This window comes from Artemia sp. Qi Xiang Cuo, chromosome 5 (assembly GCF_049724085.1).
Source record: "Artemia sp. Qi Xiang Cuo chromosome 5, ASM4972408v1, whole genome shotgun sequence".
Lineage (NCBI taxonomy): Eukaryota > Metazoa > Arthropoda > Branchiopoda > Anostraca > Artemiidae > Artemia > Artemia sp. Qi Xiang Cuo.
The window spans coordinates 76,885,156-77,029,334 of record NC_142798.1 but is presented as its reverse complement, the minus strand read 5'-3'; the positions used below and the strand labels follow the sequence as shown (position 1 = coordinate 77,029,334).

General features: G+C 35.2%; 1 protein-coding gene across 1 annotated transcript; it reads right to left on the bottom strand.

The window, feature by feature from the left end:
* Positions 1-46,611: 46,611 nt before the first annotated feature.
* On the bottom strand, positions 46,612-119,664 carry LOC148952551 (gem-associated protein 5-like). Its single transcript, XM_089089009.1, has 9 exons — positions 119,458-119,664; positions 99,210-99,325; positions 95,691-96,762; positions 91,709-91,907; positions 73,148-73,338; positions 65,522-65,658; positions 61,011-61,598; positions 52,805-53,536; positions 46,612-46,927 (listed from the first exon to the last, which is right to left on the bottom strand). The coding sequence occupies exons 1-9, from the start codon at positions 119,624-119,626 to the stop codon at positions 46,766-46,768; spliced, it is 3,366 nt and encodes a 1,121-aa protein (XP_088945135.1). The 5' UTR covers positions 119,627-119,664; the 3' UTR covers positions 46,612-46,765.
* Positions 119,665-144,179: the final 24,515 nt, after the last annotated feature.

Below are 144,179 nucleotides of genomic sequence, written 5' to 3'. Positions count from 1 at the left end.
AATATTTTGTGGTAGCCATTGAATTATATTAAATATTTTATGATATATTTTTCCAACTAGATGTAATTCACTAGTTGTAACAGTTTTAAGTGCATCTGTACTATTAGTATCAGTAATATATTCATATCCATTGGAGTTGCTTCTCAATTACTTGTATGACTTGGGTGTCATCAACATGAACTGCATATAGCTTGTATAATTTAAGAGATTGTTGCTTGTGCTCACCAATATTCCATTTATGTAGACACTGATTTGACGAAATATATTATGTAATATACATTTTTCATAGGATATTCCATCATCACGAATTGGTATTCTACTGTCGGATTTCTCGACTATCATATGTAAATCTATAAATGTCGAAGACATGTCCATAAAGTAGTCTTCATTGGAATAGATTTGAAAGTGAATATTATCGGAGAGCGGTTATTGTGGGCGGGACCGTCCCCAATGTCCAAATCTTACGCTTAAGTAGACAATTTACTTGTGGAGTAGATTGGATGAAGGATTGATTGAAGGTTGAATCTCCAAAGGTGGTAGATATGACATTGTATAGTCTATGAAACAAATCTTGTTGTAATCAAACAATTCTCTTTCTGGCCCTTCTTCTTCTGTTTATTGTACGTGTCGTCTTTTCCCTTCTTTTCTTTGACAGGGGAGATGTCTTTCGTTTCTGACCTGAGTAGAGACTGATGAGTGATGCACTGTTTTTCGACCTTTTTAAATCTTTTCCATTTTGTTGAGATTTCAATCGCTCGTCAAGGGTTCATGCACTGGACCTAAGATTTTCCGAAGCACTTAAGAAATCAGACTTAAGATTAATAATAATATTTCCTTAAATAGGGACTTGGGGAAATATGCACTAAATGATCTATACACAAATTTAATTAAAAATGATCTTACAAAATATTTTAAAAACCACTAGACATTAACACAGAACTGGTCACAAAAAGACCTTTGAGTCTAGCTGCCAAAAAGGCTAGATTAGCAATAAGAACGGGTTTTTAAATTTTGTTTCTTTCATCTCATTGAATCGCCTTGTTTTACCTCACTTTTTTATCAGTACTGGTTGAACTTGGCTGAAGTAAGGATGCTAGGACTGCTTTGAAAAATTTTTACTTTTTGGTTTTATTGGTCGCATGTTGTTGTGAGTCTTTTTTTTTCATATATTTTTGTCTTTCTGAGGACGGTCCTTGGACATAGGGCTGAAATATTCATTCAAATTACCTCCACTGTCTTGCAAAAAGATTTCCCTATTGTTCTTCGTACTTTTGTTGTCCGAAGCACTTTTTTTTAATCCTTGCCAGAGCTCTAATCGTATAGTGTAGAGGATGGAAAATCTGTCGCAGCCGGTACAATATATTTTCTATCCAGAGGTAGTGCAGAGCAAAACAGCTTAGCAAACCAAATGCCAATACTATAGCCAGACATTGATGAACGATCTTTTTAATAGTCCATTCCATTGCCCAGTTGTCTTGAGCCAAGAGTGTTGACATAGCAGTCAATATCAGGACAAATGAATACCACTTTTCTATTAGACATCTTGTTTTTGAACACCAACAGCAATGGGTCGAAAATGGCATGTAATCACAGCCAAACCTTTTGATATTGCTAGGGGATCACCTAATTCAGTTCTTAGTGTTAACTGGCAGGGTTCCAAATAGGGAGTGTTTACGGGGATATACTGAAGATACTTTATATTGTAATGATGAATATGATCTTGATTGGTTTTTCGTTTAAGAACTCGTAGGAGGGGGACATTGCTATTACCAATTCTGGATGTTTCAACAAATGAAGCATAGAGAAATATACAAGTGCCCGTGGAGAAGGCAGGTGGGTACTCAGCAAAAATAATATTAGTGTTTCCGGCACTTTTACCATTGATTATATTGAGTTTAAAGCTAAGAACATATTTTAGATTATCATTGAGAATAGCCTTTTCACTGGGAATGGGTGAACTAATGTAGATCTTACCCTCTTTTTTCAATAGTTGAAATGAAAGGCTCCTTTTTTACGAGCGGAAACTCTTTTATTGATAGAACGACCTAAATCATTCATACAAATGAGTTCTTCGTATGGTAATTCAGCATATGGATAATCCATCCAATTGATCATTTGAATATTATGATGTTTGCTATTGGGTGGTGGTGGCCAATCATAGGGTCTAATTTTTATATCATATTTGCGTTATTTTTTCAGGATATCATAGATATTTTTGAGAATATAGTCGACAAGAGCCATTTCATACGTGCCGTCGAATTTCATAGTGGGAGAAAGTTTCGTCCTAAAATCACTTGTTTTATTCAAATCATTGTAGAGAGGGTCAGATACATTGGACATGAATGTCACATAGACATCATTGGGCATTGTTAACGTCTTCACCTGCAACCCAAAAAACAAAATCAGAGTTGTATCCTAACCAACGAACAAGCAACAGTCTCTTGCCTCTGCAATTACGGCTCTTTAATATCTTTCCAATTTGATAAATTTCACTACTGTTTCAAATTTTTTTTAGTTCATATTCATAAAAACCACCAAGGATCTCATCATCTTTGTTGTCTCGCAGCCGATATGTTGTGGGCTCGGTGTCTAGGATTTTGGACACTTTAAAAAGTTCAGCGCTCCATAAATAATTCCCGTTTTACAAAAATATTGGTGGTTCTATTAATTCGAATAGTATCACCAACATGAATTTTTTCTTCGCATTTTTTTTAACTGAATTATGCTTAAGAAAAGTTTCAAATGTATTTTCACTGCAATGAACTTCCTGAGGGCTAACACTGGACAGCGATCGATGAGGTCTTTGGTTATATATTTGAATGATTTTACCTAAATCATAAATAAAAGCAGCAGTATTTTTCAGCGTGCAATATCTCGAAATTAATAAACGAATCGTTCTTATCAATCGTTTAGCCAATGCAGCCTTTATCGGACTATGACTGTGATATAGCTTTGTATGATATTTCAATAGAGCCTTTTGCACATGAGGATTAACAAATTCGCTACCGCGGTCTTTTTGAATTTTTTTATAGCAATCTTGTTCAAGAATATTTTCTAAAGCCTGAACAACTTCAACACCTCTATTTGATCGCAATGGAATGGCATATGCATAGCGACTAAAGACACTGATTGCCACAAGAATATATTTGTAGGGTGTATTAAGACGTCTTTGAATCTCATCTAGAGTTAAAAAATTTGTTTGCATTATACGCAGAGGGAAAAAGGCTTTAGTTTGTCGATATTGTTTGCCACGAAGCCTGCAATTTCGATGTAGAGTGTAACTCGACTCATTTTCTAGATACTCTTTTGCATTTTTTAAAGTGCTGCCACCTATGTCAGAGGCAACTTTAGAAAGTGTTGTGGGGGACTTAGACTTCCCACTTCACCAATATTTTCATAGACATGTTTTAGAACTTCATCCATTTTGAACGCAAACACGGAGAGTAATTTCCAGTACCATTTTTTACACTGGAGGGTGGTACTTGTGACGGTGAGTTGTTATCAATAAGTCTTCGCTTTTGTCTAGCCGTCATCATCGGTGTTATGAAATCACTGCTGCTGTTTCTGCTGCTACTAGGAGTGCTAGTATTTTCCAATATTGATTTAAATCTCCTTCCTATTCTTTTTGAAATGGTGGGGTTGTTAGAGGGCTGGCACCTCTACTATATTCCCTTTATTTTTTTAGAATTCGCTTATTGCCAATAAGACTATTGGGGAAGTTTGATGTATTTAAAAAGCTATATAGATTATTGTCAAATGATAAGTCCTTTACGATTTGTAACCATTTCACAAATTAAATCAAGTAGATTTTAACTATTTCCCTGAATTATAATCCGTTTTCCAGTGCTATCGACTTGAACTTGATGATAATCATCACCTCTTTCCAAAATGAGATATGTTAATACTCTTTTACTCTGTTCCCAATATGTCAATGGCAATAGGTTTCCAATTGATGTCCCTGTTGAATTCAATTCCTTCTCCTTCGATTGTGCTGTTGTTGCAAAATCTTGAGGAGATGTTTCCTGTTTGGGGGGTGGGGATCTGTGACGACGACGGGTCTCTCGCGATAGGGCTTATGTTTGTCTACGCATCGCAATGAATTTGGAAGTTAAAACTAGCTTCTAATTATCGGCAATACTTTCATCATTAATCAGGTTGTTTCGATCTTTTTTAAAATCTTCGTTTGGTGAGAGAGCAAGTTCTATTTGAGTTAATATGTAGAGTTAAGCCATCTAGAGAAAACTGTTTACAAGACCTGTAAGTATTGGTAGTAAAAGTCTAAAAAAGCTACCGCCCGCTTGAAGGAGACGTTTCTTTTTAAAATTTTTTCCTTTGTTTTTGCAAGCCAAGGCACGTACAGTGGATTTGCTTTGTCTGTGATTTAACACCTTCTGGCAAGTGTATATTGTCCTCAGTTAAATTTAAACAAAGTTCAGATATTAGATTAATATATTCTTTGTCAACATCATGTTTGAGTATGGCCTTAGTGAGTGGGGGTTTTGTAGTGCTTAGAACGGAAAATAAGGGTCTATTTTCGTTTAGTTTCTTCAGTGTCATGATGGCAACTAATAACCTTTTCTACTGTTCACCAGAAGATATACAGCAATTTCTTTGTCAAAAATATATGTGACTACACGCAGATCCTCGGGTGTATTCTGATTAAGATCTAGCAAGATGTACCCGTAGGGATTACTTATCGCCTGACTGTACGCTGAAAGTAGAAATCTGGGGAGACCTGGATATATTTGTTTATTGAGAGCTATTAGAGAACTTGAATCCCGAACAACATGGTAGGTAATATAGATGGTGCAGCTCAAAGCAAGGGTCCTCATACACTTGCTCTGATGACACAGATTATGTAGAACTAGGGTTATGGAAATGTTTTCATGATGAGAGCGAACTGTAAACAGTTGTAGCATTTCCTGTGAGAACTGTTCAATCGATTCAGCTAAATCATCAATAATCAACCATGAGTTTGGCTCAATACTATTGAAAACGTCAATTTACCACATGAATCGTATTGACATTGATGTAGAAAGGGCAATTATTTTTATTGGGACTTAGGACTACTGCCATATGCTATAACAATAGTAAGTTACTTTCGTTTTCTCCAAAAAAATCTATTACAATTTTTAATTATTTTAGCTAAAAGTGTCGTTTTCCCCGACATTGACGGTTCACAGAGAAATGATCTCAATGGTTTTTTTAAATTGATACATACTGCTGCTGCTGTTAACAACAGTTGCAAGACAGCTAACGGCAAACCATACTTGTCTAATCAATAAATAATAATAATTTTTCTATGGATATACCTAGTGCGGTATTCAATAAGGACATCAAAATAGTATTTTTTTCCTTTTATTAACAAAAATTTTTGTACAACAACAATAGCAATAACAGAACAACAAGAACAATTTATTATTTTTCATTTATTGACTAAAAATCATCTTAAAATACAGCAAGAACAGCAATAGCAGCACAGTTGAACACATTTGTAGACTAAGAGAAAAAAAACAATTTACAACATTTAAAAGATGAGAATTTCCCCCCCCCCCCGAAGGGACCACCCCCCCCCCCTCTAAGACCGAAGACCGGCCACGGGTGGGGCCGGAAGGGGCGGTCCACTGCGGCGGGAAACCAAACTTTGTATACAATAGCAGCTGCAGTAAAAGTTAATGATTACGATGATGGCAATGGAATGAAGATTATATTGAGAAATCGTTGTGGTCCCCCACCCATCAAGTACTATTGTTTTTTTTAATTTAAGTTAATTTATCCAGACCGAGTTGGTTTCGATAGTCCATACATTCAACTCGATCTGAAATACGATAATGGCCATAGGGGAGTACCCATACACCATTCTCGAGCACATAGACCTTGTAGGATATGCAAGACATGGCATTTTTTCCCACTCTAATAGTGTAGTTCTTGTATTGTAGAGAGCAAATTGCAATTACTTTTGCTTTTGGCAATAGACAACTATCCAAACAGTTTCTGTAGACACTCATGTCGAAATTATTTTTTACAAAGTGTGTAGGCACCCCTTTGCACGCCTGTTTTACATCCTTGCCGTGTATTTCCACACAGTGTACTTTTGGACCGGGGAACACTCCATCTGATATTAAATCACTGCCCGTCTCCGACTTTAACATTAATAGTTAATTGGGGGCCTGGCGTTTCACCAATTCGGGATAGATGCTCGCATTCCAATTCATGTAATCCATCCGCGAGCCAATGTGCACACCGTTTTCCAAATCATCCAAATAAATTCTCGGTTTTAACTTTTAACAATAGAGAATCTGTGTCCCATAGCAAAATTGAACCTCCCCCTCCCTTGGCCATTGTACCTTACACACATTTTAAAAGAAGAACAATATGAGTTTCTTGGAAATTTCAAGCACTGAACTCCCCCCCCCCCCGCGATATTCTTATTCAGAACAACATTTCTCTTTTTCTGTATAGAAGACCCATATTTTGGTCTATGGTCGTGAATGTTGTAAAGCTAGGGTCAGCGAAAATTCGGGGACATTATCTGGGGAACGCTATACCGTTTTAGCTCGATCGGTTTTGTACGCTTTCACACCGTCTTTGAAAAGCTGTAATTAAAATTAGGCAATAAATTTGTTTTTTAACCATACTTTTTGACTTCGAACATTTACAGACAAATGAGTCAAAAAACGATTTCATTTAGGGCTTCTGATGGAAAAGCAGGGCTCTGTGGATCTCTGTGACCCTGAAACCATTGATCACCATCCATCGCAATAGGACGTGGTAACAACAATATTCTGTTTAGGGTCCAAATCTGCACTTAGTTTTTGCTCAGAGGGGGTCCAATGCATGCCCATATCATAGACGAAAGACCGATTTTATGGGATCAAAGACTCCTTGGTCACCGGTCTATTTACACACGGAAAAACAAAATCTTTTACAGTGTTTTCCAGTTCCAATGGTATGTAACCGTCAATTTAAAAAAAACCATCCATGGGGACCATTTTCCTCGACAGTGTGAATGTCTGGGGAATCTAGGGCACAAGGATTTTCAAGACATTTGTAATTGCGACATGGTAAACTATAGTGAGACATCGCCGAGGGGTAAAGTTGGTTCATGTCAAGAACTACAGCATTGGATCTTTCACCATCAGCAGAGTTCTACCCACTTGAATCCGTTATTAGGATGCGATCCCCGTGAAAAACATATCCCCCTTCATAGATATTCCAACACATAAGTTTTGATCTACAACGGTGATCAAGTTTATTTCATCCCTACTGATTTTTAAAACTAATTCCATGACAAGGTGCAGTGTTGAAAAATAGTAACTTAGGTCTAGTCTGAATTCTGAATAAATTTGGTCTATGTTCTTGAAGACAATGTCTGATAGAGTCAACACCTCGCTTCCCAAGTATATACTACAAAAATTCCAACCATTTTTACAGCCACCCTTAGCCCATACCCTTTTTGCAAATTCATAGTCCTCGACAGTGCATTCACTATCGGTAAGTGAATTATAGAATGCTTCAATGGGGGGGGGGGTGGAGTTTCTCCTAACTTAACCTTGCACCAGAGCTGCAATAGTCATACGCGTATATGTCATTACAAGTCAATAAGTCATATATTTCATTGTCTGGAAAGCGCTATTTGAGCAGAGAGAAACTATTGAAATTGTCACTTTTCTGCACTTGAATTAGTTGACTGAGAGCCTTGGGGATAAAAACTAAATGAATCTACAAAATGGATTTTATTCCAAAAAATATGCCCATCATCCACAGCCTGCCATTTGAATTCTAAAAGCCACAACTTCTCAGCAGATTTGGGTATGATATTGTAAGTAAATGAGTTATTTACCCATGGGCTATCTGCACCTTCTCCCTCACTGTGCATACGTGCCAAAGCCGGTAAAATAAATTTCAAATCGTAATTTGAATTGTGAATGAAAACTGGTATAAAATACTATTGTCTTACATTCATATTACACGACTGGTGTGCTACGCCACGAAATTTACTACCCCCTGAGGATATTTTTCGCCACAAGTGATCATGATATCTGAGTTTCCTCTTCCTTCCACCCCCTTAGTCTTTTTTTCCCTAGTCCCTTTCTCCTTAGTCCTCTCTTCAAATTCCCCTTACATACCCAGCATATTTTCCTATTTTTAATGGCCAGGCTATCCTCTGCTGATTGTATCATTGGGTAGTGTGTGTTTCTCAAACGGAAATCTGCCCCATTCGAAGTGACAATAAATTTAGTCAATGCTTTGATCATGCAATCATTCTCGTAAAATGTCTCAACTATATCTAAGAGACGCATAGCGTTAGTGCTGTCTCTTTGTGCGTGGGCATAGGAAACTGCAATAGCTTGATGTTTTTTGATACGATTTGGAAATTTTGGGCCATTCACATTTGTTAGCTTGGCCTCACAATCCAAATTTATTTTATCACTTTGCATAAGTGTATTCTGAAATTTTTTAAATCGTAAAATTGACAGGTCACCAGCAACTGTCTCCACCGATTGATAGCCATGTCTTTTGCAGTGTTTCATGTGATTTAATTCGGTCCAAAATCTAGACAAACACATTGGGCAGTAGTATCGTACCCCCTTGTTCTCCCCCCCCCCAGAACTCTACTAATATCCGTAATGGGATTGAAAAGACCGATTGAATTAGGGTCGCTAGCCGGTGTGTATAACAGCCAAACCCAGTGTTTTAAAGATTCAATCGATGGCGCTTTCACTGGAAATATTAACCCCTTTTTATTAGAACGCACACCCTCTTCAAATTCAATGTCATATTGCAGCATTGTAAAACCATTATTTAAATGTGCGTTGGCCCGTCCAAAAATATCTATTCCCCTGAGTGTTACAGGAAATGTTTCTCTTAAGAAAGAGAAATCTACTAGGGGAAAATCAAACCCTACTTTTCCATGCACAGCCCAGTAGTCCAGATTTTTCTTTTTAACTTCATCTTTCAGAGGTTGGAAAGCCGATATGAGAAATGCGCACATGAAACATTTTTGGATTGTTTCTAAACAGATTCGTTGAACACCCTTGCATCCTTCTAAATCAGGATTATATTTTAAGACTATAGACCTCTCCCCAACCCCATTCCCTCTTAAAATAAAATCTTTTTAAAATTTACATATATTTACACTTACATTTTAGCAAATAAGACTACTGAACCACTACCATTCTCATTATAATTATCGAGATGTGAGACAGTATTGTGGATCCATTGCATAAAGACACTCTCATAATTTTCCAAATGAGGGCACACCACTAAAATTTTGGTGTGCACATAGTGGTCATAGACCTCCCCATGACTTTCATTTAAATAAAATATTTTTAAAACAATTTAGGCCTTGATGCGGTCCCGACCCCCCACAGCTGAATTCGGTTTTCTAAAAGTGCACAAATTTTCTCTGCATATTCATGAATAATATATATGGGGTCGGTTATAATGTTTCCTGCCATAAGTGTATTAAAGGGATCGCAAAATTTTGCAGTGAACACGTCTATTTTTTTCAGAATTGAATTTGTTTGCTGAAATTCCGGTAGCGGAGAGAATTGTATATCATTACCTAAACCCTCCCCTTATATATCATTATCTAAACCCTTTCCCCTACTTTATTCCACAATAGGTTGGTCTGTAGAGTAAAATCCCCCAGTTCAGCTAATATAGCCTCTAGTGCGTTGGGTAGATGCCAATCAATTCAAGTGAATTCATTTTCATGTTCAATTAAATTAGATTGAACCAGGGCTATATTCATTAAATCTGAGGGGGAAGGATTCTCATTTAACTCAAGAGTAAAATTGTCTAAAATTTGCATGGTATTCGGGCTCAACCATGATAGATCAGCCTCTGAATTAACTGCATCGCCTTGTTCAACTTTACCATTGGCTACATCTAAAGAATTACTAACAACATTGAAACATTGTCCCAATAAATTATTGGTCTATTCCGAGTCATTAATAATGTTAACAGGTGTACCATCTAAATTATCACTACCTTCATAACACCCCTGTAAAAAATTACCATATTCTTCACCGTTATGTAATGGCGTTTCAACAATGTCGCGAAATTGTTCAGGTGGTTCAATTCGAATCATTTCATCAATGCGATCATATGATACGTGACTTTTTTCTTCCGGGGGGGGGGGGCAGGGTAATGATGGAACCGTTGTAACCTATAAAGAAAACAAGCACTTAATTTCAACGTGTATAAAACACCCTATTTTTTAAGAAGGTCGAAAATTGGATTAATAGCGACTATATTTTCTAATCATTTTAAACATACGCATTAAAATAAAAAAAACACAATTACTAGCAATACCCCCCCCCCTCTCCCACACATACACACATACACCTACACATAGTTGTTGTTCAATAATAATCAAGTAGAAAGAAAAAAAAATAATAAATATAGCATTCTCTCCTTACTAAATTAAAATACACTTAAATTTGTAATATTCAATATAGTATCTTAGTTTTCTTAGCAAATAATCTAGTGGAAAGAAAAATAATAAATATAGCAGCGCATAACGTGCTGCTGTCCATATTAAAATAATGAAAATCACACACCATAGTTTCATCTTAATGTACTCAAAATGAAAAGCAATTACCATATGAAAATATTTATCATAAGTAACATGTACCCTTAATAATTGAAAGGTAGTGTAATCCCATGCCAATCATGTGACACATATCCCTTTTGTGTTTGATGTTATTCAGTTGTCAATAGCGACATAAAAGGGAGAATTTGCCGTTGTTGACTGCGAGTCTATTTACAAGCAAAATCCATGCAAGCTCTAATTGACAGTTGACAACAAATATTACGCAAATTAGAGCAAGCATTATTCTGGAATAATTTTGAAGTCTTTTATAACACAACTTGACATCCACATGTGTAAATGTTAGAAATGATAAAAGGTGTACAATCCCTGTCCTTCAAGTTGACTTGGGAGAAAATTCAATAGTGAAAATATCAATAAAGTTTTAAACTTATATTTGCTTTTTGCATATGGGTCCTCGTCTTCTTTTCTTGCATGTTGAACCTCGAAGAGCCAAGGTAGATCATTACAGAGGGACGTAAGTGATTTTCATCTTCGATTCTGGCCCTTTTGAAAGCGGGAGCAATACATTCTTCAAAATTATCCTTAAAAAGAAATTAAATTATAGTTTCGTTAAAAAAAATCATTTTTACAACTTTTGAGGGAATTTTATCCTTGAAACTAGCTAAAAGTTGCTAATTCTTATACCCCCTCCCCTTCCATTATAAAACCCTTGAAATGCTAATAAATACAGGCATGGAAGCACATTCCTACTATAATTAGACTGAAAAAAGCTCGTTAAGACATAGTTTATATACCGATATTTTCAAAAGCTAGTCTAGTAGAAAATAAATGCGCTCAGATAAAAAATGCTAGCTGGTTTACATTTAACATAGACTACATGCAACCCCATCCCTCTAAAATGCAAATATATACCCTGAATTAGAATCTATAGGGGTGGGGGCTAAAAATCATCCTTAAAAAAAATAATTAAAGTTTTCTTAAAAAAAATCATTTTTACAACTTTTGAGGGAATTTTATCTTTGAAACTAGCTAAAAGTTGCTAATTTATTATACCCCCTCTATTATAAAACCCTCGAACTGTTAATAAATATAGGCATGAAAGCACATTCCCACTATAATTAGACAGAAAAATCTCGTTAAGACATAGTTTATATACCGATATTTTCAAAAGCTAGCCTAGTAGAAAATAAATGCTATCAGATAAAAAAAATGCTAGATGGCTTACATTTAACATAGACTTCATGCAAACCCATCCCTCTAAAGTGCAAATATACACCGTGAATTGGAATATATTGGGGTGGGGGGCTAAAATTTATTCTTAAAAAGAAATTAAATTATAGTTTCCTTCAAAAAATCATTTTTACAACTTTTGGGGGAGTTTTATCTTTGAAACTATCTAAAAGTTGGTAATTCTTATACCACCCCCTCCCCAATGTGAAAATGTATAGACCAAATTTATTTCTTAACTATTATATTTTCATCCTATTTTATTTCATATTAGCCAAACTTGACTTCTTTCGTGTGTCATACAATGCAGAGTATCATGTTTCCTTCAGAAATGTCTATAGAACAGAATGTCACAAAAAATCTGTAGAAACAGAGGGGATATTTAAAAATACAGGCATGAAAGCACAGTTGTACAATAATTATTCAGAAAAAGCTCGTTAACCCAGCTTATAGGCCTAAGTTTATATCAAATGACAGTTTCAAAAGCTAGCCTAATAGAAATAAATGCGATGCGATAAAAAAAATGCTAGCCGATTTACACTTAATATACACTTCATGCAACCCCATCCCCCTCTAATATATAAATATATATACCCTGATTTTGAATATATTGGGAGGGGGGGGTGTAAAATTCATTTCCGACAAAAAAATGATTATATTTGGAAAGAGTATAAAAAATGCATCGCGTGTTATATCCACTTAAGTGAATAATATGCTTTGGTAATAAAAATTTACCAAGTAAATATTTCAATTAATTATTTATAAACAGAACTCACGTTATAAATTTGCGTAGCAAAAACTTCTAAATCCATTGTATTTGATGCTTGCTCCATAATGCTGTGAATCGTACTGTTACTTTACCCTCGAAACGTGAACAATATAAGCAAAGTCTCAAGGCGGAATTGTGTCAACCAGAAATTACGTAAATTCAAAAGAAATCTGGTCTGATGTCACATCCTGTTAGTATTACAACTCATTGGAGGTCAATGATCTTGTTAGCCCTGTACCTTCTGATGCATTTCTACTGATTCATCCCTTAGTTGATAACAATTAATATTTCAACCCTTTCTGTTTTTAAGTAATTATTTCCATTTCTATGTGTATGTAAGAATCTTACGTCAAATTTCTAAAGAAATAATCTGTAATCCCTCACTTGAATTCTAACGCTCTCTGTAAAGTAGGTCAAATTTCTGTTTCTTTTCATTTGTCGTCATAAGCTATTTTTAGATCTATGTTCGGATTATAGAGGTGCTGTTCTGTTTCGAGTCTAGTTGTCTTCCATATTTGGTGCTCTCACTGGATGTAAACTCCTCACACCACTAACATATACTTTTGTCACCCCCTTTTTTTCTGCATATTAATTGTTTTTCCACAGCAAAAATTCTGCAGGACCGTATCAGTGGTCAGACACATCAAAAAAGCAATGTAATCAACTCAAGAAGAAGCTTTGAACCTAACTTAATGTGCTCACTTTTAATTTTATCAAGTCCCATTGCTTTCCTTTTTTTTCAATTTCATAACAACAGCTATAATTTGACCAGCACTCACATTGATTAAGCTAAGGTTATTAGGGGAAACCTGCAGTGAGGCTTGAGGTCTTTTTTCATATTCCGTATTAAAGGTTAGGTTCACAGATTCCTACACACTCCGGTAGTGATTTTCCAACTCCTCACTTGATATTTTCACATCACCATCACTACTCCGTTTCTGTGACTTTAACAGTCGCCACAGCTTTTCGGGTGAATCTGACAGAGCTTTTAATAACATTTCCACAGTTCGCACAGTTCGCAGCTCATTAACTCTTTGATAATATTGCTTTTTAGACTAACGAAATCGCCAGAACAGGGTCCTGGATCTAGGTCGACCTTGCGAATTCCATTCCCGATAGCACTGTTTGGCACGATTTTTTGCTGCTCTTACTTGTCAGTTTGACCTTTTCGCGTACCAAGACGAACTCTCGAAACAGGTACAGCGTAATTCTGTTCTACTTTCATGCTATAAATTATTTCCTCAGTAAAAGTATTAAGCCCAGTTAGGTCTTCACAAAAATCGTTTACAAGTAGCTGAAACGGGATCTTAATTTTTGAAAGCACAGAATCTAGAACCATTCTATATATAGCACAAAATCAACTTTACCCCAATCATCACGAGTGTATCATTGCGACTGTCTAGCCTGTTTGGGGGAAGCCTTACTTATTTAGAGACTAAGGCCAAGATAGTCACTATAAACGCATTCACTATCAACTTTACTAGTTCTATCACTGGCCGTAAAGCTGCAGAAAAAGTTGTCTATATCAGAAGTTGCACCAAAGGTATTATGGATGAAGTTAAAACTATTATCTTTCGGTACAAATCACATTCCTGTAGACAAACAGGTAAGTAATGTAGTGAACCGCGTATTGTCGTCTGGTGAGCGATTAAAGTCACCGCAGACTACCACTCTTTCATTGGACAGCCGAGTTTGTAGTTGGCCAAGGTGAGAGCAGGCGTCGTTGAACTTCATTTCTGAAGTAAGGTTTCAATATTTCGTGGGTAAGTAAACAGCCACGATGTTGGTTATCGGAGCTGCTTCAGCTTTAACTGCTTTAACTGCCAAGGCCGCCTGAAGGTCGACCAGCTGAGCTCTTTGGAATAGCAGGATGAAAAAATATTATTTGCCTGGACTACGTTTAAAAATACTCATATCCTCTTTAGTAAGCAAATGTTCCTGAAAGCATAACACGTCATGCTTATGAATTTTGTCATAGAGAAACTGTAACTTATGGGAAGCATGTCCGTATATATTTATTGAATAAATGGATATAACACCCATTGAGCTTTAGCTTTTGCCGCATCTCGGATGACTCTACACTTTAAGCTAAATGACGGGTGCTTCCCCCGCAGTACACGCACTTCACATTTCCAGAGGTTTATGTTGTATCTTTTGATGCGGTATCTCATTCACTGCATATGGCATATATATATGTAGTGTAATCACTGAGGAAATGGAATAGCGTCAATCAGATCTTTTTTTAAATAGGAATACTGCTTTGGTTGCCACCGTTGGTGATTTCTTAAATTCTTAGTGATTGTCTTTAAATCTGGTGATTTTCCACAAAAAGTGCCTGGCATTCCATGTATGATTAAATAAAAAGAAAACAATTTTTTTTAACTGAAATAACGTAGCAGCATTAAAACTCAAAACAAACAGAAATTATTCCGTATATGAAGGGTTGTTTCCTCCTCAATACCTTGCTCTTTACTATAAAGCTGTTAGCAGTTTTAAAAAAGCTTCCTATTCTAATTAAACATCCCTTTGTTTCAGGAGCCGTTCTTAAAAATCGGAACAAATAGTCAAACTTTAGCGTAGAGAGCAGGGTATTGAGGAGGGAGGAACCCTTCATATACGGATTAATCTCTGTTCGTTTTGAGTTTTAATGTTGATTTTTACTTGAAGTTAAAAAAAACTTGTTTTTTAATATTAATTTCTGCTTGTTTTTCAAATAATGCAGATAAATCTGATTCAGCCTCCATGAAATGTACCCACCCCGGCACGAGAAACTCCTCCGTGAAAATTTCATACAACGTAAAGTACACCCCCCCCATGTCAATCTCTCTCCAGACAGTTCCGTCCTCGCTGAAAATCCCCCCGGAAAATTCCTTGCGGACAATTCAGCCTGAAAAACCATCCTTAGCATACTTTCATTTGACAAAGACTTTAATCTGTAATTGGTTTCTTGATCACTCCGGAAGTGCCCCCTTTCATAGAAATTTCTTATGGAAATCAAAACACGCGGAAAATAGCTCCAGACAATTCGCCAGGAACATCTGTAAAACATGCAAACATGCAAAATTGAGCTGGCAAAGATAATGTAAGACAATTAACAAGAATTTTGTATATTGAAATTTTGTCACCCCCACCCAAGTGAAAAATATTCCTTGGACTTTTCACCACCACCTCCGGAAGTTTCCCTCCCCATGGAAAACTCTCCCAATCAAAATCCCCCCAATCACAAAATCCTCCCGAAAAATATTTGTATATTTCCTAATAACAAATACTACACGTAAACATTAGACAAATTTCATAACTTACAGACATCTCCACACAGACTGTGGGTGGTCATTTTACTCCTAAAAACACAGTTATTTGATCTTTCAACAATACTGAACAAAATTGATATCTAAAAATTTTGATCAGATAACTTTGGGAAATAAATGGGCGTGTTGTTACGCAAACTTGCCTATTAGTTTCGTTTGGCTGGATTATGGTTATTTTATCAGTTAGGGGTTCCCAAACGATCCCAGATTTTCTTATAGCATCTACTTCTAGAATAGAAGGGAATGGTAACTGTTTTGCATATTATCACCGTTACTGTTTTTTCTTTATATCCTCTGCGAAATTTTAATGGACATACCTCCAAAATTGTGACCTTGTGACCTTTTACTGATGTTAGGGTATTCTAGAATCTGCTGACTGGATTTTTTACAATAGGAGGAAACCCCTTAAAAACTCCCTCTCGAATTAAGGATTTTGACGCACCCCTATCCAGTTAACACATTAAATTTTGGAAACACTCAATTTTAAAACAACGCAAAATCGGTAGATTAATATTACTTGTTTCTGTATCACAACATTCTAAATTATAAAGGGATTTTTGTTATGGTTCAACTCTGTCGAATCTTACAGGCTGGTTTTTCCGTTTAAATGCCCACTGTTTGACCAAAAGGTTTCGGGGGTTTCCCAGTTTACTTCAGCGTTGCTATTTTGACCTTGAGCGTTGTTTTACATTTGACTTCTAGGCCTAAATTCAGGAATATTATTTGGTGTTTGCCAAGTCTTATTTGTTCCCTGCCTTCTTAAATTTCTGCCCCCTCCTTTGTCCTGAACTGTTGTCTTGTCTTGTACGTCGGACCTACTTTGTGTATTCTATGCCAGCACTCTGCAGCATAGTGATTAGGCTTGCCAAAATAATAGAAATTAAACCATCTCTTAAATTGTTCGTTGGTTTCCTGGTTTCCACGTGGTGTATAATTACTTCTATATATTCTTGATATATTATTGCTGTTTCTCCAACTATCTGTCTTTGATGGCGGTGGGTGCCCATATTTTCTATAGTTACTAGCTACTAACGACTCAAGGTTGTAGGATCTGTCGATTAATTCCCTAGACGGCAAACCTTGGCCTCCGTCGCGCCTTTTTTGTTCACGATTTGGCTCCTCAAAGCTCACCCACATTTCCGCCCTTCCATATTGTACGTTTTCTTGGTTTCCTGTGCTATTTAGTGACATCTGATCAAACTTTTTCATGGCCTCATCAATTTTTACCTCTGTTTCTACAAAGATTATGGCCTGCTCTAGATTTTCTGGTTTCTTTGATAATATTAGTCTTAATAGCTCTTTTAGTAACCCTTGCGTGAAAGTATGCAATCGTACTTTCTGTATCGTCTCGTCACTTCCGCCTTTCCCTAACTGTAAGCATACACACTGAAAAATTTTGTCTTTATATTTCCTAATACTATTTGAGGCACTGGATGTCACTACCTCTGTTCTTAGCCTCTCGGAAACACTCGTTTGTATAAACCTTGTTTTAAAAAGATTCAATTAGAGTTTAATGTACTTGGGCTCTTTTTCCTTAAGTGTCAGTGTCTAAGGGCGCTTCCCCTTAATCTTGCTGCAATAAATTGCTCTTTAATCATATCGTCAAACGACTCCGTTAATTTGTCGAAAATTTACAATTTTTCGATAAACTCATCGACATAAAAAATTCCCGCGTATTCTGGTATAATTTTGGCAATTTCAAGCACCGCTGATAGGGAAGCCATTTTTCATCTGGTGAAGCCATTTTTGTTCCAATATATAATTTCTATTCAGTCCTCTCGACCCAGTTTTTCCAACTGCCACCAGCTGTGGTAAAGAAAATCACAGTTTTCTGTGATAAGGTATAAAACTTTTTGTTAGGGTCAATTTTCCTTCATATATAAATAGCGGATACAATATTTACCTTTGTAAAATCATGTTACAAAAAGAGTGAATAGCCCCTAAAAGCTGTAATTAAACTGCTCTCCGGAAAAAGTCTTGTGTTTAGGTGTATAAGAGAAAGAAGAAACAATAGATTTTGATGTGGGAGTTCCACTTAGAGAATTATCAGATTATACGTCTGATTGGATTTATTTAAAATTGGTACCAAGAATAAATGTTGCGGTGAATAAATAAATTGTAAGGTTACATAATTATTGTTTTTTTGTAAACAAATAAGTTATGTATCAACATAACTTATGTCAGTATAAAATATAAATATATTGGTATTTTGAGTGTTTTGTTTTTGAAAAAAAAAGTTATGAAAAAAGTTCTGCTTTGTGAGGAACCTACATGAAAAAAATTATGGCTTCTTGTGTTTTTTATTACCATATCGTGTTTTAAAGTAACTTTTAGAAAATTTAACCATTTTTTTGTTTTTTTGGGTGAATTTTCTATCTTGTTCTATCTATAAGTTTTGTGATATAATGTTCTATCTATTATGTTCTATCTATAATGTACTATCTGTAAGTTTTGTGACTTCACAATGCTTGTGTAAGTTTATTACACAATGCTCGTGTATATAGCGCGTTTTTATTTTTAGAAGTAACTTTAAGTTTTAACTAGTGGTTTAATGTTATTCCTAAGCTTTGTGACTTCTAGTAAACGTATAATTATTTTTCTTACTGTATAATAATTCGTTAAGTAATAAATAAGTCTAAATTAAGTTTGAAAAGAATGATGCAGCAAATTGGTAGCAAACAAACATAATGTTTCTGTTTAAGCGGCATATTATGTTTAAAGTAAAAAGAGACAATAGTAATTAAAAGTAATTAACCTCTCACTTAATAAAAAAGAATGCAGTTATATATACAAAATTGAGTTTTTTGTTTGTTTACTATATATGTAGCACTTTATGCTTTTTTGTATTTTAATGTGAATATTTATTTTAGATACAGCCTTAGTTTTTTTTGGAAACAAAATTTTTCGTAACATCTTTTCGGATCCATTTTTCAATAAATTTTTTGACGCATTTTTAGGAAGTAGAAAATGTCAAAGCTAGTTCAATTGTACCCTGATACCAATAGCTCACCCCATCAGAAACCGAACCATAACTGGTCAACTAATATTTTGGGACCTGTATGCAGTATTAAAGAACTTTTCTATCAATTCATCATCGACCGAGATAAAATCAGAACTTAAATTAGGCCTATAAAATATCTAAGAAAGTGCTACGTAGCCTAAATGGCTTTATATCATTGAAAGAATATTCAACAAAGCTTTGTGTTGGAAAAATATGTCTAAATTAGGTTTGAAAAAGGATGATGCAACAAATTGGTGGCAAAAAACATAATGTTTCTGTTTAAGCGGCATATTATGTTTAAAGTAAAAAGAGACAATAGTAATTAAAAGTAATTAACCTCTCACTTAATAAAAAAGAATGCAGTTATATATACAAAATGGAGTTTTTTGTTTGTTTACTATATATGTAGCACTTTATGCTTTATTTGTATTCTAATGTGAATATTTATTTTAGATACAGGCTTTGTTTTTTTTGGAAATCAAAGTTTTCGTAACATCATTTCGGATACATTTTTGAATCAATTATTTGACGCATTTTTGGAAAGTAGAAAATTTCAAAGCCAGTTCAATTGTACCCTGATACCAACAGCTCACACCATCAGAAAACGAACCATAACTGGTCAACGAATATTTTGGGAACTGCATGCTGTATTAAAGAACTTTGCTACTGATTCATCATCGAGTGAGATAAAATCAAAAACTTAAATTAGGCCTATAAAATATCTAAGAAAGTGCTACGTAGCCTAAATGGCTTTATATCATTGGAAGAATATTTAAAAATGCTTTGTGTTGGAAAAATATCTGAAAGTTTAAAAAACAAAACTGTTACGTATAATTTACCCAAGCCATTTCTAGTCCCGGAAGATAAATGTTAAATAAACCACATTACCCAGATAAATTAAATGATTAATGGGAATTAAATTTAAACTCAAACTAATCAAATAGATTCAAATATAACTTTAAATTTAATTTAAGCAAAAACACTAATTTAATGCATAAGCCACTGTGGGTCAAACTAAAAGAGAAGATGCATATTAGAATGAAGGTGAAAAGAGAATTTTATAGTCTTAAAGACAAAAAAAAGAGAGAACAGAGAATGACAAGGATAAAGTCCTAAAATTGATATCCTTGGAAGAAAGGACATGACATAATACTTGGCCATAAACATGACCCTACAGAAAGCCACTGAAGCCATATGTACAGAATGACCCAAAAATGGCAGTATAAGTAGCGTGTACAAAATACCTAAAATTTGTTGTTTTAAAAGTAAAATATTTAGAGTTGGGACAACTCTTATCAAGGGGGAAGCATTGTGGTGACACTGTCTAATTAAGTCAAAATTGGGATTTAGTAAAAACAATAAGACACAAATACAAAGTTTCGAAATACCACTTTTTATTAAGACAAGGAACACATCCTGATATGTGCATTATGAATAAGAAATTGAGAAATCACCACTTCCTTGCTATGTGCGTCAATGGGCTCGATAAGATGTGGTTGATGCAAAGTAAAAAAGATACATTTGATGGGAACGGGCCAGATACAAATTTTATGTCGGACTGACCTCTGGTCCGTTTATCTTAGAAACACCTTAGATTACATGTCAAATATCGTAGGTGTTCAAGTGTCTTGTTATATTATATCTTACCATAGTATTTGTATAATTTTTGATTCCCTGGGACTACCAGTCACAGCGGCTTATATTATCAGACCCTGCATCGTTGTGTGTTGGATGAATAAAAGTGTTCTGTTATAGCCCACCTCTCCACAATCTTGTTTTAGTCCCTCGAATACTCCCAGCTGGTACGCCCCATTAGTCAGGTCATAGCGTAAGGCACGCTACCAAAGTTTATTTACCTTAGGACCTTTTTTTATCTCCCCTATAGAGGGAGTTAAGAAGGTATCAACTACTACCTCACTCTACAACCTTAAACTCACTTTACCACACTTACCTTTCAACGACAAAAATTCCACAATGAACTTTGAAACATCAACAGAATTTACCAGTGACAGGGTAAACCACGACACGACGCGACAAAAATATTCCAAGTCTTCAATCTCAACGAAAAAAATTGTAAAATGAACTTTGAAACATCAACAGAACTTAACAGTGACAGGGTAAACCACAACACAACGCTAAAAAAATATTCCAAGTCTTACATCTAAACAAAAAATTCCAAAATGAACTTTGAAACATCAACAGCATTTAAGAATGATAATTAATATAACAATTACAAGGTAAACACGACACAACACTACAAAAATATTCTAAGTCTTGTTTTTAGGTATGATTGAACATAAGACACATCCAAGAGATGAAAAAACTTATTTTTATATAGATGGCGAAACCTTTTCACTACCTCAACTGCTGCCATCTTTATACCTATAGTCATAGATGGCAGCATACTCGCTCAGACACACGGGTATAGTGAGGGAGACATGCAAAAACATTAGGTTTATTTAAGCTTACTTAGCGCCCCACTAAGTGAGCTTAAATAAACCTAATTTTTGCATGTCTCTCTCACTTTACCCGTGTGTCTCTCTTCTCTTAATTCGTAGCCAGTAGAATAGTCGTTAATCCATTTTGAGTCATTTACAATTTTTACTGTCATGTCAGCTACAGGTTCAATATGTGTTTCATCTTTGGTATTATTTGGCTCATTGACTCTATCTGTTGGTACAGGATCAATGGTAGTATTAATGTTCACGTACACTTTATTTTCCATCAATTAATCTTTATACTCCTGTTATATTGTATGCAGTTGCCCTTTTTATTTTACCGGCGATTTCAATGTTTATTATCACATTATTTTTATACAGGTAACAGTTCTGACACGTAGACAAGATATGGTTTTTTATGTTGCTAGAAGAGTATGCCTGTCTTCTTTTTACCTTCCGTTGAATACTTATACCCAAAAGAGGATCATATGATTTATCAACAGGTAACGTATTACCAGAACAATAAGCAAGAAGTTGCCGCTCTTCATCAACTATCATTGTTATGTTGGCATTCTCTTTGAGCGGTATCATCTCTGGATATTTTACTCTTGAAAATCCACAATCAGCGATGATGAATTGTTTCGGTAGTCCAAAGAAACCTAATCTCACACTGTAATGACAACGCACGCACACATTTCCAATAGTGTTACCACTACTAATTGTTTCATAGTTCAAAGATTTTTCTTTGTCAACGTTCAATGCAACGACAAACTTATAATGTGCACACAATTTCTTCGACTATTTCATCTTCACTTTTTAAAAAATATGATGCAAGTGTTTATCCTTCCAATATACGAAAAAGGACTAATCGAATAGATAAAAGAATAAAAGAATATCCAAAAACTATGTTCACCCATCCAAAAATTCTAAGTGCCATAGAAATTCACTTGTGACATACTTAAAATACAAAATGGTATACACATGATACTCGTGATTTTTCATTCTAGAAGAACAATATTCGTAATGACATTTTTATTATTATAAAATGTTTGAGGGTAAAAATTTGGGGGTGGGGGTGGGGTAAAAGTCAGGGTGAAATGGGGGGGGGGGTTAAAAGATGGGAAGGGGGTAAAAAGTTTGGGGGAGGGGTTTGGGGCCTTTGGAGGTTGACTCCTTAATAGCTAAGGGCTGTCGTATCATCGCCTTAAATGCATATGACTTTTTGTAGTAGCTTGATTAGTATACCCACTATTGGCATCGTCAAAAAACTTCTATGTTAATCAAGTATAAAAAATAAAAATGAAGGCTCAAAATACATTAGACTTAAAAAAGTGAAAAATGTGGGGGGGGGGTAAAACGTTTTAATGGGGAGGGGTATTAGGAACTTTGGAGGTTGAGTCATTGATGGCTACGGGCTGTCGTATCACCGCCTACAACATATACGATTTTTTCTAGTAGCTCCATTAGTGTACCCACTACGGGCATCGTCAAAAAACTTCTATGTCAAATAAATATAAAAAAATAAAAAATAAAAGTAAAAAACAATTTACTTACAAAAAGTATAAAAAATAGAGGGGGTTGGGGGGGAGTAAAAAATCGGGAGGGGTAGGGGCATTGTGGCCTTTGGAGGTTGAGTCATTGATGACTACGGGTTGTCGTATCATCGCCTAAAATGTAATGATATTGTTGCAATATTTGTAATGGCATTTTTATTATTATTTTTTTCCTTTTTTTGCTTAGTTTTTTATTTCTTTTATTTCAATGACATTAAAATTCTATTTTCGGCACTGTCGATGACCAGTCATAGAGTACCATTGATACAACCGCATAAATAAAAAAAGTTGAAAAATTTTCCAAGTAAAAAAAAAAATTCTAAGTAAAAGAAGAAAAGTGTTACTACAAACATTATTTTTCTAATAGTAAATATCACGACTAACATATCTATATCGTTCTCATTTTGTATTTCGAAAATACTAAATGTGATTTTTTTTATTTAAGTATATTCCATTTCATTTTAAGACATGTAAAAAAAGATAAGAAAACGTCCATTTTAAATAATAAAAAAAAAGTTCAAAATAGCAAATAAATGAGGGGGGGGGTAAAAAGCTGGGGAAGGGATAAAAATTGGGGGGAGGGATTGAGGGGTGATAAAACTTGGTGGGGGTAAAAAGTTTGTTGGTGGAGGGGGGAATGGGGGCTAAAAGTTGGGTGGGGTGGGTTAAAAAGTTGGGGTGAGGGGTATTAGGCCTTTGGAGGTTGAGTCATTGATGACTAAGGGCTGTTGTATCATCACCTAATATTTATGTGACTTTTTGTAGTTGCTCCAATAGTATACCCACTGGCCTTTTTTTTACTCGATCGGTTTTTAATGGCACTTTCTGCTCGTGCAAGTAAAATGAAAATAAACCATAAAACTGAACTTCATTCAACCTTTCAAACAAAACTCCCCAAGAACGTGGAGAAATTAAGCAAAATCCCTATTAAACAAAACCCTATTTGCTGAAGTTTTGCCAAATCGCGCCTTAGATTGTTTTCAATTTGTCATAGATTTTGATGTAATTCAGGATACTATAAAGAAAACGACAAATAAAATTGTAGTTTCATTTAGCATAATCAAGATAAACAAAATAAAGAGATATTTGTTTTAGACTTAAGCTAAACCTTTCTTTTTATCCAGATTTAAGACGCAACATATTAGATACGTATACAGCAAAACAAACATAATCAATATGGAAACATGAATAACTTGAAAATTTAGTCTTCCCGTTTTCACGCTTTCCTTACAAGGGTATAGATAACTATGTCTCTCGAGCACTCAAACTTGAGCATTGGTCCACTATTTGTCCAGTTTTCAAATTTGGCAAAGGAGGCTGATGTGGAAAACAATGCCAAAGAATGGAAAAGGATGCCATTTTGCACTGGTCTAAAGAAATATGCAGATTCTGAACCGAGTCATTTCTTGTTTAAATTACTAGAATGATGTGATAGTCCTTAAGTCAAAAGTTTTTCATTCTTGGGTGAAGTTTTGATAAAAATTCTTATCCTACCACGTTCTTCCACTTGTGTTGAGAGGGACTTTTCAGTTGTCAATTTAAACAAAACAAAATTGAGAAATAAACCCGGCTTTACTACTCTTAATACTCTTCTGGGTGCTAAACGACTCGTCATCAAGGACTGTTAACCCATAAGAAGCGTGGTGACACACCCCAAATTGCAAAATACTGGAAGAGGGTACAGAAAATTTGCAACTCCGGGTGCCACCCTGGCTTCCGACTCATATATTCCCGACTCCCCCGCCTAGCTTCCTTGGCATTTCCAAAGTATTCACCGATCCATATCGTTAGTAGGGATAAGGGTAAAGTTTCTAAGCGATCAAGGCAACACCCATATCTGGGCCAATCAGAGATGTTTCTAAGTGTATTGAATCCGAACAGGAATGACGTCAGACCACTTTCTAAGAAATTCTAGGCTTGATCTACACAAGTAAGTGTATTAAATACAGAGGGGAGTGACGTCAGACCTATAGTTTTTAAGAATTCATGTAAGAACCAAGATCTAAAAAATCGATAGTGCTTGGAACGTGTTACGATAAATCGCATATTAAGGTTTCCTATAGGGTGAGCAATAAATTGTTTCTTCTAGAATTTATCACATTTAATAGTATTCCCTGGGAATTTTAAATACATCAGTGCATGGTTGCCGATACACAAAGGAACCTTCAGAAATTACTTGACATTTCAGGTGAAGGTTTAAGGCGAAACGAAATTTATTTAGTAGCCATATTGAAAGTGGGAACAAAAAAAAGGTAAGGCATGTTGTAATATGATATTAAGAAGTCAGGTTAGGGATATTAAAAAGATCAAAGTAGTTAAAGAGGTTTTCAGAGCTAAAATCTTAGGTGTAATAACGTTTTAGAATTGCTTACTAAAGGTATATTTGCGTGAATGTCTACTCCCATAATGGTTGAGGTAATAAGGAGGCTATAGGGTGAGGCTTAGCGTAATGAGATGAAACTTGGCTATCTATCTATGGAGAGTATTAAATCGGTTTCTTTCCGTTATTATTTTGTGGTGGTTTCTACTTAACCGGTTCAAACAATCATATTTTAATTTCCCTGTCCTTGGTACATTTAATCATTCTGCGTAAAATAATTTGAAGGTAGACTTATTGGTTATTGAATGGGTATTTAGGTATCCATGGAAAAGTACCATCACCTTATTGGTTACTGTTAAAGCACCGAGGACAGTGAAAATTAATCTGTTGTTTGAATGGGTTAATGGGCTTTTGAATTTAATGTGCTAAGGGGCTTTTGAATGGGCTTTTAGGTATCCAAGGAAAACTAACATCGCTTGTCGGCTGCCTTTAAAACACTGTGGACAGTGAACATCAATTAAGTATTCTAATTGGGCTAATTGGTTGTTTAGAATAAATGTACTAATTGGTTGTTGAATGGGCTTTTAGATATTCATTGAAAAGTACCATCGCCGTTAAAATACTGTTAAAATACTGACGATAGTGAAAATAAAATTTGTTGTTTGAATGGGTTGTTTGAATTTAATGTGCTAATGGTTTGTTGAATGGCCTTTTTAGGTATCCATGAAAAAGTACAATCGCCTTATTGGGTATTGTTAAAGCATCGAGGACAGTGAGAATAAAATCTGTTGTTCCAATGGGTTTAATGGGCAGTTTGAATTGAATGTGCTAATGGGCTGTTGAATGGGCTTTTAGGTATCCATGGAAAAGTACCATCAACTTACTGGCTATTGTTAAAGTACCAACGATATTGAGAATAAAATATGTTTTTTGAATGGATTAATGAGCCGTTTGAATTTAATAAGCTAATGGGTAATTGAATGGGCTTTTAGGTATCCATGGAAAAGTAACATTGCCTTTTAGGTTACCGTTAAGATATCGAGGACAGTGAGAATAAATTATGCTGCTTAAAGGGATTATTGTGCTTATCGAATTGACTTTGCTAGAGGACTTTTGAATGAGCTTTTTAGGTGTTCATTTGAAAGTACCATCTCATTATTGGTTACTTCAGAAGGTCTAAAAACAGTCATAATGTAACCTGATATTTGAATTGATGAATGGGCTGTTTGAGATGCTAATGGGTTGTTGAATGGGCTTTTAGGTATCCAAGGGAAAGTACCATCGCCTTATTGGTTACTGTTAAAGTACCGAGGACAGTGAAAATAAAATCTGTTGTTTGAATGGGTTAGTTGGCTGTTTGAACTTAATATGCTAGTGGGTCGTTGAATAGAATTTAAGATATTCATGGAAAAGTGTCATTGTCTTTTAGGTTACTTTTAAAGTACCGAGGACAGTGAAAATAAAATCTGTTGTTTGAATGGGTTAATTGGCTGTTTGAACTATAATGTGCTAATCGGTTGTTGAATGGCCTTTTAGCTATCCATGGAACAGTAACATTGTCTTTTCTGTTACTGTTAAAGCACCGAGGACAGTGAAAATAAAATCTGTTGTTTGAATGGGTTAACGGGCTGTTTGAACTATAATGTGCTAATGGGTTGTTGAATGGGCTTTTAGCTATCCATAGAACAGTAACATCGCCTTATTTGTTACTGTTAAATTACCGAGGATAGTTAAAATAAAGTTTGCTGTTTGAATGGGTTAATGAATTTAATGTGTTAATGGGTTGTTGAATGGGCATTTAGGTATCCATCGAAAAGCACCATGAACGTTTTGGTTACTGTTATAACACCAAGGATAATTAGAATAAAATTTTTTGTGTGAACGGGTTAATGAGCAGTTTGAGTTGAATTTGCTGATGGGATTGTCGAATGGGATTTTAGGTATCCATGGAAAAGTAACATTGCCTGCTAGGTTTCTGTTAAAACACCGAGGACGGTGAAAGTAAAATCTGCTGTTTGGATAGATTAATGTGTTGTTTAAACTGAATGTGCTAATTGGTTGTTGAATGAGCTTTTAGATATCAATGGAAAAGTACCATCGCATTATTGCTTACTGTTAAAGCACCAAGGACAGTGAAAATAAAATATGTTGTTCAAATGGGGATGTTTACAATATTTCATGTGATTCTGTAGCTTTAAATCGCTACGAAATCTGGACAAACACATTGGACAATAGTAACATACCCCACGCCCTTATTGGCTACTGTTAAAGCAACGAACACAGTGAAAATGAAATCTGTTGTTCGAATGGGTTAATGGGCTGTTTTAAATGAATGGGCTAATGGGTTTTTGAATGGGCTTTTAGGTATCCATGGGAAAGTAACATTGCCTTTTAGGTTACTGTTAAAAGCACAGAGGACAATGAAAAAGAAATCTGTTGTTTGAATGGATTAATGGGCTGTTTAAATTGATTGTGCTAATGGGTTGTTGAATGGGCTTTTAGGTATCCATGGAAAAGTATAAATGCCTTTTAGGTAACTGTTAAAACACCGAGAACAGTGAAAATAATCTTTGTTGTTTTAATGGGTTAATGTGTTGTTTGAATTGAATGTGCTATTGGGTTGTTGAATAGGCTTTCAGGTATCCATTGAAAAGTACCATTGCCTTATTGGTTACTGTTAACGTAACGAGGACAGTGAAAATAAAATCTATTGTTTGAATCGGTTAATGGGCTGCTTGAATTGTATGTGCTAATGGGTTGTGGATTGGGCTTTTAGGTATCCATGGAAAGGTACCAATATATTTTTATTTTAGAGGGATGTCTTGTGAATAAAATTAAGTATTAGAGTGAATAAATCCTTTATCGACATCCTTTGTCAGATACATCGGATAAAATTGAAAAAAATCTTAGTATCAAAGTGAATAAATCATTTATCAACATCCTTGGTCAAATACGTCAGATAAAATTGCCAAAATTTAACTATCAGAGTGAATAAATTCATTAGCAATATCTTTTATTGGATACATCGGGTAACACCATCAAAATCTAAGTAACAGAGTGAATGAATTCCTTAACAAAATCATTTGTCGGCTACATAGGATAATATTGACAAAATTAATCACAGCAATTAATGGTGTTATGAGTTTGCTAGTAGTATATATGTCTCTGAAAATTCCTTTTCTTACATCTCTGACTTTTTAATAAACCTTCTTCACGTTTGACTTGCTAGCTTACCCTAAAAATAATTGTAATATAACAAAGTAAGGCATAAAATATTTTTCTTGAAATAACAAGATGTAGAATATTTACATAAAAACATGTTACATAAATTATTATTCATTATTAATATCATTGAACAAATTTGGAAATTTTAAATCTATTCCATAAAATAATTTATCATGTCCTCTCTTGATACTGTAGCTACTCTCTTCTCTTACTTCGTAACCAGTAGAATAATCATTATTCCATTTTGAGCCATACACAATTTTTACTGGGATGTCGCCTACAGGTTTAATATGCGTTTCATCTTCTGTATTATTAGGTTCATTGATTGTATGATCAATAGTAGTAATAATATTCACTTGCGCCTTATTTTCCATCAATTTATGTTTATATTCGTTAGTGATACTGTCTGCCAATGTTCTTTTTATTTTGCTAGCGATTTCACTGTCTATTCTCAAATTGTGTTTACACAGGTAACAGTTCTGGCACGTAGACATGATATGATTTATTACATTAGTGCAGCAGTTGGGTTTTCTTTTCCCCTTTGCTTTCATTTGAATTGTAATCCCAGAACGATGGCAATAGGATCTATCAACAGGTAACGTGTTACCCAAACCATTAGCCGGAAGATATCCTTCATCGTCAACTTTTAAATTTTATGCTGGCATTCTCTTTGAGCATTATCATTTCTGGAGCTTTCCTTCTCGCAAATGAACAAACAGCAATGTTGAATGGTTTCGGTAGTCCAAATAAATTTAGCTTTTCGATTTCATGACAACACACACATACATTTCCAATAAGATCTCCATTAATGCTTGTTTCATAGTTCAAATATTGATCTTTGTCAGCATTCAACGCAACGATGATTTTATCGTGTGTACACAGTTTCTTTGAATAATTCATTTTCACTTTTTTTCCAAATATGATGCAGGTGTTTATCCTGCCAATGTATGAAAATTACTGATTTAATAGATACATTAAACTAGGTAGTGTCGACAACCTGCCATAGAGTACCACTGGGACAGCCGCATAGTGCCTTAGAGCAACCATAAAGTATCATTGATACAGCCGCATAAATAAATATAAATAAATAAATAAAAACATATTTCTATTTGTGTATCGATCAATTTCTCAGACTCCATTCTATTATTTGTAGCCTACAAAAGATGTTGATAAAGAATTTAATCACTCTGATACTTAGATTTTGTCAATGCTATCCTATGTAGCTGACAAATGATGTTGTTAAAGAATTTATTCACTCTGTTACTTAGATTTTGATGATGTTATCCGATGTATCCAGTAAAAGATGTTGATAATGAATTTATTCACTCTAATACTTAAATTTTGTCAATTTTATCTGACGTATCTGACAAAAGATGTTGAAAAATGATTTATTCACTCTGATACTTAGATTTTGTCAACTTTATCCGACGTATCTGACAAAGGATGTCGATAAAGATTTATTCACTCTGATACTTAGATTTTATTCTCAAGACATCCAACCAAAATAAAAATATATTGGCACTTTTCCATGGATACCTAAAAGTCAATTCAACAACCCATTAGCACATTCAATTCAAACAACCCATTCAATTCAAACAATAGATCTTATTTTCACTGTCCTCGTTACGTTAACAGTAACCAATAAGGCAATGTTACTTTTCAATGGATACCTAAAAGCCCATTCAACAACCCATTAGCACATTCAATTCAAACAACACATTAACCCATTATAACATCAAATTTTATTTTCACTGTTCTCGGTCCTTTAACAGTTACCTAAAAGGCAATGTTAATTTTTCCTGGATACCTAAAAGCCCATTCAACAACCTATTAGCATATTCAATTCAAACAGCCCATTAACCCATTCAAACAACAGACTTCATTCTCAATGTCCTCGGTGCTATAACAGCAACCAATAAGGCCATGTAGTATGTTACTATTGTCCAATGTGTTTGTCCAGATTTCGTAGCGATTTAAAGCTACAGAATCACATGAAACATTGTAAACGTCCCTGTTTGAACAACAGATTTTATTTTCACTGTCCTTGGTGCTTTAGCAGTGAGCAAAAATGCGATGTTACTTTTTTATGGATATCTAACTGCCCATTCAACAGCACATTAGCACATTAAATTCAAACTGTCCACTCGAACAACATAATTCAATATGACTATTATCAGTGCCTTTGCAGGAACCTATAATGCAATGGTACTTTCCTAAGAACACATAAAAGCCCATACCACAGTCCATTAAAACAGTCAGTTCAAGCAGTTCAATAGTCCATTCAAACAGATTTTATTTTCACTTTATTTCAACGGTGCTTTAACAGTAACCTAAAAGGCAATGGTAGTTTTCCATGGACACCTAAAAAGCCCATCGAACAAATAATTAGCAAATTCAGTTCAAACAGCCCATTAACCCGTTCGCACAACAGATTTTATTCTCACTATCCTTGGTGTTTTAACAGTAACCAATACGGCGATGGTACTTTTCCATGGATACCTAAATGCTTATTCAACAACCCATTAGAATATTAAATTCATTAACCCATTCAAACAACAGATTTTATTTTCATTATCCTCAGTACTTTAACAGTAACCAATAAGGAGATGGTACTTTTCCATGGATACCTAAAAAGCTCATTCAACAACACATTAGCACATTCAATTCAAACAACACATTAACCCATTTGAACAACAGATTTTATTTTCACTGTCCTCGGTGCTTTAACAGTAACCAATCATGCGATGGTGCTTTTCCATGGATACCTAAAAGCCCATTCAACAACTCATTAGCACATTAAATTCAAACAACCCATTCAAACAACAGACAATCCTTGGTACTTTAACAGTAGCCAATAAGGCGATGGTACTTTTCCATGGATACCTAAAGAGCCCATTCAAAAATCCATTAGCACATTCAATTCAAACAACACATTAACCCATTTAAGCAACAGATTTATTTTCACTGTCCTCGGTGCCTTAAAAGTAACCTAAAAGGCAATGTTACTTTTCCATGGATACCTAAAAAGCTTATCGAACAAATAATTAGCAAATTGAATTCAAACAGGCCATTAACCCATTCAAACAATTGATTTTATTTTCACTATCCTAGGTACTTTAACAGTTACCAATAAGGCAATGGTACTTTTCCATGGATACCTAAAACGCCCATTCAACAACCAATTATCACATTCAATTCAAACAACACATTAACCAATTCAAACAATTAATTTTATTTTCACTGTCCTCGGTCCTTTAACGGTAACCTAAAAGGCAATGTTACTTCTCCATGGATACTTAAAAGCCCTTTGAACAACCAATTAGCACATTCAATTCAAAAAACCCATTAACCCATTCAAACAGCAGATTTTATTTTCACTGTCCTCTATGCTTTAACAGTAACCTAAAAGGCAGTGTTACTTTTCCATGGATATCTAAATGCCCATTCAACAACCCATTAGCATATTAAATTCAAACAGTCCATTCAAACAACAGATTTTATTTTCGCTATCCTTAGTACTTTAACAGTATCCAATAAGGCGATGGTTCTTTTCCATGGATACCTAAAAGCCCATTCAACAACCCATTAGCACATTCAATTAAAACAACACATTAACCAATTCAAACAGATTTTATTTTCATTTTATTTCAACGGTGCTTTAACAGTAACCTAAAAGGCAATGTTAATTTTCCATGGATACCTAAAAGCCCATTCAACAACCCATTAGCACATTCAATTTAAACAGCCCATTCACCCATTCGAACAACATATTTTATTTTCACTGTCCTCGATCCTTTAAAAGTAATCAATACTGCGATGGTACTTTTCCATGGATACCTAAAAGCTTACTCAACCCATTAGAACATTAAATTCATTAAACCTTTCAAACAACAGATTTTATTTTCATTATCCTCAGTACTTTAATAGTAACCAATAAGGAGATGGTACTTTTCCATGGATACCTAAAAATCCCATTCATCAACCCATTAGCTCAGTCAATTCAAACAACACATTAACCCATTTGAATAACAGATTTTTTTCACTGTCCTCGGTGCTTTAGCAGTAACCAATAATGCGATGGTACTTTTCTATGAATACCTAAAAGCCCATTCAATATCTCATTAGCACATTAAATTCAAACAACCCATTCAAACAACAGACAATCCTTGGTACTCTAACAGTAACCAATAAGGCGATGGTACTTTTCCATGGATTCCTAAAAGCCCATTCAACAATCCATTGGCACAGTCAATTCAAACAACACATTAACCCATTCAAACAACAGATTTTATTTTCAATGTCCTTGGTGCTTTAAGAGTAACCTAAAAGGCATTTTTACTTTTCCATGGATACCTAATAGCCCATTCAACAACCAATTAGCACCTCAAACAGCCCATTAGCCCATTCAAACTATATATTTTATTTTCAATATCCTCGGTACTTATATTTTATTTCAATATCCTCGGTACTCGGTACTCAATATCCTCGGTACTCGCTAACAGTAACCAATAAGGCGATGGTAGTTTTCCTTGGATTCCTAAAAGCCCATTCAAAAATCCATTAGCACATTCAATTCAAACAACACATTAACCCATTCAAACAACAGATTTTATTTTCAATGTCCTTGGTGCTTTAACAGTAACCTAAAAGGCATTGTTACTTTTCCATGGATAACTAAAAGCCCATTCATCAACCCATTAGCACATTAAATTCAAACAGCCAATTAACCCATTCAAACAACATATTTTATTTTCAATGTCCTCGGTACTTTAAAAGTAGCCAATATGACAATGGTACTTTTCCATGGATGCCTAAGACCCCCTTCAACAACCGATTAGCACCTCAAACAGCCCCTTAACCCATTCAAACAACATATTTTATTTTCACTATCCTCGGTACTTTAACAGTAGCCAATAAGGCGATGGTACTTTTCCATGGATACCTAAAAAGCCCATTCAACAACCAATTAGCACATTCAATTCAAACAACACATTAACCCATTCAAACAACAGAATTTATTCTCATTGTCCTCGGTACTTTAACAGTAACCAATAAGGCAATGGTACTTTTCCATGGATACCTAAAAGCCCTTTAAGCATCCCATTAACACATTTAATTCAAACAACAAATTAACCCATTTAAACAAGAGATTTTATTTTCACTGTCCCCAGTAGAATAATCATTATTCCATTTTGAGTTATACACAATTTTTAGTGGGATGTCACCTACAGATTCAATATGCGTTTCACCTTTTCTATTATTAGGTTCATTGGGTATATGATCAATAGTAGTAATAATTTTCACTTGCGCCTTATTTTCCATCAATTTATCTTTATATTCATTAGTGATATTGTCTGCAAATGTCCTTGTTATTTTGCTAGCGATTTCACTGTCTATTCTCACATTGTGTTTACACAGGTAACAGTTCTGACACGTAGACATGATATGATTTATTACATTAGTGCAGCAGTTGGCTTTTCTTTTCCTCTTTGCTTTCATTTGAATAGTAATACCAGAACAATGGCAATAGGATCTATCAACAGGTAACGTGTTACCCGAACCATTAGCAAGAAGACGCCCACCTTCATCAACTATTGTTTTCACGTTGGCATTCTCTTTTAGGACTATCATCTCTGGAGCTCTCACTCTTGCATATCCACCATGAGCAATGTTGAATGGTTTCGGTAGTCCAAAGAAATTTAGCTTTTTGCTGTCATGACAACGCACACATACATTTCCAATAAGATCTCCATTAATGCTTGTTTCATAGTTCAAATATCGATCTTTTGTCACTTAGTTTTTTGCATGTCTCACACAATATATCCATGTGTCTGAGTGACTGTCCTGCCATCTATAGCTATAGATGTGAAGATGGCTACAGTAGTCTCTCAATTCTGTTTTTGCAAGTCTCTCACACTATAGCCGTGTGTCTGAGTGACTGTGTTACCATCTATAGCTATAAGTGTGAAGATTGCAAAAGTAGTCTCTCGATTCTGTAAAATGTTGTAAGATTCTTTTGATGCTAAGTAATACCTATGTAGTTGAATTTGTTCTATGCAAAAGTTCTTTTTTTTATTAATTTTTGACACTCTGTCAACAATTAATGGTGTTATAAGTCTGCTAGTAGCATCTATGTCTCTGAAAATTCCTTTTCTTACATCTCTGACTTTTTAATAAACATTCTAAACATTTGACATGCTAGTGTACCCTCAAAATAATGGTAATATAACAAAGTATTGCATAAAATATTTTTATTGAAATAACAACATGTAGAATATTAACATAAAAATATGTTACATACATTATTATACATTATTAATATAATTGAACAACTTCGGACATTTTGAATCTGTTCCATAAAATAATTCGTCATGTTCTTTCTTGATACTGTAGCTACTCTTATCTCTTACTTCGTAACCAGTAGAAAATCATTAATTCATTTTGAGTCATACAAAATTTTTACTGGGATGTAACCTACAGGTTCAATATGCGTTTCATCTTTGGTATTATTAGGTTCACTGGGTATATGATCAATAGTAGTAATAATATTCACTTCCACTTTGTTTTTCATCAATTTTTCGTTACGTTCATTAGTAATATTTTCTGCCAAAGCCTTTTTCATTTTGCTTGTGATTTCACTGTCTATTCTCACATTGTGTTTACAAAGGTAACAGTTCTGGCACGTAGACAAGATATTATTTATCACATTAGTGCAGCAGTTGGCTTTTCTTTTCCACTTTGTTTTTATTTGAATAGTAATACCAGAAAAATGGCAATAGGATCTATCAAAAGGTAACGTGTTACCCGAACCATTAGTAAGAAGATGCCCACCTTCATCAACTATTATTTTCACGTTGGCATTCTCTTTTAGGACTATCATCTCTGGAGGTCTCACTCTTGTATATCCACCATGAGCAATAAAGAATGGTTTCGGTAGTCCAAAGAAATTTAGCTTTTTGCTGTCATGACAACGCACACATACATTTCAAATAAGATCTCCATTAATGCTTGTTTCATAATTCAAATATCGATCCTCACCAGCATTCAACGCAACGATGATTTTATCGTGTGTACACACTTTCTCTGAATAATTCATTTTCACTTTTTTTTCTAAATATGATGCAGGTATTTATCGTTTTAATGTGTGAAAATTACTGATTTAATGCATACAATAAACTAGGTAGCGTCGACAACACGCCATAGAGTACCACTGGGACAGCCGCGTAGTGTCTATAAGCAAGCATAGAGTACCATTGATACAGCCGCATAAATAAATATAAATAAATAAATAAAAACCTATTTCTATTTGTGTATCAATCAATTTCTAAGACTTCATCTTATTATTTGTAGCCTACAAAAGATGTTGATAAAGAATTTAATCACTAAGACACTTAGATTTCGTCAATATTATCTTATGTAGCCGACAGATGATGCTGTTAAAGAATTTATTCACTCTGTTGCTTAGATTTTGATGATGTTATCCGATGTATCCAATAAAAGATGTTGCTAATGAATTTATTCACTCTAATACTTAGATTTTGTCAATTTTATCCGATGTATCTGACAAAGGATGTTGATAAATGATTTATTCACTCTGATACTTAGATTTTGTCAATACTTAATCCGACGTATCTGACAAAGGATGTCGATAAATTATTTATTCACTCTGATACTTAGATTTTATTCTCAAGACATCCCTCCAAAATAAAAATATATTGGTAATTTTCCATGGATACCTAAAAGCCCATTCAACAACCCATTAGCACCTTCAATTCAAACGGCCCATTAACTCATTCAAACAAAAGATTTTATTTTCACTGTCCTCGGTACTTTAACAGTAACCAATAATGCAATGGTACTTCTCAATGGATACCCAGAAGCCTATTCAACAACCCAATAGCACATTCAATTCAAACAACACATTAACCCATTCAAACAAAAAATTTTATTTTCACTGTCTTCGATGTCTTAAAAGTAACCTAAAAGGCAATGTTACTTTTCCATTGATACCTAAAAGCCTATTGAACAACCAATTAGCTTAGTCAATTCAGACAAGCCATTAACCCATTCAAACAGCAGATTTAATTTTCATTGTTCTCGGTCCTTTAACGGTGACTAAAAGGCAATGGTAATTTTTCCATGGATATCTAAAAGCCCTTTCAAAAACCCATTAGCATATTCAATTCAAACAACCCATTAACCCATTCAAACAGCAGATTTTATTTTCACTGTCCTCGGTGCTTTAACGGTAACCAATAAGGGCGTGGGGTATGCTACTATTGTCCAATGTGTTTGTCCAGATTTCGTAGCTATTTAAAGCTGCAGGATCACATGAAACATTATAAACGTCCCCATTTGAACAACAGATTTATTTTCACTGTCCTCGGTGCTTTAACAGTAAGCAATAATGCGATGGTACTTTTTCATGGATACCTAAGAGCCCATTCAACAACCCATTAGCACATTAAATTCAAACAATCCATTCAAACAACAGATTTTATTGTCGCTATCCTGGGTACTTTAATAGCACACAATAAGGCAATGGTACTTTTCGATGGATACCTAAAAGGCTATTCAACAGTCCAATAGCCTATTCAATTTAAATAGCAAAATAATCCATCCGAACAAATGATTTTATTTTCAATATCCTTTGTGCTTTAACAGTAGCCTAAAAGGCAATTGTAGTTCTCCTTGAACACTTAAGAGCCCATCCAATAGCTAATTAGCACATTCAATTTAAACAGCCCATTAAACCATTCGAACAACAGATTTTATTTTAATTATCCTTAGTATTAAAACAGTGATCAATAAGGCTACAGTACTTTCACGGATACGTTAAAGCCCTTTAAACATCCCATTAGCACATTAAATTCATTAACCCATTCAAACAACAGATTTTATTTTCACTAAACTCGATACTTCAACAGTAACCAATAAGGAGATGGTACTTTTCCATGGATACCTAAAAATCCCATTCATCAACACATTAGCACATTCAATTCAAACAATACATTAACCCATTTGAACAACAGATTTTTTTTTTCACTGTCCTCGGTGCTTTAAAAGTAGCCAATAAGGGCGTGGGGTATGTTACTATTGTCCAATGTGTTTGTCCAGATTTCGTAGCGATTTAAAGCTACAGAATCACATGAAATATTGTAAACATCCCCATTTGAACAACAGATTTTATTTTCACTCTCCTTGGTACTTTAAAAGTAACCAATAATGCAATGGTACTTTTTCATTGATATCTAAAAGCCCATTCAACAACCCATTAGCACATTAAATTCAAACTACCCATTCAAACAACAGATTTTATTGTCACTATCCTGGGTACTTTAATAGAAACCAATAAGGCAATTGTACTTTTCGATGGATACCTAAAAGTCCATTCAACAACCCATTAGCATATTCAATTTAAACAGCACATTAACCAATCCAAACAGCAGATTTTACTTTCACCGTCCTCGGTGCTTTATAGAAATCTAACAGACATTTTTACTCTTCCATGAATACCTAAGAGCCCATCCAATAACCCATTAGCACATTCAATTTAAACCGCCCATTAACCCGTTCGAACAACAGATTTTATTTTCATTATCCTTGATGCTTTAACAGTAACCAAAAAGTTCATAGTGCTTTTCCTCGGACACGTTAAAGCCCATTCAAACGTCCATTAAAACATTAAAATTATCGAACCACTCAAACATCAGATTTCATTTTGACTAAACTTAATATTTTAACAGTAACCAATAAGGCGATGGTACTTTTTCATGGATACCTAAAAAGCCCATTTAACAACCCAGTAGCACATTCAATTCAAACGACACATTAACCCATTTCAATAACAGATTTTATTTTCACTCTCCTCGGTGCTTTAACAGTGACCCAATAATGTGATGTTACTTTTCCATGAATACTTAAAAGCCCATTCAACAACAAATTAGCACATTAAATTCAAACAACCCATTCAAACAACAGAATTTATTTTCAAAATCCTTGGTACTTTAACAGTAAGCTAAAATGCGATGTTACTTTTTCAGGAATAACTAAAAGCTCATTCAATAACCCATTAGTATATTAAATTTAAATAATCAATTAACCCACCCAGACAGCAGATTTTACGCTCATTGTCTTTGATGCTTTACAAGTAACCTATAGGGCATTGTTTGTTTTACATGAACGTCTTAAAGCCCATTAAATGACCCATTACCATCTTAAATTCAAACAGCCCATTAATCCACTTAAACAGCAGATTTTAATTTATTTACCATTCATACTTTAAAAGTAACCAATATGGCAATGGTACTTTTTGTTGGATACCTAAAAGTCCATTCAACAACCGATTAGCACCTCAAACAGCCCATCAACCTGTTCAAACAACAGATTTTTTTCACTATCCTCGGTACTTTAACCGTAACCAATAAGGCGATGGAACTTTTCTATGGATACCTAAAAAGCCCATTCAACAACCCATTAGCACATTCAATTCAAATAGGTCATTAACCCATTCGAATAACAGATTTTATTTTCACTGTCCTCGTTATTTTAACAGTAACCTATAAGCAAATTTACTTTTCCATGGATACCTAAAAGCACATTCAACAGAACATTAGCACATTCAGTTCAAACAGACCATTAATCAATTCAAACAACAGGTTTTATTTTTTCTGTCCTCGATGCTTTAACAGTAACCAATAAGGCGATGGTACTTTTCTATGGATACCTAATTAGCCCATCCAACAACCCATTAGCACATTAAATTCAAACATCAGATTTTATTTTCACTATCCTCAGAACTTTAACACGAACCAATAAGGCGATGGTACTTTTCCATGGATACCTAAAAGCCCATTCAACAACCAATTAGCACATTCAATTCAAACAACACATTAGCCTATTGAAACAACAGATTTTATTTTCATTGTTCTCGGTGCTTTAGCAGTAACCTAAAAGGCAATATTTCTTTTCCTTGGATAGCTAATAGCCCATTAGCGCATTAAATTCAAACATCCCATTAACCCATTCAAACAACAGATTTTATTTTCACTGTCCTCGGTACTTTAAAAGTAACCAATCATACGATGGTACTTTTCCATGAATACCTAAAAGCCCATTCAACAACTCATTAGTCTACCTTGAAATTATTCCTACCCAGAATGATTCAATGTATCAAGGACAGGGAAAATAAAATATGATTGTTTGAACCGGTTAAGTAGAGACCACCACAGAATAATAACGGCAAGAAACCGATTTAATATCCTCCATAGACAGATAGCCAGGTTTCATCTCATTATGCTAAGTCTCACCCTGTAGTCTCTTTACTACCTCAACCACTACGGGAGTAGAAATTCACCCAGATATACCTTTAGTTGGTAATCAATTCTAAACCTTTATTACACCTAAGATTTTAGCTCTGAAAACCTCTGTAACTACTTTGATCTTTTTAATATCCCTAAGCTGACTTCTTAATGTCATATTACAACATGCCTTACCTTTTTCTATCCTACTTTCTATATGCCTACTAAATAAATTTGCTTTTGCCTTAAACGTAACACCTAAAATGTCAAGTAATTTCTGAAGGTTCCTTTGTGCATCGGCAACCACGCACTGGTGTATTTGAAATTCCCAGAAAACCTTAATAAATGGGATAAATTCTGGAAGAAATAATTTATTGCTCACCCTAAAGGAAACCTTAACCTGCGATTTACCGTAACACATTCCAAGCATTATCGATTTTTTAGATCTAGGTTCTTACAGGAATTCTTAGAAACTATAGGTTTCTAGTTATAGGTCTCTCTATTCTGAAGCGCCTAAATAATCCCTGAACTATGCCTTGCACCTAAATTAACTCTTCCGTCCCTTATTTTAGTTGTTGGTGTATGCTCACAATAATCATGCGTCATTTTTTTCTCTTTATCTTTGGTCACTTTTATTTTGCCCTTTTGTGATATTTATTTATGGAAAATTTTATTTTTGACCTTTAATTTTAAATCCTTTGACCTTTAATTGAATTCCTTTCTTTAATTGTAAATATTTCTTTTCGACAGTTAATTTGGCTTGATTTTAAGTGTTTTTTTTTATTTTTAGGTATTTGACTTTGAATACGAATTCGGCAATGTTTTCCTTCTTGCCTGTGATTTTAGTTTATCCCCCACCATTTCTTCTTCTATTTTTCTGTTTCTATTTTTGCCATTATTCACACAAAGTTCATTTTAGTTCTTGGACTTGAATATTTTTTTTGAATTCCTTTCTTTAATTGTAAATATTTCTTTTCGACAGTTAATTTGGCTTGATTTTAAGTTTTTTTTTTTTACTTTTATGTATTTTACTTTGAATACGAATTCGGCAATGTTTTCATTCTTGCCTGTGATTTTATTTTATCCCCCCCCCCCATTTCTTCTTCTATTTTTCTGTTTCTAATTTTGCCATTATTCGCACAAAGTTCATTTTAGTTCTTGGACTGTTCTTTTCTTGCTGCATTATTTGTTTCTTTGTTTGGCTTTTTCTGTTTCTTTTCGACATATGAAGCGAATTTGGCTCTATTAGAGCTTGTGATAGCCTTCGGAAAATAAATATTATCTTATCTAGATAGGGATGTTTAATGTTATATATTTGGTCGTTTCTTAAGTATAGTTTTTGTTGTAAGGTGTAGTTGGAACCTCGGATAACTCAAAGCTTTTAAGAATACAAAGTTAAAAATCAATTTTAACCCCTGATTTGTATTAAAATCATCATTCGGGACAAATTTCAGGGCGGTGCTAAAACGGTAATAAATGGTGAATGGACAACGACATTTTTTCGGCCTGTAGTAAAACGTCCTGAAGTAACGGCCTGTTGGCATGCAGTAGCCCTATTTAAAAAGATCTGATTAAGACGCTATTCAATTTCCTCAATGGTTACACTACATATATTTCCTAATTGCATTGATAAAGGAATGATAAAATTTCAGAGCTCCAACTTTGGTGAGCTTAACACATCTCAATATCAGAGCTCTTTAAAAATTGTTTTGTTACAAAAGTACAAGTTTTCTTTAACCTTAAGTTTTCTTTTTCTCTTTTACAAAATTTGTATTATTGGTTAGCGACAACATCAAATTTTTATTTTCAGGTTTGGACAGGGTTTCCACCGGACCAGAAAATTCTGTAAGGTCAAAACTTTTAAAACGTAATTTCTTTGTAACATTTGATAGAAAAGTCCCTTTTTTAGGCAGGGTGCCTTCATTTCGCAGCTAAGAGCGATACTTAAAAAGTGGAGGCAGTTGTTGCCTGAATATTTTGTAGGACATCTTTTTATGTAATCTTATTGAAAACTTCTTCTTCAAATTTTGAGAGGTACTTTTTTTGTATCTTAACTAAAAATTGAAAAACCCTTCCTCGTTTCGAAATTTTAATCAATAGCAACCCGTTTTCGCTTTTGTAGCATAAACTGCCATGCATTGGCAAAAGTTGTGTCGTTTTGGGTCTAATTTAGCCTTTTTTTTCTTATCAATTGTGAACGACACTTTGTGCTCGCACAAGTAAAATGAAAATAAACCATCAATTAAAATACATTCACCTTTAAAAAAAAATCCCCAAGAATGTGGAGAAATTAAAGAAATGAGGTACATGTTATGCATAGAGTGTATATTATGCACCATGTATCCTATTTGCTCAAGTTTTGCCAAATTGTGCCTTAGTTTGTTTTCAATTTGTCATAGATTTTGATGTAATTTAGGATAGTTTAAAGAAAAAGATGAGTAAAATTGTAGTTTCATTTAGCATAATCAAGATAAACAACTCAAAAAGATATTCGTTTTGGACTTAATCTAGACGCTACATAATCTGGACTTAATCCAGATTTAAGACACTACATATTAGATACTTATACAGCGAAGCAAACATAATCAATACGGGAACATGATTAACTTAGTCTTCCCTCTTTCTTGCAGTCCTTATAAGGGTATTCTGGATTTCACAAGAACTTGGGTCAGGAATCGCTCTTTTGATCAGAAACAGTTTTCTGATTCATTCAGTTCTATTATTTCAGTTCTATTGCGGAGCGGGGAGTTAATTATCTTAACTCAGAACACTGACACTCTGCTCCAGTACTGGTATGGGGTAGACAAGTTATTGTCAGCACAAAATTCGGTAAAAATAGTAAGGATTAACTACAATTTATTTCTAAAAATTAACTACAAACTGATTAACCTCTAAATCTGCCTCACTTTATTATGAAAAGAAGACATCCTCACTCTGCGTTGGAAGACTCAAGGTCAACATAAGGAGAGTATTGTTTAAACATCTTAAACAGAGGAAGAAATTACTTTAGTTGCCCTGACTTTACGACGCTTGGAACAAGACTTTTAACTAGGTCCAACAAAAGCTTTTATGGGTTGATTCAGAAATCAGCCTCGGCCTGGAGCTTGACATGAAATGGTAAAAAGCTTTTTATTACCTTTTGTACTTGGTGCTCCTAGACCGCACCCTTTTCTAAGCTTTCAAGCTCGTAGAGATTAGATTCTGCGATAAGATGCATATCTTGTATGCTCCTAAAGTTCCAAGAGTCTGAAAAATCAATTGTAGATGGATAGGTCTTTCTAGGCCTCACCTGACTTTCGCTAATGAAATTAGATCCTAGTTTTTGAAGAAGAAGACGGAAGACAAGACTTTAATTTATCGATTTTTACTTCCACACTTTGAAATTCAACGAATAGTCGGTTAATCATGGGTAAAACGTATTTCAAAAGCAAGTAAAATAAATATACTTTTGGATTGACCAAAGCCCAATAACGATTGACAGCATTCACGTCCTTTTCTTCTAAAAATGGCGTGTTAAACACTTAATGAGTGTCACCAATTGTTCAATCAAGCGGTCGATAACTGATTCAAACATCAACCAGCTTTTTGCGCATGGATAGAGCAGTTGATGCTCAACAACCTGTAAAAATGCTGAAATTCATTCAGCTCTGCTTGTCACTTTGCACTTTTTTTCAAGTGGAATTATAAACGTCTTGACTTAATTGCACAATGTTTCATGGAAGTTTTTCGTAGTTGGCAAAAGAACAGAGGGGAAAAGAATGACAAACACAACAAATTATGGCAAGCCAGGGTAAATCATTTTTAATTTCAAGTGGCCAGGCCATTCCGTTTGCCTAGCATTACACTGGCATTGTCCAAAGCGAAAAGGGTCTTCAAACCATTTGCAACGGCATCTTGAAAAGCAAGACACTCTTCCTTCAATTCACCTGAATTAAAGCAAAAATAACGACAAATAATCGCCAAGAACTTAGATCCAGTCCTGTAAGCACTTTCATCGACTAAAATAGTACTTTTCACTTTTTTAAACTAATCACTGCATTTCTCGATGGCAAAAGGAAATATCAAGAATGTCAATACTCATTCAGTTCACTTAAAGCAGGAACAACGAAATTTTCGTCCCCCACAAATGGGTTACTCAGAAAATATTTAATTTATTCAAAAGCGTATGATAACTGAAGCAAATATTCAAAAAAAGGACATAAATGTAGGATTTATAGGACAGTAACATAAAAGTGGACTCTTACTTAGAACGTCACCAAATTGGTACGAACGTAACCTCGGTAGCAACTTTAAGTGTAATATCACTGTATTTCTTTAAACAATTAAGCTTCAGAAACTTCCAGATGAGCCTTCTTTTCCGAGCTCTGAGTGTAGAGGAATGGGACTTGCCATATCCCAATATCAAAGCTCTCCAGAAATTGTTACAGATCGAAAACAACAGAAAATTCTAAGCACATAGTATTCAATTTAGTTTAATTTCCCCTCAACATTTCCTGAGAGGTTCACCTTAATACCCATAGCCTTTTTGAAGACCCAGGATCAAACATTTCCCCCTATCCCATTAACAAATCCTAGAAAACTCCATTGCTTACAGCCCTTATTTCAAGGACTTTAGAGGTCTAGTCATCCCCAGAGGCACTATCATTGGACCTTTCAACTATACTGAACAAAATATTTGTCTTAAAATTTTGATCGGATTTATTTGAGGGGAGGGCAGCAAAAAAGGGCATTGCAGGGGGGGGGGTAGGTTGCTCTCCAGTCACTTTTGACACTAAAGACCAGAAGAACTTAAAAATGACACAAGAGCTCTCAATTACCAATCAAATGAACCCCCTACGAAATTGGTATGTTAACTCCATCCATACGAAGTGGCTTGGTGAAAAAAAAATCCATCAAGCTCATTTCGCTTATTACTAAGGGGGTGCTATAAGCGGTGGCTGGCGTTTACCCCCCGCGGAAAATACCCCTCCCCCCCGGTGGAAAATAAGGCTTTCCAAATTTGAGAATCTTATTTTTTTATTTCCGTAGGGGGAAGGAATTTAGGTACTTGTGTATTATGCACCACTCACTCAAGTTTACGCTGTATAAAACTCGAGAACAAACGGGTTTTTTCGTTAGTTTTTTTTTCAGCTTAGCGTGAGACAAAGAGAAGTGACAGAATATATGGGAAATATATAATTTGGGCTATATATTTGCACATACGGGGGGGGGGGGAGGTAGTAAAGTATTTGGACAGTTTGAAGTCAGAAAAAAATTCTTTCTAGGTATGGCCACTAAAAAATTACAGAACAATAGCGAGGTATCTGGAAATGTTGTTAACTAAAAAAATTTATAAAAAAAAAAAATCCGAGTATAAAGTGAATGTAATGTTTCATTTAAGTGTTTTTTTCCAAGTGTTAGGTGTTTTTTTTTTCAATGACCGTTTTTACAAGTATTAAGTTAAATTATTAGGTTAACGTATTGTTTCATTTAAGTGTTATATGATGATCGCTGATCAAAGTTTATGTTATTTGTGCCTTTCATTTATGTTATTTTACTATGTTAATGACCGTATATTTGGCTTTAAAATTCACTTCTCTATCTATCGATCTAATATTCAGAATAATTGTACTAAACACATTTTTCACGCGGGCCCGTTATAATTTACCCCCCCCCCCCCTAATATGAAAACCTAAAGCCCAAATTTATTTCTAAAGTAAAGAAGAAACTGAAGTAAAAACTGGTGTGTTCTTAAACTTTACACATCGTAAACTTGAGAGTGGCGTATAATACGCAAGTATCAAAATTCCTCCCCCCCCCTGCGGAAATAAAAAAAATAAAACTCAAACAAAATTCTCAAATTTGGAAAGCCTTATTTCAGAGGGGGGGGGGTATTTTCAGGGGGAGGGGGAATTGCGGGGGGGGGTAAACACCTAGAACCGCTATGCGATACCTATGATGTTTTACATAGATGACGATAGGGGCCAGAGGTCACTCCTACATGGGCAACAAAAATACGTCAAAATGTAAATAATGAAAAGGAAGGTATTTCTATTTCAATTTTGATAAAAACAAATCTTCTGGCAGCATCCCCACTCCAAGAATTTCTTGGCGGCGTTCTTTAGCCTGAGAAGTTTAGCCTGTAGATCCAGAATGACTGAGTAACTATTGCAATAGAAACCAAATAATATAGGTAACTGACAGGAGTCTGATCTTTCGCGATTTAACATGAAAAGATTAGAATTGCTACTAACGCCACATGCTACTAGAATTGCTACTGCTAAATTAGAAAATTATTAACGCCAAACACAGCGTAATGGCCGGCGAAAGTATTAAAAGGGTCTCTAAATAAGCAGAACCGTTCAAAGAGAACTGGATAATTGATATGATAAGATATAGGCCTAGCCTGATCTGTCTATTTTTAGCACTTAAAAGTACTGTCTCTGTGTAAGTAATGAATAACCCATGATATTTTTGGTTCTAGAACAAATTTAGCTCAATAGGTCTATCCAGGTTGCACAAAGTAGGCCTAGGTTTAAACTGGTAGAACTACTAGTTAAATAATTTTGGTCTCTTTACCCGCATTTCAAATTGCCTAAAAAGGCAAGTATAGGGTAGGCTAATCTTCTGTTTAAAAGACATATGCAAGGCTTTTAAAAACATATATAAGACATAGAAGGCCTTATAATCTCACCAGACGCTAGACGGATTTGGTGATTTTTTTTTTTGTACGAGCCTGAGTTTCACTCTTATCAGTTACCCATACTCTTTGATAGAAACAATTATAAAATTCTTAATATCATGTGATCCATTTCATCAGTGGACGTTTACACCAATCTATTTCCTCGGAATCAACTTCTTTTTGAAGGGCAAATGCCTCTCTTAAAAGCTAAATTTTGCTAAATTTCAGGTTGAAACTCAATTTATAAATACAATCATTTTATTAACGGAATTAAGTGTTAACACTTAAAGGCATATTCTAATTTTAGCACGGCTATGAAGGCATAAGTAATCAGACTTTAATCACAGAGGCAACTTCAATCATTTTAAGTCACTTCTAAAATCTCTTCTCGGCTGTTCAACTTTACTGACTGAGCATAGTAAGTTTACTAAAAATAACAGGCAAAGAGTCCCCAGCAGCAAGCCCATACTCCACATACACAGCTTTGATATGAGTAAGCATATCTTCAACTGATTCAGAACTGAGCAATGAAGCAGCAAGACGGCCACTTAAATGGATCAGCATCTAAAAAAATACATCAAACTGATTATTTTGAAAATAAATTAACACACGACAATATTAATGCTACCCAGAAAATTTTCACGTGTTAAAAACTGAAACGAAAATGAGGGGGGGGGGGCTCATGATATATTTAATTCAATACTGAAATGAAAGCATAAGGTACTCATGAAATATTTTATTGATATATAAAATTAACTCAGTAATATTCTGTTCAAAATTAAAACGAAAACGGGGGGGGGGGGGGGGTGCTCATGACATGTTTTATTGAAGACTCAAATGAACTCAGGAATATTTTATTCAAGACTGAAATGAAAGCACGTGGCACTCATGATATTATAACCCACCAAGGATATTTACGACCCAATATGATCCATAATCTCATGAACCCTGATAATCAGGAAGCGCTAGCGAGTTTCATTTCATAAGCGCCTCGGGTTTTCAATTTCAGTCTCAGAAATTTTCAATTCTTTTGAGCTGAAAAGAAACAATTTTTTTCGACTCTTGAGCACGTTTGAAGTAAAAATATTTTCCTATAAATTTTGCGATTTTTTTTTTTTTACTAACCGAGTGCACTATGGGCAAAATGCCTATATGCATCCTTCTTACATTCATCATCAAAACATTTTAAAAATTTATATTATCAACCTTCTTGTCCAAAATGATATTAGATTAAATAACAAAAACACAGTAGCGCATAAAAATCTACATAAATATAATATTTACTGAAGCTAATTAATTAACTAAATGATGTTTATTAATAATAAATAATTAATGTATTGTCATCAAGGTCAAAACGTATACAAACTTCAGGTCAATTAAGGAAACTGGGTGATATAATGATTATAAGATTCGACCTAACTAGAAGAAGCTAAAACAAAGGCAATTTGGACTTAAAACAAAAGAAGAAACTTTGAATATTTTGGTATTATGCCAATCCTTGGCTTACCGTGGCTTTATTACAACTAAATTTGTGAATTAAGACTCCTGTATGCAGAACTTGTACCACTTTCGGCCGTTGACTAATGGCAATACTAGAAATTTCAAACTTCAAATAGCTATGGCTAAGAGAGAATCCAGAACCGAAATGGAGAATCATTAATATGGAACTATCAATTTAACTGAACTATCAACTAATTGAATTATCAATTTAATTGAGCTATCAATTAATTTAAATACTTCCAATAGTTGTTTGGACTTTTATCAGCAGCATACCATTATTTTTATACACGATGAAATAGCAATAGTAGGCTAGGTAGTATCACAAGTTATTAGCGTACCAGTAACGAAGAAGCATTATAACCGACAGATTGACACCGTAACCATGAAGAGCAGAAAAAATCTGACTATGACATACAGTATCGAAAGCTTTTGATAGATCTAAAGCACAAAGATATATACTCTTTCCCTTAGAAGAATTCTCAACGAGCAAAGAAGATAATACACGATGTGCATACTGACAACCTACTCCGGGCTTAAATCCAAACTTGTTATATCTCTCAAGCATATTATTAGTCACATAAGGTAGTAATACATGCTCAAGAACTTTACTAAAAGTAAAAGTAATAGGTCGGTAAGAAGAGCAAATTAAAGGAGAATTTCCCCTCTTTAAAATTGAAGAAACAGTACCACACAAAAAACTCTCCAGTACACTAGAAGTGCAAATACACATCTGGAGAGGTAGGGTGTATATGGTCAATAAGGGGGGAGCAATCTAATAAAAGGTGAAATCTAGATATACCATCATTATCAACATTACCTGATTTACGTTTCTTAATTGCTTCAACTACGGATGAAAGAGAAATGGGAATACAAAGACGCTGAGGTAGGGGGGGGGGGGGTACTAAAAATAACAGAAAGAGAATGAGTATACAAAGAATGGACATGGTAATTAACATTAGAAAAAATAGACAAGTAATGGCCATGCCAAGCACATGCAGGAAGACAATCACTACTTGGCACATCATTTCTAATCGACTCAGAATTAATAACTTTTCGCCATTCTCTCTTTGACACTGGAAAATCCATACCACGATAACGACTTGAGATATTTTTTGTATTCACTGCGCGTCTTACGCTTAAGGTCAGATACAGTTCCACAAGGTGGTCGATCACATTCATTCCAAATTTTTAACCAAAACTTTGCTTTATTTTTCAAAGTTTTTAAATTAGGATCTAAAGACCAAATAGGTTTTTGCGTACCACGTCTAACACGTTGCAGGAGCACTGCAACGGCCTCGGCATCTTTTAGACATTTAATTATGTGATTATAATAGCAATCCAGGTCCTTTTTACAATTCACTGGTATAGAGCACTGGATCAGATGATAGGGAACTCGTATAACAGACAGCATGTTTGTTAGTGTAAACGCATAGAGAGGGACATCAGCTTTCTTCCAATTACTATTTTCAGACCATTTTGAAGACCGGGGTACTTCACAAAAACTTGCAAGGTTTATGTTAAGCGTAAGAGTAAGTGAAATAGGGAGACGGTCTAAGTCTTGTTCTTCAGCATGTACAAACACTATTGATGTAGTAATACTAGATGAGCAAATAATGTAATCAATATTGCTCTTACTGCCTGAATGGTGAATGTAAGAAAAGGGATGAGTTTTTGGTATAATATGGTAAGATGGAAGGCAATCTTACAACGAATCACTTCTCACTGACGAATGATTTATATCCGTATTGAGGTCACCAATGATAATATACTCTAGAGAAGTAGAAATAATTTTTTCCACTAAAAACTTGAATGTGTTGCATGCTTTGGCATATCTAGTCGTCGATCTGGCAGAACGATCATCATAAGGAAGATAAGAATTTATGAAAACTGTAGTGCCCATATGGACAGCCAAAAACACTCATCCGAGTAAAAAATCCCCCGCGAAACCAAATTCGGATTGCGTTTAAAAACACAAGCTAGCCCACCGGATGGGCGGCCTCTTGTGGCTGTGGGAGTAGCAAAAAACATATCATGATGTTAATGCTAAAGTCTGTAAGAAGATGCTCCTGTAGACAGACCAAATCAAAATCATTGTAGAGCTCATCAATAACAAGTCCTTATCCTTTGTACCATTAATATTAAACGATATTATTGAAAACTCCAAAGCCATTGCAAAATGGGGGTGCACAACATTAGTTCCTTAGATACTGGGCAAGACAGACTATAAGGAGCATGATTTTTACCACCGTTAGCACACTTGAGGACAGCGCGACATGGACTATCCTTAGTAGAAAGATGTGGCCCAGCACATCTGGCACATTTCGGGACATTGCTGGTGCAAGCACTTTAAAAGTGATCGTATGACCGGCATTTGAAGCAGCATTTAGGTATTTCCTTAAATTTGTGAATTCGAAAAAAATTAATATCCAACTTTAATTTCTTCTTTGAAATAAGCGGACTGAGTGAAGGAGTCTTCAAATTCAAGCTTGACTGACATAGTCTGGCCTATTCGATTTGCACTTTTTATACCTTGCAGTCTATTAATAACCGAAAGGTCGACATCAATTGGGAAACCTCTGAGAATCCCAAAAAGCGCTTGGATCGTACTTTAACTGTTGCTCCGGTAATAAAGTTCTGAACTGATGTACAAAAATCTTCAGTTGCAGAATTATCAATATTGATAACAGGTTTCACGCTACAAACTAATTCATGCCCAGCTATTTGATCGAGAACAGATTTGCGTTTAATCGGATCAGACAGATCTGAAGGCACTTTAGAGACAATAACCGTTGTATGAGTGCCAATAGCTGGGGTAGGTTTGGATAGTTGATGAAAATTGAACTGATAATTGTCAATTTTTCCAGACATTTCAACAACCACTTTCTGTAGCTCTTTAAACTTAGAGAGTAAAGAAGCATAAGCAGTGGCAGGGAGACATGGCTCCTCAGTAGGTTGCCTTATCACAAACATTGGTACAAAAGTGTCGCTACTGTCAATAGATCTTAACAGGGTAATAATGTCACTAATATTACTAGAAAGTGCATTGTTCCCCTTACGTACTGGGCAATCCCATTCAGGTGCACTTATTTGCCACAGTAAACTTTTAGCTTCTTTGACTATGTTCACGACAAAAAACTACATACCATGTCTTTTGATAATATCCTGCTCATTTGCGCTTAGCAAATTGCTTTGAATAAAATTCAGCACCGGAGAATATACAAGTTCAGTCGTTTCGTCAGTGCTTTTCATGGCTATCGCAATCGTCACACAAATTAAAAAGTTACTGTATTAGTTCAAGAAAAAACACTGAATTAATGAATATCGAAATATAGGTCAAACTAAAAGCAAACTAGATACCAATTTATAATCCTTTTAAAGTTAACTCAGGTCAACAATTAACTTGGAATAAATTATGACCTCACCGAAATAAATCCAGACAGGCAACAATATCCAAATATGCTCACGCACGGAGTTTTCGTTTTTGCTCTCCAGAATCTCACGATTTTTATTTATTTCTCCATTACTGTATTCTTTTAGTAATACACTTTGCAGTGTCATGTGCCTGAAATACCACTAGTTACCAAAAGATTTTAAACAGTCATAAATCCTTCATTTGTAGGATTGGTTTTGATGGAATAACACACACAGAGGAACAAACAGGCAGCTCCAGACAAATATGAGCTAAAAGTACTTTTACCAATATCAATAACAATTTATTTTTAGCCCACTATAAACAACAAGACAAAAGTGAGGTAACAAATTACAAGAAAAAAAGATACCAAAATAAAACAAAAATAGTCAACTAGAACAAAAACATGGGATAAGACCATGGAATGGCTGAAACTTTCAAATGGCTGACTCGGTCAACTCTTCATGTACCAGACCCAGTTTTGCTGTTATATCTGGAGCATTAAAATTCTGCACAATTTTTCTATTCTTTTTTGAAGAAAATTTAAAACAAACCAGATAAATATTCAGGTCGATTAATCGATATAGATCGATATCGATGTAGTAATCGATTGATTTAGGTAGCAGTGTCTTTCGCTTTTCATGTGATAAGAGTAAGCCATGGTCTATTTTGTGTTGTTGCCTTGACAAACAGTGGCACAAGGAGAAAAAACATCATAAAGAGGCGAGTAGATGTCCGTGAAAGAAATCATTAAAGGCATCAAATCTTGCCCCTTTAAGGGAACAGTTGGTCTTTAATGCTGTTGCAGCCTACCTTATTAGCAATATTCTGCATCCTCTGGAGTCATGCCACGTGAACCTTGGAACACCGAGCATTAAACAGGCAGCCAAATTCAGCAACAGGTCTTGTAGCAAAGCATATTTAGAGTGATGGCTGATCAAGCTGAGCAGAACAAAGCTTTAGGAGCAGCATTACTTCAAACAACCAAGGTCAAAACTTTGACACAAATTTTCAGAATATGAAGTAAATCTATTCAAGCACACCGACCACGTGACCAACGAAGAGACGCGAAGACGACTGAAATCCCCTGACACAATCCTTGAAAAAATCAAACGGCAGACCGCACGTTTTTGACATAAAGCTTTAGTTCTTTCACGACAAAACGCAGTGCGAACTTTGCAATAATTTATATTTACCAAGAATTGCCAAATTTTATCTTTTCATTTTATTTCATCCCTAGTTTTTTAAAACTATTTTTTCGGTTTTATCGAATCGTTCATTGTTACTAACACACTTATCAAAACGGTGTTTTCAACAAACATTATTTTTTGACAGTCACTATCCTATCTAACTAAAATACGTTGCAGTTTCTTTTTCTTTTTTTTCCCTTGAAACAATCATATAAAAATAGGAAAACATTATCAGGAACAAACATATAAATAGTTATATACGACTAATTATGGCAATTCTACTAAGCCTGGCAAACACATATCTATACTCACAAATATAAACACAGCGTTATGTCTTCTTACCTTTTTTTGCTGTTTTGGAACAACAGAAGCACAAAAAGTCTTTCGAATTTCTGCAGTTACTTCAGAGCAGTCTTCTAAATGCCATTTAAGCATAAAATCCTTCTTAATACCATTAAAAAGGCTCATATACTCATTAAACAGTTGCTCCGGCAACATTGGAGCACACTGGCTATCCACAGCACCAGTCTCCTTTTCACTCACTTCCTTTGGCTCTACGCAGAGGAAAAAATAAATATCCACGACAGGTTTGCACCAGTAAAACTTGGGGTTTAAATCAATAGCTCTATCAGCTGTCTTCTTATCGTTACATGAAAGTGCATCATGGATGCATTGAACAACATAGACGTCCGACATATTCTTGCTGGAAGAGGACTTTGCGATTTCGGAGGCTAAGAGGCTGCTCAGTGGGTCATGTTTACGGCGTATCATATCCAGTGCTGAATCAAAATCTTTGATGGATAGATAAACCTTAGTCGCAAGTTCTGGGCGATTATTGGACATCCATGTATTAGCATACACTTTAGCCGTATTTTTGACTCTTTCATCATTCTCAGGAAAATTCAATTTGGCGTATACAAAAGCATCACGCGACAAGTCTGCAGCAAGTAAAGTTTCTAGTACACTTTCTTTTTCTCCAAGTAGATGCCAGAAAATGGTCGCCTTGCGAAATGAATCATTTTGAAGCAGCCAAGCTACATGTTTTTCAACTACATTCTTCCATAGAGGCGTTTCCTATAATTACAATATTTTAAGACGGAGAAGCACAAATAAATTACAAGAAGAGTGAACATGGTCAAAAAGCATCGGCAACAGCGCCATCTAAGATGCTGCGTTAACTAAACGCAACACTTTAAACACACATGAAGAAAAACATAAATTTAAGCGATAAAATTGGATGGGCTCAGACGAGATAACTGCAAATCATCTACAGAGGTTCTCTGTTGTCTTAGTATTTTTATCTAAAAGCGTCTGACCAAGTTTGTGTCAGATCTGTCAACTTTAAACTCTTGTTCAACCTGCCCGAGACTCTAGGCTAGGTAGGCGTGCCATTTCAAAAACTAACAAACACGTATTTGTCCAATAAGAGTCATACTTACTCCCGCCATTTAAATATTTGACTCTCAATTACTTGGACTATCTGACTTGGCTTTTCTCTTTCTATCTACAATTAGCCATGTCTTGAAGCAACCTACTGCAAAATACTTGATAACTTCAATTCAAAATCAACGGACCGAAATTGAGAAACTGTGCCCGAAATTTAGCTCAACTCTCCTTCTCGCTCCATCTACAAGAACTTGCTCTCCTCTTCGGTCCCTTAGATACCAACTCCCTAGAGAAGCGACCACGAAAGTTTCAAAACTGACACTGGTTTACACAGGGTCAAAGCGATATTCCTGAAGCTTTGTATTGAGATTTGTTCTTGCTTTCAACAATCTGTTACATGTACGTTTTGACAAATATGCTCGTAACTTTTGTGTTCGTTATCAAATTTTTCTTGTGGTGGCCGTATCTTAATTGTTATAGTACTTTTTATTAATTAATTGATTAATTAAAAGATGCCATGATTGGGATATGCCTGTGTGAGTGCAACTTGTTTACAATAAATGGCTTGATTTGATAAAATAAACAAGAACAATTTTGCTCTGGAATTATTATAATGGTCAATTATAGGCTTTTAGTATGACATCTCTACTTTTTTAGCACTATCTGATATCACTCTATTACCAACCACTCCCTCATCCCTCAAAAAATTCCCCTCATCCCCTTTTGAACTTCCACCAATTTCCTTTCACAAAGGGAGAATACCCCTAAAGGCTCAAGATGAATAAAGTGTCAAGTCATACATCAATAACTGAAAAGGAATTCCTCAGCTCCCTTTCCAATAAATACTCTAACTAGAATGATTTGAGGTAAAGAAACATAGCAAAATCTAAAAGAAACCCCACGGCCAAAATGCCATCACAGAACACCATCTAGCACAGTCGTTTATATAAAAAATACATATTATTAAGGCATTCAGCTATTTTTTAGGCTTTGAAACAAACTTCCGTTTGGTTTCCTTAGAAGTTTATTACAGTACTTTTCTTAAAATCTCAGTTAAATTAGTAGTGATTAGAGGTCAAAGCTTAAATGCATCTAAAACTAAAATTAGAAACCTTTAAAAATATCATTTTGACATAAAAAAAATGTCAGAGAGTTAACATTAATAGGTTATACTACAACTTGTCAATGTTAACTCCCGGACATATAGCCAGGGGAGTCCCGACGGGGGGGGGGGGACGGGCACGCCCCCACCTAACTTTTTTGGCATTCGGTAAAATTTTCGCCGAAGGTGAAAATTTCGGCCGAAATTTAGCAGAATCGGCCGAAATTTAAGAAAATTCTTGATTTCTGCAAAAAATTCGGCATAAATCAGGTAGCGATTCGGTAAAATTTACGAAGATCGCCCCCCTCCCAATAAAATGAGCCTAAGGACGCCCCTGCATATAGCCCTAAGTTTGTACAGCAAATCTGACAATATTCAGTCAGTACAGCACATTAAGTATAATCAGCACACAAAAATTAGTGGGCTAGTTAAATATAATATTTTTTTCTTTAATTTGTAAATATTAATTTGTATGTGAAATATCTACTTAATGTGTTTTTACTTTGGACATCTTTTTTGCAATATTGGTGTTAGATTCGCAGTCAACAAGCTCAGAAACCCTTCAATATCAACTTCGGTAGAAATCAAAAATCTTCAGTGAGATGGAAAATAAACACATTAAATTTAAAATAGAAACTGATGTTTGAGTTTTATTTAGCAACTAATGTTCTATACTTTTTGCTGAAACAGAACTGAAAGGAAAAAAACAGCAAAATAAATAAGTATCCCTTAAGAGTCGTAGTGACAATGTCACATAAGTGTCACTTAAAACCATAAATGTAAATTGATTGTCAATAATATATTTACTTCAAGAAACTGTGATTTTTTTTCTGAAAAGATAATAAGAAAATCAATAAAAATTTGTTTTTTAAAGATAATAAACGAAATTCCTACAAGTTCAGCGGACAATTTCTGTCACGAGTCTACCCAAAAATCTTGGTCACTCCCATTACCATTCCAGCGGAGTTCCCCAGTAGGCAAAGCTCATGAACAAACTTAGTCGCCTACATGCCTGCAAGTCCTGTGGACATGGTCGGTTATAAATTTTTTAATAATTTTTTTGGTCTCTAATTGCCTTCAAATGGCTCACAGAACTGATAGACTATTTGAATTATCCTTGTTGTATAAATTCAGTCAGTACAGCTCATTTAGTATAACTAGCACAAAAAAACTTTAAAATAATACTTAAACATTATCTCTGCCATTTTTATTAGGCCCACGAACAGGGAGAGGCGCGCAAATCAACTTATTTTTATTTTAGCCTTTTGATGCAAGAAGTTTTAGATCATATCTTTATCCTTGAAAAGAAACGATCGCGGAGATGGGAAGACAACCATTAGCACCAAATTCAAGGACGGATGTTTTGGTGCTAAATCCACCTCAAAACGCTCTTTAAAAGGCACCTCAAAATGCTCTCAACACATGAGTTCTTGGATCTTTTCTTTTTGCTATTGGTTAGACCTACAGTCAAAGAAAGTTTAAGATCGCTAGGCTACGTTTTACGCAAAAGGGTGATATTGGCAAAGATTGTGATTTATGGTCATCTGCATGGAGCCAAATGAAACGCATGTCCACATCAAATGGGCTGGAAGAGATCATAGTGGTCAAATCTTAGTATGATAGAGCCTAAAATAATAACGACGAGCCACAACCCCTTAAAAAAAGTATGAAAAAATTAAGCTCATGAATACAAAACTCTACAAAACAGTGACTCTATGGCTAAAGGTGCAAATAACATTCCTAATGAGTTAAACCATATCCCGAATATATTTTGTCTAATAGAAAAAAATTAGCCATCATTTACTCTAAAAATCATAACTTAGAAGACTTTTAATTTCTAAACCTTCTACTACTACTACTAAAGACTCACAGGAGCACCAAGTTCTGCACTCCTATTCTGCTCCATTCAAAGCTTCACTTTTTATCCCCTCCTATGAAGTCCGTATTCCCTTTAGGAACTCTACCGACGCATTCGGAGAGGAACTACTTTTCATACGATCCCAGATGGGTGGCCAAAAAACACGATCTTTGGCAATGTCATCCTTCATGTGTAAAACATGCCTAGAGCGCCTGGGGCAAAATCTTGGCCCCCCCCCTGTCTCCCAAAACTTTTCAAGCCATATTTTAAGGAATTTTTCCATTTACTTAAACCTGACCTTTCTTACTTTTACCTCTGCAAAATTATTAACCATCTTGACATCCTGTAAAATACGAAGAGCTTTGTTTACAAAAATAAAAAAAAAACCATTAAAATTAATTAAATTCCGTATACTTACTTTTATTTTCAAGAAATAGTGATAACAATATGGGAATATGAAAATTTCCGATTCAATTTCCTTCTGGCAACCGTGCCCTCTACTTCATTTTAATAAACATAAAATTATCAAACGACTATAACCACTAGATTGTGTATTCGAAACTTTGCGCTCCTTCAATTTCTGCGCCGTGGAAAGGCCCCCCTCATCCTCCCTAAAGCTGTCTCTGCTTTGTAACTCGGTAAATTTTAGTTAGTGAAGGATTAGTTGCGGGTTAATCATTTCTTTGATATAAACATTTTGACAAATTTTAAGGATACAGCAATTGACCGGAAATATGAATGCTTTTCAAAATTCTATTCCTTTCAAAAAATATTAAATTAATAGTTCAGATTCAAACTTAAATTGTGTCTTCAGTACCCAGGCCGGTACTCCTTGGGATCTAAAATCGGGGTAGCAGTTTACTATTTTCAGTACTGTAGGAACACGGACATATAAAATAGAGGGCGCAAAGGGTATCTCTATTTTTGTAAGGTAAAGAAACCTTAATTACTTGCTAGAAAAGAACAGCTATTTAATTTTTGCAATTTTATTTATCTTGTCCTTTTCGGTAGTGCGTCAGCAGAAATTTGCGGTAGTACGTATTCGTATCTATATTATTGACTTCTATTTTCCTTGTGAAACCGTCCTAGCAAGTAATAATCCCGCTAGTGCACTGAATACATCGCTTTATAATAGACTACAAATAGCATGCGCTTTGGTAAGTTCCTTGAAATTTTTCTTCCATATATGCTAAGGCATTTGAAGGAGGCCAAACCAGTTATTTGGATACGCTCTGACATATTCTTGTCAGATACCTAAAGACCTGAAGATCCGGCTCTTGTTTTACATCCTCGTGTACTGCTATTTTTTTCTGTATCAAATTCTATCTATTCAGGTAATAACTCTATGGTCCTTAAAAGTGAACAATTCCAAAATGCATTTTCATTGTTTCATCTCTTGTAAAAATTTGTTTTATGTCCCAACACCTGTTGATTAGCAAAAGTCACAACAACAACAACCTACCCCTTCCCCTTAAAATATTACAAATGAAACTCAGAGAGGAAAGAAAATAACAAAATGAAAAATAAAATAAAAAAAGGTGAAAAACGAGGATTTTTGTCAGCCAGTGGCGAACCATGAAGAAGAAGAAATAAGCAAATATTTCAACAAGGACCTCCGCCGAGTCGTCCTCAGTGCTAAACAAAAAATAAAAAAAAAAACTAACGAAAATCAAACCTTTCGAAGTTTATTTATCAGCGACAGAACAGAAACTAAATAAGAACCAGATTGGAATCAATAAAAAAGAAACTACCAAGATGATTGGCCAATAATCCTTTGTTTTGCTGTTGCTTTGGCTGGCCTACAAATTCGTTCATCATTTGATGTGCAAATAGGTTCTTTCAAGTTGTACCGGGTGAAAATATTGATTGAGTCCTTCAAAATTAACCTGTTATAAATTGGGCTTAATAAAATATCTCCAGTATCTCTATTTATTGCTTAACTTTGGTTTATGTATTTTTTTTATCTCAATTACCTCTTTAAAAGTTTGTGGTAGGCAATTTACAGTAGATATTAAGGTTGCCTCGTCAAAAAGAACCAGATGGGTCGGATATACGAAAATATGCGAAGCCAATGCCGAATCAAAGTTGTCATTTTTATTTTACAACATCAGGGACTTATCTATTGAAATTTTGTGTTCATGCAAACGTTCACCTAGTTGTTGATGGGTCCTACCAATGTAAAATTTCCAACATGAACACGGGATTCTGTAGACACCACTACCCAGTACAGGGTCAGTTTTTATCCTTTACTGAGTTGAAAAAATTTTAAACTTTTTTTTCGGTTTTTAAATAAAAAGAGAGATTATGTTGTTTTTTTTTAATCCAAGTTTATCCAAGTTTCGGGATGCATGGTAAAGTGATTTGGGTAAAGCTCGCTATTTTGTTGTTTTATCTTTTTTATTCGTCTATCTATGATATTTTCAATACGTTTGATTGGGTAACCATAGCAGAAAAGAATATCCTTGACATAGTTTAATTCAGAATTTATATGATAACGGAAACAAATTTTTAAAACTCTATCGACTAAAGAGATTATTACCCCTCTTTTCACAGAAGAAGGGTGATGGGAAGAGAAATGTAGATATCGATCATTATGAGTCGGCTTTCTATATATAGAAACATCCAAGAAAGGCAGCTTACCTGAATCTTCGAGTTCCATTGTGAATTATGTATAGCCAGTGTAGCCAGTGTGGTCTAAGAATGTATTTACCTTAAATTATTTTGAAATCCCGATCTAAGAAATCATTGTAATGCTTTTTCTATATTATATGGTTTCTAGTCAGGTAACAAATCTAAGGTCATTAACAGTAAAAAAAAAAAAAAAAAAAAAAAAAAAAAAAAAAAAAAAAAAAACAAACATATTTTTTATTTTATTTTCTCTCCCCTTTAAAATTTGTGTTGTGCAACATAGCGTCTTTTGAGTTATCATAGTCAAAACAGGCCTTTGGATTGCATGTTATGGTATTATTAGATTCATTATGGCAATTTGTACGCTAAAAAGACACTAACAAATATTTTTTCTTCTAAAAAAGTTTTAATCTTGAAGAAGAATTGCGAAATGCTCGAAAAAAAAAAACATTGGCAAATTATTGGGACGGAATTTGAAATAATTTAAAACCCCTTGAAAATAGTTTCACAAAAAGATCTATTACCCAGTGTAAGTATCACCAGGAAATTTTCTGGGGGGGGGGGCAGCATTCAGGTAATAAACCCATGGTAAGTTCTAAACAAGGAAAAAAAATAATCCTAATTGCGTTTTGTCTTTCTGTCCCTTGTGAAATTTGTATTGTCTCACTTACTGCCTTTTGCGTTGCCACATTCAAAATGAGCCCAGAAAATGCCACATCTGGCCTTATTAGACTTGTGACAGCTTGTATGTTAACTGGCTGTTTAAGTCTCCGTCTCTATCGCCACCCTTCTTGTTAGATACCTGGAGACCGGATCGTTAGATATGTTAGGATCGTTAGATCGTTAGATACTAGGAATCGTTAGATACGATTCCTATTTTACCTACTCGTGTGGTGTAACACGTCTTCTATGTAATGTGCTGTCCATTCAGATATTAAAACTATGGTTATAAATAGGGGAAAATAAAAATCTGAAATGTATTTCTCGGTATCCCCCCCCCCCCCTGTGAAATTTGTATTGTCAGAAGTAATGCTTTTTTGGTTGCCACAGTCAAAAGTAACCCACAGAATGCCACTACTGGCCTTACTAGAGTCACCGTGGCAATTTGTATCCTAACTAGCTAATTAAGTCTGTGTCTCTATTGCCACCTTACTTGTTTGAAGCCTGGTGGCCGATTAGCTCTTCGCAGATCGCAATGCTTTTTCTATACTTTCTGGTATCTGTTCAGGTAACAAATCAATGGCACTATCATAACTTTATCAACCTTCTGAGCAGATTAGTAATCAGCACCTCCTGATTTAAGATAAATTTAAATACCTTCGGCATTGAAATTAGCAAGCTACTGGTCTTCCTTCAGATGCAAAGAGACCATAAGTTCTCAGCGGCCTAACATCATGAAGAGATGTCTTAAAAAATGTCTAAATTATTATCTAAATTATCAATCTAAAATATTAAATTACTATATCTAAATTACTAAATCTAAAATTACTAAATCTAAATTATTAAAATATTTAAATTATTAGATTGCTCTTATCCACAAAGCTTCACGAAGATAAAAACGTCAATGTACTTACGCCTTTCTGAATAGCAAACAAAAACTCATCAGTTTGGTTAGCAGCTATAAGTACTCTAGCCATTTCATCCCAGGGCTTATTTGACCAGACACTCAAAAGAAGGTAATTCTCTGTATAACCGGCTTTTAAACAGCACTCTGCTTCTCGGCGTATAGCTTCTTTAAAACCTTCACCAAATAAATAGAACATAACTGAAGCCTCGTCACTTTTCTCACCAATAGTAGCAGCTCTAAGCAAAGCAAAACAGTCTTCATATTGGAACTCTTTCTTTCGATTTTCTAGAGATACCAGTGCTGGATATAGTACCGTTGTATTCTTTTGCTTTATAGATTCCTTTGCAGTTTCTGTTTGTCTCTTAACTTCACCATTTTCTTTTTCACCTTTTGCTTTGTCACTAGCGGATTTGCCGTTGGGTTTTACGTAAGTGCTTGGTGGATGTTGAGAGGGTCTAACTGATGCTAAATAATTTTTGTCTCCACCAGCGAATATTAGGTCTTCCTCCCAGTGAGACCACTCAAGGCAGAAGTAGCGACTGAACAAGGGGTCTGAATATACAGCAAGCTCTTTCCCATCGAAACCGTTCCAAACCTAACGATAAGTATAACTCAATTATTGATTTCCAGGACGTAATTTTTTTGATAATAATATACAAATTGTTGCTCAAATTCAGCAATCTCGTCTTGAAGTGTCGCCTGGATATAACATTTCAAGTCAATTCCTCTCAAAAATTTAACAATAAATGAGGTAGATCAGATTTTGATTTAGTCTATCATTTAGGCTACCATATATTTAGGCTATAACTTTCAGTGAAGCGCAACTTATAGTTTATTATTATAGTTTCTTTATATAATAAGAAAAAAATTATGAAAATTAAGTCTGTGTAACTAAATATTGTAGCTTCAGTTTGGGATATGGTTCATAAAATTATGCCAATAAATTATACCGCAACATAATAGAGTGTTAGATCACTGAAAAAAAAATAATTAGGTTTGGCTGTTACAAGGTTTGAAAGATCCTAGACATTAAAAATATACATCAATCAGGGGATTGTTATAAATAGACATAAGTACTTATGTAGAGACGTTTCTAGTCTCTACTTTAACACCTTGAGGGGGTGTTCCAAGGATTTTAAGCAGCTACAAAAACCATTTTTCTGCATAGTGGTAAAAACATGTTTACTCTGAAAATGCGCTTGAAACCCAGGGAACGGAAATTTATCCTCAAAATATTTTTTGTTTGGTCTAACTACAATTCTGTCTTGCTTTTTCGTTAGATAAGGGCGAATTTTAATTTTCAGCCCAATTCCGTCAACGAATGCATTTTAAATCTTCACATAAGATCCAATTCTGAAAAAGCCCAATACAAAAAGGTTATAATAATGTTGGCTGTAAAATATACTTTTTTCCCCTGTCTGATCCACTCCCTGATAAAACTAGATTCTGTGATGCCCTCCCCTTTATTGGTCAGCCCCAGTGCGCGTATAAAAACCATATACAAATACACTTTAAATTCCTGTTTCAAAACAAACTAAGTCACTTTGATGTGAGCTGGGAGGGACTTCGGCTTAAATAGTTTTGTAAAGCGACAAGTTTATACAAAAATAGTTATAGATTATCTCTTTGTCTCTCTTGCTTTTCTCACCTCTCTATATCTCTTTGAGACGCTAGCTCACTTGCTAACTTGCTATTTATTTCTCTGCCCTTCTATTCCTCAAGTCTCTGTTTCTCGCTAAATAAAAATTTATCTTCCTATGATGTTCAATGCACTTAGACATTACCTGTACATCTAGATTAATTGCGCGATAATACATATACTTTCTATAATAAAATTAATAAATTTATACATAACATTTCTATAATTTAGAAAGTATTAATAATATTTTTTAAGTTAAAACAAAGCAAAATAGTATTAGAGAAATAGAGAAAAAATATACAAAAGAAAGAGAAACAATACATATAGTCACATATAGAAATAATATATATAGTCATAGACATATTGATTATAGTATGAGCTGACTTGTGTAGTTGAAATTAAAAGAGTTCCAACTGAAAGTTACAAATCAAAAACGACATTAACTTGGTCTAAGAACCGATTGAATTTTAATTCACAAAATTGGACCGGGGATATACTCATATTCATTTTGAAAATTTCTTGATTCTAGGAACTGTCCCACTAATCGCAAGGCAAAAAAAGCTACGCCAAATATCATTATTTTCCTATGCTTTTATTTAGCTATGTCTGTTTAGATCTAAGAATATCAAATACTCGTTTAGGGGTACTGATAAAAATATATTATAGGCAGGGCTATTGCGCTGCCCAAGTAAAGTGTAAAGTAGGCAAAATGTACTTTTTTCTCACCAAGACACTTCGTATGGAAGAAGTTGTCGTAGAAACTTCGGAAGGGGTCATTCGACTGGAAACTGAAAGTTCCAGTGCCGTTTTTAAGAGTCAAAAGTGATTAGAGGGGAACCAGCCCCCATCCCTAGAACCTTTTTCCCCAAAGGCATCTGATCAAAATTTCGAGATACCCATCTGCGGGGGGGGGGGGTATACCACGGGGATTATGAAAATATAAAATAAAAAGAATTTAATGTTGGATGTAAAAAAACTGGGCCCGAGGCCTAAAAACGCCACATAAATAGCTCTTATGAAAGTACTAAAAAATCTTTGGCTTAAAGAGCGAGGTATTGACTAGGGGATGAAGCCAATCATATACATAATATTTTCTGTTCGTTTTAAGTTTTGATGTTGCTCCTTACTTTCAGATGAAAAATTTGTTTGTTTTTATTTAATTTCTGATCTTTTTCTTTAATAATGCTGGGAAATCCGACGCCCCCTTCATAGCAATGTCCCTTCCCCCATTAAAACTTACTTCATGGAAACTTCCTTCTTTGTTTCTTTGAATTGTCCTTTTTCCTTTTGCTTGCAATCCATAGTTTTCTCCCCATAGTATTAAGGGCGTTTTCTTCCCTTTCATTCTGTAGACAGCTAAATTTCGCTGGATTGTAACTACGTAGTTACAAGGGTGACATACCCTTGTTAAAAAAATGTATTTTGGACAGCAATCTTAGTTGAAAGTGATTGTGAGGGAAAGGAAGAATCAGTCCATTCTAGCTTGACGTCACACCCGGTGAGGGTTTGGATTGGCTGGACTCTGCACGCTTCACCCAAGTGATTTTAGTTTGTCTAAAGACGAGAAGAGTTTTGTTTTAGTTCTTGTATAGATCTTGATTTGAAAGGAAGTAAGATTCATTTTATACTTTTGACTTATTTCAATTAGCCTAGAGTAATATAGGTTATCCGTCTACAAAGAGAGTTGGATTTACAGAGAGAGCCTTGTGATATGAAAAATCTTTCCGGGGGGAAAGAAAGGTAATTGTGGGAGCCTAATGCTTGTGGCCGGCAGGGTGTGTTGGGCCAATTAGTGACACTTTCGCACCGCGGGGGAAGTGCACTTGTCAGAACCCTGCCGGACGTTGGAAACCGACAAAACCGGGACATGTAGAAATCCATAGCGCGGTAGGGTTACCCCTGAGCCCTGAGATACCCCCAGGCTACTCTGGTCACATTAGAGATCTCAAAATAGTGGCATAGACACTAGGGACCCCCCCCCTCAGCTACAGTAACGTGCAAAAATTCAGTTACTTTTCACTAAGGTTCAGATGGTGACTTTTTCAATATTAATCTCCCTCAACCGGGAGTGGACGTATCCGTCCACTCCCGGATACGGCCAATGTCCCTGGGGAATATTTCAGCGTCTTTTGATGACGTGACTTCGCGATAAAGCTTGGTATAATCGGCATAAAGGAGGCTTGTTGATTGGATTCCGTTGACAATATCGCTTATATACAGGTTGAAGGGCGACAGCCCATAAATATGGCTTTAGGTTGGCTTCTATGATCAAATGTTCAAGAAAATAAATTAGCTGTCAAGGCAATGCTATTTCTATTGGATATTCGAAGGAGAAGTAGACGTGGTCTCGGGATAAAGTAATAAGAGATTCTTATTTTAGTAGGAAACATGAAACATTAGTATGAAAGAAGAAGGGAATAATTGGTTTAACGACCTACCATGAGCAAAATAAAAATATAAAAAACTTAATTGATGGTGGCATTGGAAAGTATTTTTTTGGCATGCAACCTGGAACAACTAAAACTTCATTAGATTAAATACAGAGGTAACGGTGCTGCCATACATATTTTACAGCAATTTAAGGCCGACTTTTTATGTCACGCCCAAAACTTCTGTTTATAGTCTAGAAAAACTTTATTTTTTCAAGCATCAGGAAAAAAATTTACATAAAGCACTTAAAAAGTTTCTAAATATTTTTATTTCATTTCACCCTTTTTAACATTTCATAAATCTTGTGACAAATTCCCGCCGTGTATACTAAAGGATGTTTGTTTAGTTTTCTTTGACCAGAAAAAAAAATTGAATAATCAAAACTGAATTGAACTTGGGGGATAACAATAAAATATATTTAAAATAAAATAGAGGAAAATGAAACTCACTCGAAGAGTCGAGTCAACAGAGGCTGTGGCAAGTATCCCTCTTTCGTGAGGACTCCAGGCTACACAACAAACTTTCTCTGAATGACCTTGTAATACAGTATGTGGCTGAAGAGACGGTGGCAACGACGAAACGTTATCTAAAAATAGAACAGTTTTAAATAACAACTATTACTATCACGCACAAATAACATGACAAGAGAGAGACATACTTTAGTTTCAAGAAATTACTCTGCGATCTAGCCTCTCTGTCATTTAGTTGGCATAGCAAGGTTGGTAATGTAGGGCTATTACAGGCAACATTAATTCTTTATTCTACATATAATATTTTACATGGGAGATGCTAAACTCTCCAATGTTCTCTTTATCTGTGATTACTACTAATAGCTCATCACAGTTTGTAACTGATTTTCTTGTATTGACTTCTCCGCAATCGGGTGGCGAAAAAGTGTCAGTGCTGCCGCAAGTATTTGCTAGCACATTGTCATTGTTGCCAGCCCCAGAGTTATCACCACATTTTCACTTCAATATTATAATTCTGTCCAACGCATGTACAAATTATTGCCACTTCTAATCATTTATTGTTAAATTTAATTATTGATTTTTTGTTGCAGTGATTTTGCTGTTATTTTCATTTTAAGGAATTTTTGATGCTAGAGCTAGTATGCAAGGTGTTAACAAGGATAAAACTTGTGTCAGCAGTAAGATTTTACGCTGTGATATGTTTTGCAACTATATTGCCACTGGCACTATAATTCTATCCAATGCCTCTGGCAATTTTTGCCACTATTAGTAATTTATGGCGGCTCTTCGTAATTAGTTTCTCTTTGCAGTATCACCTGCTGTTGTCGCCTTAAGCGATTTTTTATACTAGAGGCTGGTCAGAAAAGTGTTGAAACATACTGAATTTTGCGTCCTCAATTGGATTTTACGCAACGAAGTAGTTTTTATAAAGGATAAAAATATATCCCTTTTTAGCTATTATTTTAACATATTGAAACAGTTTTTTATAGTGTTGAGGTTAAAAGTTATCAAAACTACGTGGTTTCTACGATCTCCCCTCCTATGCGAAGCAGTAAGGGAAAAAAGACATGGAAGCAACATTGCTGTTTATGCAGTCCCCCAATGGGAATACGTGATAGAGATTCCATGCCTCTTCCTGTCTGCCTAAGAAAAAAACAAAAAAACTTTAACTGTAGAGAAAAAAAGACTAGTTTCCTACATCTGTGACGTGTTTTTGAAAGCCAATCATGCCATTCCTTATATCTGGAGAGAGAAGTAAACCCACCTTTTTTAACCTGATTGGTTCTCTTGTCTGTAATCAAGCCAGTAATAAAATAGTAGTTTCCCTGATTTAATTCTTCTGCGTAAAATTTTGAACTACTAAAGAGAATGAAAAGTTTTTGAGTCACAAAATTTTTTACAAGTAGTCTCTCTGTTTCTCTGTGGTTCGAACGCCACATATTTTGTACACAGAGGAATAGCGAGCCATACAATAACTACTCCATATAGATTAGTCTCTGCTTGTTTTAAACTTCTGCCTCAGTTTCTACTTCTTTTAAGTTTCTGAGTCCGTACAATCACTACGTTGTTTTTTTTCATTCGAGTAGAAATTCAGGCGAAAATTTATTCATGAAATCTCACAACAGTGCGTCGCAAGAGTAGATTTGCAGTTATACAGCTATGGATATCAGTATAGCCCACCTACTTGGGCCTACTTAGAGAACAACGTGCTTCTACGGCAATTTCCCTCCTACGGCCTCTAAGTGTATCTCTCCCCTTTCCCCCAGCCACTTCGTTTATAAGGCTTGGCCGCAGAAACTTGGAAATGACTCATTTGTTGGGAAATCGAAATTTCTAGTGCCTTTACTAAAAATAAAACAGCTGGCTTTAAGTAAGATGCAAAAAGTTCATTTCGTTTAAGGAATTACACTAAACAGGGTCGAAATGCCGAGTGAGGAAATTCTAAAATAGTCAATTTTTATTATCTAGAATTCAACAGTAGGCCTCGACTCCCCATCTCCAAATAATTTTTTTAACTACATTTTTTGGTATCTTTTGCATATATGACATCATGCTCAATATTAGTCCCTTATTAGTTATCAGCAAAAAAAAAGTCGCAAGTTGAATCATACTGAATGTATCACGTCACTTTATGGAACACTTGAAATGAAATCATAACAGCATAGGAAAGATGACGTCATCAGCAATATATTAGGGGTCGAATTCACCGAGCACGAAAGTCAGTTTGAAAACTTAGCTTAGACCAAGATGGTATCACAACAGAACATAGCGATGTACGACAGAGCCGCATTGTTTCCAGTACAGCAACTTTCAACAGCAGTAGATGCACCAGAAACAAAAAGGTCGACTAAAAGCGGTTTAAATTTTCCGAAATCAAGATTCAGCAAAATGACAACAGGTTTCCCTAATGACACTAGAAGTTACCTGACACTAGAGGCTACTAAAAATTACCAATGGTATTGTGACAATTATAAGCGGTATTGTGACAATTTTGATGAACGAAGATTCAATATAGATGATTATATTGATCACAGCCTCAGGATTAGATACAACGACAATCTCCTTTTATCTCCTTTTAGGAGAACAATGGATCCAAATTTGAATGAAGTTGAGGAGGCAAATCAAAGAGCCGTCAACCCCGATCACTGCAGTCTCCATAAGAGTCTTTCATATACAAAACTTCATATTGCATTAGCAGCCTCAATACTGTTAGAGGAAAATATGGTGAAAAATTAGCTTCTAGGGAAAAATCCTTATTACCAAAGTGATATTGACGCTGGTTTGAAAGGTTTAAAGAACGACGCAGAAATCTCAACCTTGTCAGAGGAAAATATGATGAAAAATTGGCTTCCAGCGAAAAATCCTCATTACCAAACTGATATTGACGCTCTTATGAAAGGATTAAAGAATGACATAGAAACCTCATCCCTGTCAGAGGAAAATATGATGAAAAATTGGCTTCCAGCGAAAAATCCTCATTACCAAACTGATATTGACGCTCTTATGAAAGGATTAAAGAATGACATAGAAACCTCATCCCTGTCAGAGGAAAATATTATGAAAAATTGGCTTCCAGCGAAAAATCCTCATTACCAAACTGATATTGACGCTCTTATGAAAGGATTAAAGAATGACATAGAAACCTCATCCCTGTCAGAGGAAATGTGATGAAAAATCGGCTTCCAGCGAAAAATCGTCATTACCAATGTGATATTGACTCTGGTTTGAACGGATTAAAGAATGACGACAGTGTTTCAAGCTATGCTATTTTTTTTTGTCGCCAAGGCACATCGAAAGCGCATCAGTCTTGAGATCATTACTACCCGTAGAATCTCACAGAACGTCAGCAGCAGTCACTTTGTGAGTTCTGGGAAATACCTTTAACAACCATAAACAATTAAAATTCTAGAAATGAAACCAAAGTCCTGTCCATGATCTATTCCGTCACATAGTCAAGAAGGACTTAGCTTGTTCTCTGTGGTACTTGGAGTCAAATTAATTACTCCTATAACTCCAATCTACATGATGTAGAACTATGTTATTTTCCTGTTCCTGGAGTCCTAAACCCTTATGCCCTTGCCGACGAGAAGGTCATTGAAACGACGGACATACCTTTTTACGAAGTTCTATACCCATTTTAACGAGGGAAAGATGATTTCAAAAGACGTCCGAATGGCCACAAGTGTAGACTTTATACCATATTCACCCATACTTCGTGCTGTAAATCTGGAGAGAAGAGCATTATGGAGAAAAATAAATAGAAGAATTGTAGATTTTTGTCCGGACGAAGTTTACCTGATGAAGACACTTGAGCGTAATTTGAGTTATTGTCAATACCATGATCTACCAATACCACAAGAACTCTACCGTGCATGTTCCGTCGTCATTCATAGTAGATGTAATTTTAATAGTGGTCATTATTATGCTTACCGAAGAACCCTAGATGGAGAGTTGTGCTTATGCGACGATGAAAAAGTAATTAGTGTAGGCAAAACTGAAATTGATTTCTCAGATATGATTTTCTTAGTTCTCGAGAAGTGTTAGAGGGAATTGAAATATAAATTAACATGTTGTTACAGATTCTTAGTCTTGCTCATTATACAAATTGAAACTTATTATACTACTACTACTACTAAAACCTCACCGCAGCATCCAAGCCGCCTGAGGCCAACACAGCTACGCACGCTCCTCCTCCATCCCAATCCATTCAAAGCATCCCTCTATACGCCCTCCCAGGAAGTTCCCATTTCCCTTAAATATTTCTTTACATCTTCCCAACCCAACCACGACGACCTGGTCTCCATTTAGCCCTAGACGGTTGGCCAAAAAGAACAATCTTTGGCAATCTGTCATTTTTCATCGGCAGAAAGTGCCCTAGCCATCTCAACCATTCTCTCATTATAGCCCTAGAAAGCGGGATTGAACCACACTTTTCGTACAGCCTACTGTTTCAAATATTGTTAGTCAGTCGGGTATCCAAAATAATCCGTAGGCAATTTCTCTAGAAAACATTTAGCAAATCTTCTTCCGTTTTTCGGACATAATATTAGTAGAAAATAATTGGGGACATATTAATGCTGGTACAAGCACCTTAAACCAATTTCTGGCAATTTTAATTTTCAACTTGTGAAATACAAGTGTAGTGTAAAAATCAATACAAATTGCGGCTTTTTTATCGACAGAAGGGGCTGTGGTGTGGCTCTGACAAAATTATTGCAATAGGTGAAGAACTGCATCTACATCTAAAGGCTTGTACATCTTATTTTCAAGCTAAAAACTCACAGATTTATTCAATATTGTGTATCTTGTACTAGCTTCTGAACGACAGGATTCCCCTCTTGGTTAGAGCTCATTTTGACCATTTACTTAGACTGACTTTAAAGTTGGAGGGGTTTCTGCATTATGTTCGAATATTTCAAACTAATTTTGTTATTCTGTTTTCTTTAGATAAATCTAGCTCACTTTGTATTCTGCTTGGCCAAGTGAATTGTCTTTGTTGACTGTCCATATTTTAGAAATTTAAAATAAGTTTCCTAAAACATGCTACATTTTCTGTGAAAGCGAAAAGCTGAAACAAACGGTAAATGCTTTTTAAGTCTTTAAAGTTTTTGACGAGTTATTCACAAGTTTATTCCCTTCATAAATGGATCCTGTCAAATAAAACATTATTATTCAACTGCTTTTGTTAAATAACGCTTCCTCAACTGTGAATAAAATCAGAGGCAAAGCTATAGCGTTGCCTCTAGTAAAGAGCCATGAGGCTTTAACATATACAAACATACACAATGAACATGAAAACGATAAAAAAAGACAACCGATACGAGCCCGACACAATACTTGTTGCAGAAGAACTGTACGTCAAGGGTGGCTAATTATATTTTTATTAAGTTTTTGCATAGAGTAAGCAACAGCCATTACAGGGTCAGGTATGTGTCAACTATTGATTAGTTTCAATTTCTTGTACACGATGGGTGTCCGAGTAAATATTTGTAAAAAGAAAGAAAATAAATCTGACTTTAAGTTGATCAGATTGGTCGAGAGTTTTCCCAAAGAAGCTATGTAGAGGATGTGAGGACATACAAAATTTGTTTTCTCAACAAATTTATACTATTAAGACTATTCGAAATAATAGATACCATTCCTGATCAGGGTTGCCACTGCTGGTGATTCATCACCAGATCTGGTGATTTTTAAAATTCTTGAAGATTCAAAGTAGGTCTTGGGAATTCATTTCGAGGTCCCGAGATGATGCATTGATTAACGGAGCTAGCAGCGACAAATTTAGCACAAGGGGAGGGGGGGCAACCCTGCCAGGTATATTTTGTGAAGTTGTGGGTTTGAAAAATTACTGCCGTTAATAATTTAATGATGAAATCTGTATATGCTGGCATGTAGAAGTACGTGCTCTCTGACCCTTGCGTATCTTGCCAAGATGTTTCTTTTCTTATGCCTCCAAATCACAGTATTTAGACGATTGACCAGAGCAGGGGTCTTGTCAAAGGAACCAGAGGAAGAAGATCTATCACAGTTTGTCTGATATCTCACCTTAGGCTTGACCCATGACAATTTTACAGAAGTAAAACAAATATACAAGAAATTGACACCAATTGAGTGGTCTTTTTAAAGCTGAAGTTTACCATGAAGGATGCATACTGTGGCACAGGGATTAAAAACGCTCATAAGCAAATGAAATTTGATTGGAGGACGAATGAGGAGTATTGTGGCTATTCGTTTCAATGGAAACCGAGATAAAAGCAAAAACATAAGGTTTTAGAAAGTAAAGACAAAGGAAGATAAAATAGCAGTAAAATAAATACAAAGGCTCTTTTTATGTCCAGAAACAGAACTCTAGATCAAAAGTTCAGATTTTGGTTGGAATTCCGTTTTTTCTTTTTGTGTAAATTTCCTTCCTTCTTGAAGTAGTTGACGGCCTTCGAAAAACATGTCTTACCTCAGGGTGCTCAACACGTCTTTTTGCTGTAAAGCCTATCATTACTGACCACCAATTTTTGGTGATTTCGGTAAAATGCTGGTGATTTTTTTTTTAATGAAAAGTTTGTCGTTTTTATTTGGTCCTTGTGGCAACCCTGTTCCTGATCCAGCATGAAGTGTCGTATTTTCTCACTAAGCACTTTTTTTCAAAGAATTCGTTAACTTTAAATTCTGGCTCTTTCTTTACTAGGTTGCAGCGGTCGTTTGTAATAAAACAATTCAAATCAGGGCCGCTGCTATATTTTCCAGTCCAGTCTATGTTTTCCAGGCAATTTGCACTATCTATTTACCCAAGAGAGTTTATCACCATCTATATATACAAAATGCCATCAATGGGTCATTAAGTTTCGTTATTTACCGAAAATAATCTAAAGTTGGAACAAACAAAATATAAACTATCCTAAAACCATACAATCGTATAAAAATTGTATCTGTTAGCATGTGTATTCCGAGAAGCGGATAAAGGTTTGCTAGACGATTTCCAGAGAAATTGCCCAAGGATTAGTTTTGGGCACCCGGCTGACTGACCGTATTTTAAACAGTAGGCTGTACGAAAAGTGTGGTTCAATCCTGCTTTCTAGGGATATAATGAGAGAAAGGTTGAGATGACTAGGGCACATTCTACAGACGAAGGGTGACAGATTGCAGAAGATTGTCCTTTTCAGCCAATCGTTTACGGTTAAATAAGAAGTAGGCTATCCACGGTTGGGGTGGGAGGATGTCGTAAAGAAAGATTTAAGGGAAATGGGAATTTCCAGTGAGGGTTTAAAGAGGGAGACATTGAATAGATTGGGATGCAGGAAAACCGCGCGTAGCTGTGTTGGTCCCAGGTGGCTTGGTGCTGCGGTGATTTTTTCGTAGTAGTAGTAGTAATCTGCTAACGCAGATAACAGCATTCAAGAATCACAGCATAGCTCCAAAACGGCATAAATGATATAAACTGCCTTATTACAATTTTTTCCAAAAATTTGTTTATAGTAAAATATTTGTAAGTTTGACTGCTACAACGAAGTGATTAATGGAGAATTTCCCTATCATGAAGCAATACCATTGTTTTGAAAGTAAATTAATTGTCTATTAATTTTTCAACCGTTGGTACCTGCGCATGCTTACCAGACAAAATCGAGCTCGGAATACAGAAAACCTTTACAACTTTGTTGTCAGAACCAATGGCTAGCCAAAGCCCTTCTTCATTTGATCCTCCGTCTTGAAGCCATGCGATTGAATTGATATGTTGCCTAAAGGCGACAATGCTTCCTCGATTGCAAAGTGTGTCTTCTGATATTGTATAAATAGACACAAAACTGAAATACAAAAACAAGAAATATATGAATTTAGTAAAATATTAGGATATGTTAGTAACGTTTCTACACATGAAACACACAAGAGAATTGATTTAAAATTCAGCTATTGAAACTTAGCCAACAAAATCGAAAAATAAATAATTATGAAGGAAATAAATAACAGAATTTCAGAAATTATTTTTGGAAGAATAGGAATATATATGGTTACAACTAAGTAAAAAGTACTTGAGTAAAAACCAAAGAATTTCAAAAACTAATTCTAGAACAAAAAGAATCAGACAAATTCCGGCTAAAACTAAGTCAAAACTGATATATATATATATATATATATATATATATATATATATATATATATATATATATATATATATATATATATATATATATATATATATATATATATATATATATATATATATATATATGCATACATATATATTATATATACATATACATTCACAAAATTCGACGCACCAAATAATCTTTCTATTTAGACACTAGATCTAACAGCCATACTTGATTTATGACGAGATAAAAAAAAAGGAGAGACACGCCACTCTTTACTAAATCAGTGGCATTGCGTTAACTATACCTCCTAGTACTAATAGTAAAGACTCATGGCAGCAGCCAGCCACCAGAGGCCAACACAATAGTACAGTCATGTCAGTTTCTTGGCTATATTTTTGGCTCAAGTTTCACCTTTCCTCGAAAGTCCATGCGACAGGAAGGTTCAAACCATTCCAGAGTGACTATTAAAACTACCACACAATAACCACTGTATTATAATAATCCACCAGCCGAACAGGAAGGTCCCCTAGGCATTTGACCCAAACCTCACATTCACAGGTCTAAAATGAATACTCAAACTATCATCTCTTTGCCAAGTAGAATTTTTCACAACAAAATTGATTGAGTCCTTATATCATGGGCAGCGCAACAGCACTGCCTAATAGTAGAGTCAATCTAAGGTTAAACCCCCAAAAAATTGCAACAGTTTTGATTTTGGTACCATTTAAACCGGAAAAGAATTCTCTACAATATAAAGAAAATCGGTCAAAATCAGAAGAGGCAAAATCCATCGTTTTTCGTCTTTTCTTCTAAAATGACGAATTTTTAAAAACATATTAATTTTCACTCATAGAAAGTCGGTAATAGATAATTCTGTTACGTAGATCACGAATATACACTTTTTTGTTTTGTTTTGAACGCTCAAGTTGAGCCCCCCCCCCCTCCGTCTCACACCAATGAATCAAGCGTTGATATAGGTTTAAGAGCAACACTAGGAAAAAATTGGACAAAATTCGACGCACCAAATAATCTTTCTATTTAGATACTAGATCTGACAGCCATACTTGATTTATGACGAGATAAAAAAAATGAGACACGCCATTCTTTACTAAATCAGTGGCATTGCGTTAACTAAGCCTCCTAGTACTAATAGTAAGCCTTATGGCAGCAGCTAGCCACCAGAGGCCAACAACCTAATAAGACTGCCATGATTTAAACTTGTACCTTGCTTCCATCGTGCAAAGTCTACCCCCTTTCACTGGCTCAAGTCCAACTATTCCTCCCAATACTTCCTTCCCCTTTATTTTTCCCTCTGGATAATTTATAAATAAAATTTTAAAGCTTAGAAAATCAAGTATTTGTCCCTTGGACATCCCAGTTGACTTAATTAAAGCCTTTTCAGACAAAATTGCTGACCCCTTATCAAATATTTTCAACCACATTACGAAATTTGGCAAATTCTCAAGTTGCTGGAAACAAGGTTTTATAACACCTGTCCCAAAAAAATTCACCAGTCTGACTTTCGCCAATATTCGCCCCATTAGACTCACTTCAGTTTTTTTCCAAAATTTATGAAAGTTTCGTCTGTGACTGGCTTAGGAATATAGTTTGTCCATGTATGGACACCCAGCAGTTTGGTAACTTAAGGAAAACTTCCACCACCCATTAGCTTGTGCACTTAATGCATACCATCGTAAGTAACCTTTATAAACCAAACGTTTGGCTGAACCTTGTCTTAGTTGATTTCCAAAAAAGCTTTTGACCTGGTTGACCACACCATCTTAATTCGTTCACTACCGGTTAACTTTAAACTTGATCCTCTGTTAGTAAATATTGTTATATCGTTTCTTTCGAATATATCTCAAGTTGTTAAATACAAAAATATTTTCTCTAACTCCCTCCCTATATATTGTGGAATTCTACAAGGAACCTTATTGGGACCACTTTTATTTCTGGTCATGATTAACGATATTGGTAGAGTTTGTCCCCAAAGGTGCAAATAGGTGGATTTCTAGTCGATCCTTGAAGTATGTCACAGGACTACTAAAGGTGACCCCCTCGGAATCCTAACCCACATTTCAGATGAAGCTAAGAACCTAAATGTGAAAGTAAATTCCACCAAATAAAATATAATGACGATAAATTTTTTGAAATCCACTCCCGCTTTCCTTGATCCTATCCCACCCGAAATGCTTGTGAAACATGTTAAACTCCTTGGTGTCACAATTTCAAATAATCTTAAATGGGACATGCATGTTTCTAATAATGTTAAACAAGCAAACGTTTCATTATCTATGTTAAAAATTTTAAACAAATGCAATTGCCCCAAGATGCAGTCCCTCCGTGTTTATTTATCATTTATCAGGCCGCTAATAGAATATGCATGCCCGGTTCGGCATTCGCATCTTTCAAGTGAACTTATTGACAAAATTGAGTCGGTCCAAAAGCGTTCGCTCAGGATCATCTACAAAGAGAGCAAAATTTCATACTCTTTCCTCCTTAAATCCGCAGGTATTACCACGTTAAAAGAAAGGAGAGTATAATTTTTTGGCGTTTTGCTAAATCCGCAATATCTAATCCTAGTACTGAGGACACCTTTCCTGATTTACATGACCCCATTAGAACCCGTCTCTACCGCTTAGCTTCCTTGGCAATTCCAACATATTCACCTATCCATACCGTTACTGAATGGTTCCGGAAAAGTTTTATCCCCTTTATTTTGCCATACCTAAATAATCCCTGAACTATGCTCTCTACCAAAATTAACTCATCCGTCCCTTATTTTAGTTGTTGTGTGTGTTTACAATAATCATGCGTCATTTTTTCTCTCTTCATCTCTGTCACTTTTATTTTCCCTTTTGTTGATAATAATTTATCTTGAATTTCTATTCTGACCTTTAATTTTAATAGTTTTTTCCTTTATTCTTATTCCGTTATTCAGCTTTAAATATTTTTTTTGTAAGCTAATTTGGCTTGATTTCAGGCGTTTGTTTATTTAATTTAATTTGTTGGATCTTTAGTAAAATGTCATTAACGTTGTTATTACTTACTGTTGCTATATTTGCTCTCCTCCCATGTCTTCGTCTATTCTTATCTGTATATCACATCCAGGTTTGATCTTATTATCGACAATTTTTATTATTTATTAGTTTTTATTTTCTTTTTATATTATTTATTTATTTATTTTGATTTTTCTATTTGTTTTTGACATATGAAGCGAATTTGGCTCTATTAGAGCTTGTGATAGCTTTTGGAAAATAAATATTATCTTATCTAACAGTAGAGTCATGCCAGTTTCTTGGCTATATTTTTGGCTCAAGTTTCACCTTTCCTCGAAAGTCCATGCGACAGGAAGGTTTAAACCATTCCAGAGTGACTATTAAGACTACCACACAATAACCACTGTATTATAATAATCCACCAGCCGAACAGGAAGGTCCCCTAGGCATTTGACCCAGACCTCACATTCACAGGTCTAAAATGAATACTCAAACTATCATCTCTTTGCAAAGTAGGAATTTTTCACAACAAAATTGATTGAGTCCTTATATCATAGGCAGCGCAACAGCACTGCCTAATAGTAGAGTCAATCTAAGGTTTAACCCCAAACAAATTGCAACAGTTTTGATTTTGGTACCATTTAAACTGGAAAAGAATTCTCTACAACATAAAGAAAAACGGTCAAAATCCATCGTTTATCGACTTTTCTTCTAAAATACGACTTTTTAAAAACATATTAATTTTCACTCATAGAAAGTCGGTAATAGATAATTCTGTTCCGTAGATCACGAATATACACTTTTTTTTGTTTCGAACGCTCAAGTTCAGTCCCCCCCCCTCCGTCTCAAACCAATAAATCAAGCGTTGATATAGGTTTAAGAGCAACACTAGGAAAAAATTGGACTGCTAATGCGGAAAAGAAGTCGTGTCCATATTAATTTACCACCACAACCACTCCCCGCTCCCCACCCTCCACCCTAAACGTGATCACCCCGAATTCTTAGAATCCAGTAAGCAACCTCTCACAACTAGATAAATCATTGATTTGAACTTAAACAAAAAATCACGGGTAATCTGAAATTGCAAAAAGATTAAAGATTCATCAAATTTATTCAATTAATCAAATTTCTTCATTATCTTTGATTTAGACCTGAGCTTCAGAGCAGCTAGTCCACTTGCACAATTTACAAGCAATGTCGTAATCAATGCTATTTCGATGACAACTACTCCGGTCACTACCACAGGATCCCTTGCTCTCACAGTTCACGACAGTGAGAACTTTCTTTGGTGTCGCTGGAAAATCCATCAGGATAGGGTACAACATGCTGTTCTGGAGGGGCAGAGCTCTGAAGTCCAATCCAATCTTGTACTTGAAGATAGGCTCGGAAATAGTGAAATTTTGCTACTTATAAAGTAGGAGGTAGAACTTTGGGATGGACAAAAGTTGCAGTCGTTGCTATTTTCTGCTGAAAGACTCGGTGTCGGTAACTGCCAAGATTGTCAGTAGATTTTCCACCTTACAATATAGAAAGTGCAGACCCTCCCGCTGCTTTAATCTCTTCTTTCGAAGCATCAATTTAAGAAAACGTTGAAGCATTTTCCCTAAACTGTTCGTTGTCTCTCAGCCGCTTTAGCACAATTCCTTTGCCAAGTCCATTCAGACTGGAAGTAGTGTCACAGCCTAGAACTAGTGAGGGCAAAAAGAAGCAGTTTGAAGGTTTCAGTCCCAATCTTCTTAACAATTGCTTCGATACCCAAAGCTGGACCTGAAGTGGTTGGCTCACTGGGCTGTTAGACCTTGCGGTGCTCAAGAATACAACGATAAAGTAAAGACCAACACGTCGGTTGTATCGTCAACGATAACTAAATTGTCCCAAGTCTTCGAACACTCAACCACTGTAAGCACAATAAGCAAGTCAGCACCAGCTTTAGCTTGGATGGTTCTCAAACAATCGCCTCTTAAATAATCAGAGTACACTTACGAAACGGGCTTTATTCTTTTGGCACGAAAAAAAATCCTCTTTTTTGATGGTCAGTCTCATTTCCGGGATAGACAGTACTTCCTATCCAGTAACACGTTTTCGCTTAAGATGAGTCATATCTATTGTCGAAGCAGCGATGTCGTAGACATCAAAGACAATAATGCCGTTTGGATATTTGGCCGAAACAAAGTTCTAATATCAGTCGAAGATCTCCGAATAAGTTTCTTTCTTAGCCCAGGGAGTCCCGTGAAGCAAAGCACCCACGTCTAAAACGTAGGTGCAATTCAGACTAGTTTATTTGGTTTTCGGAACGTTCCCAAATCATCAAAAAGCGACGCAGGATAGGAGCAAAGTTCATTCAAATGAAGATTATTCGCCCATATTCAGTCTTTTTTATATAACTCGAAGACCCTGAGAGAGCAATGAAGGGTCTAAGGAGAGCTTCCTCAGAGATTTCCCTACTGTTCCGTCAAGAATCTTCTTCTCGACTTCCACTGCTTTGTCGGCGTTCACGTTTTCTGCAGCAGTCATGCCAGTAGCAAGTCTTCAAAGTGATAGCGAATAACCTTCGAAAGAAGACGACTGCTCGACAAAGTCAATACCTATTTGTGTTTCTTTGCAGTCTCTCTGCTGCCTTGAAATACTAGACTCTTTGTATTAGTCGCTTCTGTGATGAGAAACATCCGTCAGTTGTTGCATCAGAAAATTAACGTGAGCACAGGCTGAACGTCACATTACCCACTAAAGTCTTTGTATTTCCGTCACTCCTATAACTCTAGTCAATCCAGTTGCCGTTTTCATACTTCTCATCAGTTCTTGTTCTATGATCAAATCTGTAGATAAACCGACCCAAAATCTGTCCAATCTTCTCACAACGAGCAAACCTTTTTTTAAAGACTGGAAAAGTGTAGGGCTAGTATGTTCAGGTCTGTTCATCGGCTGTAGGTACAGCCTCGCCAACTTCGTGTAGTTGTTGTTGAACAACCGCTCCGAGGTAAGGAAGCATGTTGGAAACAGCTTGCAAATGAAGTTTACGAACACCAATGTCCAAGGTGCCAGAAAAAATTGACCTACCTAAAACCGTCATTGAAGTTTAACCTTTGAAAGGATCGATCAACCAAACAAGGAATTCTTCCTTGAGACATCAGGGCTAGATAGCATTCTTACTTATTTTTGTAGATTTTTTTTTTACCAAACAGTGTCTGAGTAATTGAGAATGTCCGGTTAAACCCATGTCCGGTTCAACCTCGACCTCCACTATGTGAAACTGGGTTCCATGTGCATTAGAATCTGATTGCTTTAGAGTATGACTAACATCAATTTCTTCAGATGCTTTTAAAAGCTTCACAGGACATTCTTGTCATACCTTACGTATAACAATAAAGTTGCGGTTATCCCCGTATACTTCGATCATTCTAGTAGAGAAATAGTACTTATTGACAATAAAATTTATCCTTACTTTTGATGGCTCATAGTAAAACATACCCATCACGTCCTTTCACTATTTAGCTATGTTTGGATTTTAGCCTGGCAAAACCTACCTTGGATCTGGAATGTAACCAAAAAGTTAACTAGAGGCCAAAATTGATCAGTAAGCGTACTACTTATATGTTCTTTCAAACTCAAATGTCGGCAAAATCGGTCAGCTTGTTCTTGCGCATCATCACGTCTATTGAATAATTTCTCACCAAGAGCGTTGAAGAACATCGCAGATTCGGTGTAATTCTGAGGACTGTGCAAAACCATTTATTTGACTGAGTGTGCATGGAGAGGGGGGGGGGTGATATGAAAGATACTACGACACGACTTTTTCCCAGCATTTAGCATAGGAAGTGTAAATTTTTTTGCGTTGATCCGACTCCGTGTAATATCCAACGTGCATTAATGCACACTTTTTCTCGCGCGTGTGTTTTTATGGGGGGGGGGGGGGCAAACGAATCAAGGATGGCCAAAACACAGAACTGAATCTATATTCGTGATCTATGTACCAGATTTTCTTATGACCGACTTTTTAGAAGCGCAAATTAATTCTTTTTTAAAGTCATTATTTTAGAAGAAAAGACGAAAAAACGTAAATTTCGCCTCGACCAATTTTGGCCGATCTTTTATATGTTGTAGAGAATGTCTTACGGTTCGAATCATACCAAAATCAAAACTATTACAATTTGTTTGAGGTAACCCCTAAAATTAATTTAGATTGACTGTACTATAAGTAAAGAACGACGTTAGCACAATGTATTATTTGTTTAGTTAGACCAGGGCACTGGATGGTAAACAGACCCTCCCCCGCCCCCCTTGCACCCCATCATTTCCACCAACACATCCAATCAAAATTTTGGGATAAACATTTTGTTAAGCGTAGTAAAAGGGTCCAAAAATTATGCTTTTAAGGGTGACCCCCCACCCACCCCACAGCCTCTAAGGCAAGAGTTGTAAGTTATGCCATGGGGGCATATAAGATTTTCATAGAAAGGGTGGTCGTATAAAATTCGAAGGAGGCTCGTTGGCTTGGTAATCAGAAGTTAGAGAGCCCTTTTTAAGATTCAATTGTTTTAAAAGACAGCTACCCCTCCCCCTCCCACACGTCGTATTTTCTCAAAATGCATCCAATAAATATTTCAAGATATGCATTTTATCCAAATAGTCCAAATATCATAGAAAAAAGATTTTAGGATTGCAACTAACCCCCAGGGCCTGGGGGCAAGAGTTGTAAGTCATGCCCCGAACATTTAAGATTTTCATGGAAGAGATGGTTGCATAAACTTTAGATGAGGCTCATTTGGTTGAAAATCGGAAGTTCTAGTTCCCTTTTAAAAGTCAAAAGGGACGAAGGGCAACTAGTAACTCCCCCTCCCGACTACCCCTCTTTTCACCAAATGCATCTGACTGAAATTGGGAAATAACCATTTTGCTCAAAATAGTCCAAAGAACATATAACAGGGGTTGACAAAACTTCCCAGAGCCCTGGGGCAAGGGTTGTAATTTATACCCTGAGGGCATATAAGGTTTTTATGGAATAGGTGGCCATATAAACTTTAGATGTTTAGAAACTTTAAAGGCTCATTGGTTTTGAAATTGGAAGTTATAGGGTGAGGGCAAGCATCAGGGCAAGGGCTGTAAGTTAGGCAATTCGTTCATTGCTTACATATAGTACATATTATTGAGAAAGGTATGCATGTTTGACTTCTACTTTCCCAAAATACAAAGGAAATTCAGGTGGGTCTTTCAGGGAATCTTGAGGGAATTGTTGAACTAAATCAAAACTCGCTATATGCATAAGGGTTGTCAAAAGGGCATAACTCAGGAATGACTGAGTACAATATTCTGGAATTTTTAGGAAATGATAAGGGAGATGATCAATTAACCAAAAATGCAGTATTTGCACGCTACTACTACTACAACACCCACTGCTTCTACTGCTACTACAGCTACTACTACTACTACTAATACCACTACTGTCACTAAAACTACTACTTCTGTAGCGAGTTCTACTACTGTTATTACTATTTAGTAGTTCAGGTTGAAATTCAGGTGGGTCTTTCGGGGAATCTTGAGGGAATTGTTGAACTAAATCAAAACTCTCTATATGCATAACTACTACTACTACTACTAACAACTCATCGCAGCACCAAGCCGCCTGAGGCCAACACGGCTACGCACGCTCCTCCTCCACCCCAATCTATTCAAAGCCTCCCTTTTTACACCCGCCGACGAAGTTCCCGTTTCCTTTAAATCTTTCTTTATGACGTCCTCCCAACCCAGACGGGGACGACCTGCCTTCCGTTTAGCCCCAGATGGCTGGCCGAAAAGAACAATCTTCGGCAATCTGTCATCCTTCATCCGAACAACATGCCCTAACCACCTCAACCTTTCTTTCATTATAGACCTAGAAAGCGATATTGAACCATATTTTTCGTATAGCCTGTTGTTTGAAATATGGTCAGTCAGCCGGGTACCCAGAACAATCCTTAAGCAATTTCTCTTGAAAACATCTATCAAATCTTCATCCTCTTTTCTGGACACCCATGCTTCAGAGCCATATTTAACCACTGTCATAACTGTACTTTCTATGATTCTAATCTTTGTCGGCAGAATTATCTTCCTATTCTTTCAGACTTTTTTTAACTGTGAAAAAACACCCCGAGCCTTGGCTATTCTATTTTTAACATCTTCACTGCTCCCACCATCTTTACTAATAATACTACCAAGGTAAGTGAAACTGCCCACCTGATCAATCTTTTCATTACCCAACGTCACGTTTTCATCTTCACTTATTCCTAGCCTTAGTGACTTGGTCTTCCTAACATTAATTTTCAAACCAATACTAGCACCCTGAACTCGCAAAACCTCTAAAACTTCATTCATTTTGCTCACACTTTCATCTAGGATGCTTAAATCATCAGCATAATCCAAGTCCAGGAGACTTTTTCCTCCCCATTTGATTCCATGGTCTCCCATTGCCTTTCTTGTGCTCCTTAAGACAAAGTCCATCAAAATGATCCATATAAAGCGGGATAGAATACAACCATGCTTAAATCCTGATTTAACATAAAACTAGCTGCTAACCTCATTTCCTACCTTAACCGCAGCATTGTTATTCTCGTACATAGCACTAATCACTTTAATGTATTTGTCTGGTATACCATACAAGGATAAAACCTTTACTAAAGCTCCTGTATCAACAGAATCGAACGCTTGCTCATAATCTATAAAACTGAGGACCAAAGGTGTTTGAAAACTTAGGCACTTCTCAATTATTAACCTACGAGTGAAAATTTGGTCAACACATCCTCTACCTTTTCTAAAACCGCACTGCTCTTCTCTTAAAACTTTGTCTACGGCATCTCTCAGTCTAAAAAGTATCATATTACTAAGCAATTTGCTACCTACAGAGACCAGACTAATGCCTCGATAATTACCACACTCACTTTTATCACCTTTCTTATAAAGTGGCTTAATTAAGGTTTTCATAAAATCATTAGGTACTTCCCCTTTTTCAAAAATCATATTCATAATCTCCAATAACTTATTTCTAACCTCAGAGCCACCATATTTAAGAAACTCATTTACTACCCTATCAGCACCTGGAGCCTTATTATTCTTTAATCCTTTTAGTACTGTTTCTAATTCCTCCTCACAAAACAAATCTTCCTTCACATCCACGGTATCACAAACTTTTTCATTTTCCTCTATATTTTTTCCTGCAACTCTATCTCGGTTAAGCAAATTCTCAAAATGTTCGGCCCATCTCGCTTTAGCTTTTGTCTTATCGCTAATTGCCACCCCATTCCTATCTTTAACTGGGACAAGTCCGGATTGACTACTACCTCTCAATTTGTTAACGTGCCAGTACAATATTTTACTATTATGCCGTCTAGCTGCATCTTCTAAATCCTCGGCAATTTTATCCATGGCCTCCACTTCACACCTTCTTAGTTCATATTTCAATGCTTTCTCCACTTTCTTTACATTTCTTTTGTTTTCATGTGATCTATCACTCAGATAATTCTTGTACAAGTCCTTTCTCCTTTCTATTAAACTTAAAGCTTTTTCACTAATATTCTTAGCTGCAGTTCTAGCTTTCTTCCCTAATACACCTTCAGCAACTTCACAAATTATTTTTCTAAAATTATTCCAACCATCTTCCACATTATCAAATTTTAAACTCTCAAGTTTAGTATTCAACTGTTCCTGGAAAGTTTCTCTCAAATTCTCATCCTGGAGTCTACTAACATCATAACTTCCCGGGAGGTAATTACCCTTCCAATATTTCAGCTTTAAATTAACCCTTGACACTACTAGATGGTGATCTTTACTTTTAACATCAATAACAGCACTCCTGTATACCCTAGTATCTTGTATTGATCCAACCAGTCTTCGATTTACTATAACATAATCAATAAGGTTTGCTGTCTTACCATCACGTGAATACCATGTTAGCTTATGAGCCATTTTATGACCAAACACCGTATTGGTTATAACTAGATTGTTATACCTACAAAATTGCAAAAGTCTGTATCCAATACTGTTTTCTTTTCCTACACCAAATTTACCTAAGCTGGGATACCATCTATCCATATTTCTACCAACCTGGGCGTTAAAATCTCCCAGCAATAACATCATATTTCTACGTGGGACCTTGTCTATTTGCTCCTGTAACTGTAAGTAGAATTCATCTGAGTCACTAGTATCTCCATCAGTCGTTTCTACAGGGGCGTATACTACTATAACTGATACCTTGAACTTACTAGTCATAAAATGAGCAATTAGTATTCTATTATTAATACCTTCCCAGTCTAAACAAGACTTAGCAGCTTCCTTATTCATCATGAGCCCTACTCCCTGTCTATGTAACCCATCCTTCCTGCCTGAGTAAACAAATTCTATATCACTTATTTTCATGTGTTGGACCCCTTGGATATGAGTTTCTAAAACTCCTCAAAGATCCAGTTTGACTCGTCTGAATTTGTCAGTCAAAATGTCGATATGATAGTCATTTTGTAATGTCGCAACATTCAAAGTTCTCATTTTCATGTTCTTTAAATCATTGAAATTATTTTAACATCAGGAAAAGCAGTGATCCCGGATACCAGTGCAGGACGGGGATCACATATCTTCTCAAGTCTACAACGAAGTGCTTAAGCTGGCTTAGAACCGGACAGCAAGAAGTCCCTGGGACCTCCATGAATGGAGGCTTTGTGCAATCCTGGGCCCATCTTGGTCACAACATGGTTTTCAGCGCGTGGCGATGCTCTTCTATCAACACGAGTCGAAATCCTGCACAGACAATCTCAAGCCTATTTCCTCCGACTCATTATATATTCATGCCTACAAATATTATGCTACAACGGGGAGGCAACCCGTAATAGATAAATCAGCTAGGAAGAGGCTTTTCAGCCCAAAGACGCCCATCAAAACATACCACGCCCAGAAGAATTGTCCATTAGTCAGACTCCCGTGCGAATGCTTTTTCGTCTACTAGGCTCTAGTTTCTTCGAGGGGAGCCACCCCTCAAGTGAGAATAGAGTTTACTGCAAGGTACCCAGTCTTGCTGGTACCCTAAACAGGTTGAGTCAGCCCTTTACAGAGGCTGTTGTCCATAGATCTGGATTTTCCGCCCTGTCGCAGTTGTCCTCCTATAGAGGATCCTCCCGCGATGGTGTTCTGCATCACCATGCAATTTAACCCATTGCTGGGAGAAGGTTTGCGACTCATGGAACTTGTGGATAAACAAGTGGGCCCTTTTGAGTGTACATTTGAGGGACCTTCTTCCTCCTCCGCCTGTATTTATGACCCCAGGCAAGGGTACCCCAGAGTCTATTATGGACCCCCAGGGACAAGGTCCCCCCTTGGTCCATGCCTCCTATGGAGGTACCCTACATATCTGTAGAGCGTTCCCCTATCGCCACCTGGGGACATGCTGAATGGCCTGGGGGAGGCCAGATAAACGGATCACTTATATATATATATATATATATATACATATATACATATATATATATATACATACATATATATATATATATATAATAATAATAAATATCATTTAATTCGACGGCCTATGCTGTTCTTCAAAATAGAACCCATGTGGAAAGAGTGGCAAATATATTTGATAAATATCATTTAATTCGACAGACTTTGCTGTTCTTCAAAATGGAACCCAAGTGGCAAGAGTGGCAAATATAATTAATAAATATAATTTAATTATACGGACTTTTCTGTTCTTCAAAATAGAGCCCTAGTGGCACGAGTTGCAAATATATTCAATAAATATCATTAAATTCGACGGACTTTGCTGTTTTTCAAAATAAAAGCCAAGTGGCAAATATATTTAATAAATATCATTTAATTTGACGGACTTTGCTGTTCTTCAAAATAGAACCCGAGTGGCAAATATATTTAATAAATATCATTTAATTCGACGGATTTTGCTGTTCTTCGAAATAGAAGCCAAGTGGAAAGAGTGGCAAGGATATTTAATAAATATAATTTAATTCGACGGATTTTGCTGTTCTTCAAAATAGAACCAAAGTGGCAAGAGTGGCAAATATATTTAATAAATATCATTTAATTCGACGGACTTAGCTGTTCTTCAAAATAGAAGCCAAGTGGAAAGAGTGGCAAATATATATATATATATAATAAATATCATTTAATTCGACGGCCTATGCTGTTCTTCAAAATAGAACCCAAGTGCAAAGAGTGGCAAATATATTTGATAAATATCATTTAATTCGACGCACTTTGCTGTTCTTCAAAATGGAACCCAAGTGGCAAGAGTGGCAAATATATTTAATAAATATAATTTAATTATACGGACTTTGCTGTTCTTCAAAATAGAACCCAAGTGGCACGAGTTGCAAATATATTAAATAAATATCATTTAATTCGACGGACTTTGCTGTTTTTCAAAATAAAACCCAAGTGGCAAATATATTTAATAAATATCATTTAATTTGACGGACTTTGCTGTTCTTCTAAATAGAACCCGAGTGGCAAATATATTTAATAAATATAATTTAATTCGACGGATTTTGCTGTTCTTCTAAATAGAAGCCAAGTGGAAAGATTGGCAAGGATATTTAATAAATATAATTTTATTCGACGGACTTTGCTGTTCTTCAAAATAGAACCCAAGTGGAAAGTGTGGCAAATACATTTAATAAATATCATTTAATTCGACGGACTTTGCTGTTCGTCAAAATAGAACCCAAGTGGAAAGAGTGGCAAATACATTTAATAAATATCATTTAATTCGACGGACTCAGGAATAACTCAGGAATGACTGAGTACAATATTCTGGAATTTTTAGGAAATGATAAGCGAGATGATCAATTAACCAAAAATGCAGTATTTGCACGCTACTACTACTACAACACCCACTGCTTCTACTGCTACTACAGCTACTACTACTACTACTAATACCACTACTGTCACTAAAACTACTACTTCTGTAGCGAGTTCTACTACTGCTATTACTATTTAGTAGTTCAGGTGGAAATTCAGGTGGGTCTTTCGGGGAATCTTGAGGGAATTGTTGAACTAAATCAAAACTCGCTATATGTATAAGAGTTGTCAAAAGGGCATAACTCAGGAATGACTGAGTACAATATTCTGGAATTTTTAGGAAATGATAAGGGAGATGATCAATTAACCAAAAATGCAGTGTTTGCACGCTACTACTACTACAACACCCACTGCTTCTGCTGCTACTACAGCTACTACTACTACTACTACTACTAATACCACTACTGTCACTAAAACTACTACTTCTGTAGCGAGTTCTACTACTGCTATTACTATTTAGTAGTTCCAACTACTACTTCTATTGTCATTACTTTTAAGGCTAAGAGAATTAAGATGAAAATTTCAAGCAGTATATGAGTATACAGGAGATCAAAAGGACATATCGACAATGGGATAGCAATGGTCGATTATATTTAGTTGCGTACTAACATTACAACTGTGACTACTATTGCAACTATTCATAAGAGTATAAAGGTAAAATTTTCAGGCAATTTTTAGAGAAGAAGGCAAAATGAATCAGAAAGCTAAGACTACTAATATTAATTCTACTGCTACTGCTACTACTATAGCTACTGGTGCTACTACTGCTACTAAAGCTAAGGGTATAAAGGCGACATTTTGGGCAGTATTGAACTATATTGAACTAAATCGAAATATACTATATCCATATTGGTTGTTATGAGGACGTATCAGCAATGCTTCAGGAATGGTTGATGGTATTAAGTTGAAACTTTCAGCGTGTGTTGAAGAGGATGTTGAAGAAAACAAAAGATGCTATGTGTATGCTGCTAATAATGCTATCAACGCTACTACAACTGATGCTACCGCGTAAGCTAAGTGTATTAAGGTGAAGCTTTAAGGGAATATAAAGTCGGATACTAAAATAAATGAACATGAGCTAAAATCGTATAGATTTTCAAAAGGATGACAAAGCAATCTCACAATAACTGTGAACACTATTAACTTAGACGTTTCAGGGTAAGTTGTGGCGGATTTTGAAAGAGCCAGAAGACACTATTTGTATACATTTTATACTACTTATACGGTTACTGTAACTAATGACACTAATGGCATGAAGTTGAAACTTTTAGTGAACGTTTAGGGAGACTCAATTAAACAATAAAAAAATGTATATGCATGCAGGTATTAAAAGGGCATATGAGCAATATCGCAGACAACGCTGCTCTATCATAGCTAGTAGTATCATTGAAATTTTAAAGGAACTGATTAGATTGGAAATTAAAAATTCTAGTGCCCTTTTTAAGATTCAAAGTGATTGGACGGCAATCAGCTCTCCTCCTTAGCTCATAATTTTCTAAACACTTCAAATCAAAATTTTGAGACAACCATTTTTTTTTGTCAGCAAAGCTGAACAGTCCAGTAACTATATCTCTGGGGCTACTGGGTTGGTCAACCCCCCACAGTTATGCAATTTTCCCATTATGCTTAGAAACTAAATGTTGCTTTAAAATTAAATCAAAACGCACTGTGTGTATGCTGGTTGCCAATAAGACATCTCAGCAATATCCCAAGAACAACTGAGGGTATTATGTTGAAAATTTTGGGACTACTTCTATTATTACTTCTGCTCTTAAAATTTAACGAAATCAAAAGAGTATATTTGTATCCAGGCTGCCAAAAAGCATGGATATAATTTTTTGGGAATAGTATTAATTTTCATGTTTCAGGTCAACTAGAGGAGGCATAAAACTAAATTATAGAATACTATCGGTACAAGATTTTCAAACTGGTATATGTTGTTAAAAATTGTTGAAAAAGTTTCTCCAGCATACAAATAGGAGGCCAAACTATAAATTCTTACAGAAAAACCGAAAAGATTTGACTGCTATTTTATTTTTCCCTGAAAAAGACTATGTCAATATAAAACGAACAGAATTTAATTTAAAAACATTCTGCAAAATCAAAATAGTCAAATAATCTCCCAAGTGTAAAACTACCACAAATCAGCATCAAAAAATAGATGAAACCCAAAACGAACGGAAATTACAATAAATAACCGAGTCGAACTCAAAACGAGCAGAAATTAACATGAGTAGAGCTCACAACCCCTATGCCTTCTCCAGGCCAGAACATAATTTGCACTTAACTGAAAAAAAAATCCAATGAATGTGCATTGTCAGTTTAATATACATATGCTGATATTTACTCCTTAAAGCCTAATTTTCGATTTATAAAAGATATAAAGTGAAAACATTTAGATTTGTTTTTTTTTTCAGTAAAGTGCAAATATGTTCTAGGCCTTTTCGTTTTGTACAGGCCATTGTAATTTCCGTTCATTTTGGTTTTAATTTATTTGTTGATGCTGATTTGTGGTAGTTTTGTGCTTCATAAATTATTTTATTTTTGCCCCTTTTTTGTTTAATGGACTTCTTTACTTTTCTTTGAAAACTTATATTGTGGAATTTTTTTTTAATTTATCATAAAACAACCGATGCCACCATGAATTTTACAATTTAAGAAAGATATGTAGAAGAATATTTGAGATTAGTTAAAAGAAATTTTTTATTTATAGATCTATACTACTTCCGCTGCTGCTGAAAACTAATCGAAGCCCCACGCCACCTTAGGCACACGAAGCTGAGGACGCTCCTTCTCCTCCCCACTCTGCTCAAAGCTTCCTTAACATCCCACTTCCTTTAAATCTTCTTCTCCTTGTTTGGATTAGCGCGGAGACATTGCAGCTGAGCTCTTACTCTGGGTCTCGTATTACCAAGCTGAGATCAGACCCACAGCGCCACTACAGGATGACCTTCAAATCTTTTTTATGACCGCTTCACACTCTATTCAAGGACGTCCCGTTTTTCGTTTCGCTCCTGCTAGATTGCCAAAAAGAATGATTATTGGAAGCATTTCATCGCATAGCAAAATGAATATTTTTTGGAAGTTTTGCGAGCTCATGGTGCAAGAATAGGCTTGCTTAGACTGGGAATAAATGAAAGTGAAGAGGTGATGTTCGGTAATGAGACGATCGATCAAGTGGATAGCTTCACTTATCTGGGTAGCATTAATAGTAAAAATGGTGAGTGCAGTGAAGACGTTAAAAGTGGAATAGCCAAGTCGCAGGGTGCTTTTTCACAGTTGGAAAAAGTTTGAAGTTAAGTCTCCGAGCCAGGATTAGAATATTAGTATTAGAATATGCTACAGTGATGACAGTGTTCAAGTATGGTTCCAAAACGTGGGTGCTCCGTAAGACGGAGAAGGATGTATTAGATGTTTTCCTGGGGCATTGTCTACCGATTCTTTTGGGTATCCGTCTGACTGATCGCATTTCAAACGGTAAGTTGTACGAAAAATGTGGTTCTATCCCACTTTCTAGGGCTATAATGAGACAAAAGTCAAGATGGAAAGATGACGGATTGCCAAATATCGTTCTTTTCGGTCAACCATCTAAAGCCAAACGAAAAACAGTTGTGATCTCAAAATTGAGGGGGGAGGTAAGGAAGGATTTAAGGGAATTTGGAACTTCTTGGGAGGGTGTAAAGAAAAGGGCTTTAAATAGATTGGGATGGGGAGGAGCTTGTGTAGTTATATTCGCCGTTGGCGGCTTGGTGATGCAGTGAGTTGTTAGTAGTAGTAGTAATATACCATCGTTCAACCGTAAACGTGACAAAGAGTCTTAACCCTTCTTTTATTATAGCCCTAGAAAGAGGGGTCAAAATATATCTTTCGTAGAGCTTGTAGTTTTATATACTGTCATTTAATGGAGTAACTGAGATTCTCCTTAGAAAATTCCTCTTGACAGTTTTCTAGCCTATCTTCTGGGTACAATAAACGCTATAAGGTTTTTCATAAAGTACACATGCTGTTAAAGCAGAGTCCGTATGCAATTCTAGCAAAAATCCTAGCTGTATGACCTAAAATATTTAATTTAAAATCTTAACCAATCAGAGCAAAGGAAAGATTTTTAAAATAAACGCTAAGAATACCACCGTTTGTAATTTACAGTTCTAACTACTAGAAGAATAGTTACCATTCGTATTTATTTTTTTTTATAAGAAGTGCACGAGAATGCCACTTAAACAAATTTTGAGGAGAATAAAGTAACCCGTTACCCTTGATTATTGCCAGTAGCCAGGACTTTGTAGTCATCAGTCCAGCAGAATTCACATACCCCTCTAGCCTCAGATGCCTGCCCATTATTAGCATCCAGTTGTTTAGGTAGCTGCAATATCGTGTAGTCCTCCAAGTTGTCGTCATCATATACAGCTATATCGTTTCCACCACATGCCCATAAATAATGCTTCTCAGGTTCTAAGAAAAAGAGAAGCCCTTTACTAACGACAAACCTACGAATATAGACATATAGGTTCGTAAAAATAAACAAACAATAGTAAAAAATAAAAGTAAAAACATCATCATATACCACTGTAAGGGTTTGTGGTTGGGGATGCAGGGAGAAAGAGAGAAAAACGAAGTAAAAACAAAAAAGCAAGAAAAAGAAGAAATTGACTATCCAGCGATAACCAAGCCAGAGAAACTTGCCATATGTAATAAGCAATAAAACACACAATTCCAACTTTACGCAGAGATATCAACCGCACGGGGGCAATAAAAGAAGTAAATAAAGAAGCATCCAGAAATCAAAAATTACTTTGCAGTTTTTCTGAATTCACTAAGCAAATGAAACTTTTTGGCTGACTCAGACAGATTGTTAGACAGTATGAGGAGAAGCGGTTAGGCAATTAAAGTCTGAACTGAAAGATAGATCAAAAAGAAATAGAAATATTACCAGAAATCCTACCAAATAATTAGCAGCCACCCTTGTCTTTTACCAGACTTTTATTTAAACTGCATCAACAAGTATTGATTTAAGGAAACCCAGGATTAGACAAACTATTGAGGAAATACGACAAATGACATGGAAACAAGCGAAGATGTAATAAAATTAGGTGGGGAGCATGGCTTGAGCAATTGCCTATTTTCTATTTTCCCCATTTCTTGCTTATTTTCTATTCTTATTTGTGTTTTACTGAAAGTAAAATAGGTCTTGAACAATTTTTCTTCTTCCACCATAACATTAAAAAATAAATACTGCCCAAACTTCTAGGTAAAGATGAGGAATACGACATTGGACTTAACAGTCCCTATCAGCAGTGCTAAACTCCGTTTCATGGCCCTTCAGGCAGGATGTATGATGGGGGTTGCAGGCCAGAAATCCTGGGCTTTCGCACACCCTTTCTGCTTCAACTTCCCCGAATTTCTCCAGGTACCCATATAGAGCTGGGTTAACTCTAGCTGATCTTACTGAGTCACCCCACCAACATCCGGTGCAAACCAAATAGTGACACATGGACCCATGCCCCTGTCCTAACGAACACAGGATTCCAAATCTAGTGTGCTAACCATTCGGCTAGAATATATATATATATATATATATATATATATATATATATATATATATATATATATATATATATATATATATATATATATATATATATATATATATATATATATATATATATATATATATATATATATATATATATATATATATATATATATATATATATATATATATATATATATATATATATATAATAAGTTTAAGGTATAATTTTTAATGTGGTTAAATTGTAGCTGTCGGTTTCAACCTCAAAGGATACTCTGATAAATCCCTCCAATTAACTGAAACTTGTCTCCCCCTCTCTAAAAGCCTTATTTACCTGGAAATACCCATTGGAAATTCAATTAAGGAAGCTTGCCATCCAAAATCTTGAAAAAAAGACATGGATAGGTTATGCCTCACTTGCCTCTAATGTTACACACTTTAGTCATTTCCATCTTTCTAAACTTTACAATAGTCTAACTGTGCCTCATCTTCTTGCTCTGTCTTCTATTTGGCAACTATTTCCTGCTTCAAAAAACAAAAAACTTGTTCACCGGATTTATTTTAAATTTGCTAAATTCCTTCTGTATATGTCACGTTGGACTAGTAACTCTTTTTTGTCCCAAAAATTTAAACTTATCTTTCGTTCTACAATTATTGATAAATGAGTGAAAGATTTTAAATCTTCCGCCAGTAAACTTAATCATGATTGGTCTTCTTTATTTTTATAATTTTAAGATTGGGTTATGATTTTTATGTCTTATATGTTTTCTATTATGATTGTGTTACATTATGGATCTTATGATTATGTTATTATGATTGTACAACTACTTATTTTTATTCAGTGTATCAATTTCTTCTCTTTTCTCTTTTTTTCCCCTTATGTTGTACTCTGTCATTTAGGGGATCTTAACCCTTACTTGTTTTGAGAGGTTATAAATAAATTGAATTGAATATATATATATATATATATATATATATATATATATATATATATATATATATATATATATATATATATATATATTGCTTTTTCTTACCAATATATTGCAAATCTTTACCATTTAGTGCTAAAATCACTTATTATTGGAGTAGTATTAGAATTTATTTGCTTTGTTTTGGAGAAGGCTACTATACAAACCCATATGTCTAGGTTTCTGAAAAAAAGAATATTATCATTTTCTTATACCATTTAGTACTATTACCATATGGCATCAGACTACTGTTACCATTTATTTACTTAGTACTGGAATATTGTAAAAATCCAGGTTATTGGGATTATAAATTGATTTTCCTTCCTTTTCGTGAATAAACATTCCCCAAATCAAAAACAAAAAAACCGGGAACCTACCAAGCTAATCTATAGCGCTTAGGACACTTGCGTAAAGCAAGAATACTTTGAAAACAAAGGATGTTTCCCTAAGAATCTTTTTATATGGTTCCCAGGACCTTAACCAGGATTTTTTCACAGGGGGGGGGGGGGTCTTACAAAAAACTTGAAAAAACACACCGAAAAATTGTTTATATTCATTTTTGTTACATTTTTACGAGTCAGAAAAACATTTCTGGGGGGGGACTCAAAATCCCAATCCCCCCACCTGGATACGACCTTGACGGTGCCCCTTCTTTCTTCCATCAATTTCCAACATGATCATTTTTCAAATATTACCTAGACGTGATCGTCATAGTGTCCCCACAGAATCCCATCACAGAGAGATCTGAGATACCCCCTCCCATCAAAATACGAAAAAAGTTGACCTAAAATATAGTTTTTCGCGCTTGGGTATATCCTTGCAAGCATAACCCACTGAGTTTTCTAAAGCAATTATCTAAAATTATGAGTGCTATCTCAACAAAAAAAAACTTTGAACATTCTGAATTTTATTGTGTTTTCACTGAACACGTTTTCCAGTGAAAAAAAAATTGAGCAAGAAAAAAAAATATGAATGCCAACATTTTTAGTGCCGAGTTAATTTTAGAAAAGATGCCTAACTAAAAAACAAAACATAAAAAACAACCCGGTAAACAGACCTATAAATTATTTCACTGTTGAAATAGTGAAAAAAAAAACACAAGCAGGTTTTTTAAAAACTAGGGGGGTAATTTTTTTTTAATAAAATATCATAAAAGGGCATTTTTCCAAATGTGTAGGAGGCAATGGCAAAATATATTGATGGGGAAAATACCCCCCTCCCCCAATCGACGCCACTTTATCACCTAGAAATTAGATTGTTTCACAATATGATTTCTTTAAATTGTCATAATAAGCATGAAATTAGCATCAATAGTTTAGACATGCACAATGTTACTATTTTATGGTCATTGACAGTGAATAGTAGAGTCTAATCGTGTAAAATGCTACCCCATCTCGGAGAGATTTAATGTCAGACAAGTGTTGCGAAGCAGAGTAATTGCATTAAAATAGGCTAGGCTTCAAGGGCAACTTTTGTCTAAGTTTAAATACTGAAAAAAGTTTTCCAAGATTGTAGTCAGCTAATCCCAACCAGGCCTGGCCCCAGCTCAGCCAATCCCATCTACCTCAAATTATCTACATCACGTCCAAGATTAGGAACCTGTTCTTTATGTTTAGCAAAGACACATACTAATCCAAATATTTCTCCAAGAGAAAACACGTCAGATTACCACTGGTAGAGTCAAAACCCTATTTTTAGGTACTAGAACACTACCTAATGGTTGAAACTTACCTCCAGCAGGCTTCCACTTCACCCATTGCATACAGTATACATTGCCTTTAAGATTCAATGAGAAGATAAAAGTTGCACTCCTCTTCAACGTGTTCAAATAGCCCACTTTACCATTCTCAGATCCATAGGCCAAAATTCCTTCTTTTTCTGGATGCCAGGCCAGAGTAAAAGGTTTAAACTTTACCCAAAAAGGTGATCCGTGGCCAGTTGAGTCCATTGTACTCAAAGATCTAACTTGTCCATCACCTAAGGCCACACCCACAACTGTTGCATCAGTTGGGCAAGTTCTGATAGCATTAACAAACCCACCAAGTGTCTGTAGATCAAGAAGACAATCACCTAATGGTACATTTACAGAACTCTCCTGTAACATCGGGTCTGTTGTGTTTATCTTTAACATATCAAGACGAAACTGGATAACACGACGATCTTGAGACGTACTCCAGACGATTTTTGATCCGTCAGGTTCAGTGTGTGAAGTTATATTATAAATCTCACGGGAGTGCAGCTTGTGCACTACTTTAAAACTGTGTCGAATCTCTTTAGATAATTCGTATATAAAGAGTTGTGATAGATGGTCACTGGCCAAAATCAAATTCTTATCAAACCAATGAGCTGTAGCATAGGCAACACTTCCACCTGGTTTAACTCTCTTAAACAATGGTCGAAAGGATATCATTTCTTGTTTATCACTTAAGCTACACACGTTGAATTTCATCTTACTGCTAGATACAAACATCTGTCCAGTCCCTAAAATGTTTTCTTCAAATGGGCACCATGAAATGTTGGTCACTAAATCATCATGTGCTTTTACAACTTTCCAGAGAATACTCCCCCTTTCTCTGGTATCAACAACGATTATGGTACCTTGTTGAAAGCCTAAGACCACTGTGTAATCATCAAAAGGGGAGCAGGCCAAACAAGACAGGGGTGGGAGCTTTATTTTCAAAATTATTGACTTTCTAGCAACTAAATTTTCTGTATTCCATATAATGAGAGTCGCAAGAGAATCCCCAGTAATGACATACTTCGGACATATTGGGAATGAGTCAATGGCGACGACCTTATTTGTCTAAAAATAATAAAGGAAATGTTAGTATTCGAACATATCATTTCGTACCAAGTTCCTATGAGATCCTATAATAGTAATCATAGAACAAAATGCACAACTATTTAACTGGCTTATTTTTGCTGGAAACTATATAATGCAGTCTACATAGGCATCCATAAATTAGATTCTTACAGGGTTGAAAGGGATGGGGGATCTATATCAGAATATTTTTCCTGGAGTGGAGGTGGGGTGTGAAACCAAAAAACAACAAATTTTCTACTTTTCTAGGGCTTTTCAAGGTAGAATAGTACCTGCCCTTCTTTCCGAAGGCACGATAGTCTCCATAATAAGTTGCAAAAATAAGAGTAAATGGAATACATAATCAGTCTGATCAACTATACGAGGGATATTTGAAGGGATATTTTGTTGCGAGTTTCTAAGCTCGTAACAAAACTTGATATGAATTTGTCCCTTACGGACTCCTCTTTACGGAATCTTTCTTACGAACTGATTGTGAATTCCAGTCATAAATTAATGAGTTTTTATATTTATATGCTTACGATCAAGATTTACACCTTCAAGCAATCTTTCAAGCCTTACAACAGAAGAAGGGGTGAAAGTAAATACTAGAAAACACCTCCTCATGCCCTAATTTTAGCAGCAGATTTATTTGCAATGATCATGACAGTAAGACCCTAATTTAAGGACTATTCGCTAACTTGGAAAGATGTTGAACTAGCAGAATGAGACTTCTACATTTAAGATCCAAAACTCAATTCCAAATTACTACACAAGATGGCATTTTCCTGATTCAACCCTGCCCTTTCCCTGCATGTAAGGGATTAAAGATATGATCATGACAGACAAAAAAAAACCTCGGGAAAAGAAGTTTCGCTTAGAGCTCAGTTTTCTTAGACTAGTCTCGGCAAGACAGATCCCAGAAATTAAGCCAAATTTGAATTAAGATTAAGGATGCGTTGTCATAGAGTCTCTCAAAACTTACAGACAGTGGAAGGGCAAAGGTTTGTGACTGAAAGTGCTTTTAAAAACACATATTTTGGCTGTAGATCCATTTCTGAAAGGTTTTATTCACTTAAGCTAGCACAATATCTGTTCAACTCTTGAAAGCTTAGTACTAAGGAGGGAGGAAAGAATGGATACTGGCATATGAAAATACCTCCATGGGCCCTAGTTTCCATTCTAGACCCATTGCTGAAAGTTTCATTCTCTAAGTTTAACAAAATAAACTCTGTAAAAAAAAGTGATGGTAAAACTACTCTAATTTAGGGCTAGTTTGAAAAGGTGTTGAACTAGGTGAACGGAACTTCCGATTTAGAACCCATAATCCAATCTCGAATTACAACCCAAGATGTTTTTTACCTCAACCCCACCTCTTGGTGGAGAATCTAATATTGCTAAGGGGTTCCAAAAGTCTATACCAGATTAAATACTTTAGGTTATATACCTTGACCACATCCAGCCTATCAATATTGCAAAATATTGTGACATCAAGGCTTCGCGAAGTGGTATGTTTCCCATTGTAATTTTGTCTCATATGAGAGTAATTGTCAACTTTCTGAGCGCAGCATATATCTATATCATACATCGGAGCAATTATAGATTCACTTTTTTTTTTTTTTTTTTTTATTACAGGCTTCACGGCTCCATCACAAATGATGAAAAGAATATTACAATCTATAATATTCTATATATAATATATAATATAATAACATATCTTGAATAACCTTGTAGAGCAAAAGCAGAAGATTTGAAAATTCTTTCGTTATGGTAAAAGAAATTAAAAGTGCTTATGTACAACACAGTTTATTTACATCCAGTCCTTTTTTTTTGTAAAAATGGGAAAAAATTCAGGCACCGATTCAGTGAAAATTTTGATTTTTGCTCATTTATAAAGAGAAACTTAGTGACATCTGTGACTCTAAGTATGTTGGACATTCGACAAAATACTAGTTTATGCAGATTTATGATGGTTTCTTCTGATTTATACTAGTTTATGCTGGTTTATGATGGTTTATGCGGATTTTTTACTAGTTTATGCTGATTTATACTAGTTTATGCTGATTTATGATGGTTTCTTCTGATTTATACTAGTTTATGCTGGTTTATGATGGTTTATGCGGGTTTTTTTTACTAGTATATGCTGATTTATACTAGTTTATGCTGATTTATGATGGTTTATGCGGATTTTTTTTACTAGTATATGCTGATTTATACTAGTTTATGCTGATTTATGATGGTTTCTTCTGATTTATACTAGTTTATGCTGGTTTATGCGGATTTTTTACTAGTTTATGCTGATTTATACTAGTTTATGCTGATTTATGATGGTTTCTTCTAATTTATACTAGTTTATGCTGGTTTATGATGGTTTATGCGGATTTTTTTACTAGTTTATGCTGATTTATACTAGTTTATGCTGATTTATGATGGCTTATGCTGATACTTACTCCGTGTGCCTTATGCTCAGAAACAACCAAATTTTCCGAACTCTTCCATAGCTTCACCTTGCCGTCATCACCAGCAGTAACAAGGTCACCCTTCTCACAGCTAGTCCATAGGCAACCTACAAAATGTCATTACATGCTAATTAAAAGGATAAAGAAACATGAAATAAAATTCAAATTTCAACAGAGAAAGACCCTAAGAATAATGCTTTGTAAAATAGAAAAAAAGATATTCTGTCAGCTGCATGGAACAATATTGTAGAGAAAAATACTTGCTAATTAGCCAACTATAGGGATGTGTAGAGAATCCAATAGCCTGTTCTGGCAGATGTTAGAAAAAAATAGGCCCATTCACCCATTCCTTACAAAGGCAGTACTGTATGGGCCCTGAAAAGACACAAGTAAGATACTGGCTCTTACTTCCAATCAAACTTGGCTGAATTATTCTTGACAAACTATTCTGGGCGATATTTAGCTGATACACATTTAGGGGGCTCCTCCTCCAACAGGGTCAGGTATCAACCTAAACACTTCAACTTCAATAGTCAGTGTTGCTCCCCATCAATACAAATTTAAGATCCAACAATCCTTTCTGGTACACGTCCTGACGACAAGAACTTAAAGAACAAAAAGGTTATATTACATAAGGGACTCCCAAAAAAAAACAAAGTAAAGACACTCAATCTTAGGTTCTACCAAGTATATTTGAGATTTGGTGATTTTTTCTATCTGATGTCTTAATAAGAAGAACAGAGGGACCCCTCCTCCGAAAAATCGCGTTCATTCCTGGTCCCAAAAAGGCAAAATTGGGATAGTTCACCTTATTTGCCCACAAACTAGGTCAAGATCGGATAAGCCCTTGTGGTAGATTATCTCAAGACAATTATTCGGGACTGCATCTCCCCAGGTGTAAGACTGCGTCCAGAAACACAAAAGGCACAATTAAAACACTAACTCTCACTTCCAATTGAGTTTAGTGGACACTTAACTTTTGGTAGATGTGCAAATAAATATATTCTGGAAAAAACCTTCTCTATTCTCTTGCCAATAAGCGAGATTGCCGCTGGGCTTATTTAGGTCTAATTCTAGACCCAAGCTTTAAGTGTATACACAATCTCATAAATTTTGGTTAGAGTAATTTTTTTTTTCTACTTTTTTTTAAAATCAGAACTTGACATTTCAAGATAGATTATCCCAAGACAATCTCCTAGAAATATATAATTTGAACTCAGGTCTCTGATAATTGTAGGTTCAACAAGAGCCCAAAACTACAGAATTCATAAAGTTTATGCTCGAAGCTCAGACAATTTTGGTTTCTTTCTTTCTTTCCCTATCCAACAGGTTAGACTTTTTCTCTTTGTAGAATTAATGGATATTTGGCAGAGTTAGATGATCTTTCCTTCTCCATTCCTCTCTCTTAATATTGAAAAAAGTTACAGGTTCTAGTTTCAAACCATATGCAAAATGCAGACCATTGATCATAAGAAAATATCTACAAAAGCCCTTGTGTTGCTTTGCAACAAAATTTATCTGAAGAAGACTAAATTATTTAAATAAGTTGAGATGAAGAGAAGATAAAAGACAATAGAGAACTTGACCAAGTGAATGGCATAACATTGCTAGGTGGCGAAACAAGTAAAGAGGATGGAAATAGTGAAGAAGTAAAAAGTAGAATAGCCAAGACACAAGTTGCTTATTAGTTTTTTAATAGCTAAAAAAAAACATTTGGAGCAATAAGAAGATAATTCTTAGACCTAAGTTTAGGCACTAAAAGCCAAAGTAATGACAAAAGGTACACTGGTAGCTCCTTTAAAGCAATCCGTGTAAAAGTAAATATAGCAGACCATATCCCATCATCAAGACGCTTCTACCCATTTGCAAGCATTGATGTTATGGATATACAGTACAAAACACTTTGGGGCGGGGGAGAAATCAGATTATTCTACCATCAGTAAGGGGGGTTAAACAAAACCTAAGGAGTCCATCCCCCCAGTGTGTCAAACGATTTTTTTTGCAAGTGTATGAATGATTTCAAACCCACACAGGGGCGTCGTTTAAGAAGGGGGCAGTTGCCACCCCCCCCCATAATGGAGATAATTTTTTTTATATATTTCATGCCCCTTGACTATCCAGATATGAACCCCTCTTGCCCCCCCCAACAAAAATACGGGAGATTCGCCCCTACACCCACATCAAATGATTTGGGTAAAATTCTAAAAATTAATGGAGACTTTCCACATACTTGAATATATATTTCTTCTTTTGTAAATTAGCCACTGAGTTCATTACCCTTTTTTGTCTTTTCCTGTTTGGCTTAGAATTCATTCTATTCGGTCATCCAACATTCCCTATTTGGCACCAGATTGTATCTTAGAGACAAATTTCCAACAATATTGCAATCATGCTATTAGTTTATGCAGTCTATGCAGCTTTAGCATTTTTTGTCTTTAATATTCTTATTTTGAATATCTAGTGGAATATATGATCAATCATTCAGAAAAGTGGGATTTTAAAACAAAACATGGCCTTGAAAGTATATATTCTGCACAGTTTCTTTTGTGTGACTTTCTAAAAATTCCAATTTTGAGGTTCACATACCTATAATGTTTATATAATAGTTGTCTCTATTTTTAGCCGTTATATTTAGCCAAATATAAAAGAACTAAAAAGCTAAAAGGAACTAAAAAGAAATAGAACTAAATAGAACTAATAAGAACTAAAAAAAACTAAAAAGAAATAAAAAAACTATAAAAGAACCTTTAAATATCCCTATTTATTCTTTCAAACCCTTTTAATTGACATTTTATAATTGCTTTTAAATTTCACAAAATATGAAAATAATCTCTAGCAAGCATAAGGTTCCTTCACATTGAATTTCGGCTTTCCGTTCTCCCCTTCACACTGAACTCCGTAAGCCTTCCGTAAGACTCATAACCCTCCGTAAGACCTTACGTTAACGTATCCGTAAGTCAAATCGCAATGCTAGAGGTCTGACGGAAGCAGTTCAAAATATTTCAACTTCTTACGTTTACGTTTGAGCAAAATGGAACTTAGATGAAAAAATATTTGAGTTTGCAGAAGCTAGAAAAGGTTATATAGCTCAAAGGACCCTGTTTTCAAGGACAATCAATTTAAACTAAATTCTTTGGAAAGTCTGAGCCAAGTTTTTCATCAGCAGGAAAGAAAGTAGTAAGTATAGACTGTCTTGATTTGTGGGCCTAGGCTAGGATAGGCTATACTTTGATAAATGTTGCTAATTTTTTTTAATTCTTTTTGGGGTTGAGGTTAAAATAAAACCTTTTGTGGTACAGTTAATCATTAAAAATGATATTTAGGAGATTAGTTTTTTAACTTAGCTCAGGATTTAAAATGTTCTTTATGAGGTTGAAGCAAGAAGAAATTTATATTAGGATCTAACCTACTTTGGTACAATTAATTAGATAGTTTTATCTAGTATCTCAGCATCCTCTATAATGAAAAAGATTTAGGATCATTGAGAAAAAATAAAGACTTTAAGTTAATTTCTTGGGCAATATAGAAGTTTTATATAGGCTATCTAAGGGATATATCCAGGACCATTAGGGAAGATAAGGTGCACTGTCAGAAACACATGTGATACAGGAAAAAAGCATAAAACAAGGAATCTAATGGTATACTTTTAAGTTTATTAAGCCATTTTCTTCTACAAAGCTGCTGATCTGTAATGCTACCTTGCATTGTATTGCCATTCCCCATGATTGGGTTCACTATGGGCTATTTAAGGCTATTTGTTTTTTCTCAAAATGATAAAACTGTACAATATTACCTAAGTTTTGATTGGAAATAAGTACAAAAATATTACAAGCATCAATGATCTGTAAACTTTTGTTTATAACATAGGCAATAGGCTATATATCTTAAATTTATTTTTTTACACCAACACTTTATTTACATTTCCAACATGTGAAAATTATATTTATGGAATTCACAATAGACAGCGTATTCACAGTAGGCTACAGCAATATTTCCTGTGGTGTTGAAATATATTTGTATGGATTTATTGACACAGATAGATATATCAACTACCAAACATTACTAAGAATTTAAATGAAGGATAAAACCATTTAGTAAAAAGATTTGAATAACATAGTTGGAAATAATTTTTGGTCATTATATCTATGTAATGTGTGATCTTTAAGAACTTTGTCAGAAAGGAAGGAAAAATGTCATAGAAAAATATAAACTTTGAAAAAAGGAAAAAAAGAGAATAGTAAATACAATGTCCTCATTTCCCAAACACCTGTGTGTGGATATTGTTTTCAAGTAAAAGTTGATTTTGACTAACTTTAGTTGGACCCAAAGAAACCTTAAAATTTGATACAAACACAACAAATTGTATTGTATTTTAAAGCTTCAAATCAGGACACTGAATATGCATGGTTTTTTGGCCCATCACCAACATGTTTTAAGTGACACTCAACTTTGATAAGCAAATGGAAATACAGTAGAGTCTATTGAGTATTTATGCATTGAGCTATTATATTAGTAAAGAAATGATATTAATTCAGTTAGTACCCTAACAAATGTTGTATAATTGGGTGTAGGCAAAGTACTTGTACTACAAAGCAAAGTACTACATAAATTTGATTTAAGGCACAGTAAATTTTACTTCTTTTCTAAGTGATCCTTGACTTTCTGTGGTCCAAAAATTCTTTTTTTGTTGCTCCATAGAATTAATTAGCTATGAAGTTTGTGCTATTGAGGAGAAAAATTAACTAAATCTCCACAATATATTTTATGAATAAGCTGCAATAAAAATTGGGATATAAAATGAGTATGTTTAAAGTTTAAAAATTGAAAAATTTAGTAATCATTGTGTTTTTTTCTAGTTAATGAGCTTATGAAAAGATGGGGGAGCTTGAGAACCTGAGAGGCCACTAAGTCTACCTAAAGAAAAAAGGGAGATCTAAAATTGGATCTGGTGCTAGTATAAGCTTAAAGCCAGAAGACGAAAAGCTTGTACAAAGAATGAACTTACTTTCGGAACATATAATTGAAAGGAACCATAAGACAAAAGGGAACACTGTTCAAGATGAGAATATATCAGTGGAAATTTATTCAGAGTGTGCAGGGGGTGCCAACAATATAACTATGCTGAAGTGAATGATGCTGATTTTATTACCCTTAGTGAAAAAACTCTCATTAACAATCAAACGGATATCCAAAGTTCCCAAGCTTCTAGTAGGCAACAAATATATGGATCAACAAGCCAAAATAAAACTCATAATAGAACAAAGACAGGGTCTAGAGATCAAACAGACCTGAAGGAACAGCAAGCAATTGACAAAAAAAACAGCAATGACCAGCATGATCTGGAGTGGTCTACAATCACTGTTATCTCATCTGAATAAAGAACCAGATGACTCAAAATTAGAGTTGCAAATGGAGATCATGAAGGCAGTTAAAAAATACTTTAATCATTCAGTGTATTTTTATTTTTATAGATGAACCTAATAAAGCTTTTTTTTCTCTCTTTAAGGTAAGCATTAAATTATATGAAAAAAATGTCTAGTAGGTCTACAAAAAATAAATATTCCAGCAATATGAATAATTAATAATAATAACACTAGTACCAGAGTAAAAACATGATATAAGAAAATACTTTTGACATTTCTATGGTTTTGTTTTGAAATGTAGTAACTGGTTATAGATTTCTTTTAAAAAAAAAAAATCTAATAGCTATAATTAGGTGTCAAAATTCTATGGGATATGGTGAAAAACAATTTAAAGAGACGCTTTTTAACATAAAGCTATTAAAAATGTGTAAGAAGACATGCCTGCCATGAAACTTAAACTAAAGAAAAAAATAAACAGATTTAGAGAAATTTGTAAACTGCCATGCAGTGTCCTTTCCCTTTGCCAGTGTTCACTTCAAGAGGTTAAAAAAAAAAAGCCTGAAGCCCCTCTAAAATGGCATCAGATCAAAATGAAAAGTATACCGCTGGAGTCCGTATGGTCAAAATCCTAGAACAAGGAAATTACAGCCCGCTTCCTTGCACAACAAGGAAAACCACTTTTTTGCATGGGTAGCGCTGAAAATTGACGTTGCAGTGTGAAGGAAAGACTTTCGGTGTGAAGGAACATAAACGTAAGACCCGTAACATGAAACGTAACAACCTTAGGACTAAACGTAACGTAAAGTCTTACGTTTTCAATGTGAAGGAACCTTAATTCAGGCTCTGTTTAAAGATTGTGTAACCAATTAGGACTAATATACTAGCCTACAAAAGCAATTGCAGCCAAGTTTTGATCCCTTCTTTCGTTTTAAAAAAAGAGAGGATTGACTGGAAGACAACATGGCTGAAATAAGGAGAAAAATTACTAAATACGTTAAGAAACAACATCAAAAATATTTACCAATTATGATATTACATTGTTTAAAATACATGCAATCAATGACAAATGACGATTATGTGTTGTTTTTCTTTCTTTTTTTTATATTCTTTTTTTGTTATCTTTTTAGTTATATTCTTCTTTTAGTTACGTTTTTAACAACTAACTGGTTTCTATTGTCATAGTTTATTGTCACGAATATCATCAAAATTTTCCTTTCTTTTTTTAATTATGTTTTTAACAACTGACTAGTTTCTATCGTCATATACATTGCCATAGTTTTTCTTTCATTTTTTAGTTATACTTTCGACAAATGACTGGTTTCTAGTGTCATAGTTTATTGGCATATGTATTGTCACAATTTTTCTTTTTTTTAGTTATATTTTTGACAATTGGCTAGTTTCTATTGTCATATACATTGTCAAAGTTTTCTTTCTTTTTTTAGTTATATTTTTGACAACTGACAGGTTTCTATTATCATGTACATTGTCATAGTTTTTCTTTCTTTTTTTTAATTATATTTTTGACAACTGACTGGTTTCTATCGTCATAGTTTATTGTCACAACTTTCCTCTTTTTTAATTATATTTTTGACAACTGACTAGTTTCTATTGTCATAGTTTTTCTTTCTTTCTTTTAGTTACATTTTTGACAACTGACTGGTTTTTATTGTCATAGCTTATTTTCATATATATTATCATAGTTTTTCTTTCTTTTTATAGTTATATTTTGACAATTCACAGGTTTCTATCAAAATATATATCACCAAGGTCTTCTTTATTTTTTTTTTAGTTAATTTTTTTCATACAACTGACTGGTTTCTATTGTTCTAGCTCTTAAATAAGCTCTTTTCTGAAAAATTGGGAGAAAACAGCAATAAAATTAGAAGAGATATGACAGGACTAGTGTGAAAAAGTTGAGTTGCACTCAACTGTTGGGGTTTCACCTCTGTTTCTTTTCTTTTCAGATAAATGACCTGTTTTTTTTCGGTAATTACCTTTGCTTAGATTTGCCTATAGTACAATTTTCAATGATAAGTTGAACTCTCGTTGCTAAGCTAGATTCTTTTTCAATAAATAAGCTTTCAAGCTAAATTCTATTTTGGTCTTCCTGTTCTGGGCCATTGAAAGAAAATATTATGCAAAAGAAGCCAGGGATTTGAATGTTGATTTTAACGGATTGACCAGGGCTGATCAAAGGTCCATCCATACGCCAAGTTCGTTGTATAGAACTACTGACTTGGTTTTTAGTCTGCATTTTAGACCCCGCTTAGGAAGTATTTTTTTTTTTTCACAGTTGATATGTTTTTTTTTTTTGCCCTTTTGGAAAAATACAAGTAATCTATTTTCTACAGCCATGTAGACAATTTTTCCAGGAACCAATACAGGGTAGGAAAAGAGTTGCGAGACATACCGCCATTTATTATATGGACAGGGGGGTCTGTTTACCTTCCAAGGAGATAGCTATAGATATTAGAGGTGACCCAGATTGGGCGCACCCTTGGCCTAGAATTTGGCCGTTCGATCATGTTATCATACCCTGGAGCAGGGTATACCGTAAAAAGGGTACTAACTTACTCTACATTTACGGTACAGTAGGGGTAACCGCGAGGCACTCCATTACACTATTTGGCACTAGCAAGGCTTTCCCCTCCAAATAAGGGGTGCAGCACCATTTCCACACCAATATCTGGGGGCAATCATGGTTACCAGTACAATATTTGGTGCCAGCATTGGTGCCAACACAATATTTGGTGGCAGATACTACAGGTCCTATCAGTAACACTGATAGTAAAAGAATCCGCGTTTACCGAAAAGACGATTTAATTTAGCCAACACAGTAGCCTATTGTGAGTACATGCAAATATATTGCGGAAAAATACGGAATCAATTAAAAAGAGTACGAAGATCTGAATGGGCGTTGCCTAGTCAGAGTAAAATAGAATTTTGCAAATATATCGCGCACGTAATCAGCGTGCGAAAATAATCAGCAAATTGAGACATACCAATTTATCACGAGATAAAACAGGAAGTTAACTTGACAAGTCGAGAAGGAATTTTTCATCTGAGTTGAATTAATAGTTGATTGTGGAATTTTGAAATAATGGCGGATAGACAGAAGATTCACACAAGATCAGCAAAAGGACAATAGTTAAAAGAATTAGATATGAATTCGAAAAAAGCTATCATTGTGAACCAGAAAAAATCGTATTCAGATTCACATTTATATGCGACTCCTGCTAGAAGTACCCTAGGGAATTCACCATCAGGTAGAACCGACTATCACTCAGGGGGAGAAATAGACATTTCTGACACGTAGGAAAGAGGGAACTTCAAAACAAAGTCAAGAATAGAACAATCTCTAGTACAAACCGTAGAGGGAGAAAAGAACACATGGCATATTCAAAAAGAACTATTCCCAGATAAAGGCAATAGATATGGGAGTACAAAGAATACAATCGGGAAGGAGCACAACCGATAATATGAGAGAATATAAAATAGAAACAGTGGCAGTAATACACAAAGAAAAATTGTTATATGAAAATACGAGGAAAACAAAACCAACTCACCTCTCAGATGCTAAGCAAAATGAAGGGGAGTTGAGGGTAAGAGAAAATACAAATAGAGAAAGAGTAGACTCAGAAAACGAATTAAGAGGATATAGTGACAGAAGGAATCAGAGTAGATCAAGTAGCAGGAGTAGCAGAAGCTCAATGCCCAGCAGGGGGGGGGGAGGTCGCGAAAAAGTAGGCCTAGTTATGTAGATATGACACAATATATATTAAATTTCATGAAGGAAGAAAGAATAGCCAGAGAGCGAAAAGAGGAGGAAGATAGAAAAGGAAGAGAGAAAGAGAGAATAGCTAGAGAGTAGAAAGAGATGAATATTAGAATAGCAAGAGGACAAAAGGAGGAGGAAGATAGAGAAGAAAGAGAGAGTAGCCAAAGAAAAAAAAGGAGGAGGCAGACAGAGGGGAAAGAAAACACGTAATGGAAATGATCTCAGGGAGAAATTCCCAAGAGCCTCAGAGATCGTCTACAGTGGGGTTAATGCAGGCAATAAACCTTCAACCAATGAAAGAAAATGAAGATGTACATTTATACATATACAATTTTGGAAAAAAAAAAACCCAGCGGAATTAAGCAAATGGCCACGAGAAAACTGGGTGACAGCAATACAGCCCTTCCTTAACTACAAAGCACAAACTGTTTTTAGGGCATTACCAATGCACCACTCAGGAGATTTTGAAAAACTAAAACAAGCCATTTTTGAGGAGTTTCAACTCTCCCCCGAGCACTTTCAAAGAAGGTTTAGACACAAAAGAAAACGAGAAAACAAAACTTACAAAGAATACTGGTATAAACTGAAAGATATGTATTTAAAATGGCTGGAGCTAGAGAAATATAGATTGTTAGAAGACCCAGAAGAGATGAAAGAAAAGATGACCAAAGTGATAGAAAAATTTAGTCATGGAACAATTTTTTAAAAATCCCCACAGAGAATTGAGAATATATTTAAAAGAAAAGAAACCGAAAAAAAGCGAAGAAATGGCATAACTCGCGAATAGGTGGACCGATATAAGAGAGGAAGTCGAGGACACAGATATTTCAATATGAAAAGTATAATAAAAATAGGCACTATAACAAAGAGCAAAAAAATGCATTTCAGCACAAGCAAAGAGAAGTAACTTGCTATAACTGTGGTACTACAGGGCATTTTGCAAGAAACTACCCCAGTAAAGATTATCAAAAACTGCATAAAACGACAGCCTGGGCCATGGCCCATAATAATGAAAAAAATTAAGTGTTTGCCAAGTCGCATAAAATATACAGAAAATTAAACGGGGAATTAGTTGAAATGGCAATCGATTCTTGCAGTGACCAAACTTATGTGCGAACTGAACTAATTAATAGAACGGAGATAGACCATAAAAATAAGATTACAACATTATGTTATTATGGAGATGAGCACCAATGTCTGCTTGGGTTAGAATAGAAATTGCAAGGAAAGACAGTACAGTCCAGAGAAAAACGATAAAAGTAGGCTTAGTACCTACTCTTGCAGTTGATGTTTTGGTAGGAGGAGACTTTGGGGATATTGGAAATCTCCTATCCTTAAAAGCGACTTCTTTAACAGTGAGAAAATTACATAACTACACTAAGACAGAAAAAAACATGCTACTTTGTTGACTAGGCCTAGCCTATGCGGGGAGGTGGACCAGCCCATAAAACAAAATGGGAAGCTAAGCCACCCTGTTGAAAAAACAAAATGCTTGATACTCCAGTTCAAATTGTTGATAGTCCAGAAAAATAGGATGCAGAAGTAGCTAAGCCACATAATATTGAAAATAAGACGTGCAAAAATCATTTTTTGAGAAAATTTTCAAAAAATAGAAAACTTCAGAACACTTTTACCAAATATGAGATGTCAACAAGTATATGCCGAAATCAAGCACTGATTGTACCAGAGAAAAATGAGACGAAATTTTAGTACAAAATGACAAACCAAATGTCGGAATTCAATTCCCATTCAATGAAAATTTATTTATAATTACAACAAAAAAAAACTAAAAAATAGAAAAATATATTAAACAGAATTACAATAAAGAAATGCAGTCAAAGATGGTGACACTGGAGTCCAATTCAAATTAAATGATGATTTAATTTGCGTGATTGAAAAATTTGAGAAAAGTAGAAATAAAAAGATAAACACAAACAAGAGACAAAATTTGCAGGTTCAGCCTGCAGTGGCAAAAAATAAAAATTAGATGGGCTATGCCTAGCTAACATAAATAAAATAAATAATAGGAGGGACAAAGAGGTCCAAGACCCTTTGGGAATAAAACAAGATGATCATAAAATAGAGTTGAAAGACCTACAATGAGTTGAAGAAAAGTTGAGATATATTGAATGTTGGGTTGGATTGGAAAAGCTTTGAAAGGAATCTGAGATTAGTCCTATTAATTCAAAGGGATATTTAATCTCTTTTGGGGGAAAAGCCCCTTTTGGGAGCCATGAATGATGAACAACTTGCTCAATGAACAACTGGTTGGCCAGTTGTGGCCCTGTTACCAAGATTTTGCCTCTCTGATCTTGAGTCCTTGGGGGATACTCTCTCCCAGTCACTTCATATTTCACCAAAACCTTTGCCCAGTAGCCCTATTCACAGTTTTTACTCTTTGTGGGAATCAACAGTTATTTCCTGCAAACCTTATTCCTTGAGACATGCAAACAAAATTTTATCTTTGGTTAGCATAAATGCCTATTCTTGATTTTATTATTCCAGGGGAGGAGACCCAGAATGAATTGATTATTGATTTACTCACACTTTTAGCTGATTTCCCTGTACCCCTATTGTTTTCAAAGGCCTTTGAACTTTTGGCCATACAAGATTTCAAATTATGCCATGGGGCAATTTGTGTTTTAGTTGAGGTGTGGTCTTTTTTCCATTGATGGAAATTAAGAGACTAGTTCAGCCAATTTTTCATGATGACTGGCACCATCAAATTTGCCAGAAATTGATTCTCTGCTTCTCTTAATGTAATTTGTGAGATGAAGAAAATTGATATTTTTAATCATGCTAAGTGCGATTATTTTCTGCTAATCTTGTGGACTTCAATTTTCAAAACCACATGTGGATGCCATACAATATAGACCATGATGGTTCAACAGTAGAGACGTGTGGATGGCGACAGATCCAGAACCAAGCAGTGGAAGCACAGACGCTGGTGGAAGAAAGAAGGCAAATGGATTTTGTAAAGTTGAAGTTCATTGTTTATGTATGTAAGGGTGGTGCGTAGGTGGTGATTTGTCTTACAAGGGGAGGTGTTGGGGTTTCATCCCTGTTTCTTTTCTTTTCAGATAAATGACCTGTTTTCTTTTTGATAGTTACCTTTGCTTAGATTTGCCTATAGTACAATTTTCAATGATAAGTTAAATTCTCATTGCTAAGCTTGATTCTTTTCTAATAAATAAGCTTTCAAGCTGAATTATATTTTGGTCTTCCTGCTCCAGGCCATTGAAAGATAATAATACACAAAAGAAGCCAGGGATTTGAATGTTGATTTAGTGGATTGGCCAGGGCCAATCAAAGGTCCACCCCTATACCAAGTTTGTTGTATTGAAATAGTGATTTAGTTTTTAGTCTGCATTTGAGACCCAGCTTAGGGAGTCCTTTTTTTTCACAGGTGATAAATGTGTTTTGAGCCCTTTTGGAAGAATACAAGTAAGCTATTTTCTACAGCTGTGTAGAATATTTTTCCAGGAACCCAGACAGGGTAGGAAAAGAGTTGCAAGACATACCATCATTTATTATATTGACAGGGGGGGGGGTCTGTTTACCCTCCAAAGAGATAGATAGAGATATTAGAGGTGACCCAGGTTGGGTGCACCCTTGGCCTATAGTTTGGCCATTTGATCATGTTATCATACCCTAGAGCAGGGTATACAGTAAAAAGGGTAATAACATATTCTGTATTTACAGTACAGTAGTGGTAACTTCAAGGCACTCCATTACAATATTTGGTGCTAGCAAGGCTTTCCCCTCGAAATAAGGAGTGCCGCACTATTTCCATGCCAATATCTGGTGGCAACCATGGTTACCAGTACAATATATATGTGTTTGTTTTGCACTAAGAATAACTTAGAACTAATGAAAAATATTAAACATGTGCTAAGTGAACAACCCTTTCCCAGATCAACCTACAGTCTAAATTAGGGTTCAGAAAGGGTATCCAAGGTTGTAACTCCAGCTCTTTCCTATTTGTAACCAATTAGAAATTATATGAAGATTGGTCTACAGTTGTCCTAATTTTTAAGATCCATTTCTTTGTTCCCAATTTGATTTGAAGGGTTTATGGAGCCTTTGTTTGCCAATAGGTCACTGGGAAACTAAGGAAAACCAAGAATATTTTTTTCAATATATATATATATATATATATATATATATATATATATATATATATATATATATATATATATATATATATATATATATATATATATATATATATATATATATATATATATATATATTGGCTTAATTTCCTTAATAAAAATGCTCCATAAATCCTTTATACCATACTACCTTCTCAGTTTTAAGTATCTGGATTCATAAAAAATAGGAGGATCTGAACATGTTTTTCTCATGTAGCAGGACAAAAGTAAGTGAAGGTGTATAAGTGGAATTTTAGGTGGTACATGATTTCTAATTTCTGCATTACATTCCTTGACAGTTTTTAAAGAACTACTTTTACAAAATATAGATTATCACAGTTGAAATTTTTGGAAGAATAAGAATATAAGTCTGAAAACTATGATCAGTACCAAAAATGCAATCCCCAAATATATGCTTATTCATTCTAAACTGTAATGCAGTTCAGGCCATGAACATACATCAACTACAGAAAACAAAAATTATTGCAGAATTGGCAAAAATCTACATCCCAGATGATATGCTCATTCAAGCAAAAAAAGATCTTGCTTTACTCTTAACAAAGCTGAACATAGATACACAATTATATGAAGAATAAATCAACAACACAACATTTATCAATACTCCAATGGAATGTAAGATCACTCACAGAAAATAAGCTAAATGAACTAATATCATTTATGAATAATAATTCAATTAATATTGCTTGCCTCCAGGAAACTCATTTAACCCAAAATCAACAAATTAAGTCTCTGGGATATACTATCCTGAGAAAGGATAGATCTTCAGAGAGAAAAGGAGGTGGTGTAGCTTTATTAGTTAATAATAATATAAAATTTTGTGGGATCAATTTTCCAGATTTTGAAAATGACGTTGATGTAATTGGTATAAGTGTTTGGCTGAATAATTTAAAAACCTACATAATAAGCTTTTATAACCCTAATGGCCAAACTACAGATGCCAAGGATTTCTTTAATTATATAAATAATTCTAATATGTTAAAAAATATCATTATTTGTGGTGATTTCAATGCCCACAGCCTTTTGTGGGGGAATAAACCAGCAAATAAAGCTGGTAAATTTATTGAGCATATGACTTCAAATAATAATGAATTAGTTGTTGCTACCCCTCCAAACCTGAATACTTATTTCAACCCCAAAAGTGGCAATTTCTCCACAATTGACCTACAAATTGTGTCTTTAAATTTTTTGAACAAAATTTACATAAATAAAATTGATAGTCTATGTACAGACCACTTTGCTATAGTTTGCTCCCTAAATGAACCTGCTGAAACTTCATCTCATACATCCAAATGTATCAACACTAAAGCAAATTGGTCTATTTTCCAAAATAAGCTAAATGATGAAATTACAAGTTTCACCCAAAGTTCATGCATTTCTAACACAACAGTTGACACACATGCTGAAGCGTTGACATCTTTACTAATAAATACAGCTAATCATGCTATCCCCAGGACAACACCTAAGAAAACATTCCCTAAACAAATTCCTAAAGCATGGTGGACAAATGAGTGCCTAAATAAATGGAGGATAAAAAAGGCAGCTAGGACAGAATTCATAAAAAAACCAACACCTACTACATATTTAAAAAAATTACAAGCAGAATCTAATCTAAAAAGGACTATAATAGATGCTAAATATAAATACTGGAATAATTTTGCAAATAATCTCTCCAGAGAAACAAATGAGCCAATTATACATAAAGTCATAAGCCACATATGTGGGAAAAAGACTTCCCCCAACCCACTCCTGTATGAGCTTATGCATAATAATACCCATTATGACAATGATATTGAAAAGGCTAATCTATTTGCAACTCTTTTTGTTAATAAGCTAACATCAAATAATCAAAGCAAACTGTCCACAATTCCTATGAACCCTAGTTACCAACCACGCCCAGGATCCGAGTACACAACTAATCCATTTTCAATCCAGGAATTGAATAATGCAATACATCATATTAGGTCCAAAACTAGCAGTAGCTATGACAATATACACCCTACATGGATAAAGAATCTCACACCTTCATACAAACAAGAACTGCTAAATTGTTATAATCACGCTTGGGCATCCTCTAGGTTCCCCAATATATGGAAATGTTCGTCCCTCCTACCAATCCTAAAGAAAAATAAACCAAAAGATAACCCTGAGTCTTATAGGCCCATAATGATTACACCTGCGATGGGGAAAATAATGGAGAAAATGATTTATCACAGACTCCTCTGGTTTGTTGAGAAAAATAACATGATCCCACACACTCAAACTGGATTCAGGAAATACCACTCCTCAACAGATGCTTTCATTTTGCTAACAAATGCAATAAATGAATCTTTCTCAAAAAATAATATCCTAGTGGCAGCTTTCCTAGATTTTGAAGGAGCTTATGACAATGTGAACCACCAAATCCTTTTAAATAAACTTGCAAACCTCGGAGTACCTCCTAAGCTAGTATCCTTTATTAAATCCTTCATAGAATTGCGAAGTTTCATTGTTTGTGTTGGTTCAGCCTCTTCACCCCAAAAGACAATATCCAAAGGCCTACCTCAGGGAGCAGTCCTCAGTTGCCTCCTTTTTGTCCTATATCTCTGGGACATGAACCTACCCCAAACGAATCTGCAATATGCTGATGATCTGGTGCTTTGGTCATCTGGCAACACCTTTCAGATAGCACAGTCAAATCTGCAAAAGTCACTTTTCCAGTTTGAAAAATTCTCTCAACATTCAGATTTACCCATTGCACCCACCAAGTCAAAATTAATCCAATTTCACCGGAAGCGAAACCATGTTAATGCAAAACTAACTCTAAATAAAACAACTATTCCAGAAGATAATAATATTAATTACCTAGGTCTCATGCTTGACCAAAAACTTAATTTCCACCTCCACATTTCAAACACAATAAAAAAATGTTATAGAAAAGCAAATATACTAAAAAGACTTCTTTCCACACCCTGGGGTTGTAAGGAGAAAACCTTACTCCAGTTTTATAAATCACATATAAGACCCCATATTGACTATGGGCTCATCGTCTATGGTGCATGTGCAAAGACCCAGATGCAAAAAATTGAAACAAAACAAAATTATACAATACGTCTCATATTTGGTCTTAGGAAACCCACAAGCACCAAGTTTCTGCTTATGAAGAGTGGACTAACCACATAAAGGGAGAGACGTAGCTTTCTCTTGACAAAATATCTCACAAAAATTGAATCAAATATCTCACACACATTACATAATTGGTTAAGAAATCCAGCCATGTATAGAGGTATTGCAGATGAGTATGCCAATATTCAAAAGAAGTTCCCTGTACCAGCAAAGTCTATTGCACCTACTTTCCCCCAATCCCCTCCATGGAAGTGGTCAGTGCCCATAATAAATACTGAATTTTCAAAATGGAATAAAGATTTAACCCCCATTGCTTTTGTCCAGAAAAAATTTGCAGAACTTAATACAATTACCTATAAAAATCACTTCCAAATATTTGTTGATGGGTCAAAAATGAATGAGAAGGTTGCAAGTGGTGCTTTCCTTCCTCACCTGAAAATTGCAATGGGCGAGAGATTATTTAATAATTTATCTATAATGTCTGCTGAGTTAAATGTCATAATCATGGCATTAGAACACCTTAAGCAAAACCAACCTTTGATTGAAAATTCAAATAATATTATCATCTATTCCGACTCTTTATCAAGCCTTGAGTTGCTGGCCTCAGCTCCTCAATATAAGTTGGACATTGACACTTATCATTGTCTCAGTAATATTGATAATCTTGCTTCAAGTGGCATAAAAACTTACTTTCAGTACATTCCTAGCCACTCTGGCATAAATGGTAATCATCAGGTTCATGAAACAGCAAAAAATGCTATAAATATTGACCAGCCAAGTGGTAGACCAATCCCGATTAGAGATATTTACCGATGGAGGCTATCAGATATTAATTTTAATAAGATTAATCCTATCCTTTCCCCCTTTCCCAATAAGTATCTTTCTAAAATTTATTATAGAATTTGTTCTGGAACAAATGGACTAAATTTCCTTGCATTCTCATATAAGCTTTCTAATTCAAGTGGTTCAGTTCCCCTGTCCCCTCTTTGCAAGTATTGTAATATGAATAATGAAACAATTGACCACTGCCTATTTGAATGTAATATGCTGACGTCTGCACAGCATACCTTGCTTTGAAAACTGTTAAAATACTTCAAACACCACAAAATCCCACTATCAGCCAAGAGCCTAGCCAACTATACCTGCACACAGAGCATAGAAATCAACATCTATCATCTTATATTTGAACTCCTAGAGTCGAAAGATCTGCTGAAAGATATCTGAATATATCTAATAAATATGTGGCAATCAAGCCAGTAGCTCTGTAGCCCACAGAGTGAAGCAAAAGGAAAAGGGCTAAATAGTTTTACTGAAAAGCCCGCCTTCTGTTAAATAGAAGAAGAAGAAGTGCATTGGAATTCAAAGTCATTAGAGGGGTCAAGTGTGGCTCTGTAACAAGAATTATTGAAACACCAAGGAAGATTTGTTAAATACTTCCAAATAAGTTGTCAAAAATAATTTTTGCTGCTTTTTTGACTGCCTGTATATCAAACAGTAGGCTGTGTGAAAATATGGATTGAGACAACTGTCTCATTTAGCTGCCTTAATTTAGTGGATTGGCCAGGGCCAATCAAAGGTCCACCCCAATGAAAATGCATTGATAGTGAAAATGCATTGAATCACACCTATTCATTACAACACAAATTGCATTGATAGTGGACATGCTTCATTGTTTCCTTATAGGGAGAATACAAGACAGAGATTGTTTTTATAGTTTGATCCCAATTAGTTTTGCTATAATAATTTTTTCATGTTGCTAGAAATACTATAAAAAGCATATTTTGCCAACCAAAACAAGTAGGAAAACCTCTAAAATATAATCAAAAGTGTGTGGTAACAAACTGTAAGGAAGGAGTGACTTGGCCCAATAGTAAGTCAAATTCTGAAAAAAGGAATATTTATAATAATTATTCACATCAAAAGAATTGGTTTTTCATGCTGATTCTAAATAAATAAAATTCATTAAGTTTAATGTTACCCATGAAAAGCTACAAGTCTGAGAAAATTTGCCTAATGTTCAAAAAAGGGGGAAAACACCATCAAAATGTGAAGCAATCTTAATGAAAATCACACCATCAGATTCCGCACATCAGAGAATCTTTATGTAGAGGTGGCAAGTTCCTATCTGCAAAAATGTTGAATTTTCTGCCAGAAGAAAGATCTGGGATGTTTCTTCATTTTTTTTTCAGGGGGAAAATCAAACCATACTCCTAGAGGATTGGGAGAGGGTTCTATCAAAAAGACTGAAGGGCAAATAGCCCCCTTCTTATTCCCTTTTCCCCCAAAGATATCCAACCAAAATTTTGAGATGTGCAATTGGTTCAGCATTTTTGAAAACTCCATTAGCTATGCCTCTGGGGATGACACAATTCCCCAAAACCCCTGGGGAAAGGGTTGTAAGTGATAAAATTTGCACATTGTTTAAACATAAGCTAGCATTTGTTATTGTGAAATATATGCAAAGTTTCCTGGCCCCCCTATCTTTCTTCAGAGCATATTTATAAGATTGAAAATGTCCAAAAATGAGCACTTAGAATCATAAATGGTGAAGGGAAGGTTCCATATCATTATCTACTAGGTAAGTTCCAGCTCACATGTTTGCTGAGAGAAGGAACCTCCTGTGGCTTTGTTTTGGTATCAAGACCTTGTCTGTTCCCCAATTACATTCCACCATCCCCAAACCCTACCTTCCTGCCCACAACAGACCATCTTGTACAAAGTCCCAAAAAGTCCCCAAACTAACTCTCATCCCCACTAAAGATGAAAGATATTGGAAGAGTTTTGTTGAGTTGCATAATAGCCAGGGAAACTAGTCATTAGGCCTAATTTTATTGTTATCTATTTATTCTTGAATTTTTAACCAAGTTTTGACTCATCTTTTTTGTACATTTTGTATAATGGGTTATATTTGATGTGAAGGTCAAATTCTTTCAATATATATATATATATATATATATATATATATATATATATATATATATATCTTCTTATCTTCCAGGTAACTTCAAAGACCAGGTAAGTGAATTCACACTTTGAGAAAAGAAACTTAAGGATGGATAATAGTTGGAAATGATAAATATAGGTACCAATAACTGCTTTACCACATGAAATTGGCCAGTAATCCTGTATTCAATTTTCACTTAGATTAAGTTACTGTTATTCAGCTCCAACTCCAATTATATAAAAGATAACAGGGCAGTTTTCTCTCCTGTTCTGTTTAACAACTAGAATAATAAAATAGAATTGAATTTAAGAATTGCGTTATCTATTTCTATTTCTGATGTAAATGGGAGGTGAGTTTAAACTCTAGCCACCCCCTAATGTGCAAATATATACCCTGAATTGGTATATATGGGTGGAGTGATTCTTCATTTCCAACAAAAATGATTATTATATTTGGAAAGAGCATACAAAAAGGCATCAAGTTGTATATTCACTTTATTTGTAAGTCAATAATATGATTTGGTAAAAAATCACTTGTATATACATATATAGGCCTATATATAGGCTATACATATATATATAGGCTACATAGGCCTATATATGACTGCTCTATATTTACCAAAAAGTTTAGCCAATAGGGCACATTAGCTTGAGAGTTTGACTGAACATTAACCTAGCTAGGGTCTGAGTCCATTCCTGATAATACTATTGCAGTAGCCTAGGCCTAGCATAGGCTAAGCTCAGCACACAAAATTAGCCTAATTCCATTTAAAGAAAGTTTTTACAGTGCACTTTTGCTAGTAAACCAAAATGTACTCAACTATTTTTTCATGCTTTAACTCATTTATAAATAGTAATGGCTAGCCTACATAACTTACAGACTACTTTGGGATCATGGCATTTTGGAAGGATGTGAATATCAGGCCATTCTTGTAACTTTGGGGTAATAATGACTACGCGAGCATTAGAAGCATATGCAAGTCTTCCTTGTTTATCAACACAAAAACCACCAGGGGCAAACCAATTGGGACACGGTGGTAATTCCATTTAGATGTCAAATTCAAAATGTGCTTTTATTTTGAATTTTACATCAAGCAACTTTTTTACAGATGTCACAAAATACGAAATAGTACACCATCTGTAAATCTACTCGTCTGAGTTTTTCTAAAGACTTTTTCAGAAGAAAGACAGTCGAACTGTTGTTTTACCTCCCGTCGTCAACCGAAACCCCCAAGTCAAATGCCCCCAATGCATCAAGCACCCCATATAAAACACCATCTTCTAAGCCCCCTAGCTCAAATCCCTATCAGAAGGAATCACCAAGCCAACAAGCCTCCTTGTCCAGTGAGATGAGGTCAGTCTGGCCTCCCTCTAAAGAGGAAAAGAACCGGAAACACTACCAGGAATTAGCCCTTGAAGCGAAAAACAGGATGCACAAACAAAAATACAAACCCCAGACGTATGCTTATTCATTTTAAACTGCACAGCTGTGCAGGCCATGAAGTTGAAACATATACACAAAACAAAAATTATTGCTGAATTGGCAAAAATCTACATCCCAGATGATATGCTCATTCAAGCAAAAAAAGATCTTGCTTTACTTTTAACAAAGCTGAACATTGATACACCGTCATATAAAGAATAAATCAACAACACAACATTTATCAATACTCCAATGGAATGTAAGATCACTCACAGAAAATAATCTAAATGAACTAATATCATTTATGAATAATAATTCGATTAATATTGCTTGCCTCCAGGAAACTCATTTAACCTAAAATCAACAAATTAAGTCTCTGGGATATACTATCCAGGGAAAGGATAGATCTTCAGAGAGAAAAGGAGGTAGGGTAGCTTTATTAGTTAATAATAATATAAAATTTTGTGGCATCAATTTTCCAGATTTTGCAAATGATGTTGATGTAATTGGTATCAGTGTTTTGCTGAATAATTTAAAAACCTACATAATAAGCTTTTATAACCCTAATGGCCAAACTACAGATGCCAAGGATTTCTTTAATTATATAAATAATTTTAATATGTTAAAAAATATCATTATTTGTGGTGATTTCAATGCCCACAGCCTTTTGTGGGGGAATAAACCAGCAAATAAAGCTGGTAAATTCATTGAGCATATGACTTCTAATAATAATGAATTAGCTGTTGCTACCCCTCCAAATCTGAATACATATTTCAACCCCAAAAGTGGCAGATTCTCCACAATTGACCTACAAATTGTGTCATTAAATTTTTTGAACAAAATTTACATAAATAAAATTGATAGTCTATGTATTGACCACTTTGCTATTGGTTGCTCCCTAAATGAACCTTCTGAAACTTTATCTCATACCTCCAAGCATGTCAACACTAAAGCAAATTGGTCTATGTTCCAAAATAAGCTAAATGATGAAATTACAAGTTTCACCCAAAGTTCATGCATTTCTAACACAACAGTTGACACACATGCTGAAGCCTTGATATCTTTAATAATAAATACAGCTAATCATGCTATCCCCAGGACAAAACCTAAGAAAACATTCCCTAAACAAATTCCTAAAGCATGGTTGACAAATTAGTGCCTAAATAAATGGAGGATAAAAAAGGCAGCTAGGACCTAATTCATAAGAAAAACATCACCTACTACATATTTAAAAAAATTACAAGCAGAATCTAATCTAAAAAGGACTATAATAGATGCTAAATATAAATACTGGAATAATTTTGCAAATCATTTCTCCAGAGAAACGCATGAGTCAATTATACATAAAGTCATAAGCCATATCTGTGGGAAAAAGACTTCCCCCAACCCACTCCTGTATGATCTTATACATAATAATACCCATTATAACAATGATAATGGAAAAGCTAACCTATTTGCAACTCTTTTTATTAATAGGCTAACATAAAATAATCAAAGCAAACTGTCCACAATTCCTATGAATCCAAGTTCCTACCAACCACGCCCAGGATCTGAGTGCATAACTAATCCATTTTAAATCCAGGAAATGAATAATGCAATACATCATATTAGAACCATAACTAGTGGCAGCTGTGACAATTTACACCCTACATGGATAAGGAATCTCACACCTTCATACAAACAAGAATTGCTAAATTGTTATAATCATGCTTGGGCATCTTCTAGCTTCCCCAATATGTGGAAATGTTTGTCCCTCCTACCAATCCTAAAGAAAAATAAACCAAAAGATAACCCTGAGTCTTATAGACCCATAATGATTACTCCTGTGATGGGGAAAATAATGGAGAAAACGATCTATCACAGACTCCTCTGGTTTGTTGGAAAAAATAATATGATCCCTCACACTCAAACTGGATTAAGGAAACACCACTCCTCAACAGATGCATTCATTTTGCTAACAAATGCAATAAATGAATCTTTCTCACAAAAATAATGTCCTAGTAGCAGCTTTCCTAGATTTTGAAGGGGCATATGACAATGTGAACCACCAAATCCTTTTAAACAGACTTGCAAACCTTGGATTACCTAAGCTAGTATTTTTATTAAATCGTTCACAGAAGTTCGAAATTTCATCGTTTGTGTTGGTTCAGCCTCTTCGCCCCATAAGACAACAGCCAAAGGCCTACCTCAGGGAGCAGTCCTCAGTTGCCTTCTATTTGCCCTATATCTCTGGGACATGAACCTACCCCACACGAATCTACAATATGCTGATGATCTAGTGTTATGGTTATCCGGCAACACCTTCCCGATAGCACAGTCAAATCTGCAAAAGTCACTTTTCCAGTTTGAAAAATTTTCTCAACATTCAGATTTACCCATTGCACCCACCAAGTCAAAAATAATCCAATTTCACTGGAAGCGAAACCATGTTAATGCAAAACTAACTCTAAATAAAACAACTATTCCAGAAGATAATAATATTAATTACCTAGGTCTCATGCTTGACCAAAAACTTATTTTCCACCTCCACATTTCAAACACAATAAAAAAATGCTATAGAAAAGCAAATATACTAAAAAGACTTCTTTCCACACCCTGGGGCTGTAAGGAGAAAACCTTACTCCAGTTTTATAAACCACATATAAGACCCCATATTGACTATGGGCTCATCGTCTATGGTGCATGTGCAAAGACCCAGATGCAAAAAATTGAAACAACACAAAATGATGTAATACGTCTCATGTTTGGTCTTAGGAAACCCACAAGCTTCATAATCTTGCTTCAAGTGGCATAAAAACTTATTTTCAGTACATTCCTAGCCACTCTGGCATAAGTGGTAATCATCCGGTTGATGAAATAGCAAAAAATGCTATAAATATTGACCAGCCAAGTGGGAGACCAATCCCAATGAGAGATATTTACCGATGGAGGCTATCAGATATTAATTTTAATAAGATTATTCCTATCCTTTCCCCCTTTCCCAATAATCTTCTAAAATTTATCATAGAATTCGTTCTCGAACAAATGGACTAAATTTCCTTGCATTCTCATATAAGTTTTCTAATTCAAGTGGTTCAATTTCCCTGTCCCCTCTTTGCAGGCATTGTAATATGAATAATGAAAGAATTGACCATTGCCTATTTGAATGTAATATGCTGACGTCTGCACAACATACCTTGCTTTGTAAACTGTTAAAATGCTTCAAACACCACAAAATCTCATTATCAGCCAAGAGCCTAGCCTAGCCAACTATACCTGCACACTGAGCACAGAAATCGATATCTACCATCTTATATTTTAACTCCTTGAGTCAAAAGATCTACTGAAAGATATCTGAGAATATCTAATAAATAAGAGACAACCAAGACAGTAGCTCTGTAACCCACAGAGTGAAGCAAAAAGAAGAGGGCTAAATAGTATCAACTGAATAGCCCGCCTGCTGTGAATTAGAAGTAGAAGAAGAAGGTCGTCGGTAGAATAACTGTTCCTTTAGCGAAACTACGCAAAAAAAATGATTTCCCTTGCTGTTCAAGTCAGGGGAGTGTAAATGTCTAGTGCAAGGGTTTCAGCATGGTAGTTCCAGCGATGCACTTTTTGTTTCTATGTGACGCCAGTTGTAGGCTATTCTTCAAAATCCCATAAATTTGTTTATGAAATAATATTTATGAAGTAAGGCCAATCGAGACAATAGTTATTCTTCCTTTATCAGCTACAAATAGGAATTTTCCTCACCAGCCAGTTTTTTTGTTTTTTTGATTTTTTAAAACGCGTTTTTTAAATTTGTGGTTACCTTGGGGCGTGGTTAGGTCTTTACTAGATGCAGCTACCGCTGTGATCATGATGGTCGTAGCGAGAAACCACAAGAGGCAAGTAAAATGATAGTAATTAGGAGGAAATGAGGAAAAAATTCAATTTCATATAAGAGCTTCTAGTCTATGGACACCAGTAGTTAAGGACAATGGTATTTCTAAGGGCATTGAAATTTGATGTAATGATATAGGCAAGTCTGAACCATACTTGTTGAATGTAATTGTGCATGCCATAATTGGATTTTTAACAGTTTTATGTTTTTGTTTTAGTGCACCATATGATAGGAGCGTAATATGTTTTATTCCTGAAGAAAGAAGAAGTTGCTTTTGTTCTCAGCTTATCCGTAAATGAGCAAACTGAACTTCCGCAACATATAAAAAGTCAAATCAAATACAATTCAGAGGCTTTTGAGCCTACCTCATTCCTAAGGCTCCTGGAGTAATTTTCCATGGAAGGAAGGAGTTTTCCATGGAGGGGAGCCAGATTTCTCGGTAATTTAAAATTCTCGGTAAACACTGAAATTTAATGTATTGTATAACTGAATAAAAAAAAAAGTTTTTTTAACTGAAAGTAAGGAACCACGTTAAAACTTAAAACGAACAGAAATTATTCCGTATATGAAAGGAGCTGTCCCCTCCTCAACGCCTCGCTCTTTACGCTAAAATGTTTTATTGTTAAAACAAATAGAGTTGTGAGAAAGCCAAACTTTAGCGTAAAAAGCGAGGCGTTGAGGAGGGGACAACCACTTTCATATACGGAATAATCTCTGTTCGTTTTGAGTTTTAACGTCGTTCCTTACTTTCAGTTAAAAAAAATAGTTTTTTTTATTCAATTTTTGAACGTTTTTGAATTAATGCAGGTTTTGATATTGGCTCACCGTACATGAACAATTAAAACAAAATTTGCATATTAATTTTACTTTTTTTGGTTAAATGGCTTTCTCGAAACCTGTTTAATTTTATTTACGAACGTTTTTATTAGTAATAAATATAAGTAACTTACGAATTAACTTACGTAACGAACTTCAATATTCATATATTTTTAATACGTATATTAGAGGGTTCACCTCCTAGTCAATACCTTGCTCTTTAAGCTAAAGTTCGAATTTTGTTCCAATTCTTTAAAAATGACCCCTGAATCACAAATGCCGTTAATTAGAATAAATAGCTCTTATGAAAGTACTAAATAATCTTTGGCTTGAAGAGCGAGGTATTGACTAGGGGCTGAACTCAATCATATACGTAATGTTTTCTGTTGTTTTAAGTTTTGATGTTGCTCCTTACTTTCAATTGAAAAACTTGCTTTTTTTATATATAATTTCTGGTCTTTTTTAAATAATGCTCGGAGATCCGGCGCCCCCTTCATAGCAATGTTCCTTCCCCCATGAAAACTTCCTTCATGGAAAGATCCTCCCACATAACCCCCGACCCACTCCCCCCATCACTACCAGAAAAAATCCCCCCTGAAAACGTCTGTATACTTCCCAATAACCAATACTACATGTTAACATTGGGTAAATTTTATAACTTTAAGCCCTCCCCCCGGGGACATCGGGGGATTAAATAATCCTAAAAGACATAGTTATCATATTTTTGACCATGCTGAACAAAATGGCTATCTAAAAATTTTGATCGGGTGACTTTGTGGAAAAAATGAGCGTCGGAGGGGGCCTAGTTGCCTTCTATTTTTTTCGTCACTTAAAAAGAGCACTAGAACTGTTAATTTCCATTCGAATGAGCCCTCCAACGATATTCTAGGACCACTGGGTCGATACGATCACCCCTGGAAAAAAACATAAAAAAAACAAACAAACAAACAAATAAACACACATCCGTGATCTTTCTTCTGGCAAAAAATGCAAAATTCCACCTTTTTGTAGATATGAGCTTGACACCTCTGCAATAGGGTTCTCTGATACGCTGAATATTATGGTGTGATTTTCATTAAGGTTCTATAACTTTTAGGGGTTCTTTTTTTGAAAATGAGCCAAATATTCTCAGGTGCGTAACTTTTGATAGGTATGACTAAACTTGATGAAACTTATATATTTGAAATCAGAATTACAATCTGATTCTTTTGATGTATCTATTGGTATCAAAATTCCGTTTTCTACAGTTTCGGTTACCATTGAGCCGGGTCGCTCCTTACTTACAGTTCGTTACCACGAACTGTTTGATTTTGGAAACAGAATTAAAAGCTATTTCTTTTCATATATCTACCATTTGGGAATTCTGTTTTAAGAGTCACTCTTTATTTACAGTTCGTTAAGATGAAATGTTTAATACTGTAATTTTGACAATTAAATAAAGAACATATCATTTGAAGGCATTGACAATGAGTCTAATTTTTATTTGGCGGAGGTGGAATCTATTGACACATCAGCCTTTCTTGTTTTATTATATAATTATTTGAAAAAAACTACGTTTTCTAAAGAGTTAAAGAGGCTGAGTTACAAGGTCTAACCTTAAAATGTACAGGGATTAGGAGGCACAGTTAGGGGGCTGCCTCCCCCCAAACCCCCCGCTTTCGCAGCCTTTAAATAAAAAAAAGTTTTTTTAAACTGAAAGTAAGAAGCGACATTAAATCTTAAAACGAACAGAAATTATTCCGTATATGAAAGGGGCTGTGCCCTCCTCAACGCCTCGCTCTTTACGCTAAAGTTTGACTTTCTCACAAGTCTTTTTTTTAAACAATAAAAACTTTAGCGTAAAGAGCGAGGCGTTGAGGAGGGCACAGCCCCTTTCATATACGGAATAATTTCTGTTCCTTTTAAGATTTAATGTCGCTCCTTACTTTCAGTTTAAAAAACTTTTTTTTATCTAAAGGCTGCGAAAGTGGGGGGTTTGGGGGCGGCAGCCCCTTACTGTGCCTCCTAATCCCTGTACGTTTTAAGGTTTGACCTTGTAACTCAGCCTCTTTAACTCTTTAGAAAACGTAGTTTTTTTCAAATAATTTCTGCACGTTTTTGTACAGTTTATTACTTATTATTGCTTGACTAACTGTTAGCTGATTATGCCAGGAGTTAAAGTTGGGGGGGTGCCACCCCCCAAACCCCCCACTCTTGAACATTCTTGTGTTAAGGCTTTTAATTCCTGAATACTCATATCACGTCGTACAGGGTGCCTCCTAATCCCTGTACGTTTTAAGGTTCGAACTTGTGACTCCGCCTCTTTAACAGCCCCCCAACTGTGCCTCCTAATCCCTGTACATTTTAAGGGTCGAGCTTGTAACTCAGCCTCTTTAACTCTTTAGAAAACGTAATTTTTTTCAAATAATTTAAAAAAGAAACTGAGTTTCTTTTTTAAACTTTAAATTCAGTATCTAAAAAATTTCATCAGACGGGGAATCGAACCCGGGTCTTCCGCGTGACAGTCAGGAGTATCGAATGCTGTACTAAAGAGACACAATTGTAATTGTTTTTTAGTAAGTGGAATCTATTTTTGACGCAAGCAAATACCCACAAAATTTGATATTTGGTTTTTGGAAAACAGGGAAGTAGTGATCAGATTGAGCTGAAATTTCGAAAATAAGCTCCCAGACCCCAGAAAAGCTTATCCTCTAAATTTCAGCCCGATCAGACAACGTTAAAGGGGGGCTGTGGTGGGAAAAATTAACATGGGCTCTTATAGGAAAACGAGGTTTTTTGTAAATGTAAATTCGGGGGATAATTTTTTCGGTCTGAAAATATCAAAAGGCCCTAACAGGTGGAATTCTGCTTCGAATGAGTCCTCATTCACCTGGATCAGTTGCCAACTGAGGCCTGTAGGCGTGGATAAAAAAAAATTTGAACTTTAAGTGGCTATATTTGGTTTTTGGACAACAGGGAAGGAGTGATCAGATTGAGCTGAAATTTCGAGGATAAGCTCCCGAACCCTAGGAAAGCTTAACCTCTAAATGTCAAGCCAATCGGACAACGTTAAAGGGGGACTGTGGTCGGAGGGTCGAAACTTCCGGCCCACTTTTACCCATGAAGATAAAGTCGGAGGGGGGTGAAATTTTGCACGTTTCTTAGTTTGAGCTTGCGCTACAAAAGCGATTACCGCTGTCTCTCTACGACCGCTAGGACCGGAAATCGCTTAACATTGTGGTGGGTCGCCTCTTTATAGAGGCACAAGTGTGCCTCCTTGAAAAAAGAACCAAAGGTTAAGAGTTTTCCCTCCTCCCCTGTTTTTGTGTTGCCTTAGTGGATCCATTTTGTATCTGATTCATATAATTTTTACTTAGTTCTTTTTTCAGTGAAGCTAAAATAACGCATTCATTCATTCTATTTAGATTTTGATTTCTTTTCAAATTCTTGCTATCCGATTGTAATTCAAGAATTTTGAAATAAATTGCTAAAACAAAAATTGCTAAAAAAAAGTTTGAGCACTGTCTCACCCCCACCCCCCCCTTCTAATCGCAAATATTATCAAGTATTGTTGTCATTTGCGCTTTGTCAAAAATTAAGTACATTATAAAGATTTTGTTATGCTTTTCAAATTGAAAAAAAACCCTATCATATATAGTCTAGAATTGCTGGGATTTCGAGGAATTAATGATATTTATATTAAACATTCAGTTTATTTTTATTACTTCTGTCCATTCATTTGACTATTATACTGAGCCACTTTTTTTCTTAACCCTCATATTTTCAGTACGAATTTTGATAGAAGGCAACTCGCCTTCGTATAGTTCAGATTTTGGAGTATGACGCAGAAATTTATAAGTCAAGGCCTACATTAACTACTTGTTAATAAAAAAATGTATAAAACGTCATTTGAAGATACCTTGGTATAAGTAACTGATATTATGTTTCAAAATAAGTTGTCTTGAATAATTTGTCTTAAAAATCTACATAAAAAGCCTTTAATAACAATTTGGAAAGACGTCATAAAACGGGGAAGGGTTAAGGGCAGTGACAGATCCAGAAGCGAGGGGGGCGCCCCCACCCCTCGCGTAGTCTGAAGTAGTGTAATTTACTTAATTAACGCAAGTCTGCGTTAATAAAATTGCTCCTAACACAAGTCTATTGGATCAACCTATTCCCCCCCCCTAAAAAAGTCCTGGATCCGCCCCTGGTTAAGGAATTTTGTGTTGGAATTGAAGTTGTTTAGATTTTTTCACCAGCCTTTTAGGGATTTTGAAAAATAGGAAGTAGAAATATCATCTACTTTATATTCGATTATTTTGGAGTGTAGTTATTCGTATACTTCATAACTCAGTTCATTGTAGAATTTTTGTTATTTTAAGCAGAGATGTAATCAACGTGTAAAAATCATTCTCTATGAATTAAAAAAATTTAATTAGTATCATAGACAGCGCAATAGCGCTGCCTAAGCAAAGAACGATGTTGGAACAATGTTTTGTATATTTAGACCAGGGCACTTTGTATCGAAGTATTTGTCGTAGAAACTTGGGAAAAGGCTCATTCGATTGGAGATTGGTACGGCTAGTACCCTTTTTAATGGTCAAAAGTGAATAGAAGGCAACTAACACCCCTTCCAAGCCCACCATTTCCCCAAACACATCCAATCAAAATTTTTAGATAGCCAGTTTGTTCAGCGTAGCTGATTTCCAGATAGAAATTGTGTTTTTGAGGAGTAAACTCCCTCACAGCCTTCAGGGCAAGGGGTTGTAAGTTATGCCCTGTGGCATGTAAGGTTTTTATAGAAAACTTTGTCGTATAAACTTCTAAAAGGGCTCATTCGATTGGAAATTCAAAGGGCTAGTGCCCTTTCTAAGGTCGAAAGTGATTGGAAGGCAACTAACCCGCCTCTCAAGCCCACCTTTTCCCAAAAACATCCAATAAAAATTTTGAGATAGCAATTTTGTTCAACGTAGTTGAAAGTTCTGGAAATTAGGTCTTTGAGGATGAAAAGGCCCCCCCCCCCAGCCCTTAGGGCAAGAGTTGTAAGTTATGCCCTGGGGGCATATAAGGTTTATATAGAAAGTGTCGTCGTAGAAACTTCAAAATGATAGCAATTTTTCTGCCATAAGTAGTAAGTTTTCCATAACAATAACAAATTTTCCCTTCGAGGTATTAAATTGTTTCCTTAAAACTAACATAATTTTGCTTAACAGACTCAAATTTCTCTGAGAGATAATATTTGTCGTCCGTGATAATACGTTTTCTGATCGAACTAGCAAGTTATCTGCCGAAGATATAAAATTTTTCTTAGAAGTAACAATTTTTTGATTGTGATAGCAACTTTTCTGTCTGAAGTAGCAAGTTTTCCTTAACCCTAACAAATCTTCTCTTCAAAGTAACAACATTCTTCTTTAATACTACCAAAATTTTACTTAACACTAACAGATTTTTTCTTGGAAGCATCAACTTTTTCCTTAATACTAACATACTTTTACTTAACACACTAAAATTTCTTTTAGAAATAACAGTTTTCGTCAGTGATAACACGTTTTCTGCTTGAAGTAGCAAGTTTTCTGTCAAAGATATATGATAACAAGTCTTATGCCAGAAGTAGCAAGTTTTCCTTAACACTGACAAATTTCCCCCTTCGAAGTATTAACTGTTTTCCTTAAAACTAACACACTTTTATTTACCACATTCAAATTTCTCTTAGAAATAATATTTTTCGTCAGTGATAACAAGTTTTCTTGTCAAACTAGCAAGCTTTCTGCCAAAGATGCCAAATTTTTCTTAGAAGTAACAATTTTTTGATTGCAATAACAACTTTTCTGACAGAAGTAGCAAATTTTCCTTAACACTAACAAATTGTCTCATCGAAGTATTAACATTCTTCCTTAATCCTAACACACTTTTACTTAAAATTAAATTTCTCTTAGAAATAACAAGTATTTTCTTAAGAATAACAAATTTTTTAATAGCTCCAATTTATCTGTCGAAGAAAACAAATTTTTTCTTAAAAGTAACAATTTTTCGTCACTGATAACAAGCTTTTTTTACTTAAAACTATCAAATTATCTTGGAAGTAACATGTTTTTTCTTAACACTAACAAATTTTTCTAGTAGCACCAACTTTTCCATCAAAGATAACAATTTTTTTAAAGTAATAATTTTTCGTCATTAATAACACAATTTCTGCTAGAACTAAGAAGCTGTCCAACATAGATAGTAAATGGTTCTTAGAAGTGCCAATTTTTTCGTTTGTGATAACGAACTTTTTGCCAGAAGTAGCACTCTTTTCTCAACACTAACAAGTCTTCTAATCAAATTAACAATATTCTTCCTTAATGTTACAAAAAATTTATTTAACACTAACAGATTTTCTCCTCGAAGCATCAACTTTTTTCCTTAATACTAACATATTTTTACTTAAGGCACTCAAAATTCTCTTAGAAATAACAGTTTTCGTCAGTGATAACATATTTTCTACTTGATCTAGCAAGTTTTATGTCAAAGATACCAAATTTTTTTCTTAGAAGTAACAATTTTTTCGTTATGATGACACCTTATCTGCTAGAAGTACCAAACTTTCTGTCAAACACTCAATTTTTCTTAGAAGTAAAAATTTTTTTTTGTTATGATAACAAGTTTTCTGCCAGAAGTACCAAGTTATCCATGACTATAACAATTTTTTCCTTCGAAGCATCAACTTTTTTCTTAAAACTAACCTGCTTCTGTAAAAAAAACTCAAAGGTCTTTTAAAAAAAATATTTTTCGTCATTGATGACACGTTTTCTGTTCAAACTAGCAAGTTTTTTGTCAAAGATACCAATTTTTCTTATAAGTAAACACTTTTTGATTGTAATAACAACTTTTCTGACAGAAATAGCAAGTTTTCCTTATTACTAAAAAATTGTCTCATTCAAGTAACAACGTTCTTCTTTAATACTAACAAACTTTTACTTAACATTAAATTTCTCCTAGAAATAACAAGTATTTTCTTAACAGTAACGAATTTTTTTAATAACTCCAACTTAACCGTCGAAGTAGATAATTTCGGAGACCACACTGCCTTTCCATGACAGTAAAATAAAAGTTCAAACTATAAAATCCTTTTTAATAGACAGTGTATAATAAAATTCACAAAAAATACCAGATATTTCGGTCACATATACAGTGACCGTCATCAGTAGTAAAACTCTTAAATAAAATTAAACACACCTGGTCCAAGAATTGACGAAGGTATTACCGCAATATTTGTTGATAATTTTGAAAACTTTTTTAGCAATCTTTCTCTGGAAAGGCGAAAGTCATTATTGAAGTGATTTTATCCTGTTTGTTGAATAAAACAAAAGTCACTTACACTAACCATTTTTGATATAACATTTTCCAGGGAAAGTTTATCTCTCACTATTAAAGCTCTTTTTCAACTGTTATCCTTAATAATGTGATTTAAGGTCTTGAAATGTAAGCTTCGTTAAAACTTTTCTTCCTTGAAAGTGCTCAAATATAAATTGAGTTTTAGTGAAGGTGTCACAATCCTCATCTTCTTACACCGTAGAAGAAAATCTTGTTTGTTGACAATATTTGCATGTTTTTTCTGAGTTTTTATATGTTTGTAAACATTTTTGATCAAAACATCCCCATAAATATAACGTGCAATTCTTTTAGGACAGTACTGCCTTTCCATGACGATAAAATAAGAGTTCAAAATAGGGATAAAATCCTTTTTAATAGACAGTGTATAATAAATTTCACAAAAAATACCAGATATTTCGGTCATATATACAGTGACCGTCATCAGTAGTAAAACTGATGAAGGTCACTGTATATGTGCCCGAAATATCTGGTATTGTTTGTGAAATTTATTATACACTGTCTATTAAAAAGGATTTTATCCCTATTTTGAACTTTTATTTTATTATCCGTCCAAGATAACAAATCTTATTTTAAAAGTAACAATTTTTCGTCACTGATAACACGATTTCTGCTAGAAGTAACATGTTGTCCAGCGAAGATACCAAATTTTTCTTAGAAGTAACAAATTTCTTTTAACAGCACAAGTTTTCCGTCAAAGATAACCAATCGTCTCTTCGTAGTAATAACTTTTTTACTAACAAACTCTTAATACTAACAAATACTACCTTAATACTAACAAACTCTTACTTAACACACCCAAATTTCTCTTGGAAGTAACATTTTTTCGTCAGTGATAACACGTTTTCTGCTTAAACTAGCAAGTTTTCTCTCAAAGATACCAAATTTTTTCTTAGAAGTAGCAATTCTCGTTATGTTGACAAGTTATCTGTTGGAAGTAACAAATTTTCAGTCGAAATACCAAATTTTACTTGGAATTAACAAATTTTTCGTTTATAATAAAAACTTTTCTGACAGAAATGGCAAGTTTTCCTTAACACTAACAAATCTTCTCATCGAAGTAACAAATTTTTCTTTAATACTAACAAAATTTTACTTAATACTATCAAATTTCTCTCTACCAAGTAACACTATCACTAACACTATAAAGTAACAGGTTTTTAACAAGTTTTTTTTCAAAGTTAGGTTTCTCTATGTTTAAGTTAGGTTCATCTAACGTAGGTTATCATGAGCTCTCATTATAACCTAAGTTAGATAAACCTGGCTTAAACGTAGAGAAAGCTAACTTTGACAAAAAACCTGTTAAAAACCTGTTACTTCTAAGAGAAATTTGATAGTGTTAAGTAAAAGTTTGTTAGTATTAAAAAACTTTTACTTCGATGAGAAGATTTGTTAGTGTTAAGGAAAACTTGCTACTTCTGTCAAAAAAGTTGTTATCAAATTCGAAAAAATTGTTAATTCCAAGAAAAATTTGGTGTATTTGACTGAAAGATTGTTACTTCTAATAGATAACTTGTCATCATAACAAGAATTGCTACTTATAAGAAAAAATTTGGTATCTTTGAAAGAAAACTTGCTAGCTCAAGCAGAAAACATGTTATCACTGACGAAAAATGTTACTTCCTAGAGAAATTTGGTGGATTGTTAAGTAAAAGTTTGTTAATATCAAGGAAAAAAGTTGTTACTTCGAAGAGAAGATTTGTTGTCTTTGACGAATACCTTGTGCTGTTAAAAAAAATTTGTTACTTCTAAGAAAACAGAAGCATCTTTGCTGGGCAACATGTTACTTCTAGCAGAAATCGTGTTATCAGTGACGAAAAATTGTTACTTTTAAGAGAAAATTGGTTTTTTTCGACGGATAATTTTGAGTTATAAAAAAACAGTTAATGTTAAGAAAATAGTTATTATTTCTAGGAGAAATTTAACGTTAAGTAAAATTTTGTTAGTATTAAGGAAGAATGCTGTTACTTCGATGAGACAATTTGTTAGTGTTAAGGAAAACTTGCTATTTCTGTCAGAAAAGTTGTTATCAGAATAAAAAAAAATTTTACTTCTAAAAAAAATTTTGTATCTTTGGCACAAAACTTGCTAGTTCGACCAGAAAACGTGTTATCACTGACGAAAAATATTATTTCTATAGGAAATTTGTGTGTGTTACGTAAGAGTGTGATAGTTTTAAGGAAAAAATTTGATAGTTCGAAGGGAAAATTTGTTAGTGTTAAGGAAAACTTGCTACTTCTGGCAGAAAACTTGCTATCATAACGAAAACAAAATTATTAGTTCTAGGAGAAATTGTATATGTTTTACGGAAAGCTTGTTACTTCTAGCGAATAAGTTGGCATCATAACGAAAAAATTGTTACTTCTAAGAAAACAATTTGGTATCCTTTACAAAAAAACTTGCTAGCTCAAGCAGAAAACGTGTTATCACTGACGAAAGGTGTTATTTCTAAGAGAAATTTGAGTGCGTTAAGTTAAAGTGTTAGTATCAGAGGCAACGATGTAGCGTTGCCTATAGTAAAGGCCATACGGCTCCAAGGTTTTTTTTATTTATTATTTATTTATGTTTTTCCCAGAGGCACTTCATATGGAGGGGGTCGTCGTAGAAGCTTCAAAGGGGGCTCATTCAATTGGAAATCGAGAGTTCTAGTGCCCTTTTAATAGTCGAAAATGATTGGAGGGCAACTAGCCCCCCCCCCCCCCCGCCCATCATTCCCCCAAACACATCCAATCAAAATTTTGAGATAGCCATTTTGTTCAGCGTAGTTGATTTTCAGATAGAAAATATATTTTTGAGGAGAATACTCCCCCAAAACCCTAAGGGCAAGGGTTTTAAGTTACGCCCGGGGGTATATAAGGTTTTTATAGAAGGTGTTGTCGCAGAAACTTAAAAACAGGCTCATTCGATTGGAAATTAAAGAGGTAGTGCCCTTTTTAATAGTCGAAAGTGATTGGAGTGTACCTATCCCACCCCCCCCCCTACGCCCATCATTTCCCCAAACACATCCAATCAAAATTTTCAGATATCCATTTTGTTCAGCGTAGTTGATTTCCTGATAGAAAAATTTATTTTTGAGGAGGACACTCCCCCACAACCCCCAGGGTAAGGGTTTTAAGTTATTCCCAGGGGTCATATAAGGTTTTTATAGAAGGCGTTGTCGTAGAAACTTCAAAACAGGCTCATTCGATCGGAAATTAAAGGGCTAGTGCCCTTTTTAATAGTCAAAAATTATTAAAGTGTACCTAGCCCCCCCCCCCACCCCCCACAATAACCCCCAAAACTACAATAAAAAATTTTTGTATTCCCATTTTTTCAGGGTAGTTTTTTTCCCGAAATTAAAAATATTTTTTAGGAGGATACTCCCCCACAACCCTCAGGGCAAGGGTTCTAAGCTATGCCCTGGGGGCATATAAGGTTTTTATAGGAGGTGTTGTCGTAGAAACTTCAAAACATGCTCATTCGATTGGAAATTAAAGGGCTAGTGCCATTTTTAATAGTCGAAAGTGATTGGGGTATAACTAGCCCCCTTTCCCCCCACGCCCATCATTTCCCCAAACACATCCAATCAAAATTTTAATATAGCCATTTTGTTGAGCGTAGTTGATTTCCAAATAGAAAATATATTTTTGAGGAGGACACTCCACCAGACCCCTCAGGGCAAGGGTTTTAAGTTATGCCATGGGGGCATATAAGGTTTTTATAGAAGGCATTGTCGTAGAAACTTCAAAACAGGCTCATTCGATTGGAAATTAAAGGGCTAGTGCTCTTTTTAATAGTCAAAAGTGATTGGAGTGCAACTAGTACCCCATCCCCCCCACGCCCATCATTCCCCCAAACACATCCAATCAAAATCTTGAGATAGCCATTTTGTTCAGCGTAGTTGATTTTCAGATAGAAAATATATTTTTGACGAGAATACTCCCCCACAACCCTCAGGGCAAGGGTTTTAATTTATGCCCGGGGGTATATAAGGTTTTTATAGAAGGCGTTGTCGTAGAAGATACAAAACAGGCTCATTCGATTGGAAATTAAAGAGCTAGTGCCCTTTTTAATAGTCGAAAAGGATTGGAGTGTAACTATCCCCCTACCCCCCCCCCCTTACGCCCATCATTTAACCAAACAAATCCAATCAAAATTTTCAGATATCCATTTTGTTCAGCGTAGTTGATTTCCTGATAGAAAATATATTTTTGAGGAGGACACTCCCCCACAACCATCAGGGTAAGGGTTTTAAGTTATGCCCAGGGGTCATATAAGGTTTTTATAGAAGGCGATGTCGTAGAAACTTCAAAACAGGCTCGTTCGATCGAAAATTAAAGGGCTAGTGCCCTTTTTAATAGTCGAAAGTGATTGGAGTGTAACTATCCCACCTCCCCCCCCTACGCCCATCATTTCCCCAAACACATCCAATCAAAATTTTCAGATATCCATTTTGTTCAGCGTAGTTGATTAGAAGGCATTGTCGTAGAAAGTTCAAAACAGGCTCATTCGATTGGAAATTAAAGGGCTACTGCTCTTTTTAATAGTCAAAAGTGATTGGAGTGCAACTAGCCCCCCTTGCCCCCCCCCCACGCCCATCATTCCCCCAAACACATCCAATCAAAATTTTGAGTTAGCCATTTTGTTCAGCGTAGTTGATTTCCAAATAGAAAATATATTTTTGAGGAGAATACTCCCCCACAACCCTCAGGGCAAGGGTTTTAAGTTATGCCCTGGGGGTATATAAGGTTTTTATAGAAGGCGTTGTCGTAGAAACTTCAAAACAGGCTCATTCGATTGGAAATTAAAGAGCTAGTGGCCTTTTTAATAATCGAAAGTGATTGGAGGGTAACTATCCCCCTACCCCCCCCCCCCTTACGCCCATCATTTCCCCAAACAAATCCAATCAAAATTTTCAGATATCCATTTTGTTCAGCGTAGTTGATTTCCTGATAGAAAATATATTTTTGAGGAGGACACTCCCCCACAACCATCAGGGTAAGGGTTTTAAGTTATGCCCAGGGGTCATATAAGGTTTTTATAGAAGGCGATGTCGTAGAAACTTCAAAACAGGCTCGTTCGATCGAAAATTAAAGGGCTAGTGCCCTTTTTAATAGTCGAAAGTGATTGGAGGGCAACTAGCCCCCCCCCCCGCTCATCATTACCCCAAACACATCCAATCAAAATTTTGAGATAGCCATTTTGTTCAGCGTAGTTGATTTTTATATAGAAAGTATATTTTTGAGGAGTTTACTCCCCCAAAACCCTCATGGCAAGGGTTCTAAGCTATGCCCTGGGGGCATAAAAGGTTTTTATAGGAGGCGTTGTCGTAGAAACTTCAAAACATGCTCATTCGATTGGAAATTAAAGGGCTAGTGCCCTTTTTAATAGTCTAAAGTGATTAGAGTTTAACCAGCCCCCCTCCCCCCGACGCCCATCATTTCCCCAAACACATCCAATCAAAATTTTCAGATAACCATTTTGTTGAGCGCAGTTGATTTCCAAATAGAAAATATATTTTTGAAGAGGAAACTCCCCCAGAACCCTCAGGGCAAGGGTTTTAAGTTATGCCATGGGGGCATATAAGGTTTTTATAGAAGGCAATGTCGTAGAAACTTCAAAATAGGCTCATTCGATTGGAAATTAAAGGGCTAGTGCTCTTTTTAATAGTCAAAAGTGATTGGAGTGCAACTAGCACCCCCCCCCCCCCCACGCCCATCATTTTTCCAAACACATCCAATCAAAATTTTGAGATAGCCATTTTGTTCAGCGTAGTTGATTTCCCGATAGAAAATATTTTTTTGAGGAGAATACTCCCCCACAACCCTCAGGGCAAGGGTTTTAATTTATGCCCGGGGATAAATAAGGTTTTTATAGAAGGTGTTGTCGCAGAAACTTCAAAACAGGCCCATTCGATTGGAAATTAAAGAGCTAGTGCCCTTTTTAATAGTCGAAAGTGATTGGAGTGTAACTATCCCCCCTCCCCCCCCCCTACGCCCATCATTTCCCCAAACACATCCAATCAAAATTTTCAGATATCCATTTTGTTCAGCGTAGTTGATTTCCTGATAGAAAAATTTATTTTTGAGGAGGACACTCCCCCACAACCCTCAGGGTAAGGGTTTTAAGTTATGCCCAGGGGTCATATAAGGTTTTTATAGAAGGCGTTGTCGTAGAAACTTCAAAACAGGCTCATTCGATCGGAAATTAAAGGGTAGTGCCTTTTTTAATAGTCGAAAGTGATTGGAGGGCAACTAGCCCCCCACGCCCATCACTACCCCAAACACATCCAATCAAAATTTTGAGATAGCCATTTTGTTCAGCTTCGTTGATTTCCAGATAGAAAATATATTTTTGAGGAGGATACTCCCCCACAACCCTCAGGGCAAGCGTTCTAAGCTATGCCCTGGGGGCATATAAGGTTTTTATAGGAGGCGTTTTCGTAGAAACTTCAAAACATGATCATTCGATTGGAAATTAAAGGGCTAGTGCCCTTTTTAATAGTCTAAAGTGATTGGAGTGTAACCAGCCCCCTTCCCCCCCACGCCGATCATTTCCCCAAACACATCCAATCAAAATTTTCAAATAGCCATTTTGTTAAGCGCAGTTGATTTCCAAATAGAAAATATATTTTTGAGGAGGACACTCCACCAGAATCCTCAGGGCAAGGGTTTTAAGTTATGCCATGGGGGCATATAAGGTTTTTATAGAAGGCGTTGTCGTAGAAACTTCAAAACAGGCTCATTCGATTGGAAATTAAAGGACTAGTGCTCTTTTTAATAGTCAAAAGTGATTGGAGTGCAACTAGCACCCCCCCCCCCCTCCCACGTCCATCATTTCCCCAAACACATCCAATCAAAATCTTGAGATAGCCATTTTGTTCAGCGTAGTTGATTTTCAGATAGAAAATATATTCTTGAGGAGAATACTCCCCCACAACCCTCAGGGTAAGGGTTTTAATTTATGCCCGGGGGTATATAAGGTTTTTATAAAAGTCGTTGTCGTAGAAACTTCAAAACAGGCTCATTTGATTGGAAATTAAAGGGCTAGTGCCCTTTTTAATAGTCGAAAGTGATTGGAGTATAACTAGCCCCCCTACCCCCCACCACCACGCCCATCATTTCCCCAAACAAATCCCATAGAAATTTTCAGATAGCCATTTTGTTCAGCGTAGTTGATTTCCAGATAGAAAATATATTTTTGAGGAGGACACTCCCCCACAACCATCAGGGTAAGGGTTTTAAGTTATGCCCAGGGGTCATATAAGGTTTTTATAGAAGGCGATGTCGTAGAAACTTCAAAACAGGCTTATTCGATCGAAAATTAAAGGGCTAGTGCCCTTTTTAATAGTCGAAAGTGATTGGAGGGCAACTAGCCCCCCCCCCCCACGCCCATCATTACCCCAAACACAACCAATCCAAACTTTGAGATAGCCATTTTGTTCAGTATAGTTGATTTACAGATAGAAAATAAGTTTTTGAGGAGGATACTCCCCCACAACCCTCAGGGCAAGGGTTCTAAGATATGCCCTGGGGGCATATAAGGTTTTTTATAGGAGGCGTTGTCGTAGAAACTTCAAAACATGCTCATTCAATTGGAAATTAAAGGGCTAGTGCCATTTTTAATAGTCGAAAGTGATTGGAGAGTAACTAGCCCCCTTTCCCCCAACGCCCATCATTTCCCCAAACACATCCCATCAATATTTTTATATAGCCATTTTGTTGAGCGTAGTTGATTTCCAGATAGAAAATATATTTTTGAGGAGGAAACTCCCCCAGAACCCTCAGGGCAAGGATTTTAAGTTATGCCCTGGGGGCATATGAGGTTTTTATAGAAGGCATTGTCGTAGAAACTTCAAAACAGGCTCATTCGATTGGAAATTAAAGGGATAGTGCTCTTATTAATAGTCAAAAGTGATTGGAGGGCAACTAGCACCCCCCCCCCCCCCACCCATCATTTCCCCAAACACATCGAATCAATATTTTGAGATAGCCATTTTGTTGAGCGTAGTTGATTTCCAGATAGAAAATATATTTTTGAGGAGGACACTCCCCCAGAACCTTCAGGGCAAGGGTTTTAAGATATGCCCTGGGGGTATATAAGGTTTTTATAGTAGGCGTTGTCATAGAAACTTCAAAAAAGGCTCATTCGATTTGAAATTCAAAGAGAGCAGTGCCCTTTTTAATAGTCGACAGTGATTGGAGGGCAACTAGCCCCCCCAGGCCCATCATTCCCCCAAACACATCCAATCAAAATTTTGAGATAGACATTTTGTTCATTGTAGTTGATTTTCAGATAGAAAATATGTTTTTGAGGATAATTATCCCCCAAAACAGATGGGACAGGGCTTTTAAGTTATGCCCTGGGGGTTTATAAGGTTTTTATAGACGCTGTTGTCATAGAAACTTCAAAAAAGGCTCATTTATTTTTTCAAGAACTCGACTTGTATCTGGTTTGACAGTCAAAAGTGATTGGAGGGCAACTAGCCCCCCCCCCCTGCGCCCATCATTCCCCCAAACACATCCAATAAAAATTTGATATAGCCATTTTTGTTCAACGTAGTTGATTTCAAGATTGAAAATATATTTTTGAGGAGGACACTCCCCCAAAACCCTCAGCGCAAGGGTTTTAAGTTATGCCCTGGGGGCATACAAGGTTTTTATAGAAAGCGTTGTCGTAGAAACTTCAAAACAGGGTCATTCGATTGGAAATTAAAGGGCTAGTGCCCTTTTTAATAGTCGAAAGTGATTGGAGGGCAACTGCCCACCCCACGCCCATCATTTCCCCAAACACATCCAATCAAACTTTTGAGATAGCCATTTTGTTTAGTGTAGTTGATTTCCAGATTCAAGATATGTTTTTGAGGAGGACACTCCCCCACAACCCTCACGGGAAGAGTTTTAAGTTATGTCCTGGGGGCATATAAGGTTTTTATAGAAGGTGTTGTCGTAGAAACTTCAAAACAGGAACATTCAATTGGAAATTCAAAGGGCTAGTGCTCTTTTTAATAGTCGAAAGTGATTGGAGGGCAACTAGCCCCCCCCCCCGCCCCGCATTCCCCCAAACACAGCCAATCAAAATTTTGAGATAGACCTTTTGTTCAGCGTTATTTATTTCCAGATAGAAAATATGTTTTTGAGGAGGGCAATTCCCCACAACCCTCAGGACAAGGGTTTTAAGTTATGCCCTGGGGGCATATAAGGTTTTTATAGAAGGCGGTGTCGTAGAAACTTCAAAAAAGGCTCATTCGATTGAAAATTCCGAGGGCACACAAATTCCTATAAAGGTCAATTCCGAACAGTCGTGATCCCTTTGTGTCAGCAAATGAAATGGTCTAAACCCCCTTGTTGGAGCTATTTTTTTAAATCCATTCATTGTTGTCAATCGCTGTTCACAAGTTATGCAAGCTGTCTATTGTTCATATATAAGGTTTTTATCAAAGAGGTAATCATATAGACTTTAAAAAAAGCCTCATTCGATTTAAATTGAAAGTTCTAGATCTGTTTTTTAAATTCAAGAATAATTGGACAGTAAGCATCCCCCCATGCCATAAAAACTTAAAATTTTTTTAAATCAAAAACGAACAAAAATTAATTAAAAAAACTTTATGAAAAATAAATCTTTCAAAGAAAATTAAATAACATTGTAAACTTACGATAAGTAGATGAAGATATCTGTTAAAACTCAAACTTTAAACGACCAGAAATTACTATTAAAGATTAAATGAAACCGAAAACGAACAGAAATTAAAAAAAAACAACCATAGCAAAAAACATACAACAAGTAATAATATAAATGAATAAATAGATATTAAAGCGAGTAATGCTTGGATTGAATATGAAAATCAAGCTTAAAAGGAAAACAAATATTTTGCTATTAAAGTAAAAATAAAACTTAAAACGAACAGAAATTAAATAAACAATCAATGCGAACAAACATACAATATATATTATTGTAAAAGAATAAATAAATCTTAAAACAAGTGAAACTTAAATTGAATATGCAAATCAAGTTTGAATCGAATAAAAATAACTACAAACAAGAGTTTGGGTATCGTCTCACTGCATAAGTCTAAAACCTACTGTGTCATTGGCGCTTTACTGAAAACGAATTATATAACAAATATTTTCTTTTGTACTTAATATTGAAAATGAATATTAAAATTACAGTAAAATTTTGAACTGACGAGCTTTCAGCAATTAATATCATTATGCATCAACTATTCAGTTTAATTTATTGGTTCTTTTCAAGATTGGTCAAGACAAATATAGTTTCACTACAAGCAAAATTTGGATACTGCCCCCTTCTTTAACTGTAAATACCTAAAGCCTTCTGCGTCATTGGTGCTTCACTGAAAAAGAATTACTCGTATATTACAAATTTATTATTTTCCAGTTCTTACAGCATTAAAAATGAAAATAAACATTACAGTGAAAAAAAATCTTGAACTGGTGGATCTTTCAACAATTAATATCATTATATATCTAATATTCAATATGATTTTGTTTATACTTTCTAAGACTGTTCAAGACTCGTATAGTTTTGTCATTTTTTTTTAACTCTGCCATTTTTTGTAACTAATCATGTTAGTTTATTATGAAAACATTCTTTGGCTTCTAGGTATTTCTATTTGAGCGAAAAACTGCACCTCAAACTTTGCGGAACATGCATTTTCTTGCATGAAACACCAAAATATAATAAAATTTCAAGTTTCAGAGTGTTCCACCTCTCGCAAGCAAGTGCCATTGGTATTTTTGAATCTGCTTGGTCAATTTAGGGGGTGGAGAGTATTCTAATTCTAGTAGCAGCCCCATTCCGTCGTGGTATGGTTCACATTTTCAACACCTGGCGTCCGGACTATCATATAATCTACCAAGCATACAACTACCCCAAATCAGTATCGATAAATAAATGAAACCCAAAACGAATAAAAATTAAAATGAATATTAGAGTCAAACTCAAAACGATCAGAAATTGACGTGAGTAGGGTTCAAAACCCCTATTCTTTCTAAAAACCAGAATATAATTTTTACTTTACTGAAAAAAAAATTCAAATGAGTTTACTGAAAAAAATGTACATTGTCAATTTAATATACATATGCTGATATTTATTCCCTAAAATCTTAATTAATTTTTGATTTCTCAAAGTTACAAAAGTGAAAATATTTCAAAGAATTGTTTTCAGTAAAGTGCCAATGACGTAGTAGGTTTTAGGCTTCTGCAGTGAGACGATACCCAAACTCTTGTTTGTAGTTATTTTTATTCGATTCAAACTTGATTTGCATAGTCAATTTAAGTTTCACTCGTTTTAATATTTATTTATTCATTTACATTAATATATATTTTATGTTTGTTCGCATTGATTGTTTATTTAATTTCTTTTCGTTTTAAGTTTCATTTATACTTTAATAGCAAAATATTTGTTTTCGTTTTAAGCTTGATTTTCATGTTCAATCTAAGCATTACTCGCTTTAAGATCTATTTATTCATTTATATTATTACTTGTTATGTGTTTTTTGCTGTGATTGTTTATATAATTTCTGTTCGTTTTGGGTTTCATTTATTCTTTAATAGTAGTTTCTGTTCGTTTTGAGTTTGAATTTTAAAAGGTATTTGTATCTCCTGAGCTTAAGTTTAAAATGGCCTTTACTTTTCTTTGAAAAACTTATTTCTCGGAAAGTTTTTTTTTAATTAATTAAGGAAAAAAGGGGAAGCTTCGAGGAGAAAATGTGTTAGTGTTAAGTAAAAGTTTGGTAGTATTAAGGAAGAATATTGTTACTTTGATGAGAAAATATGTTAGTGTTAAGGAAAGCTTGCTACTTCTGACAGAAAAGATGTTATCACAAGTGAAAAAATTGTTACTTCTAAGAAAAATTTGATATCTTTGCTGGACAACTTGCTAGTTCTAGCAGAAGTCATGTTATCAGTGACGAAAAAGTGTTACTTTTAAGAAAAAATTGTTATCTTTGATGGAAAAGTTGGTGCTATTAGAGAAATTTGTTACTGTTAAGAAGAAACCTGTTACGTCTAAGATAATTTGATAGATTTAAGTAAAAGTTTCTTAGTATCAAGGGAAAATGTTGTTACATGAATAAGAAAATTTGTTAGTGTTAAGGAAAACTTGCTACTTCTGAGAGGAAAGATGTTATCACAAACGAAAAATCGTT

Bases quoted from the DNA above. Each gene is read 5' to 3' on its own strand.
- LOC148952551 (XM_089089009.1), bottom strand. From the start codon at position 119,626: ATGGAATTACCACCGTGTCCCAATTGGTTTGCCCCTGGTGGTTTTTGT. The intron at 91,908-95,690 runs GTAAGTTTCAAC...TCTTTTTCTTAG, and splicing joins GAAGTGGAAGCCTGCTGGAG to AACCTGAGAAGCATTATTTA. The intron at 46,928-52,804 runs GTAAGAAGACAT...GTATTTTTTTAG, and splicing joins TTCCAAAACAGCAAAAAAAG to ATGCTGATCCATTTAAGTGG.